General features: G+C 41.1%; 3 protein-coding genes and 1 long non-coding RNA gene across 15 annotated transcripts; 2 read left to right on the top strand and 2 right to left on the bottom strand.

Annotated features, from left to right (window-relative positions):
• Window positions 1–44762: 44762 nt before the first annotated feature.
• CPSF2 (cleavage and polyadenylation specific factor 2) lies at window positions 44763–81328 on the bottom strand. 2 transcript variants are annotated; one of them, NM_175808.2, is given in 17 exon segments: window positions 48157–49336; window positions 49725–49859; window positions 51025–51324; window positions 51749–51974; window positions 52685–52837; window positions 55260–55460; window positions 55808–55908; window positions 64587–64877; window positions 65542–65729; window positions 67128–67243; window positions 69451–69580; window positions 70587–70692; window positions 70776–70935; window positions 72020–72202; window positions 77834–77895; window positions 80268–80386; window positions 81178–81314. In NM_175808.2, coding segments are annotated over 14 exon segments (2349 nt in total). In that variant the 5' UTR covers window positions 72169–72202; window positions 77834–77895; window positions 80268–80386; window positions 81178–81314; the 3' UTR covers window positions 48157–49243.
• Window positions 81329–81648: 320 nt separating this feature from the next.
• On the top strand, window positions 81649–88560 carry NDUFB1 (NADH:ubiquinone oxidoreductase subunit B1). The gene is made up of 3 exons (NM_175809.2): window positions 81649–81668; window positions 87377–87521; window positions 88466–88560. Exons 2-3 carry the CDS (start codon window positions 87382–87384, stop codon window positions 88500–88502), a joined length of 177 nt encoding a protein of 58 aa, NP_787003.1. The 5' UTR covers window positions 81649–81668; window positions 87377–87381; the 3' UTR covers window positions 88503–88560.
• A 7155-nt stretch (window positions 88561–95715) lies between these two features.
• Window positions 95716–133433, top strand: ATXN3 (ataxin 3). 11 transcript variants are annotated; one of them, XM_059879205.1, is made up of 11 exons: window positions 95716–95877; window positions 100750–100914; window positions 101146–101187; window positions 102692–102777; window positions 103199–103265; window positions 105929–106016; window positions 113491–113623; window positions 113972–114138; window positions 115773–115869; window positions 123897–123994; window positions 129207–133433. In XM_059879205.1, exons 1-11 carry the CDS (start codon window positions 95815–95817, stop codon window positions 129293–129295), a joined length of 1095 nt encoding a protein of 364 aa, XP_059735188.1. In that variant the 5' UTR covers window positions 95716–95814; the 3' UTR covers window positions 129296–133433. The 11 variants fall into 11 exon arrangements, with proteins under 11 accessions (XP_059735188.1, XP_059735191.1, XP_024837760.1 ...); XM_059879208.1 differs by lacking the exon at window positions 129207–133433 and adding an exon at window positions 117092–117145 and having other exon boundaries at window positions 101143–101187; window positions 123897–123987; XM_024981992.2 differs by having other exon boundaries at window positions 95717–95877; window positions 101143–101187.
• Window positions 122671–134718, bottom strand: LOC112443161 (uncharacterized). Its single transcript, XR_003031460.2, has 3 exons — window positions 134599–134718; window positions 129145–129263; window positions 122671–122897 (listed from the first exon to the last, which is right to left on the bottom strand). It is a non-coding gene; the product is annotated as an uncharacterized lncRNA (long non-coding RNA).
• Window positions 134719–144179: the final 9461 nt, after the last annotated feature.

Raw genomic sequence — 144179 nt, 5'->3', positions numbered from 1 at the left:
TCTTATATATTGACCTCCCCTCGCTGCCTCTTTGGAGCACTCTCTCTCTTGCAGTTATCTGAGGTTCTGCCTCCCAGGCTACAGCCCTCAGTTCAGTTCAGTCGCTCAGCCGTGTCCAACTCTTTGCAACCCCGTGGACTGCAGCACATCAGGCCTCCCTGTCCGTCACCAACTCCTGGAGCTTGCTCAAACACATGTCCATCGGGTCAGTGATGCCATCCAACCTGTTGTCCCCTTCTCCTCCTGCCTTCAATCTTTCCCAGCATCAGGGTCTTTTCCAATGAGTCAGTTCTTTGCATCAGGTGGCCAAAGTATTGGCGTTTCAGCTTCAGCATCAGTCCTTCCAGTGACCTCATTTTGCCCCAAATAAAACTCGACCCTCAACTCTCAAGTGGTGCATCTTTTTTCAGTTGACATGATAATTTGTGACAGAAATCTCTCCAAGGCGCCTCCCCTCCCCCCGTCTAACCACCACAAGTATGATGTGGAAGGACCCTTGACAGGTTGAGGTTTGCCGTCAGGAGTCAGTTGCAAGCTTCGGGTTTCAAACCAATAGTATCTGAGGTTTCCTCCGCCAGTCAGAACACAGCTCAAGTAAGGGCCCTCCCCCACTCTCCCCGCTCAAAGGCACCTGCACTTTCATGAGCCCTCTTCTAGGGTTTGGCAACTCCCAGGTCCCTCTGCTGAAGCTGAAACTCCAACACTTTGGCCACCTGATGCGAAGAACTGACTCGTTTGAAAAGACCCTGATGCTGGGAAAGATTGAAGGCGGGAGGAGAAGGGGACGACAGAGAATGAGACGGTTGGATGGCATCACTGATTCACTGGACATGAGTTCGAACAAGCTCCGGGAGATGGTGAAGGACAGGGAAGCCTGGTGCGCTGCAGTCCATGGGGTCGCAGAGTCGAATACGACTGAGCGATTGAACTGAGGTCCCTCTGGGGCCTGTGAAACTAGTCTTATCGGCATATAGGGGAGGGTGCGGCCCACAGCGCCCCCTGACGGCAGGGGGGAGGGAATGCAGCGCTTCCTCGCGCAGCAGAGCCCCGCAGGATTCCACCGGCAGTGGGGCAGCGAGCGGCCCTCTCCTAGGCTCACCGCAGGCATCTAACTAGCACCGCTGATGCCCTTCGGCTCTGCCGCTCTGCGGCTCCCTCTAGCTCTCAGCCCCGCGGGGTCAGGCCAAGGAGTCCCTCAGAGAGACTCCAACCCTGTGTCCTTTTCTGCTCAGGAGCCCCGTGCAAGAAATCCTCCAGCTGCAAAGCTTCGTATTTGTCATTCTTGATTCCGCCCACTGGTTCACTGCTCTAGCTGAGAGGTAGCTTAGCCACAGCCACAGGCACACAGATTTTCAGCTTCTTGGTCTCTTAAGCCAGTCGTTCTGTCATTGGGTTAGAAGTGCCTGCAAAGTGTGGGGAGCGAGGGAGGTGGCCCAGAGCTCTAGGGCTATGTGTGGCCTTGGGCTGTGTCCTGTACACCTGTACCCTCACCCTGGCCTACCCTTGCTGATCCTGGCTAAGGGCCCTGGGCTATGTGTCCTGTGCTTCCATCGTCTTTGTCTCTTGTCCTTGGCACTGCCTTTCTGGCTTTGACCTTGGCTTCCCCTTGAGAGTTTTCTGGCTTCCACCCAACACACTGTGGGTGTGCTGTGTTCAGCAGATGCTCCTCCCGGCTCAGCCTGGTCCCAACACCCTCTAATTCCTCCACCCTTCACTTGCTGTGGGTGGTGCTCGGGCTGGGCACCACAAGTAGGAAAAGAAAATGTTCTTAAACTTAGCAACCTGGGCTCGAGCAGAAGGGGAAGAACTGAAACAGGTGTTATATAAATCTTAGCTACATCTCCTGGGGCAGAAAGGTATGGAGAAAAAAAAAATGGGTGGATGCATGGTTTATATGGATGTAGCTTTAATGTAATCTAGAATGCAAACGCCTCAGGAGAGATGTTCATAAGTAAGTAAGTGTTAGTCACTCTGTCGTGTCTGACTCTGCAATCGCATGGACCGTAGCCAAGCTCCTCTGTCCGTGGAATTCTCCAGGCAAGAGTATTGGAGTGGGTTGCCATTCCCTTCTCCAGGGGATCTTACTGACACAGAGATCAAACCCAGGTCTCTCACATTGCAGGCAGATTCTTTACCATCTGAGCCACAGGGAAGCTTTAATGTAATGTACAATGCAAACATCTCAGGAGAGATGTTCATGGTCCAGTTTAATTGGATAAATGGACTGGGCGGGGATAAGGGCTGGGTCTAGACCTACCCATGGTGGGGTGGTGAGAACAAAGACTGGGGCTAGGCTAGGGGAAGGAATCCGTAGTGAGTGTTAGGAAAAAAAGCTCTCTTATACTCAACAAAGCCAATGATACTTGATGGGAACAGTGATTAGCAGTCAATAGTAGTCCAGATAAAGAGAGGGTGGAAGGATCAGTGTGATGTTAATGGAGAATCCAGGTACAGGGAATAGCTAACAACCCAACAGGTGGGGTGGGTGATGTAATCTGGTGATCGTTCCTAAGGGTTGAGATTGAGTTAAGGTATGGTGAGTTTCCTGGAGAAGGAAATGGCAACCCACTCCAGTATTCTTGCCTGGAGAATTCCATAGACAGAGAAACCAGGGGGGCTACAGTCCACGAAGCCACAAAGAACTTGACCAGACTGAGCAACTAATACACACATGATGGGTTTCACCGAGTTGGGCATGGGATGCTTCAAGTTCTGCTCAAAGGTCAGCATTTGAAACAGACTAGGCATCACAGACTCAATGGACATGAGTTTCAGCAAACTCTGGGAGATAGTGAAGGACAGGAAACCCTGGCGTGCTGCCGCCCACGGGGTTGCAGAGTCAGACACGACTTAGCAACTGAACAACAACAATTAACATAAATGCATGGGCTTCCCTGGTAGCTCAGCTGGTAAAGAATCTGCCTGCAATGCAGGAGACCCTGGTTCAATTCCTGGGTCAGGAAGATCTGATGGAGAAGGGATAGTCTGTCCACTCCATTATTCTTGGGCTTCCTTGATGCTTCAGCTGGTAAAGAATCTGCCTGCAATATGTTAGACAATAGGAAGTGAAGATCATGCCTACCACAGAGGACACATCTGTGGTCATCATTAGAGCTGTTCCCCATTGGTGCTGACCTGCTTTCCAGGCACTTGGTAGGATTTCACATCCCCACCTCCTCTGGGGTCAGGAGAGTCGTGTGGGTTGCTCATGCCGATGAAACCCACAGGGCGTGTGTCCTTCCAGGAGGAAGCTTTAAGAACAGGTGAGCTGTTCACTCCACCCTCTTCCCTTCACGGCTGCAGTGTCCCATAAGCACATGTCAAGATGGAGCCTCCACCAGCCTGAGTCCCTGAGTGGACACATAAGCAGAACCCTCTGCTGACACATGACCAGAAATAAATTTCATCTGTGTTAAACCACTCAGATTTGGGGGTTGCTACTGCAGTACAATGTAACCTAGCCCACCCATTGGACACTTCTGTGCATGAATCGGTGTGATGATGACTAAAGAGTTTTCCCTCATTAGCAAGGGAATTTTGAAATTCCCCTCAGAATTTCAAGAATTTCTGAGTCCTTTGCCAGCCTTATGTGCTTAAAGGAAGAACCACCAAGAAGCAACTCCCCATGCCTGAGTTTTCCCACTTCATTGAAAAATAAGTGAAAGTGTTAGTCCTTCAGTCATGTCTGACTCTTTGTGACCCCATAGCCTATGTCGCCCACCAGGCACCTCTGTCCATGGAATTCTCCAGGCAGGAATACTGGGGTAGGTAGCCATTCCCTTCTCCAGGGGATCTTCCTGACCCAGGGGTCAAAGCCAGGTCTCCTGAATTGCAGGCAGATTCTTTACCATTTGAGCCACCAGGGAAAGCCCCCACTTCATCGAGGAATCATACAGTCTCCATTAGCCTCATCAAGACAGCATTCAGTGGTGGCCACCTAGTTACTCATGGTCCGAGGAATGGAGAGCAGCCTGGTTCAGGCAGAAGCGTGGATGGAAAGAGCTTTGGCTGCATGCCTGGTCCTAGGGCTAGACACAGCCAATACACCACTCTTAAAGGGGGACAATGACACTGGTTGATTCCAGTTGGTGTCACCCTCTTAGAAGAGAGGTCATCCCAAGAGGATCTGTCAGGTCAGGAAGCAGTGTTGGGGTTTAGAGGGTTCACGGAGCAGAACTGGGAAGCAATCTCCCTGCGTTCCTGTTTCCTCACCTGGAAAATGGCACGGTGCTGATCCACTGGGTCCTCCTCCACACTGAACACTGCGCCGGGCCCTGGGGATACAGACAGACATGTCACAGCATCTGTCCTCAAGGATCTCACGTCTAGCACGCCACTGCACAAGATGCGTGGCAAATGGTTACCGGTCTGCAAGAAGACACACTGCCTAGATCAGCTGACTTTTTTTATAGTAAGACTTTCTCAATAAAGGAAGCTGGGGGTTGATATACAAATTCTTCGTTGTGAATGGTAATGGTTTGTGACGCTGATTCATTGGCTGCGCCTTGAACATGACTGTCTAGAAGTTGTGAGACTCACTCTAAAAGGTAAGCAGCAGTGAAAGCATGCTGCTGGTTTAGCGATGGCAGATCTGTGGGTGTCCCTCCCCCATCCCCTCGGCACTGGCCATTCTAGAGGCCATGCTGACGATTCCTTCCTTTGAGCACTTATGATGTTCCACCTGAGGGCTTTCTTTGAGGGCCAGTGTGAAGGGAAGACACAGGTGCTGAGAGCTGATGCCCCTGGGAGCAACCCTTGGTCAGTGAAAGGGATTTGGAGTAGAAGAACCCAGCTTTTTGTCCCTTGAATGGGACAATTCTGTCGCATGCTCTATACTCTCAGAGGTCCCCAGCCAGACTACACTCCAGTTGCCCATGGTGGTAACCTACTGGTTACAAACTGCATCTTCTCTCCTTCCCCTCCTTCTCCCCATCCAGATTCTGCTTGCAGCGCTGCCTGAGATCACCTTCCAGTTAACTATGTGCCTTCACAATTCTTATCTCAGGATCTGCTTCTGCCGGAGCCTTAGGAGACACCGTGCTAAGTTAATGATCCCAGGAAACAAATATGCTTTAGAAGCACTTTGGAGGAAGCAAGAAAATGCTCTTAGAGCTTCTGCTGTCTCCTGGAGTCCTTTCCTGCTTCCCATCACTCACCACTCAGAGGTACCCACAGGCAGTAATAATTCTTCGGGTAAAGTTTGTATTTTATTAACTTTAAGGAGGCAGTGGAGTAGGATGGAAAGAATATCAGCTCTGGACTCCAGAACAGAACTCCAAACCTCTTCCTCTCCCCTGAGATGTCACCACTTCCCCAGTTGCCCAAGCCCCAGCCCTGAGGCCAACCCTGATTTATCCCTTTTCCACACCCTGCGCATATAATCCCTTAGTAAGTCCTGTTGCTTGTGGCTTGGGAACCTGGTTGGAATCTGTTCAGCCTTCTCCAGGCCACCCCCTAATTCTAAGCCTAAGGCTGCACCAATGGCCTCCCAACTTGTCTTGCTGCCTCCACTGCTATCCCTTACTATCCAATTCTCAGACAACATCCAGAGAGACCTAGCAAAAATGTAAATCAAAGGGACTCCCCCACTGGTCCAGTGGTTAAGACTGCCTGCCAATGCAGGGGGCTTGAGTTCAATCCCTGGTTGGGAAACTAGGGTCCCACATGCCTCAGGGTGTGGCCCAAAAAATTTTTTTATGTAAATCAGATAACGTTTTCCCATGCTTGAACTCTTTCAGTGACTCCTCATCTCAATCAGAATAATATCCAAACTCTTTGTAAGGCCCTACAAGACCCTACAGGAGCTGATTCCTGCTTCTCTCCAAAGTTAGCCTCCTCCATTCCTTCTGGAGCTCCAGTCACAGAGGTCTCCTTTCAGCTTCTCAAATGTCCCCAGCTCTTTGCTGCCTCAGGGCCTTTGCACATGTTGCTCCCTCTGCCTGGAGGCCCCTCCCTGGGTCCCCACATGGCAACAGCAGCTCTTTCCTGTCTGTCAAGGTTTAGTTCAAATGTGACTCCTCTAAAAAGCACTCCCCAGTTACCCTATCTCAGATGTTCACTCCCCCTCCAACACACACCAGGAACCCAATTACTTTCTACCATATCACCCTGTTTATGACCTTTTTAGTAATCATCACTAATACAAAATAACATTCCTTGGGACTTCCCTGATGGTCCAGTAGGTAAGACTGTGTGCTCCCAGTGCAGGGGGCCTGGGGTCTGACCCCTGGTTGGGGAACTAGATCCCAGTCCCACAACTAAGAGTGTGCATGCCACATGGAAGAAGTCCACGTGCCACAGTGAAAATCCCACAAGCACAACTGAGACTCACCACAAACAAAATAAATAAACAAAATAAATAAAATAACCTTGCTTATTGGTTCACTTCTTTAAGGCCAGTCTCCCCTACTGGAATGGAACTTTCATGAAAGCCCAGATTTGTCCGTCTCCTCTGCACTGCCTTCCCAGTCCCTGGAGAGACTGGGAAGAGTGCTTTATAAATTTTCTGAATTCACAACAGACTAGACTTCTGCCTCTGTTACTTAGTATGTGACTTTGTGCACATAACCCTAACCCTCTAAGCCTCAGTATCTCTTCACAGATCACAGCCACGTCGTGGCAAAGGGGCTTGCGTAACTCAGTGAAGCTATGAGCTATGCCGTGCAGGGCCGCCCAAGATGGACAGGTCATAGCGAAGAGTTCTGACAGAACATGGTCCACTGGACAGGGGAATGGCAAACCACTCCAGTATTCTTGCCATGAGAACCCCAAGAACAGTATGAAAAGGCAAAAATATATGACACCGGAAGATGACCCCCCAAGGTTGGTAGGTGTCCAGTATGCTACTGGGAAAGAGTGGAGGGCAATTACTAATAGCTCCAGAAAGAATGAAGTGGCTGGGCCAACGCAGAAATGACACTCAGTTGTGAATGTGTCTGGTGGTGAAAGTCTGATGCTGCAAAGAACAATATTGCATAGGCTGAGCAAACTCTGAGAGAGAGTGAGGGACAGGGAAGCCTGGCATGCTGCACTCCCTGGGGTCACAAAGAGTTGGACATGACTTAGTGACTGAACACCACCACCAACAAAAACAAAAAGCTTCAGTTTCCTCAAATGTATGATGGAGATAAAATGGTAATGACCTTTAAAAGGCTCCTAACACAGGTTTACACACTGGAGAATTTGGAAAATGCTGGTTTATTTGTTTCTGCCAGAATACTTTGAGTTGTACACAGCAAAAGTTCCAACTATGAGAGGAGTAAACAGCAGGAAAGGAAAGTGGAAAGTGTTAATCGCTCAGTCGTGTCTGACTCTGCAACCCCGTGGACTGTAGCCCGCCAGGCTCCTCTGTCCAAGGGATTTTCCAGGCAAGAATACTGGCAGGTTGCCATTTCCTTCTCCATGGGATCTTCCCGACCCAGGGATCAAACCCAGGTCTCCTGAATTGCAGGCAGATTCTTTACCATCTGAGCCACCTGGGAAGCCTGTAAACAGTAGGGGTTTCGTTATTTCACATAATTCACCTACTTGAGGGAAAGTTCAGTGTTGGTTCTCAGTGACATCATCAAGGACCCAGACCCTTTTTTCATCTTTCCTCAGCATATAGCTTGGCCCTAGGCTTGGCCTTATGGTCACGATTGGCTGCCACACTTCCAACATCACATTTAGATGTGACAACAGCTGGCTAGAGGAGAAGAGCATTCCCATCCATGAATCTCCTTTCATTAGGAAAGAATACCTTCATTTCAGTTCAGTTCAGTCTCTCAGTCGTGTCCGACTCTTTGTGACCCCATGAATCGCAGCATGGCAGGCCTCCCTGTCCATCACCAACTCCTGGAGTTCACTCAGATTCACGGCCATCGAGTCAGTGATGCCATCCAGCCATCTCATCCTCTGTCGTCCCCTTCTCCTCCTGTCCCCAATCTCTCCCAGCATCAGAGTCTTTTCCAATGAGTCAACTCTTCACATGAGGTGGCCAAAGTACTGGAGTTTCAGCTTCAGCATCATTCCCTCCAAAAAAAATCCCAGGGCTGATCTCCTTCAGGATGGACTGGTTGGATCTCCTTGCAGTCCAAGGGACTCTCAAGAGTCTTCTCCAACACCACAGTTCAAAAGCTTCAATTCTTCGGCGCTCAGCCTTCTTCACAGTCCAACTCTCACATCCATATGTGACCACAGGAAAAACCATAGCCTTGACTAGACGGATCTTTGTTGGCAAAGTAATGTCTCTGCTCTTCAATATGCTGTCTAGGTTGGTCATAACTTTTCTTCCAAGGAGTAAGCGTCTTTTAATCTCATGGCTGCAATCACCATCTGCAGTGATTTTGGAGCCCCAAAAAATAAAGTCTGACACTGTTTCCACTGTTTCCCCATCTATTTCCCATGAAGTGATGGGACCGGATGCCATGATCTTTGTTTTCTGAATGTTGAGCTTTAAGCCAACTTTTTCACTCTCCTCTTTCACTTTCATCAAGAGGCTTTTTAATTCCTCTTCTTAGAAAACACCAAAAAAGTCCTCTTGATGGTCCTGTTGGCCAGAACTGGAGCAGACGCCCTACTCTCACACGTCTGGCCATTTCATCCTCTTTGTGGGAGAAGAGGAAGCAGGGTGGAGAGTGGTTGGTGGGCTGATATGCATCCCAGAGGGCTCCTGTCCCTCCTTTCTCTTTCCTCTCGGCTCTGCAGGTGTTTTCTTTTCCCAAGGTGCCCTCCTAGGCTTGGATGGTTTTGATTTAGGGAGTCCATACCTCTCAGCTGTGTTATTCTCTGTTAGAAAAGAATGGCCGGCAGGTGGTATTTCTAGGTGTGTGGCTGTTTCGAGGCAGAGATCCAGGATGTGCTGAGGGTTTGTAAGAAGTAGATAGAAAGATATCCAGAGATTGCTGGAAGTGGGAGGAAGACGAGGTGCTGAGCAGCCTGGGAGGGTCAGCAAAGGCTGAGGCCAAGGGAATAGGGCAAGAGGACAGAGGGGAAGTAAAGGCTTCTATTTCAAAACCTCAACTTGACCTCTACTCTTCTTCCTCAGCCCACCCTGACCCTCCTACCTCCTCCTTCCTGTTCTGTCAGGACACTGACGCTACTCAGAACTCCAGAGCACACATCCTGGGCACACAGAACTTCCCATCTGTGTGCCCAGGATGGGGGTGTTCCCATGCCCCGCCTCCGGTTCTCTGGGGACCTGGCTGCTCCTTAGCCAAAAAAGACACTCCTGGCTGAAATTGCTCATGGTGCCCAAGGGCCCAGATGGCATCCCAGTGTGGGCAGGGCTGAGAATGGCTGGAGCCAAGGGGAAACCCAGAGCTCCCCACTCTCATGGTGGAGAGGACACAATTGTCGGGCACAGTTATTGACCCACCCCAGACCGCCTGGCTCTGGATCCTGGGGGCAGTGTTCAGGCACCACCTCAAGAGCTGCCATGTTGTGATGAAGACTTTGTCCCTGGTCAATCAGGGCTCGAAACCCTATTTTCATATTTACTAGCTACGTTGAACATGACTGAAGCGACTTAGCAGCAGCAGCAGCAGCTAGGTGGACATTTGTCATTCCTTTTGGCCTCGAGCATCTGGACTCCCTCAGTTGATGGTGAATCCACCACCTGAAATGCTGAATGTGCCAGAGATTCCCAGACCCCCCTGCCTCCCTTGCTGCTAAGGTACAGGCACATGACCTGGGCCCCATGTATTCCATCCATTCAGCTTATGGATTAAGTCATGTTTTGCTTGAAAGCCTGAGGTGCTTTCTATTTTTTTTTTAACTGGACACTCACTGGGGCTAAGCTCAGAGTCCAGTCTGAATCTAGGCATTTCTCATGGCATGCAGCCTCAAAGCTAGATCCTCTGGCCTTCCCAATGATCCCCCGCTTTTATCAGATTTATTGCAGTACATTTTTTGCAGCTTTATTGAGACATCAGTTGATGTCTATCAGTGTGTAAACTTCAAGTGTACAATGTGATGATTTGATACACACAAATATATTGCAAAACATTTACTACAATAAGGTTAATTAATCCTTCACCTCACATAATTACCTGTTTTTTGCCATTGTTGTTATTATGGTGGGAACTTTAAAGCTTTACTCTCATAGCAGTTTTGAAGTACACAGTATAGTATTATTAACGTAATCACCACACTGCACTTTAGACCCCCAGAATTTTTTCACCTTACACCTGGAAGTTTGTAACCTGTGACCTACATCTCCTCATTTTCCCCACCCCTCAGTGGTCGGCAATCCCCTTCCTACTCTCTGTTTCTATAGGCTGATGTTTTTAAATTCCACGTACAGATGAGATCATACAGTATTTGTCTTTCTCTGACTTTCACTTAGCAAAATGCAGTCACGTCCCATCCATGTTGTCATAAATAGCAGAATTCCCTTCCTTTTTATGGCTGAATAATACACCACTGTGTGTGTGTCTTCTTTATCTAGTCTTCCGTCTGTGGACATTTAGGTTGTTTCCAGGTCTTGGTTACTATAACTAATGCTGCTGTGAACAGGAGGGTACAGATATCTCTTGGAGATAGTGATTTCATTTTCTTCAGATATATACCCAGAAGAGGGTTGGGTACCACAGACCATATGGGAGTTCTATTTTTAATTTTCTGAGCAACCTCCATACTGTTTTCCACAGTGGTTGCACCAAGTCACCTTCCCACCAACTCTGTACAAGGGTTCTCTTTTCTCCACATCCTTGCCAGCATTTGTTAGCTCTCATCTTTTTGAAAATAGCCACTGTAACATTTGTGAGGTGATATCTCACTGTGGTTTTGACTTGCATTTCCCTTGCAGATGGTGACTGCAGCCATGAAATTAAAAGACGCTTACTCCTTGGAAGGAAAGTTATGACCAACCTAGACAGCATATTCAAAAGCAGAGACATTACTTTGCCAACAAAGGTCCATCTAGGTTTTTCCAGTAGGCTATGGTTTTTCCAGTAGTCATGTATGGATGTGAGAGTTGGACTATGAAGAAAGCTGAGCACTGAAGAACTGATGCTTTTGAACTGTGGTGTTGGAGAAGACTCTTGAGAGTCCCTTGGACTGCAAGGAGATCCAACCAGTCCATTCTGAAGGAGATCAGCCCAGGGATTTCTTTGGAAGGAATGATGCTAAAGCTGAAACTCCAGTGCTTTGGCCACCTCATGCGAAGGGTTGACTCATTGGAAAAGACTCTGATGCTGGGAGGGATTGGGGGCAGGAGGAGAAGGGGATGACAGAGGATGAGATGGCTGGATGGCATCACCGACTTGATGGACATGAGTTTGAGTGAACTCTGGGAGTTGGTGATGGACAGGGAGGCCTGGTGTGCTGCGATTCATGGGGTTGCAAAGAGTCAGACACGACTGAGCGACTGAACTGAACTGAACTGAATGATTAGTAATGTTGAGCACCTTTTTATGTGCTTGTTGGCAGTTTATATTGGGGTATATTTCATATACCTTATTCACACAGTTCTATGAATTTTGGCAAAAGTATACATTTGCATAACCATTTCTTTAATCAAGATAGAGAATATTTCCTTTATGCTCCAAAATTCACATGTGCCCCCCAGTTTGGCCAGTCCCCTCGCCTACCTTCACACCCTACCAATGACTGACCTGATTTATTTTCCCTGTTGTTTGGCCATTTCTAGAATGTCATATAAATGGAATCCTAGCGTATGCTGCCTTTTAAATCTAGCTTCTTTTACGGGGCATAAATCATCCATGTTGCTGCATATAAAGGAGTTTGTTGCTTTCTACTGCTGTGGAAAAAAAAAAGTGTTAGTCACTCAGTCATGTCTGACTCTTTCAACCCCGTGGACTGTAGCCTGCCAGGCTCCTTTGTCCATGGAATTCCCCAGACAAGAATACTGAAGTGGGTTGCCATTCCCTTCTCCAGGGGATCTTCCTGACCCAGGGATTGAACCCAGGGTTCCTACATTGCAGGCAGATTCTTTACCGTCTGAGCCACAAGGATCATATTCTATTTTACGGATGCATCAGAAGTTGTTAGTTGATTCACCAGTTAATGGATATTTGGGCTGTTTTCTGTTTGGGGTGGTTATGAATCAAGCTGCTATAAACTTTCACATAAAGATTTTTGTGTGGACATATCTCCTTTTCCTTTGGATAAACACAAAGGAGCTGAATTGCCAAGTCATATGGTACCTATTTGTTTCATTTTATAAAAGACTGCCAAAACTATTTTACAAAGTGGCAGTACCAGTTTGCATTACCAGCAGCTTCTACCAGCAACGCATGAGGGTTCTGCTTGCGCCACATCCTCACCAGCATTTGATATTGTCAGGTTTTTCAAACTTGAGATATTTCAATAGGTGTTTAGTGGTATTTTGGAGAAGGAAATGGCAACCCACTCCAGTATTCTTGCCTGGAGAATCCCATGGATGGAGAAGCCTGGTAGGCTATGGTCCATGGGTCGCAAAGAGTCAGACACAACTGAGCGACTTCACTTACTTACTTACTTACTTAGTGGTATTTAGTTGTGGTTTGAATTTCCATTTGCTTAATTATAAGTGTGTGCTTGTTCATACTGTTCATGGGGTTCTCAAGGCAAGAATACTGAAGTGGTTTGCCATTGCCTTCTCCAGTGGAAGAAAAGTATGAACAGTATGAAAAGGCAAAAAGATACGACACTGAAAGAGGAACTTATGTGCCCAATATGCTACTGGAGAAGAGTGGAGAAATAACCCCAAAAAGAAGGAAGAGACGGAGCCAAAGTGAAAACAATGCCCAGTTGTGGATGTGACTGGTGACAGAAGCAAGGTGCGATGCTGTAAAGAGCAATATTGCATAGGAACCTGGAATGTTAGGTCCACGAATCAAGGTAAATTGAAGTGGTCAAACAGGAGTTGGCAAGAGTGACCATCAACATTTTTGGAATCAGGGAACTAAAATGGACTGGAATGGGTGAATTTAACTCAGATGACCATTATATCTACTACTGTGGTCAGGAATCCCTTAGAAGAAATGGAGTAGCCATCAGAGTCAACAAGAGTCTGAAATGTAGTACTTGGCTGCAATCTCAAAAATGACAGAATAATCTCTGTTTGTTTCCAAGGCAAACAATTCTATATCACAATAATCCGAGTCTATGCCCCAACCAGTAATGCTGAGGAAGCTGAACAGTTCTATGAAGACCTATAAGACCTTCCAGAACTGACACACAAAAAAGATGTCCTTTTCATTATAGAAGACTGGAATGCAAAAGTAGGAAATCAAGACATACCTGGAGTAACAGGCAAATTTGGCCTTTGAGTACAGAATGAAGCAGGGCAAAGGCTAATAGACTTTTGCCAAGAGAATGCACTGGTCATAGCAAACACCCTCTTCCAACAACACAAGACTCTACACATGGACATCACCAGATGGTTAGTATTGAAATCAGATTGATTATATTCTTTGCAGCCAGACATGGAGAAGCTCTATACAGTCAGCAAAAACAAGACCAGGAGCTGACTGTGGCTCAGATCATGAACTCCTTATTGCCAAATTTAGACTTAAATTGAAGAAAGTAGGGAAAACCACTAGGCCATTCAGGTATGACCTAAATCAAATCCCTTACAATTATACAGTGGAAATGAGAAATAGATTCAAGGCATTAGATCTGACAGAGTGCCTGAAGAACTATGGACAGAGGTTCATGACATTGTACAGGAGGCAGTGATCAAGGCCATCCCCAAGAAAAAGAAATGCAAAATGTCAAAATGGTTTCCTGAGGAGGCCTTACAAATAGCTGAGAAAAGAAGAGAAGCTAAAGGCAAAGGAGAAAATGAAAGATATACCCATCTGAATGCAGAGTTCCAGAGAATAGCAAGGAGAGATAAGAAAGCCTTCCTCAATGATCAATGCAAAGAAATAGAGGAAAACTATAGAATGGGAAAGACTAGAGATCTCTTCAAGAAAATCAGAGATACCAAGGGAACATTTCATGCAAAGATGGGCACAATAAAGGACAGAAATGGTATGGACCTAACAGAAGCAGAAGATATTAAGAAGATGTGGCAAGAATACACAGAAGAACTGTACAAAGAAGATCTCAGTGACCCAGATAACCATGATGGTGTGACCACTCACCTAGAGCCAGACATCCTGGAATGTGGAGTCAAGTGAGCCTTAAGAAGCATCACTACGAACAAAGCTAGTGGAGGTGATGGAATTCCAGTTGAGGTATTTCAAATTCTAAAAGATGGTGCTGTAAAAGTGCTGCACTCAATATGCCAGCAAATTTGGAAAACTCAGCAGTGGCCACAGGACTGGAAAAAGTCAGTTTTCATTCCAATCCCAAAGAAGGGCAATGCCAAAGAATGTTCAAACTACTGCACAATTGCACTCATCTCACACGCTAGCAAAGTAATGCTCAAAATTCTCCAAGCCAGGCTTCAACAGTTTGTGAACCATGAACTTCCAGATGTTCAAGCTGAATTTAGGCAGAGAAACCAGAGATCAAATTGCCAACATCTGTTGGATCATTGAAAAAGCAAGAGAGTTCCAGAAAAACACCTACTTCTGGTTTATTGATTATGCCAAATACTTTGTGTGGATCACAACAAATTGTGGAAAATACTTAAAGAAACGGGAATACCAGACCACCTGACCTGCCTCCTGAGAAATCTGTATGTAGGTCAGGAAGCAGCAGTTAGAACTGGACAAGGAACAATAGACCGGTTCCAAGTCGGGAAAGGAATATGTCTAGGCTGTATATTGTCACCTTGCTTATTTAACCTATATGCAGTGTACATGATGCGAAATGCCAGGCTGGATGAAGCACAAGCTGGAATCAAGAACGCCAAGAGAAATATCAATAACTTCAGATATGCAGATGACACCACCCTTTTGGCAGAAAGTGAAGAACCAAAGAACTTCTTGATGAAAGTGAAAGAGGAGAGTGAAAAATTTGGCTTAAAACTCAACATTCAGAAAACTAAGATCATGACATCTGGTCCCATCACTTCATGGCAAATAGATGGGGAAACAATGGAAACAGCAAGAGGCTTTATTTTCAGGGTCTCCAAAATCACTGCTGATGGTGACGCACCCATGAAATTAAAAGACACTTGCTCCTTGGAAGAAAAGCTATGACCAACCTAGACAGCATATTAAATAGCAAAGACATTACTTTGCCAACAAAGGTCTGTCTAGTCAAAGCTGTAGTTTTTCCAGTAGTCATGTTTGGATGTGAGAGTTGGACTATAAAGAAAGCTGAGCACTGAAGAATTGATGCTCTTGAACTGTGGAGAAGAGTTGGAGAAGACTTTTGCAAGACTACAAGGAGATCAAACCAGTCAATCCTAAAGGAAATCAATCCTGAATATTCATTGGAAGGAGTGAAGCCGAAGCTGAAACTCCAATACTTTGGCCACCTGATGCAAAGAACTGACTCCTTGGAAAAGACCCTGATGCTGGGGAAGATTGAAGGCAGCAGGAGAAGGGGACGACAGAGAATGAGACGGTTGGATGGCATCACCGACTCGATGGACATGAGTTTTCACAAGCTCTGGGAGTTGGTGATGGACAGGGAAGCCTGGCATGCCACAGTCCATGGGTCACAAGAGTCGGACATGACTGAGTGACTGAACTGAACTGAAGTGCATGCTAAGTCACTTCAGTCATGTCCGACTCTTTGTGACCCCATGGACTGTAGCCCGCCAGGCTCCTCTGTTCATGTGATTCTCCAGTCAAGAATACTGGAGTGAGTTGTCGTGCCCTCCTCCAGGGGATATCTTCCCAACCCAGGAATTGAACCCATGCGTCTCATGTCTCCTGCTCTGGCAGGCAGGTTCTTTACTGCTAGCACCACTGGGAAGCCAATTATAAGTACTATTAAGCATCTTTCCATGTGATTATTTGTCATTCCTATATTTCTTTGGTGAAGTGTTCAGATAATTTGCTAATTTTTTAAATTGGCTTATTTGCTTATTGTGTTTTAAGAGTTTTTAAAATGTAGTCCAGTTACTAGTCCTTTATTAGATTTATGTTCTGCAAATATTTTCTCCCAGTCTGTGGCTTGTCTTTTCACTTCTTAAGTGTTTTTCAAAGAGCAGAAGTTTTTAACTTGGATGAAGGTCATGTTATTTTTTCTTTTACAATTTATACTTTTGCGTCCTATGAAATATTTCCTTTACCCAAAGTAGCAAAGACTTTCTTCTGTTTCTGTTTTCTTCTAGAAGTTTTATATTAGCTTTTACACTTAGGGCTACAACTCATGTCAAATTACTTTTTGTATATGCTATAGATTGAGGGTTTGGGGGGTTTGGTTTTGTTTTTGTATATAGATATCCAATAGCCCCATTTGTTAAAAAGACAATCTTTCTCCAATGAATTGCTATGGTATCTGTATAAAAAATCAATTGATTTATGTATGGGCCTATATCTGGATTCTGTTTTCTGTCCTCTTTATCTATCATCCTTTCATGAATAGCACACTGTATTGATTACTATAATAAAGCTTGAAATCAGGTAGTATGAGCCCTACAGTATTATTCTTTATCAAAATTGTTTTGACCAATCTAAGTCCTTTATTTTTCCATATAAATATTAGAATCAGCTTGTCAATTTCTCAAAGGAGCCTGCTGGGAGTTTGATTGGGATTGCATTGAATCTGGAGATTAATTTATGGAGAACTGGCATCTTGACAATATTGAGTCTTTTCATCCAGGAACAAAATATATCTCATTTATCTAAGTTTTCTTAGATTTCTCTCATCAATATTTTATAGTTTTCAGCTTAGAAACCTTACATGTTACTTATCCCTAAGTATTTCATGGTTTTGGTGCTACTGTATTTAAAAATTAATTTTCATTTCCCTTTGGGCCTTCCTATCACACAAAGATGCAATAAATAAATAGATAATTGATAGTAATTGACCTTGTAGCCTGCTTTCTTGCTAAACTCATTGCTAGATCTAACAGTGTCTTTATAAATTTTGGGGGCTTTTCTATGTGGGCCGTACTGCCTACAGTTTTATTTCTTCCTTATCCTTATGCCTTTTATTTCTTTTCCTGGCCTTGTTGTGCTGACTAAGATGTTGACTAGGAGTGAAGAGAGCAGATATCCTTGACTTTTCCCCTAGACTTTGGGGGAAAGTGTTCAATCTCTCACCATTAAATATAATGTTAGCTGTAGATTTTTTGTAGATGCTCTTTGTTAAGGTGAGAAAGGTCCCATTTATTCCTAGTTTGCTGAGAGTTTTTACCACGAACAGGTGCCCAATGACCTTTTAATAAATTTCTTTTCTGCTTAAATCAGCTTGCATTGGTTTATGTTGCAAATAGCAGCCCTGACATATACTAGCCTTGCAACCTTGGGCAAATTCCTTAACATCATCTGACCCAGAATTTTAATAAAATCCTGATGATGAAAACATAAGTCTTTTTAACTTTACCTCCTAAAGAAAATAGCCATGATAATCTTCAAGGCTATCTACTGTGTTGTAGAAAAACCTTGAAGTTAAGTTTTTGTTTTTCACTAACTCCACCCTCAATAACCTTGCTTATTATATGAAATGATATAAATAACATATACTCATTGTAAAGATCCTGAGCAACTTATTCAAATATAGAGTCAAGGTGACATGGAAGTCACCGTTCTGAGAAAACCACCATTATTCATGACGCTACATAAATAAGACCAGAACATACATGCTATGTTTTCATGGGCATGGGTATCCTCCAGAATGCCAGAACCACCCTTCTCCTCTTCACCATCTCTCGGTACTTGGATTGACTGGGCTCCGCTGGCCTGTTCTCTCACGGGCCTCTTGTCCAGCTGCAGTCACACATTTGCTCACTGGAGCTGAGGCCATCTGAACGCTCCTCTGGGCTGGATGTCCACACTGGCTCACTACTGTGACCTGAAGCAGATGCTGTCCGTCAGCTAGGAGCTCAGGTGGGGCTACTGACTAGGGCACCTACATGTGGCCTCACCATGTGCTCGGAGTTCTCAATGCAAGAACAACAGGCTCCAAGAAAAAGCATTCCACGAGCAGTTCCAAAACCCCAGGTTAAACCTGTAAAGCTTCTTACAGCTGAGCTACAGAAGTCCCAGGGCATCACTCTGCCATATTCTAGCACATCATTAAACACAGCCCAGATGCAAAGTGAGGAGAAATAGACCCTCTCACCCCATTTCAATGGGAAGATTAGCAAAGAATTTATGGCCACCATTTTTAATTTACCACATTTATTAAACAACAAATATATATTGAGCACCTACTGCCAGCCAAGGGCTAAAGTACTGCGGATACAGAAGGGATGGGACAGAGCTCTTGTTCTTCTGAAACTTACTTTCTAGTGTGGGGACACAGACAATAGACAAGCCATCAAAGAAGTAAAGCTAAACAAAAAATGTTCAAATTAATTACATCAATACAGTAAATGATAGTCCTCTTTCTCTAAAGTCCTGGGAGCTTTATCAGTCCTTGGCTTTAGGCACACTCGCTGTCTCACTGTATCTCACTGTGTGTACTGTTTGCCGAACCCACGGTAGGCAAGACACAAGCTAAGAGGCTGGAAGAAAACTCAAGGAGCCGTAGGAACTGCAGATGCATTTATTCTCTCCTGGCTGGCGCAACAGCAGACCTGAACTGACCTGACCTCAAGGGCTTTCCAGGTGGAATTTATATATGCTTACAAAACAAAAGCAGCCCGTGGCCAAGCGAGTACCTCGTGACGCACAAACACAGAGCTATAAGTGATTCTCAGCTGTTCAGTCACGCAGTTGTGTCCAACTCTTTGCAACCCCATGGACTGCAGCACCCCAGCCTTCCCTGTCCATCACCAACTCCCGGAGTTTGCTCAAAGTCATGTCCATCATGTCGGTGATGCCATCCAACAATCTCATCCTCTGTCGTCCCCTTCTCCTGCCTTCAATCTTTCCCAGCGTCAGGGTCTTTTCTAATGAGTCAGTTCTTTGCATCAGGTGGCCAAAGTATTGGAGCTTCAGCTTCAGCATCAGTCCTTCCAATGGATATTTAGGACTGAATATTCTCAGCTGTTACATAATCATTATTCAAAAAACATGGGGCGAGGGCAAGAGGGCATGGGGCAAGAGAGCCTGACCACACCATCTTGACTAATTTGCTCTTTCCCTACACTTGCCTTTATGCCTTGGGTTTCAGGTGTTACTTTTTTTTTTTTTAATATGTATTTATTTAACCAACTGCACCAGGTCTTAGCTGCAGCATGTGAACTCTAGTTGCAGGATGTGGGGTCTTAGTTCCCCAAGCATGGATCGAACCCAGGCCCCCTGTGTTGGGAGTGTGGAGCCTTAGCCACTGGATCACCAGGGAGATTCTAGGTGTTACTATTACAGTGAAGGGCCAGGCTGTTTCCATCTTAACCATCTCTGAGGGTTGCGTGTGGAGCAACATTCAAAAGTGACTATACAGCAGGTGGTTAAGAACGTGGGGGCTTTCACGCTGGATGTTGTGGGTTCAGATCTCACCTCTACCAACCCTCTCACTGTGCAGCCTCAGCAAATAACTGAATTTCTCTATCCTCTGTCTTGCACATCACTAAACTGAGGAACCAGGGCCGGTAATGGAACCTACCTCCTCGAGTTGCCAAGAGGACTAACACTTGAGAGCCTTGCATAACAGTGGCACATAGTAGGTGCTTTATCAGCATATGTTGCATGAATGGACATCTCAGGCCTCTAATGGTCCAGCCACTCGCCCACCCACAGAGGAGCAGGCTCCACGGTGCTTGTTCATACAGAGGCTGTGAGCGGTGGTGGTGAGAGGTCCTGGCACTTCAGGACACCCAAGCAGACGTTCCCCTCAGGGGCTGCTCTCTCACCCCTTAGGTCAGCGCCAGGAAGGCCTCCGGGTATGCACTTAGCCCTCTTTGTTCTCCATGGCCACTGTGTGGCCTGTGACGGGCCCTTACCCTCGTGGGCCTCAGCATCCCGGCCTTTGAACCAAGGTACCAGCACCCCCTGCCTTCCAGGGCTCATGACATGCTGTGTTCCTGAACCCGGCCACTCTGTGGTTAAGCCGGGTGGCTTACCTCGTGTGCTTTCCAGCCCAGGCTAAGTAGGCTAATGCCAGCCTGGGAAGATTATTTGCGGGGAATTAGAGCAGGAGAGAGTAGGATTAGGACACACTTCTGACCAATGGCTCATCTATCGCCGCCATCTGCAATGGGCTGGTGCCGCCTCTAGCTGAGAGCCGGCACTGGTGGGCGAAGGGTCTCTTATGAGCTGGAGAAGCAGCTCGAGGAAACACCTGAGCCTTTGGGGGTGATGCCCTACTCCCACCGCCCCCTCACAGGGGACCTGCTGCACCGGTTCTACAGGGGGTGGCTGGGAACAAGGACCCCGAGTAGATGCCTGTCCTGTCACTCACCGTGCGACCCAGGTGAGCCACCTGGCCTTCCTGGGCCTCTGTTTCCTCACCTGTAAGATGAGAGTGGGCTTCCCCGGTGGCTCAGCAGTAAAGAATCGGCCTGAAATGCAGGAGCCGCAGGAGATGAAGTTTCCATCCCTGGGTAGGGAAGATCCCCTAGAGGAGGGCATGGCAATCCATTCCAATATACTCACCTGGAGAATCCCATGGACAGAGGTGCCTGGAGGGCTCCCGTCCACGGGGTCGCACAGAGTCGCATACAACTGAAGCAACTGAGCACGCTTGCACACAAGATGCGAGTGCAGGGCCTACAACCACTCAGCCATCCTTATTCTCAGCCACCAACTTGCCCATTCTCTGCAGAACTGATGCACCTGGTCTCCTACCTGCCTCTAATGCTTGAGAAAGCATTCAAATTGGAAGAGAGGGGGTGTGAGGAGGGAAAAGCAACTAGGGGCTCCCAGGGGGTCTGAAGGCAACAACAGCAGAGAAGAAGGTGAAACTGACCCTCACAGGGAGATAGAACTCAATGTGGAATGAATGAATAAGGAACGAATGAGTGAAACGGTAACTGTGATTCATATACAGGACAATTAAAGGGCAACAGTTTCCTCCAAAGGACACGGAAATTATATGACTCAATTTGCTTCTGCAGGCCAATTATCCCCATAAAATGGATAAAATCAGAATTATTCATATACTAAATACGAACAGTAGCCCTTATTGAGCAGTTACCAGACATTGCTCTTTGTGTTTTACAACTATAACCTCATTTAATCCTCCCAACAATACAAAGTATATAATATCATAACCCCCAATCTACAGATGGGGAAACTGAGGCACAGAAATGTCCAAGGCTAACCCAGCTGTCTTGCTTCAGAGCCCGTGGGCTAACATTCCCCAGGTTCACCTCGTAGCAGCCAGAAGGGCTCTTAGGTCAGAGCAAGCCTTGGCCACATGTCCCTGAGGTATGTACTGTTTACCTGAGACCCGCCCCGGTCAGCCCTTCTGGGGAAAGAGTTCTCCACACTGAGTAAGACAGAAGGGCTAAGCTTCGGACTCCCCAGCTTGTCCAGTTAGAAACCCTCGGGTTCCCCCGTGTCCTGCACCAGCTCTGCCAGGCACCAGGTTCGTAATCCAACTGCTCGCTGCCTGGAACCCAGGCCACGATGCGCCCTCCCAGTCACCAGCGGAGTCAGGGCTGTGGGGCAGGGTGGCCTGCCCCATCCCTTCCCCGACCCTTCCTGGTCTGGGCCACACACAGGCCTGGACTTACGCAAGGATCCTTACGCCACCTCCTGCAGAACATTTCCTCAAGATGAAGTCACTTCGCTTAACAACTGAAGTGACAGCACACACAAAATGTGGGAAAACGTGCTTCTTGGAATTGATGAAATATGATATAATCCTCATTTAATAGATTAAAAAATCAGGACCTTGGTTGGTTATGCATTCAAGGTCACATGGAAAGTGAGGACGAGTGGTTTTCAGGACCTGTTCTGACAACAGATCCTACTTGTTTCCAATCCACTATGTGACCCACCCCACCGAGAGGTCGTGGAAGGACAGAAGGCGAAAGGACCAGCCTTGCAGAGAGAGACGCACATGGATCAGCAACAGATAGCTCATGGGATCAAACTTAGCCTCGTGCCCCTTAAGGATGCTCTTATTGCAGTGAACACAGAACGTCACAGGAAGGCCTGTCCCTGTGCAGAGGGCAGGGCAGGGCAGGGAAAGGGCAGGTGAGCCCCAGCGAGGGGAGCGAAGAAGGAGGGTGAAGACCCCGAATCTCAGCCCTCCTGCTCATCACCTGGGTGGTCGCTGCCCTGAATCCATTAACAGAAGAGGAAACCATTTCTGAGGCAGACTGTCAACAAAATAGGTGTTGAATAACAATCGAACTTTGAAAATTGTGAAGCACTCTATGAATTAAATTTCCTAATACTACAAGTCAAAATACATAGGCCCAGGCTGCTGGGCAGTCTCATCTCAGCATCCTACCTTCAAAAGAAACCTCAATAGGAACTGGAAAGCAATTTAAATCTTCATTTATGCTAATCCCTGGTAAAATTCTGAAAAGAGATTCAACGTCTCTCTTGCTTATTCTGTGTGATACAATGTGAATCTCTTATAGCATGGCCTTAGTAGCTGCCTGGAAACAGAATTCAGACTTCAAATTCAGTCTGTCTTCCTCCCTCCCCTTTTCCTCCCTGAGGGGGGCGGTGTGGTGGTGGGCGGGGGTGGGGGTGGGGGTGGAGAGAGAAAGCCTAGCCCACAATGGCCTTTCTCTTTTCTTCAATTCCTCCTATTTCAGTGGCGGTAGTTTAGTCACTAAGTTGTATGCGACTCTTGCAACCCCATGGACTATATCCTGCCAGGCTCCTCTCTCCATGGGATTCTCCAGGCAACAAAACTGGATTGGGTTTCCATTTCCTTCTCCAGGGGATCTTTCTGACCCAGGAATCAAACCCAGGTCTCCTGCATTGCAGACAGATTCTTTACCCACTGAGCTACAAGGGAAGCTCCATATTTCAGTATCTACCCCTTTTCTCTTGTATGCCTGTTTGGAAATAACTCAGTCTACATGTTCTTTGCCCTTCAAAATTCTGCACCCCATCATCATTAGCACACCAACTCCCCCAGACCCAGAAGCTGCCCATATAGCAAAGGATGGGTTCCTCTTGTGGGTGAGGGTATGAGGAATATGGTAATATTTTTTATGGCATATAAATAACCATCAGTGACCTCTCTGGGGCTTCCCTGGTGACTCAGCAGTACAGAATCTGCCTGCAAGGCAGGAGCCGCAGGAGATGTGGGTTCGATCTCTGACCCCTGGGTTGGGAACATCCCCTGGAGGAGGGCATGGCAACCCACTTCATATTCTTACGTGGAGAATCCCATGGACAGAGGAGCCTGGCAAGCTACAGTCCATAGGATCACAAAAAGACACAACTGCTGTGACTTAATACACACGCATGCGTGACCTCTTCACCTATCACATAGCAGCTATTGGATTCATGATTGGCAAGTAAATATATTGCAAAGGATAAGTTCTCCTGATGACTAAGCTATTAGAATATATGCACAAATATGTGTCAAGATTCTCTCCCCCAATTATCCATCAAAAAAAGGAGTTGCCTTAGGTCCTTACAAAATGTAGCATGTTACAGGAAGCTCTCTTCTTTAAAACATTAAAATACTGTTTTGAGAAGACATATTGGTCTGGAAAAATAAAAATCAGTCAGAGCTAATTAGGGACGCCTCTAAAGATCCTGATAGAAACACCTTCTGATCACCTGATAGAAGCAATAAAAAAGGAGAGAGACACTTACCGCAGATTTGTGAGGGGAAGGCCGTCACAGTTATGAAATGTGGTTCTTAAAAAAGCTTTTTTAAAGCTGCTAAAGAGCAGTGCATCCAGCAGGGCTGGGCGCCAGCCGGGTCCCCACCAGTGTGGCATCCTGGATGCTCTGTGCACTCCTCTTGGGCTTTCACACCTGACTCAGCATGGTCCTGGGGGAATGAGCTCACCAGAGAGCCTCCCCCGAGGTCTTTTTTAAGATATTTTTGATGTGGACCATTTTTAAAGTCTATATTGAATATATTATAATATTTCTTCTGTTTTATGTTTTGGTTTTTTGACCACTAGGCATGTGGGATCTTGCCTCCCTGACTGAGGATTGAATCTGCTCCCAAGGCATTAGAACGGGAAGTCTTAACCACTGGACTGCTAGAGAAGTCCCATCTGCTGACGTCTTGCAGCCCCCACACTCCCTCTCTGTGGGGGGCAGAACAACAGCTTTGAGATGTCCACCTCCTAATCCCCAGAATCCATGAATATGGTACCTGACATGGCAAAAGGGTCATTGCAGGTGTGATGAAGGGTTCTGAGATGGGGAGATTATCCAAGTGGACCCGATGTCATCATAAGGGGCCTTACAAGGGAGAGGCAGGAAAAGAAGATGCGGCAGCAAAACTGAGGTTGGTGTGATGCAACGTAGCTGTAGACCATGGGCCCAGAATGCAGCAACTTCTAGAAGCCAGGAAAGGCAAGGAAACAGACTGTCCCCCTCAAGCCTCTAGAAGGAATACAGCCCTGCCAGCTCCTTGACAGTGAGAGAGACCCTGTCAAATTTTGACCTCTAGAACACTAAAATAATAAACTTGTTATTTGAAGAGGGAAAAAGGCAATGCATTTAGTACTTACGATGCAGAGGTTATGCATATATGTCCACAGGAGGAATTGTTTCCTGTGTTTCCAATGACAGCATCACATATAGTTTCAAAAGAGGTTGCATCTCTACTGACATGGGCTGAGGTGGTAAACTGGAGGAAGACTCAGACGAATGAGGATAGAGATCCAGATGCCAACCAACCTCCAGCAGAGCTTGGATGAAATTGCTCCATGAAACACGAGAGTGGAAAAGAGCCAATTTCTAAATTCATATATCCTTTTATATAATGTGTGACTTTTAGATAGGAGGTTACATTAAAACGTTGAATCTTATAAATACTCGACTATTTTCTTTCTTTCTCTAAAAGTTTATATATTCAAGTTGGCCAAAAAGATTGGCCTTTGTTCATTTCTTTGGTTGGTTGGTTGGCTGACTGGTTTTCTTTGAGGATGTTTTAAATATTTTCATTGGGAAAATGGGAAATTGCTTTCTATTTAGAGTTCCATATATGAATTGGGCATATATGGGCATAATAAGGAACAGAATGAATGAGCCTAGAGACTATATTTTAGTGTGAAGGGAACTGAAACCTGCACTTACCTACAGTTTCGGGATAACGGCTCCATATTCATGACTTGAAGAGCAGTCGTTGAAACATTTGAGACACACAACAGCCAGGTGACCCTCTTACCTTTGTCAGTGGAAGCATGAGGCTGGGAATTCCTTCTCTTTGCAAGACCTACAGGAGACTTTATTGGAGGGGGAGGGAAAGGTAAATTCAACTAGTGATCTTTTCTCATTAGGTCTTTTTTTTTTTTAATATAAGAATGTTGTTATTGCTTAATACTTGGATGAGTTCTAGGTATTTGCAGGTATTAGTAACCAAGACACTTTTTAAAATTTTTATTGGAATAGAGTTGGTTTACAATGTTGTGTTAGTTTCCTGTGTACAGCAAAGTGACTCAGTTATACACAGACATGTAGCTGCTCTTTCTCAGATTCTTTTCTCATATGGGCCACTGCAGAGTATTGAGTAGGGTTCCTTGTGCTGTACAGTAGGTCCTTGTTAGTCATCTGTTTTAGGTACAGTAGTGTGTACGTGTCAATCCCGATCTTTCAATTTATCCCTCACTCACTTACGCCTTGGAAACAATGGTTTGTTTGCTGTATCTGTACCTCTATTTCTGTTTCGCGGATAAGTTCATTTGTACTTGTATTTTAGATTTCACACATAAGCAGTATCTATGATATTTGTCTTTCTCTGACTTACTTCACTCTGTATGACAGTCTCCAGGCCCATCCATATTGCTGCAGGTGCCATTATTTCATTCTTTTCCACGGCTGAGTAATACTCCCTTGTGTATATACGCTATATCTTCTTTATCCCTTCATCTGTCGATGGATATTTAGGTTGCGTCCATGTCTTGGCTATCGTAAACAGTGCTGCAGTGAACATCAGGGTGCACGTATCTTTTCAGATATTAGGAGTAGGATTGTTGGACCACTGGTTTGGTTTCGTTGCTGAGCCATGTCTGACTCTTGCAACTCCATGGACTGTAGCCTGCAGGCTCCTCTGTCCAGGGGATTTCCCAGGCAAGAATACTGGAGTGGGTTGCATTTCCTTATCCAGGGGATCTTCCCAACCCAGGGATCAAAACTGGGTCTCCCACATTGCATGTGGTCTCCTGCATTTCAGGCAGATTCTTTACCGACTGAGCCACCAGGGAAGCCAGGATTTTTGGATCATATGGGAGCTCTATTTTTAGTTTTTTAGGGAAACTTCATACTGTTCTCCATAATGGATGTACCAGTTTACATTCCCACCAACAGTGTGGCAGGGTTCCCTCATCAGAGATTGATTCTAAAGAGAAAATGTCCCAGCTGTGACATGAAAGCCCTGGCTTTCCCAGAGTTCTTCAGAGAAGAGTGGGACAGAGCAGAAAGAAGAGAGTAATGACCCCCTCCAGTGGAGGCCTGAGATCCCTGTTTGCCTTCAAAGATGTAACTAATGACAATTTACCCCTTTCAGTTCAATGTCTAAAGAATTTTCCAGATCAAGCATTAGCAAATTCTAATCCAACCTACCCCTTACCTCTTTCCAGCAATTCATCATTTTCCTTATCATTAAGGAACTTTTAGAAATCCAAACCCAATTTGCTTTCCTCTCCACAGGGACTGGTTAGTGCTTCTCTGGATGACAAGAAGCAAAAAAGAAAAAAATTTGAAGGGAAATTGTGGTCCTGTTTTGAAAAACTAAAATAAGAAAAACCAAGGAAAATCTCAGATTTAGCAACATTTCCACTCAGAATTCCCTAAAGAATCTTGATTCAAGGGAAGAGTTGACTAAAAATTAGTTAGTGGCACAGTTGTGTAGTGTTGTGATTTTCTTTGATCCCCCCAGCAACCCTTTGAAGTAAGCAGGGCAAGTATTATCTCCAGTTTGGAGATCAGAGAAGATTTAGGTTTAGAGAAAGATGAGAACTAACAAGTATTTGTGCAGTTCTCACAGTTGTTTGGTCCTATGAGGTATGCCCTCTTTAATTAAAACCCTTCTCATGCAAGTTTCAGAAAAGCCAGCTCAAACCAGTTTAAACAAATGAACAAAGCCAAGAAAGGGAATCCATTGGTTCGTATAAGAAGTTCAAGGGGTTTTCAGCTCTCTCCACCCCCACCCCAACTTGAGCCTGCTCAGACCCTGTGGTCTCTTCCCTCGATGTCCTCTGTCTGCCTTTTGTCTGTGGCAAAACTTTAGCCAAACAATAAGTTCAGAGAAGTGAGAAAATGCAGAAATAAAGGAAAATAGTTAAATAAGACCAAATATAATGATGATAGTTTAGTCATTAAAGCAAAGTAAGTCTAGGACATTCAGTTCCTCCTCAAGGGCTATAGATGATATTCTGAGCCATATCCTGTGAGCTGCCTTATACTGAAACCCCCACCAGTGGAAGAAGTTAGCTACATGGTGACCAGACTGTAGCCATGACATGTTCTATTGCTAAGTTGTGTCCAACTCTTTGCACAATGCCAGGCTTCCCTATCCTTCACTAATATCCATGACATAAGCTGTCACAGTTCTAAGAACTGGCCTCAAAGAAATGGGAATTAACCAACCCTGGAACTAAAGGTTAACTGTACTTAAAAGAATCAAGATAATGCTGACTAGCCCACCACATGACTAATTTCAAGATGACAGTCAGAGCTGAACGTGAACACACACCCCAGGTTACTGGCCTCTGAAATAAAGCAAATTTTCCTTTCCACCAACCTTGCCTCTTTGTTGGCTTTAGAGCAGCCAGGAGCCAGACTCCATTTTTTGTTTCTCTCTCTCTCTCCCTCTCCAACCCCAGAAGGAGTGAGCTCCTTCTGTTTCCAACTTTATCATTCTTTTGTATTGGCTTCATTCGCAGGCAGGCTGTTCCCCAAGGAGCAGAGATGACCATCCCTAGGGTCAGATGTTGCCAGTTTAGCAGTCCAGTGGGAAGTAAGGTCCTTTCCCATCACTGTTTCAGTAAGTCTGGTGCTGGGCCTCTTTGGCCTGGCCAAGTCCCATTTGCAACTGGGGCTCTGCCTTGCACCAGTTGCTCCTTGGGGTGTGGTCATCCCCCTTCCAGTCACATGACAGGAGCCAAGGAGAGGATACATTTCTTACAGGCAAACCCGGTGCTGTAACCAGCAGGATGGGGGGTGGCTGCTGGGTAGACAGAGCCTACAGAAGTCTGTTCCATTCAGCAGTCTCATCATTCGGTTGAGAAAATCAAGTACCGAGGCATTGTCTTGACTTGTAGCCAGATCCCAGACTCCAGACGCCACGACCTCTTTGCACATTGGTGGAGACAAATCCATCAACATGCCTTTAAGTGGGTGAACTAATACTGGAACTTGGTCCATCTGCTGTTTGGCGCAAAGCTCATGTTCATGGCCAGAAATACGAGCTTATATCCATCCTACTATTCTTCATATTGTTAGCTCATCTTCCACCACCCAGTAAAGCAACCAGCCATTTAGAGAGAATATATTCTCAGGCCCAGACTAAGTCAATGGTCAAGCTTTTCCATGCTCTTCCCTTAGATCTGCTAGGAGACAACAGGAAAGCCAGCCAGGTCCCAGCCTCCATTTCTTCCTGGAGTTGGCCCTGCCTGACTCCTGCTCCCCAGCTAGTAGGAGGAGTTCAGTAGTGTTTATCCTAATCCTCCTGCTTATCTCCTTGTCTCCATCACCCTGCTTGTGGGTATCTATTCAATAAGTGTGTGTGCTAAGTTGCTTCAGTCATGACTCTTTGTGACCCTATGGATTGTAACCCACCAGGCAAGGGATTCTCCAGGTAAGAATACTGGAGTGGGTTGTTTTGCCCTCCTCAAGGGGATCTTCCTGACCCAGGGGTCGAACCAGTATCTCTGATGTCTCTTGCATCAGCATGCAGGTGAGTTCTTTACCACTAGTGCCAGCTGGGGGGCCCAGATCTACTCAATACATCTCTGATCTATTTAAGGGACTGTTGTGCATGTGTTCTTAAACATACAACCATTTAATGAGCACCAGAGAATTGATGCTTTCAAATTGTGGTATCGGAGAAGACTCTCAAGAGTCCCTTGGACTGCAAGGAGATCAAACCCCTCAATCCTAAAGGAAATCAACCCTGAGTATTCATTGGAAGGACTTATGCTGAAGGTGAAGCTCCAAAACTTTGGCTCACCTGATGGGAAGAGCCAACTCATTGGAAAAAGACCCCAATGCTGGGAAAGACTGAAGGCAAAAGGAGAAGGGGGCAGCAGAGGATGACATGATTGGATGGCATTACCGACCCAATAGACATGAATCTGAGCAAACTCCAGGAGACAGTGGAGGACAGGAAAGCCTGCAATGCTGTAGTCCATGGGATCACAAAGAGTTGGACATGACTTAGCAATGGAACAACAGCAATTTAATGCCAGGAATGGCACCTTATTTCTTTTTTCCCGAGTGACTAGTCCAGCACCCTGCATGTGGTTGGCTTTTCATAAATGATTCTGACTTGCACTAGCCCTACTTCGGGGGTATCTTAAAGATGAACAGTCAATAGACTAAGAGAAGAAGTTAATGATAGGCATTACTCATTTCTCTAAATTTTCTGACCACAGATTTTTCCAGAAGCCACAGATCGCTCCAGAGTGGATGGGAACAATTCCATAAGCATTTTATGGGGTATGAATTGCTCTTAGGGTTATTTTTCTAATCAAAGCACCTTTCAGTTGCATTACAGTGTATTTTTTAGAAAATAATTTCTCCAAATCATGTCCTTTCTTAGCCTAATTCCTCCCAATAAAAAGCCCCTCTTTCATATTTCTTTCCATTCTTTGAGGCCCTCATTTTTTTCTATAGATAGATATAGATGAATTAAATATATTTCATTTCCCTCAAATTTTAATGTGTCTCCTTTAGATTCTATCCCCTAGTTCAGGCTGAGAATAGGGAGTTAGAATATCCAGAGCATTAAAGATTTATCACCTCCATCGTTCTTTATGGGACTTCTCTTATTTCTAAGGAATATCTCATTTGCTTAGGTTATTTTGCAAAGGAAAAAGGAATTAATATTTTCTGAAGCTCTGCATGAGTTTTCAAAAATCTGTTGGATGGTGAGTTTTTAATAACTCCAACTAATTACCCTTTTTAAGATTAGATGTTAGGTAGAAGGTTTTAGGTTTCCCTCCATTGAAAACTACTAATAAAACCAATTTATTATGAACAAAATGTGGTTTCAATATGAACATATCTCCAGGGGATAGCCATTTGTACAAGAAAGATTTTCTGCAATTCAGGTTTGAGGAGATCTACAGTAAATCCTTTCAACAAAGGGATGTCGGTCGGAAGTACTAAAATTACGTGAGTTTTCCCCTTGGCTGAGAGCAATGAGCTGAATTAATGTGATATTTGTTTTCTACCCACTGGGTTCTAATGGTAATGAGAATGAGCGGGGCGGGGGGCGGGGGGGTTGCTGGTGGACGATGAGAGCTATGGGGATCAGAAAGGCTTCGTTTGCCAGGTCTTGCTTTTATTACCTCTTCCCCACAGTGCCCTGGATCTAAAAAACCCCAGAATCTCACACCCTAAGCACCATACTATGCTTACTTGAGTGGTAAAATCACCATGTAGGCAGGGTCTTGTAAATTATCCTGACTAATTCCACCCCAGGTCCATTTTACAGATAAATAAACTGAGGATCACAGAGGACCAGAGACTTGGTCAGGGTCCCCGAGAAAGTGACAATACCCATCTTTCCAAATCTCTAGTTAGTGTTCTTCCTGCACTGAGACTCATTGGTCCTCACTCATCATGCTTTGTCATCCATTCTGGGAGGCCAAGCCGAGGACAAGACCCAAAATACTCACACCAAACCAAATGTACCTGTTTTTAAACATGTTGCCTGAAACCACACTTGACATCAGAACTAGTCCAGCCTGTAGCATTGTTCAAGGGCAGTGAATCATATGGTGGAAATGAAGTGGGCCTCGATGGATGGACAGGGGTCCATGCACTGCAAAAGTGGACAAAGAAGGGCAATGGAAGCCAAGGGCAGTGATGTTTCAGGAGAGACACTTCCACGCAGCCTCTCTCCTTCCTGCTCTTTCCTCCTCCTCCCCTCTCCCCTCCCCTGCTGCCTCTCTGCAGCTCCTGTGTATAGTGCCCTGAGGATTGCTGATGAAAGGGGAGGTGGGAATTTTCCTGTGACATCCACAAAACTGTCCTTTTGGACTGAGTACTCACTGAGGCAAAAGAAACAAGTTAGTGAAATTATAAGCTGAAAACTGGGAAATTTTTCATCTTCAGTGCAGACCGGGGATAGAATCTTCCCTCAGCCATCTGCATAAATGATTTCACAAAAATGTAGTCATATATTATTCTGCAACTTATTTTTGCCATTTTAATTAATGTGAACATCTTTCCAGATCAGTAGGTATATCAGTGTTATTGTTGTTCAGTCGCTAAGTCATGTCTGACTCTTTGCGACCCCATGGACTGCAGCATGCCAGGCTACCCTGTCCTTCACTGTCTCCTGGAGTTAGCTCAAATTCATGTCCATTGAGTCCAACCATCTCATCCTCTGTCGCCCCCTTCTTCTCCTGCTCCCTCATTGATACATATCAGTCAAAACTATTTTTTTAAATGGTGCTAAATATTCCCTGGTGGCTCAAATGGTAAAGAATCCGCCTGCAATGTGGGCAACCTGGGTTCGATCCCTGAGTTGGGAAGATCCCCTGGAAAAGGGAACAGCTACCCACTCCAGTATTCTGGCCTGGAGAATGTCATGGACAGAGGAGTCTGGCTGGCTATAGTCCATGGGGTTGCAAAGAATGGAACACAACTGAGCCACACACACATACACACACACATTCCATAAGCTTCCCTAGTGGTTCAGTGGTAAAGAACCTGCCTGCTAATGCAGGAGAATCGGGTTTGATCCCTGGGTCAGGAAAGATCCTCTGGAGAATGAAATGGCAACCCACCCCAGTATTATTGCCTAGAAAATCCCAGACAGAGGAACCTGACCAGCTATAGTCCACGGGGTTGCAAAAGAGTCAGACACAACTTGGCAACTAAGCAACGGCAAAAAAAAAAAAACATGCCATGGTGTGGGGACCTCCCTGGTGGTCCAGTGGTCCAGAAGAGGAAACGGGTTCGATTCCTGGTTGGGAACCAAGATCCCACAGGCCACAGGGTAGCTGAGCTCTTGCGCTGCAACTGCGGAGCCTGTAGCTTCTGGAGCCAGCACCACAACGAGCGAGTCCGTGAGCCACAACAAAAGATCCGGCATGACACAACTAAGACCCCATGTACTGAAACTAAGACCCGATGCAGCCAAATAAATACATTTTTTAAAAAATTTCACAGTGTGGATACATGGTGATCAACTCAATCTCTCCCTTTTCATGGATGTTCAGTGTTAATCAGATTTGCTATTGCAAGAAACAAAGAATGCAGTGATAAAGCGCTTAGGCCTGTGCCTGTGGTAGACACACCAAATGTCAGGCTCCCTGGCTTCCTTGGCTATTGGTGACTTCGCAACCAGAAATGGAATTAGAATGGGAGTCCAAGTTAACAACTCCAAAAACCCACTAATCGTTTTGTACAACTTTGCTTCCTGAGTTTGTGGGTATGTCTTACTTTTTGAATTTGCGTTTGACACTAGTCCTTTCCCTAATTTATTTCACAGGACATCTTGGGAACAACTCTAACAGCAGCAGAAAAATGCTTCAAAAGTGCTGTGGAAATATTTAGAACAGGGGGAACATCACGTGATCACAGATTAAATGTCAAATTTAAGACGACCACTGCTTCTATTTTGAAATAGTGATGAGGAAAGACAGCTGAAGTCCTGGGAATAAACGGATCCTGAAGTTTCAACCCAAGGGACAGAGAAACATGGAGGTTTTCTACTCTGAAAGACAGGAAATACCCTTGCCTTGTTTTATTAGTATCTTCACATCCCTTCAGTCCGTACTACTCTTTCCTTCTTTCACGAATATCTGTTTTTTGCCACGTTGATCGGATAGGCCTACAATTTTAAGTCAACCTTTTGAAGCTCTAATCCTAAGTGTAGACTTTGGAATACTTAAAAAATATAGATCCACATCCTGGCCGCAGTTGTTTACAAGTGATTGATACCTGGGAAATTCTTAGCCTGAGTCTTCACTTTGTCATTTGTAAAGTGGGGATAACTTAGATCTGACACCGGCTGCTGCAAGAGTTAAGTAGAAGTAATGATGAGCAAGTGTGTGGTACACAGTAAGAGTTAATAATAGTCCTCTTCATTCTGGGTCAGCAGCTCAATGGAAACACAGATCGTTTCTTTCCCTAGTGTATTAAACAGTGTACTATGTACTTTATTGTTATAGCTTATAATTTATTTGTTGTCCATCAGTTTTGTAGGATTGCCAAAAGGAGTTAATCCTTTCTGAGCACTTGGGAGCTAAATACTTATATCAACCCCATTTTTCAGGAAACCAAAGTCATGAGATGAAGAACTCACCCAAGACTAAAGCATTGCTGCTTCTAGGAGTGGCTGCTAGAGGCTGATGTCTGTGGATAAGTTTTGTACAATTGCTCATGTGCTCTTTTTCCCACTGTGACACATATTTTTAATAATTATTAGTTTATAATACGGTAATGAAGAGAATAAAAGTTTTTAACAAATCTTTTAAAAATTTCCTTCTGTCTACCCCAGAATGATCAAGGTCAAATGTGATCTATAAGTTTTGAGAGTGAAACCTTGAGGGTGAAAAAAGCAGCAAGAGAAGGAAAGATTGACATAGATAATTACAGGGAAGACGCTGGCACTGGAAGCGAATTCTTGGAACAGTTACGTTTGAGGGTTGGTGGTGGGTATATTACTGACACTCTCACTTAGTTGTGAAATGTTGAAGACTTATTTTGCTTCTCCAAAGAAAGAGAGCTGGATATAAAGCTACCCTCCTCTGGGCCTCATTCAGATATCAATGTCTTTTAAAAGTGATACTTAGGCTGTTTGTAATTATGTGCTAGTACGAATATCACCATGAAGCATGACTTTATGAATAAATCTGTTTGCATTTCAGATTATGGAGAAAAATTGGAAACCATCCAAAAACTGGGAAGAGCTAAGTAAATAATGATACAGCCATATGATGGAATATTTGCAGCCATGAAAATATGTTTACAAACATAGGAAATTTTTCTCTAGAGACAAATGCAAAATTGTACACATAATTACATAAACATTGTTGAGAAGGATGGAAAGGGGCCAAAATGATAAAAGTACTACATTTAGTATGGGCCTTCTTGTTTCTTTATGCTTTTCTATACTCTCTAAATTTCCTATAATGTGCATTTATTACTTATTAGAGGGGAAAGTTTAAAAGGGGGAAGGGGGAAAATGTTTACTGAACTAGGTGTGATTTCAGCAGTAGAATGACATACCAGGCATATCAGAATCTTTATAGCTCAGCTGGTAAAGAATCCGCCTGCAAGGCAGGAGACCCCGGTTCAATTCCTAGGCCAGGAAGATCCCCTGGAAAAGGGAAAGGCTACCCACTCCAGTACTCTGGCCTGGAGAATTCCATGGACTGTAATAGTCCATGGGGTCACAGAGTCAGACACAACTGAGCCACTTTCACTTTCACTTCTCTCAAAGAGTGTCTTAGTAATTAAAAAGTCCATGAGTCTATTAGTAGTATGGCCCTTAGTCATTACTTTTTCTGGCAGCTATCTTTATACTCAGCTTACTGTCCAGTGAAATCTAGCATTCTAGGCTAGGCTTTTTCTCTCCATTATATATTTGTGCCATTGCTTTGGAAAGACAGATCAAATTTCATTTTCTCAGGTTCTACCATAGTCCAAACTTACCAGGATGCTTTCGGGTATCAATGTTGTCTTCTCATTCACGAGTTATTTCGTTGGGTGGCAGGTTATTTGCAATTGTCTTAACCTACCACCGATATCCTCAACCAGAAAATTTATAAAAATGTCATGTAAGGTAAGATGGGGATATGCACGTGTGCTTAAGTTGATTAGTCACATCTGACTCTTTTCGACCCCATGGACTGTTTTGCTACCCCAGGCTCCTCTGTTCACAGAATTTTTCAGCCAAGAATACTGGAGTGGGTTGCCAATTCCTACTTCAGGGGATCTTCCCCACACAGGGATCTTCCCCACCGGTGCTTCTGGCATCTCCTACATTGACAGGTGGACTCTTTACCACTGTGCTACCTGGGAAGGCCACCTGGCAAGACGAGGACAGAGCCTGCCAATTCAGACCTCCATGAGTCCATCAATGGCCAGCCTTTAGAAATGACCTTGGACAAACCCACTTGACTAAACCTAAACCCAACCCCCATTTCTCTGTCTTATCCATAAAGATCTTATGGGAAAGTGTTAGATGGCTTTTTGAAATCAGTATATGCCGGGAGCCGGCATATTGCATATTGAGTGCATATTGCATATTGAGTGCAGCACTTTCCACAGCATCATCTTTCAGGACCTGGAATAGCTCAACTGGAATTCTATCACTGCCGGGAGCCAGCGTGAGGAACTCCGCCCATGACAAAGGTCGTGAGGAAGGAGGCTCGGCATACGCAAAGGCGGGATCGAGCTTCAGGAGTCCCCCTGGAAATTCTCACCGAGCATCTAGCCCCAAAACCAGAGTCTGCCTACTTTCTGCTTTGTGCTTTCACCTACACCTATGACTTTACGGGGGGCTGTCCCCCACTACCTCTCTCTGAAAAAAGAGTTAGCTTACAGCTCCAGTTAATAATTCCTGGGTGTGACAGTGTTTAACCTACAAACTCCTTTGGAAATCCTCTAGCCTGCCTGAATAGGTTTTTCTGGCCACATGTGATTGTTCCTAGCCTCCCAACTGTGAGAGGCAGGAGATGTTCTAAACTGTCTAAACACAGATTCTTTTGAGTAGTTAAAAGATTGATTAGAAATTGTATTGGTGAAGGGATTTTCACTTGTTGGGCCAATGTTTGCTGCTAAGTCTCCATATCCCTTACCTGCTGTGTCCCTGGCAGTGTATTGATTAATATAATTGGTGTAAGTAGTAGCTTTAATGTTTGTAACCTGGGACCCTTGAGTTAATTCTTTTTCTTGTTATAGCCCACCACACCTTTGCTCTGTAGGAATGCAACTTTATCTAATGTTTTTGGAGGGTGGCGCTTGACTTATCACCTTTACAGAAAAATAAGTTTTCTGAAGAAAGGGTCTTAAAAATGTTAACAGGCCTCTGGGCCAGAAGGTGATGCAAATCACCTAAGCTTTTGCATATGATAAGTTTGCAGGAAGAAAGCCTGGCTTGCTGCATGACTCTACCCCTTCCCCCATTATCCTCTATGCATAACTTAAGGTATAAAAACTACTTTGGGGGCTGGCCAGCGGGCCGCCGCCACTTTGTCGAGTCGCCGCTGCCACTGGGGAGATGGAGGGTGCCACTGGGGAGATGGAGGGTGCCACTGGGGAGATGGAGGGCCCGGGACTGGGCTCGCAGTGCAGGAATCACAGCCATGGCCCCTACCCTCTATTAATAAAAAAAAAAAAAAAAAAACTACTTTGGAAAATAAAGTGCGGGCCTTGTTCACCGAAGCTTGGTCTCACCATGTCATTCTTTCTCTTACCTTCTGGCTGAATTTTTCAGCCTCTTTTCTCCACTGAATTTCCTCGCTTAGCTATCCTTATTCTATTACTCTTTATATCCTTAATTAACATTTAATTAAGCAGTTGTTTCCTGATCTTCGCCTACGCCGTCTCTCCTTCGAATACCCTGGATCAGCCGGGGCTGGACCCCGGCAAGTATATAACCATTTCTAGAAAAATATGTTCCAAGATTCTCAAGCAGCCTGTGGATTTTCTCATTTTGACCCAGATTAGACTTTTCTGTAATTCTATGGGGAATAGCATAAAGTCAGCAGTAAAGACCAAAGATTCCGTATTTAGATCAATGCATTATCACTTTGATCAAATCAGAAAATCTGCTGCATTTAAACTGTCTTAGAAAAGTCTGAAGATAAAAATGTCTTTGATCTACATTAGGTCATATGGTGAAAATTCCACTGTTATTTAAAGTAAACTGTAATACATTCAAAGTTACTTTAAAGGACCCTTATCTAGAAGCTAAAAGGATAAATATTAGAGCACTTTTATAGATCGAGTGGTAAAAGCACCCAGTTCACTATTGATCAGCCATGTGGCTTTGAATAAACCACTTAGACCCCCGAGAGTCAAGTTTCTTTTTGTGAAGATGAGGTGATACCCAGCCTTTGCTGCTGCTGCTAAGTCACTTCAGTTGTGTCTGACTCTGTGCGACCCCAGAGACAGCAGCCCACCAGGCTCCCCTGTCCCTGGGATTCTCCAGGCAAGAATACTGGAGTGGGTTGTCATTTCCTTCTCCAATACAGGAAAGTGAAAAGTGAAAGTGAAGTTGCTCAGTCTTGTCCTGACTCCTAGCGACCCCATGGACTGCAGCCTACCAGGCTCCTCCTTCCATAGCATTCTCCAGGCAAGAGTACTGGAGTAGGGTGCCACTGCCCTCTCCAATCTTGGGCTAACTGAATACTAATCAACCGGAGTCAGATGACTGTGTGTGTGAAGTTGTTCCGTCGTGTCCGACTCTTTGCGATCCTGTGGACTGTAGCCTATCAGGCTCCTCCATCCATGGAATTTTCCAGGCAAGAGTACTGGAGTGGGGTGCCATTTCCTTCTCCAACCCAGCCTTTAGGGTTATAATAAAGATTGAATGAGGCGATGGATGTAAAAGTGGCACTGAATAATTACATAGTGAGGTGCTTACCATGTGCCAGACACTCCATGTGCTTTCAAGGTTCACATCATTTAATCCTCATGCAACCCTAGGTGATGGTACTTTTACCATCCCCATATATTTGAAGTGCTAAGATTTAAAGGACAGCAAGGAGATCAAACCAGCCAATCCTAAAGGAAATCAACTCTGAATATTCATTAGAACTGATGCTGAAGCTGAAGCTCCAATACTTTGGCCATCTGATGTGAAGAGCTGATTCATTGGAAAACACCCTGATGCTAGAAAAGACTGAGGGAAGAAAAAGGGGGAGACAAAGGATTAGATGGTTGGATGGCATCACCAACTCAATGAGCATGAGTCTGAGCAAATTCCAGGAGATAGTGAAGGACAGGGAAGCCTGGTGTTCCAGTCCATGGGGTTTCAAAGAGTCAGAGATGACTCAGCAATTGAACAACAAGACTTAAAGGAACAAGCCCAATCCACACAGAGGTACCCCAAAACTAAAGAACTCTAATGATGTGTCAAAACTAGTATACACTGTAACGCCTATTACATGTGAAAATTGGGAGCCTGACAACAGGCCATAAGCTTCAGTTTCCACATCTGTAAAATGGGGTTAATAACAGTATCTGTTCTGCCCATGATAATTGGGATTGAATGAGACATGCATGCAAAGTAGTACGTTGGCCAAAATGTTCATTTGGCTTTTCCCGTAACATCTTATGGCAAAACCCACACGAACTTTTTGTCCAACCCAATACTTGGTACAATACTTGGTACAGAGAAAATACTGAGTATCAGCTACTAGGCAGAGGCTGAGTTATTATTATTTTTAGTGAAACAGCACCTGAGCAATGATTCCCATTAGGTGAACCAAATCTCTAAAATGGAAATAATTATGGCCATAATCTCCATTTTCCATGGGTAGGATTAAGTTCTCATAAGTATTATACAGGTTCCCACACTTGTTATGGGACTGTTGGACTCCATCTTGAACCTACTAAGAAATCACTTGTCCAGGGGCATGATATTATTCCTCCCACTCCAAGCTGTTAAGAAGGAAGAATAACTGACTGTTTAATAAAAGAACATCTCGGCACTCAATAGAGTGAACTTGGTCCTGACACTCCTAAAGCTTAAGAGTTAAGGGGGTGGATGATCCAAATGATGAACTGACAGGCAAAGTTTTTTGCAAGGACAGTTATAAAATAATATTAACACAAAACTTAAGATCTTTAACGGCTGTGTTTAGATCAGACGGCACTTTGGATGGTGATCGCCACTGTGTGTATCCTCCCGCCATACCTGTCACTCCCTTGAGACTGGGTTTCCACCTTCTTTGTTTTCATATTCTCCCCTAACCCCACTCCACAGTGATCATTACTTTGACTTAATCCTAGAAAATAATGAGGAAAATATTGTAGCAAAATAACGAAGACAAACACCCAAAGACTATCAAGTTCCGTGCAAAGTAGAAACCTTTGGAAACTGCGCCATTTCACCGTTGCTGGACCATCACGTGAACTGGGACAGAACACCAGTTGAGGCACTGCCATCTGAGCCAATGGGGTTCAGTTGGCAGGGGTTGCCACGGATCGAGGAATGGAAAGAATCCCCCTCGTTTTAACAGCCGTGTGCAGGGGGCTTCAAGCAAAGCAGCCAGCTGTGTGGTCAAAAATTGATTAATCACAGGGATGTGAACAAGTAAGTGACTGTACAGAAGATTAGGGCTTCCCTGGTAGCTTAGCTGGTAAAGAATCCACCTGCAATGCAGGAGACCCTGGTTCGATTGCCGTGTCGGGAAGATCCCCTGGAGAAGGGATAGGCTACCCACTCCAGTATTCTTGGGCTTCGCTGGTGGCTCAGATGATAAAGAATCCTCCTGCAATGCGGGAGACCTGGGTTCGATCCCTGGGTCAGGAAGATCCTCTGGAGAAGGGTATGGCAACCCAGTCCAATATTCTTGCCTGGAGAACTCCATGGACAGAGGAGCCTGGCAGGCTACAGTCCATGGGGTCACAAAGAGTCAAACACAACTGAAGCAACTGAGCACAAAGGAGGTACAAATGCAAAGAGAGGGAAAGCTAGAATAAATCTCGCGGAGTAGAAGTGGAACTGGATGTAGATCAGTGTGAACTTGTGGTCTTTAATACAGAGAGATGAATGATGAGGAAACAGGCAGAGAGGGAGGTATTTCCTAACTGTACACTGAGAGGATCTGCAGGAGTGATGGCACTGTGACAACACATACAACACATCGCCCAAATCTTGGCTCTAAATGACATTCTCCACGAGAGTGAACCAGGACTCCAGAAAAACGGCGATGCCAGGACTGCAGTAATGAAAATTCAAGATGGAGCCTGAAACATCGTAATAAAGTGCTCAAAGAGCCATGGGGATGTGCAGCCATTAAGGAAGGAAGTATAGAAACTCCTCAAAAAATTAGAAACACGATTACCACATGACCCAGCAACCTCCCTGGATATCTATCCGAGACTTGAAAGCAGGATCTCAAAAGAGCTATCTGTACACCCACGTTCATGCCAGCATGATTCACAAGAACCCAGGGGTGGAAGCAACCCAAATGTTCAAAGACAAATGAATGAATGCAGAACATGTGGCAAAGCCATACAATGAAATATTATGCGGCCTTTAAAAGGATGGAAATCCTGTCACATGCTACATGGATGAAACTTGAGGATAGTGTGCTGAGTCAAATAAGGACAAAAGGACAAATACTGTATGGTTCCACTCATTAAGTACCTAGAGCAATCAAAATCATAGAAACAGGAAGTAGGGAAGTGATTGCCAAAGGCTGGGGGATTGGCAGGGGGAGGCAGGAAACGAAATTAGTGTTCAGTGGGTACAGAGTTTCAGTGTTGCAGGATGAAAATGGTCAGTATCTACTGCACAATCATGTGAATGCACTCAACACTACTGAACCTGAAACTTAAAAAAGGTCAACATACTGAATTTAATGTTTTTTTAACCACCAAAAAAAAAAAGAACCCGAGACTATGTCAAAAGAGCACAGAAGCCAGCTTGAAAATTAGTGAGAGCACTGTGTAGAATCAAAATGAATCATGATCGTTTATAGATTACAAAAGAGAATCCGTGTTCCACAATGACATAAACAAAGAATAAACAAATGGAGGTGAAGAGAAAGTGCTTACACTAGAATGCCAAGTAAATACAGAAGCCACAGTTTAATTAGAAAATCACCATTTTGGCAAGAACGTATTCAGATAAGAATCATCCATAGATGCTAAAGCTAGAGGATAAATATTTATAAAGAACAGGATATTGACAGAGTCTCAAAGTAGCTCCCCACAAAACACTGACTGTGGAGAAACCTTGGAAACATACCCAACTGTGAAAAGTTAACATCACCAGTATTGGGAAAAACTGACTCTTATGTGCTTTCTTATATTATACAGAGAACACAGCCTCATTTACTTCTCTGGTATTCCCGTCAAAAACCTGTACCCTGAATCTAGTCATGAAGAAACATCAGACAAATTCAAAGGAAGGGCTATTTACAAAGCAACTGGCCAGCACTCTTCAGATATGTCAAGGTCATAAAACAAAACAAATTTATGAAAAGGAAAAACTGAGGAAGTCCTCCAGATCTGAGGAAGACTGAAGGGAAAACATAACTAAACACATGTATCATCCTGGACTGGGCCCTAGACCATAAAGGAAAGGATTATTATAAAGACATTTTGGACCAATTCGTGACATGTGAATGGGGTCTGCAGATTAAATGGTAGAATTTTATCAATACTGTTTTCCTGACTTTGATTTGAAGTACTGTAGTTAGGTAGAAGAGTCCTTGCCTTAAAGGAAAAAACTTACTATCAAGCGGTTCAAAAAATAGTATATATGTGTGGGGTTTTCCACAAGTCATGTAGGGATGTGACAGTTGGACCATAAAGAAGGCTGAGCATCAAAAAATTGATGTTTTTGAACTGTGGCATTGGAGAAGACTCTTGAGAGTCTGTCCCTTGGACTGCAAGGAAATCAAACCAGTCAATCCTAAAGGAAATCAATCCAGAATACTCATTGGAAGGACTGATGCTGAAGTCGAAACTCCAATACTTTGGCCACCAGGTGCGAACAGCTGATTCATTAGAAAAAGACTCTGATGCTGGGAAAGACAGAAGGCAGGAGAAGGGGGCAACAGAGGATGAGATGGCATCATTGACTCGATGGACATGAGTTTGAGCAATTTCTGGGAGATAGTGATGGACAGGGAAGCCTTGTGTGCTGCAGTCCATGGGGTTGCAGAGTCAGACACAACTGAACAACTACACATATGTGTGTGTGTGTAGAAAGATAAATAAATATGGCAAAAATGTTAACAGGGGATACTAGCAGAAGGCTATAAAGGATCTTTTAAACTATCTGTGTAATTTTTCAGTCAGTTTAAAATTATTTCAAAATAATAAGTGAAAAAATAAGACACACACAAGTGGTCTTTGACCTACTGGGAATTTATTACTCTGGTTTTTATACTACAAAAATCTCTGCTTAATGAGTAAAACTATTCAAAAGAATAGTTGAAATAAATGTGAAGGAAGCTTTTCTTAATGGGCAATAATGTAGATATAAGATTCTGCTTAATAGTTAAAAATGCACAATGTTCTGAATCTTTCAAATTGCCAACATCCTCTGGATCACTGAAAAAGCAAGAGAGTTCCAGAAAAACATCTATTTCTGTTTTACTGACTACGCCAAAGCTTTTGACTGTGTGGATCACAATAAACTGTGGAAAATTCTGAAAGAGATGGGAATACCAGACCACCTGACCTGCCTCTTGAGAAACCTGTATGCAGGTCAGGAAGCAACAGTTAGAACTGGACATGGAACAACAGACTAGTTCCAAATAGGAAAAGGAGTACGTCAAGGCTGTATATTGTCACCCTGCTTATTTAACTTCTATGCAGAGTACATCATGAGAAACGCTGGGGTGGATGAAGCACAAGCTGGAATCAACATTGCTGGGAGAAATATCAATAACCTCAGATATGCAGATGACACCACCCCTATGGCAGAAAGTGAAGAACTAAAGAGACTCTTGATGAAAGTGAAAGAGGAGAGTTGAAAAAGTTGGCTTAAAGCTCAACATTCAGAAAACAAAGATCATGGCATCCAGTCCCATCACTTCATGGCAAATAGATGGGGAAATAGTGTCAGACTTTATTTTGGGGGGCTCCCAAATCACTGCAGATGGTGACTGCAGCCATGAAATTAAAAGACTCTTACTCCTTGGAAGGAATGTTATGACCAACCTAGACAGCATATTAAAAAGCAAAGACATTCCTTTGCCAACAAAGGTCCATCTAGTCAAAGCTATGGTTTCTCCAGTGGTCATGTATGGATGCGAGAGTTGGACTATAAAGAAAGCTGAGTGCCGAAGAATTGATGCTTTTGAACCGTGGTGTTGGAGAAGACTCTTGAGAGTCCCTTGGACTGCACGGAGATCCAACCAGTCCATCCTAAAGGTAATCAGTCCTGAATGTTCATTGGAAGGACTGATGTTGAAGCTGAAACTCCAATATTTTGGCCACCTGATGCAAAGAGCTGATTCATCTGAAAAGACCCTGATGCTGGGAAAGATTGAGGGCGGGAGGAGAAGGGGACGACAGAGGATGAGATGGTTGGATGGCATCACCGACTCAATGGGCATGACTTTGAGTAAACTCCAGGAGTTGGTGATGGACAGGGAAGCTTGGTGTGCTGCAGTCCACGGGGTCGCAGAGTTGTACACAACTGAGCGACTGAACTGAACTGAACTGAATTTTTCTCATTAGACATATTCTTTCTTCCTACAATATGTCTGTCTCCTTAAAAAAAAATTACATATGGGAGATATTGAGAAACCTTGAGAATTTAAATCTTGTACATCTAGGTTAAAGTAATATTTTTCTTATAAGATTTCCATAATCTCATCAGAGACATACATCCTTTGATACTTAAATATGAAATTTAACCCAAACCATGAGTATCTTTATGATTTGTGGTATATTTCCCTACTTTTATTTCAATTATAATTTGGTATTTAATAGCTAACTCTTTAATATAAAAAATCTTCTATGATAGCAAATGTCTGTCTATAAAGGAAAGGTTTAAATATTTGCGGGGGTGGGGATCATTTAGAGTCAAATGGTAATGGCATATGTTGGGCCAAGGCCACCGTGTGTTTCTGAAATAAATCACATCTCTCATAAGCTCGGTACACGAATCTGGAGAGAAATGAGAGGTCCAAAAATAAACAAGGACCGCAGCAGCACCCTTAGAATAAAACCAGCTTCCCAGAGAGATTTGTTTCCAATGAACAATTAATAGTGCCTTTTGCTAGTGGTGAAGAACCCGCCTGCCAAAGCAGGAGAGATGTAAGAGACGCAGGTTCGATCCCTGGGTCGGGAAGATTCCCCTGGAGGAGGGCATGGCAACTCACTCTAGTACTCTTGCCTGGAGAATCCCATGGACAGAGGAGCCTGGTGGGCTACAATCCATGGGGTCCCAAAGAGTCGGACACGACTGAGTGACTTTCGCTTTCAAAAAAAATTACAATTGTGACAGGGAGGAAAAAAGGAAATACATATGATAAATTGGATACTGAACATTAAAAATAACTTCAGAAAGTGATGTAGTATATCCTTATGAATCCTTTGTATATTCTCCACTTGAAATTATCACTCAGTATCAAGTCTGAGTAGGATCCACGGAATCTAGTAACAATTTCACAAAAGAAGCACATATACTTGCGGTTCTCTTCAACAATGAGGAGAGATGCAAAACTCTCCAAACTTGTACTATTTTGCTCCTCGAAATCACATTTTAACTTCAAGAACTAAAATGAAATGGGCTTGAGTAATGAAGGAAAAAGCACCAAAAAACTAGAGCTGTGTGGGTGTGTGTGTGGGATGGGGGAGGTAGGCATAGAGATGGATGGGAGAGAGAAACAAAGATACCCTCAATTTCAGCAAAGTCCTCCATGTTTATTTTGACAATCTGGGGTATTTTCTCATAAACACAATTAAGGTGGTTAGAGTGAGAAAGAGCACAAGAAGGAGAAAAACCTTCCCTTGATCCTCACCCAGGCAGCAGATCTGAAGGTTCCTTCTCTAGTTCCATGTATACATATCCATCCACTCTGTAGATGCCACATGGCTGGATAAACAAGGGGTTGGGGTGGTGGGGAGCAACCACCACCCAAACAAACAAGCAAACAATCGACCTCTCAATCACCAACCACTATTTACACCCTTTGACTTAAGTGGTAATGAGTTCATCAATATTTAAAGGACAATAACCTTATTTTATCTAAACCTCTAGAACCTTAAAACCAAAGAAAAGTACAGGATGTGACATTTACCCTTTCTGTCCCCACCCTATCTGCACCCCCACACCCCCCCCGCCCCTGCCCCACCTTTACTGGCCATCACACAGGATGGAAGCAGTCCTCTCTGAGCAGACTATTGTTCATGCTGTTCTTACAGCAAATAAAGTGAACATATTCCCCCTAAGCAAAGTGAATATAACTAAGGAACCAGAGCAGTACAGCAGTGCAGGAAAAAAAAGTAGTTGAAATTTACAGCTTAAAATCTCAGACTGCAGAAATCAGCTAGTTCAACACACTTATTTTAGTATTGAATTAGTGGATTCTATAAGGATTGTAGATTCATTTAGTATCAAATGAATAAACTCTATGAAGGCTAGGTTCCAATTCCACCTCTGTCTCTGACTAGCTACCTATCTTAAGCAAATCCTTTCCCTTCCACAGGCCCATTCATTCAACGTTGAAATAAGTGTGTCGAACTAGATGAATTCTACAGTCCCACTCAGGCTTAATGTTCTAAGACTTTAAGTTACAAATTCCAACTACCTTTTTTCCCTTTTAAAAGTGAGAGGGCTTTTTTTGCAGAGATTGATAAGCTGATTCTAAAATCCATATGAAAATGCTAGGGAACCAGAATAGCCCAAATGATCTTGAAAGAGAAAAAAGCTGGAGGATGTACACTTGCTGACTTAAAACCCTGATACAGTTACAGTATTGAAAACAGTGTGGTACTGGCATACAGATAGATGTGGGTAGAGGACAGATCAGTGAAACAGAACTAAGACTCTAGGAAGAAAGTCATACATTCATGGGCAACTGACTTCCAACAAAGATGGCAAGAAAAGTTAATGAGGAAACAGTCTTTCAACAAATGATGCCAGCACTACTGGGTATTCAAGTGCAAAAGAATGAAATCGGACCCTTAGCTCACATCATATGTAAAAGTTAACTCAAAATGAATCAAAGACTTAAATATAAGAACTATATTTAACCACAAAACTCTCAGGAAAGAAATAGGCATAAATTTTTGTGACAATGGATGAAGCAATGGCTTTCTAAGATACAACACCAATAGTACAAGGAACTAAAAAGTAAAAAGAGACATTAGACTTCATCAAAATTTAAAAGTTTTGTGTTTCAAAGGACACCATCAAGAGAGGGGAAAAAATGTCTACAAATGGGAAAAAATATTTGCAAGTCACATATGTTAAGGATTTAGTATCCAGAATACATTTAAAAAAATAAAAAACTCTTTAACTCAACAATAAAAAGATAAATAACCCAATTTAAAAATAGGCAAAGGATCTGAACAGATACATACCTACAAAAGATAAATGGCCAATAAGAACAAGAAAAGAAGCTCAAAATCATCAGTCATTAGAGAAATGGAAATCAAAACCACAATGAGATACCTCTTCATACACAGTAAAATGGCTAAAGTAAGATAATGGTTCATCAGTGCTGCCAAGGTCATGGAGAAACTGGAATCCTCATACACTGCTGGGAGGAATGGAAAATGGTGCAGCCACTGTGGAGAACAGTCTGGCAATTTTTCAAATGGTTACACAGAGTTACCATATGATCCAGCCCTTCTACTTTTAGGTATATGCCTCTCTAGACTGAAAACATGTGCCCATACAAGAACTTGTACACAAATATTCATTCAGAGCAGCATTATTCATTATAGCCAAAAAGTAGAAACAAACCAAATGCCTCTCAACGGATGAATGGACTAAAGCAAAATGTGGTGCATCCACATGGAGTATTATTCAGCCACAAAAAGCATATTGACACATGCTACACCACTGATGAATCCTAAAAGTTATGCCAAGAGTCAGACACAGAAAAACACACACTGTATGATTCCATTTTTTTGAACTATCAAGAATAAGTAAATTCACAAAGACAGAAAACAGATTAATGGTTGCCCAGAGTTGAGACGTGAGAATGGGGAGTGACTGCTAACGAATATGACCTTTCTTTTTGGGGTGATGAAGTGTTCTGGAATTAAGACAGTGGCAATGGTTGCATAACTCTGTAAATACACTAAAAAAAAAACCCCAATGAATGTAACTTTAAAAAAGTGAATTTTAAAGTGAATTGTTATCTAAGAAAAATTTTTACAGGCAAAGGCCCTCCTTAGAAAATTGATTTCCTCACTTCTGTTTCAGGCCACCTACTGGTTCATGAAAATAAAAAAATCTGTAATATTTGACATTTATAATCCCATTGACACGAATTACAGAATAAAATTTCTTTTTAACCAAATTATTTATAGATATCAACTGACGGTCCACTGTATTTAGTCTTCTTCTGAAAAATGATAATCTGAAAGTTCTCTGAGCTCATGATTTATCTCAGAGTCCTTTTTAAAATTTACATTCTTCTTAAGCAACTGAGACTGAACAAATATCTTCATTTTAGAGATTTTAGTAATACTGTCATCTAGAAACAGGTGAAAACCTTGCTCCTGCATTGACACTAGTTAGCACAGCAATCTTCAAGCAGTGCTTTAACATTTAATTCCCATTCACAGGACAATAGAAAGGCAAAGCAAGAAATGATTTTTCAATACCAGTACTGCAATGTAATATGTATAACCTGATGCTTTAAGCCATCAAACAAGTGCAGACTTTCTTTTCCCTGGAATATAAATAGAATTCTAGGCTTACTCTATTCAGCAGTAAGAGCTGAAGTGATTTTTTTTCAGAGCTCTACAAAAAAAAATACCCTTTATCTTTACCACCTGTAACATTATTTTGTATATCTGGTTTTCAGTACCAGAAGGCTATAAACTTTGCATGAGCAATCTAACCCAAAGTAAGAGCTCTCTAAGCCTTAGAAATAGAATGAACTATTAATTCTTGTCTAATATCAGTGGGTTGTACTATGCATAGTTCCATATAAGTTAAACAAGAAGACTGATTCTTCTAAAAATGCTGAAGTGTACAGAGAGGAGGGGTTAAATAATTAAGAAGTAAAGATCAAGGTCTGTCATGATTAAGCTACATTCTAAAAAAAGCACCAACAGATTACAACAGGGTGACATGATTTTCATTTTTAAGTTCAATGGAAATTGCATGTACTGTTTTTACTCTTAAGCACAAGTGGTTTACACTGTATCGAGGCTGCTGGCCCCAAGAAAGACATGAACATAGAAAGGATGGTCTTGTCCAACTTCAGTATTATTTTTGTAGCAATATGTATAAAACTCAACCACTGTTTGGGCAACCTTAGGAGAAAGCAAGCCTAAGAGATGAACACATTTACACCTCTTAATTATACTGTTACCTTATAAAAATGTAAAGTTCAACATTTGCTCCTCTGAAAGCAAAGCAATGAACAGTCTCCAATACAGTAACCAAGCTGTGAGTTAAGATGTGTTTAAACGTAGGCAAGACCTTTAAGACTAAGAGTTTTCTTCAATTACATATATCCAAATGACAGTGTTATAATTCAAATTGAACAACAATAACAGGAACAAAATCTTGATAAAGTAAGAAATGGGGGAAATAAAAACTGACTTCTGAACCAAATGTATCCCATCTCATGGAAGAGTGAATCACTGGGAAGCATGCCACGGAGAAGAGAAGCTCCATGTGAAGAAAATGCATACAGGAATTTAAGTTACAGCACGTACTCTTGGTTTTTCCGTTTTTTAAATACATAGGCTTCAAAAAACTGTTTTATCAGTTTGTTTTTTTTATAGCACATCTTTTTAAAAGAAATTCCTACTTTTCATTCCAGAAAATATAAGAAACAGTTTGCAAGAATTCATGCAAACATGCTTCTCTAAGGCCATGAACAGGTTTGCTAAGTTGCATTGTTTAATTCAAGTAAAAGCCCTTCTAAAATAAGGGGTCTGTAAAGGAAGCCAGTTACCTTCAACTCCAAGGCCTGTGCACTTGTAAGGATCTCTGACACTCTGAAAGCCAAAAGGCAGCATGCTCATTTGAGCATTAGCAATATGGTTTCTATTTACACTTTTAAAAATCAAGTGGATGTTAAGTTTTTCTGGCAGATTCTTTTTATATGTTACAAAACAAAAAAGCAAAAGCTTAGAATAAGAATCCTTTTTTCTTAGAAAGGTCAAACAGATACGTTTTGACATCATGTCCTTTACACAATGGCATACTGTTCATATAAAAGGTCTCTTATCCTATAAAAGTCTTGACAAAGGCAGCCTTCTAATCCAATGCGTCCAGTTTCCGTCTAGAAACCAAGTAGAAAAAAAAAGTTCTTTAGTACATCTTCTACCCGTTAATATGCAGACATGATAACCAAAACATATTAACTAGGTTACTTTATGATTGATTAGGAAGTGACTGTTCTGATTCACAGAATATGAACATAATATTCTAGTCATGAATTTTACACAGACACATAAATGTCAGAAGATTCAAATAATAAAAATCTACAATAAAATTATATACCACGTCTTTGACAGTCCCTTTTAAAAGCCTTCAAGGTCATCATGATAAATTTAATTTACTGAGCTCCAGTTTGTAAAATTAACTCAATCAAGAATTACAGAATTCAAAATAACAAAATACCAGAAGTATTTGTTCACTCAGTCCTTCCTTACTAAAACCACACTTACTCTACGGACTGCCACTTGATTGTTGCAAACGAGCACGCCTCCTACGAATTCAGCTTGGATCCCCTCCCGTAAAAGAACTTGTTTGAAGTCTGACAGTCTTGGTTCATTCATGAAAACCGACTGATGTCCAGGAACCTGAGGTAAGGTTAAAGGGAAAAGAATTTCAAACAGAACACTAGACACAGAGTTGTACTGAATAAAGGGAAGTAACACATGATCTCAAAGCTACTTTCTATTATCCCCTGAATTCCTTTGACAGATCATTTCAAGTCTATAAATCACATTCCCAGTTGTTATTCTGAGTTTTACCTCCTTATTTAACATTACAAAGCCCTTCACATTTTCTGGATGTTTCACAATCAAGTTTATTAGTCATGCCTCATAATAACAGAAAGATGTTTGATAATGTTATGCTCTTCACTCACCCACTTGCCAAAGGGGGTCAACGAGAGTGCCAGTAGGCAGAACTGAACTGAAATTTCATTTTCCAGATCCCAGTCCTTTGTATATAGTTCAGAGGATAACTGTCCCTGACCCCGCTTCCACTGTCCTTCCCCCTCACTGTGGATGCGGTGGACACCGTGGGTTTTAGAATCAAAGGCAAGTGGTTCAACGTAATGCCGCTGCTTTGACGTTGTTTTGGAGAGTGCCAGCTTTGGCACAGAGAGGAAAGTTCCTAATTCCTTCCTGCAATTTCAAGAGTTGTGCTAGAGGGGATCTGATGAAAGAGGCCATCTCTTCATTCCTTATTGCATAGAAGGGCTAAAGACATCACGGGACAGTCGTTTAAGACTCTGATCATGTGCTTTTAATATTACCATACGTTAAACTATTTTACAGCTCTGCCAGTTAACTAGATATCTCTTGAGAACACGTGAACAAAATACCAAACTAAAACTATATCTCTACTAAATAAAACATTTCTAACTATATCAAAAACAAAAGTGGTTCAACTGAAGAGGCAACATAGAAAAATGGAATTATAAATCTCCTAACTATAATAGAAGTAGACAGGTGACACTCCCAACCATCAAACTTAACATTTAAAAATCTATTCTGGAAAAAGCAAATCATGGAACAATTATGTGTCTTAGAAGATTTGCTGAAGGGTTCTCTACTATCGTTATTCTCTAGCCGTGGAGGACACACAAGCACAAGCACAGGAACGTTATCTTTAGTAATTTTTTTAAAACTTCAAAATGAGTCTACATATGACACATTTTAAATGGTTCAAAACATAGAAGGAAAATTCAAAGAGTAAATTAAGGGAGAGAGGAGAAGCAGCACATGCTTTTTTTACCTCATGAGGTGGTAAGGGTTCCAGAGTAGGAATGATCTCACTTTCTTCACCTGTTTCTTTCTCATCGTCTCCGAACAGACTTTTCATGGCCTTCTGCTGTGCTATGACACTAGAATCTGAAGGCGCATCCACCTGCATTTCAGAGTCTTCTCCATCATCCTTTAGTTCGCCTTCTTCTAAAATAACTCCTGTGTCCACTTTGGAAACTCTCATGTCTAAGACACCGTCTATCCAAGCTAGTTCAGCATCTTTTGCCTTACAAAACTGAAGGGAGCTGACAAGTGAATCTTTTAATCTCACCTAGATATGATGCAAAGGGGAAAAAGAGAAATAAAGCCCACAGAGTATAACTTGACAATTAAATATGACCTATTATTATAATTTTCTAACTTTAGTACTGTGTATTAAAGTTTAAAAATCTCTCACTCATCTGATCTTCACTGTAACTGGTAATGACCCAATGACCCATAAGATCATTAGGGCCCCGTCTACTTTCCAAAGTAAAGGTTCTTAATTTCGACTGCACACGGGGACCACATGGCAAATTTTCTTTTCTACTGATGCCAGGGTCCTACCTCCAGTGATTCTAATGTAACTGATGAGACTAAGACGAAAACATTGAACCCCCTTGACTCCCCAGAGCTCTCCTGATGTGGAGCTGAGGTTGGAAACCACCAATAATCTCGGCCCCTAGGACTTGCTGCTTGAAGGCCAGCATGCTTACCTGGTAGATGTGAGTTTCACTAGTGGCATCGACTGTCTCGTGCAGCTTTGGCATGTATACTTTAATATCTTTCCCACCAAATGCACGACAGCACTCTGCAAGATCCTGACTGGCTTCTGGTGGTCCATGGACGATGATTAACTGGCGTGGTTTCATCTGATTGATGATTTTTTTAATGGAATCCCCATCAGAGCGTCCTTCATAGTCTATGTAAGTAACCCTGGCCCTGTAATTAAATGATTATTCAAGTTTCCTTTTCTGGTAAGTTCATTCTAAAATTAGGTTTTTAATAGCTTTTATCATCAGGAAAGAAATGTATCAACATGTAGCATGAGGATTTGAGGAATATACCCTGTTATATTGTTAACATGTATTATTAAGCTCTTAGCTATATTCAAGAATGTATACTAAATGATACTACTAGACAAATAAGCCACTCTGCTCTCTGATAACTTAAAAAATATATATATTCCAAAATGATAATTTGCTGCTGTTAACTGCACTAGCAGAAAGGGGGAAAAAAGGTTCACAATGGGTATTTTTAAGACACAGTGGTGTTTTTAAGATATTAGTGCCCTAGAGGTAATTGAGTTAAGGTGTTTATTTTACTGAACAAGCTCTTAGAAAAATTAAACTTGTGAATTACACAAGTTCACCTGCTACTCAACTTACTAAAAACACCAGAAAGAATGTTTCTTCATATAAATGTACAATGTGAAGTTTAACCCCCTCCTCACCACCAATTCACTTTGGCATTCCAGTATCATTAATAAAGGGAAAAACTCCCATATATCACAAGAAGAAAAAAATTAACTAAGCACAAACTTGCTAGTGAATATTCAGAAATATAACCTCTGAAACAATGTCAATTATATAATTCAAGTACTTGAAATTTTACTTTGTAATCCATTTGCAAAATGCAACAAAAGCACTTACTTTATTTCAATAGATTCTGTTGTAGAAATACACTTAGTAGGAACATCAGATAAATCCTGATCCATGGGTTCGTCTCCATTTGTCAGGCCAGACTCTAATTTGCTTTTTTCTTCTTCAGTAGCTTGAAGTTCTGGCACTAAGAAATCCTCTGGTCTAAATAATAAGCCTCTAATTAGAAGTAGTAACAAGCAAGCTAGTATTATTTAATATATACAACCAATTAGTAGATGGCACAATTTTTAGACTCCTCACATATCTCAAGATTCAAATATACATTTGATCCAAAGTCAGTGCAACTTCACAATTTCAGTAATCGAATGACAGCATGTATTAGGTTCTTTAAGTACACTTTAAAACACACCATGTGAGGAGCGAAAAGGCCCTACCTAGACAGGCCATTCAGAGACCTTAGTGGCTGCCGCAAGTACTACTGCAACCTGGCCTTCCTTTGTTCCAGTAATTCATTTTCTCAATTTCTGTGGTTTCTCTTGTCAATTTCCAGTCTCACAAATCTCAGGTCTCCTTTAGTTTCGCTAAGATGCCCCCTCACCCATTATTCCTTCCCTGCCTGATGAAAGCAGAGGACTCTCCATTTTTGCTTATTACAGAGAAGACCAAGACACAAATCATTAGCTCCCTCAAAAGCCCTCACTTTTATTTCAACAAACTACTAGCACATTTATTTTTGAGTATCAGAGAGAGTTCTATGTTAAAATTAAAAGGCAAACTTTTTTTTTTTAAACACTCTGTCTAATCTCAGTATTTATCATGCCCTGGCCCCAAATCCCCTCACACTCCTCTCTGACAATCCAGGCCTCTACCACCAGCACCCAGACTGCTGCAGGAGCCCAGTATCTTTGACTGTAACCCACAGAGCAACTGTAGCGCATTGCCAACTGTAATCCACACAACGATGGCAGGCAGCAACCACCTAACATGCATTTACTGCGAGTCAGGTGCTATGCTCAGTGCCTTAAACGCACAACCTATTTTATTCTTGCCTCCATTTTTAAGATAAGAAAATTGAAGCTAAAGAGCCCTGTCCATACGCTAAACAGACTGGCGCTAATTAAGTGAAGCGGTGAGCAAACTCTCCAGCACTGTTTAGATTGTCAGCTTTTTTCCCTACTACTTTAGAGGGCCAAATAAACAGTAGAATTTTCCTAATTAAACCCAAGGATGACCTAAGACCATATGCTCAAGATACCATTAAAGGAGAACAAAGAAGGTACAAGAGAGGGAGGTAACTGTGTTGGGGTGGCGGGGGAGAAGAGGGAAGCTTTCCAGAGTTTGTGAGGCCAGACTCAGCAGCCTGAAAGCCTGGGGTGGGAAGGTGGAGCACGGCTGAAGGAAAGAAATGTGTAAATGCATGACATGAAAAAGCTGAGTAGCCATGAAGACCAAGATGGGTGGGATTGAGGGGCAGTCGGAGGGAGGTCAGGAAGGAGGGGATATATGTTTACATGTAGCAGACTCGCTTAATTATACTGCAGAAACTAACAGAACATTGTAAAGCAATTATACTCCAATTAAGAAAAAAAGAAAAGGCTGAGCAGGAGGAAACTGAGAGAAGGCTGGTACCACCAGAATGGAGAACACACACTGCTGCTGCTGCTGCTAAGTCGCTTCAGTCGTGTCCGACTCTTAGCGACCCCATGGACTGCAGCCCACCAGGCTCCTCCATCCATGGGATTTTCCAGGCAAGAGTACTGGAGTGGGGTGTCATTGCCTTCTCCGAACACACACTAGTGTAACAGAAATATAGAGAAATATAATAGGAAAGTAGGGAGAGACCAAACTGTGAAAGACGTTGTGCACACATCTGACATTTACTGATCTTTATTCAGGACAATAGTGTTTTTAAGTTTGTGATTCGAACATGTGATTTCAGTTGTTTTTCTAACGGTGTAGATAGATTTTCCACGGTTCCACTCATGGTATCTCCTATTCCTCTTATAACTAAAACAGGTATGCAATACTTGAAACATAACCCATTTCCGCAACTTAACATAACTCCAGCTGTCAGAAGCTCCTCCTGTCATACGTCTTTTTCCAACGCATGTCCCTTGTGCACGTGCTGAATCACTTCGGTCGTATCCAGCTCTTTGCAACCCTATGGATCACAGCCTGCCAGGCTCCTCTGTCCATAGGATTCTCCAGGCAAGAATACCGCAGTGAGTTGCCATGCCCTCCTCCAGGGGATCTTTCCACCCAGGGATCGTACCCACATCTCTTAGGTCTCCTGCATTGGTGTTCTTTGCCACCAGCACCACCTGGGAAGCCCTGCATGTCCCTTACCTCTCTTTTTAAGTGGGGAGAGGGGAAAGAATAGTGGTCATCTTTTTAAAACATTTTACATACCTAAGTAACAAAGTTATCAGTTCTCCTTTAATAGTAACTTTCTAGATGTTCCTCAACCTTACATTTTAAATTAAAAGTCTTCTGTATCTTTCAAGCTGAGATACTCAGAAACTACATACATGATAACCAGAAGGACCAAATTCATTGAGCTCAAATGACAACACAGTTACTACCTCCAATCTAGAAGCAAGAAAAGCTTGTTTTGCTCACGTACTTGATGATTTCTCCATATTCATCCCATTTAATTCTTTCTTCTGGGGCAGGAAACATAGGATAAGACTTTTTAGCCTGTTTGAAGAAACTTCCTTTACGACTGCCTTCGCCTTTCATCATCAGGTCATGCTTGGTCTTATGCGCTGATGGCTGGTCAATGTCTTCCTCAGCGTCACTCTCATCACTGGAATCTATGTCCGCCCTAAGGAGTTTGTGAAAAGGTAGAGATCAGCAAGTCCCCAAATGATTTTTAATTAATATTTATAAAATTATTCTTAAATTAAAAGTCAATGTTAATTCAATGCTAATGACAGTATTATTGGACTGCTATTTTGTGAAATATAGTGTAAACTGCCAATTGATAACAGGCCAACTAATAAATACATGCTAACATTAGCGCTGAAAAGAATTTAGAATTTAGCACCACTGGAAAGATGTATTGAAAGCAATAAAGTCAAAAGAAAATTTAAATATTTTCAATTAAACATTTTTGTGTAGAAACACATTCTCAAATTATAAAAACTTCTAATCTGCCTGAAAACAACTTACTCTTTTGACTGCTCGAGCTTTTTAGCAGCTTCTTTCTTTAGTTTCTCTTTTTCCAAGTATTCTTCAAGTTCTTTCCCTTCAAGTTTCACACGTTTCCTCAACTACAGAAAAATAGCAGATGAAAGGAAGTATTAATACGAGGAGGTTAAGGCAGTGGGGTGTGAGAAATACATTACATCTCTAAATTGCTTCATCATCTTTAAACTAAATTTTCCTCTGAAATATTCAAGTTTCTATTATGTGCAATCACAGGTCCTATTTAGATTAGTACTAAAATTGAGCTGTCACATTTCTAGGATGGGTTTAATTTAAATCAAACTGGTTAAAAATCACCAATCAGGCAAAGAAAATACAGAAAAGTATTTTTATAACTTGGTGTAGGTGAGAGCTACAAATGACACAAAACTGAAAAGAAAAGGTGAATAAATATGGTAACGAGGGGAAAAAACTCTGATATTCTAATCTCATGAAATGAAAAGAAACGGAGAAAATTATCTGCAGCACTATTTGACTATCAGAAGCTACTTTTTCCTAAGAGCTCTTCCAAATATGTTAAGGAAAAGATGGTCAACACGTAAAAACAGGACAAAATGATATACAAGCACTTTATAAAATAAGAAAAATTATTCATAGCCATGAAAACATATCCAATTTTACTAATAATTTTTGTTGTTGTTGTTTATTTGCTAAGTCATGTCCGACTCTTTGCAACCCATAGACTGTAGCCCACCAGGATCCTCTGGCCATGGGATTCTCCAGGCAAGAATACTGCAGTGGGTTTCCATTTCCTTCTCCAGGGGTTTTTCCCAACCCAAGGATCAAACCTGCATTTCCTGCACTGGCAGGTGGATTCTCTACCACTTGACCCAAATGATATTTGAAAAATGCAAAAATTTTTAATATAAAACCATCTTTTAATTTATGAAATTGGCTGTAGTAATTACTAATAGGGAAAGGTTACTTCCATCCACTAGGGGAAAATTACAACGACTATGTTAGAAAGCAATTTGTCAACATCTAAAACTAAAAATGTACCTATCCTTTTAACACAGCACTTCTAGGAAGTTATCTACTGAAACGATCACACACACGTGAGGGGAAAAAAAGTACATGGCAGCAATGTTTACAAGACTGGAAAACTGGACACAACTTTAAAATCCATCAGCATGGAATGATCTAATCAGTAGTCCTCAAATCTTCTGATCTCTTTTTATTTTTTTTTTCTCTTTAGCCCCAGCCCTTATTATTTGAATATTTGGAACACTCATTCTATATATGGGCTTCCCTGGTGGCTCAGAGGGTAAAGAATCCGCCTGCACTGTGGGAGACCTGGGTTCGAACCCTGGGTTGGGAAGATCTCCTGGAGGTGGGCATGGCAACCCACTCCTGTATTCCTGCCTGGAGAATCCCCATGGACAAAGGAGCCTGCTGGGCTACAGTGCATGGGGCTGCAAAGAGTCAGACATGACTGAGCGACTAAGCACAGCACAGCACAGCACATTCTATACACACATTTTAATTTCTTTTAAAACTCCATATTCCATATTGCTATGTCGTATCACTCTCCATTTTATGCCACGATTCCATCAAGAAGTATCTCCCCAAGTCACGATCTACCTGACTGTGTGTTGTTGTTGCTGTTGTTGCTAAGTTGTGTCTGACTCTTTGCAACCCCCTGGACTGTAGCCCATCAGGCTCCTCTGACTGTGAGATTTCCCAGGCAAGAATACTAGAAGAGGTTGCCATTTCCTTCTCCACGCATCTCTTTTTAAACTCCTAAAAATGACTGAGAAGCCTGAAGAACTTTTGTTTTTTGTAGGTTATATTTATTCATATTTTACCATATCAGAAATTAAAACTGAGAGATTTTTAAAAATTTATTTGTTCATTAAAAATAAAATCACTCATATCATGTTAATGTTAACATCATTTTTCACAAAAGATGATAGTTTCCAAAGCAAGAAAAAAAATAGTAAAAAGTATGGCATTATTTTACATTTTTGCAAGTCTCTTTAATATCTAGCTCAATAGAAGACAGTTGGATTCTCACATTCTGCTTCTTGCCATATATCGTTTTGGTTAAAGTAAGTATATTTAGAAAATCCAGCCTCACACAGATGAATAGCTGGAAAAATTTTTAAATAGCCTTTTCATGAATATTCTTCTTTGATATTACATTAAAACTCAAAAAGTGGTGGTTTCTTAAAGGCTAGTTGTAATGGGGAATCTTTAATCATACCCATAACTTCTGTACTTTGTTACAGTAAAATTTACTGATTGATCTTACATTTTGACTGGACTTTTTACTTGTACATTACTTTGCAACTTCATGCATTAGATATTTGGAAAATATTAGTTCATTAAGTCACACAGTTAAGTTCATTAACTTATGAATATTAGTTCATAAATTACACAATATTATACAAATTTGACAATATTTTTAAAAATCAACATTTGCAAATAACACTACCATCTCACCAGAAAAGTGATGTTGTCAATCTGACAATGACAGGCTAAGTTTTCCAAAATGCTACTTTTCACTTGAAAGTTTCAATTTTATCAGACTGAGGCAAGAAATGCTATCAATTGTTTTCCTTAGAGTCACAAGCTCAATTATTCTTTTTTGGGAAAATATTTGCCAAATACACAAGTCTGAATAACCACGTCATTTCAAGTAAAACTGGTGTTCCAGGAAATAAAGTAGCTAGTTTAACTCAACAACTCAAGCAATTAACCAAGTGATTTCTTCAAGACAAACATCATATTGGGTTGGCCAAAAAAAGTCATTTGGGTTTCCTGTACGATGTTAGGGAAAAACTCAAATAAACTCTTGGCCAACTTAGTATATAACACAAGTGATTCTGTATACTTCCCATCTTGACACCAAGATTATTTTAAGAAGTTCTTTTTAAAAGGATTTAATAAAGTTATAACTTTATTAAAGTTGAATAAAAGTTTGTAAGTTGAATAAAAGTAAATAACTTTCACTGCTTCATCAAGGATATTCTTAACTGCAACTTTATTTCAATGACAAGTGTATGGTGATGAAAAATGCAGTGATTAACCTGCTTGATGCCACAGGCCTGATTTACGCTAAGGCACCAGCACTCTACCCACCACTGCTTTCACAGTAAAAGACAAATAACATCTTAATATCACCGTGAAAAACAACTGATGGACTCCATAGAAGGGTCTCGGGTAGCCCCCAGGGCTCCTTGCACCATGCTTTTGGGAACCACTGGATTAAATAATCAAAGTACGTATACATAACGTATTATTAAAGAATCACTAGAAATAATTCAATCACTTATTCAAGAACATTTTAAAGTTTATTATACCAAGTATTGAATAAGGTAAATCTGTAGCAACCTTCATTATTCAAAAATATGTGGAAAATTTGGTCCCATTTCTTTAAAAAAAAAAATCATATAGATATTTGTATGTGAATAGAAAAAAAAATCTAGAACATACATGCTTCAAAAATATCAAGTCTTGACAACAAATGCAAAGTGTCATCCTGGATGGGATTCCAAACAAAAAGGAAAGGCCACAGTTGGAGCAATTACCAAGAGTCAAGTGGGGTCAGTGGATGAAATAGTATTAATATCAACAGTATGATATCAGTGCTTATTTCCTTATTTCAAGTGATGTATCATAAATATACAGTCTTACAGGAGCATGTCCTCATTTCTAGGTATTGCATACTGCTGTGTCTAGAGGTAATGATGGAATATCTGCAGCTTACTTTCAAAAAAGTATCTCATACTGTGTCTGTATGCGAGAAGGCAATGGCACCCCACTCCAGTACTCTTGCCTGGAAAAATCCCATGGACAGAGGAGCCTGGAAGGCTGCAGTCCATGGGGTTGCTAAGAGTCGGACACGACTGAGCGACTTCACTTTCACTTTTCACTTTCATGCATTGGAGAAGGAAATGGCAACCCACTCCAGTGTTCTTGCCTGGAGAATCCCAGGGACGGGGGAGCCTGGTAGGCTGCAGTCCATGGGGTCGCACAGAGTCAGACACGACTGAAGCGACTTAGCAGCAGCAGCACTGTGTCTGTATGTGTATGAAGAAGTCATAAGGCAAAGCCAATAAAATGCTGACAACTGGGAAATCTGGGTATACTATTTTTTACAACTTTTCTGTTAACTTTCAGATTATTTTACAATAAAAAGTAACAAAAAAATTAAACCAAATCAAGTGATTCTACTATGTAGGATGAAAGAGTGATTTACATGTTACCTCTGGCATCTCACATTTACCTAGCAGTATACTTGAATGTAAGTTCAATTTAGAAAAATATCATTATTTTCCTGTAGTACACACTAAGCAATTTACACAGCTGTCTGTTTTAACCACAAATAAACTTGAACAAAACATTTACCCCATGATTTAGCTTATGCCTACTGCTATAATAAATTTTACTTTCCATCTTATTTTCACGTAAGATAGCTGAAATTAACGGCTAAATTCAATAGCAGATTTCTAGGATAATCAACCCTAAGCTTTTTTCTTCCTAGTTCTTCACTGGATTGTCTCCAAATTATTCCTTTTTCTTAATCAAATCTACTCCAATTCATTAATCCTTATTCATTTACTGTTTTTGCTCTTTTTAAATGCATAAGATTTGACTCTAGAGAAGGATAAATGTAGATGAAAAAAAAAACATAGAGTAAACTCTTATCTAACATGATCAGAAGCCTGGTTTATTACATATTCACTCATCTGGTGTTTCATGAATTTAACCTACACATTTACTGAGGACCTTCCATGTACTAGTGGATATAAAAAAACAAGATCCCTTTCTCATGAAAAAATATTCGATAGTAATGACACTAGGGAATATAATGTGATGGGTTGGCAACTGAGTAGTAGACTGGTAGTCAGAGGCCTACCTGAGGAGGTGGCCTTTCAACTGAGACTTGAGTAAAGGAGTAAACAAGTGCAAAGCTGTGAAGGAACATGAGAGGCAGAAGGAGCCCCTGATGCAATGAAGCAGTGTGGAGCATAAAGAAAGCAGAATGAGATACGGTCAGAAAAGTGGACGGAGATCAGGTCAGTGGGATCTTGCAACCCTGGGAAAGGAGTCTGGAGTTTTTTTCAAAGAGAAGGAAGTCACCAGAGGGTTCAAGCAAGGGAGTGACACGAAATGATAAATTTTTAAAAGATGCCTTTGGGGGTTGTTCAATGGTAACAGAACTTGGGTTTTACAAGCTGAAAAGTTTTAGAGGTCTGTTGCACACCAGTGTTCACACAGTTAACACTCCTGTGCTGGACTCCTAAAAGTGGTTCAGATGGTAAATTTCATGTTATGTAGTTTTAAAATGATAAAACAAGAGAGAGAGAGAAACAGAGAGAAAGGAAAAGACATGTCTTTGGCTGCTACGAGAATAAAGCATTTAAGGGAGCATAAAAGTAAAAACAGTGACATCAATTAGGAAACCACTGCACAGCCCAGGCAAGACCCTTACCATGACAGGAGTGGAGCTGGAGAAAGGCAGACAGATTTAGGATATATCTGGAAGTCAAGTCAATAGGAATTGCTCCTGGATTGGACATGGGTAATGACAGAAAATTCCCAAGTGGCGCCAGTGGTAAAGAAACCACCTGCCAATGCAGGAGACTCAAGAGACACAGGTTCCACCCTTGGGTCGAGGAGATCCACTGGAGGAGGAAATGACAACCCACTCCAGTATTCTCACCTGGAAAATTTCATAGACAGAGGAGCCTGGCAGGCTATACTCAAAGGGGTCGCAAAGAGTCAGACACGACTAAGCAACTAACACACACACAATGAGAGAAAAGGAATTGAAAATAAATTTTAATAGTCTATGTACTGGAAGTCTGGAAAGTGGTTACCCTTGGAAAGATAGGGAGGATGAGGAAGGGGGCATCTGGGAGAATTGGTAATAGTTTATTTCTGATCTGGGTATAAGCTAGAACAGGTGTGTTCAATCTGTGAAAATTTATCATGCTGTTTGCTTACAATACACAAACTTTATATTATATGTATGTATTATATGTCAATGAATGTTTTAAAATTATCTATACTTAGAGCTTGAGTAAGTACGTGGAAAGTGCTATTCCATGAGATGAGGAAGACTCAGAAAAGAACAAGCTTGGGAATGGGGGAAAAGCAACAGTAAAAATTACTTTGGATGTGATAAAGGAAAGAGGTGATAGATAATGGAGAGAAAAAGGATAACCACAGAAGAAATATCCCTAACAAGGTGAGAGGGCAAAGACCCTAGACGTAAGTATTACTTACCAAAATATTAAAAACCTAAAACATTTTCAAGTTTCAGCTCAGAATGTCATTTTCTTTTTCAAACTTAAATCACTTTTCATAGTCTTTTACTAATTCTTCAAATGGCATACCAGCCTTCATTGTATTTCCAGTAATTAATATTTTCAAATTTAGTATTTCATATCTGATGAAACTGTTTTAAGTTTTGAACTTTGTGTTTTCTTTTAACTTTGTATTTCTAAGCTATTAAATAGCCCAAAAGATAGTGCACATTTTACTTTGATATGCCTGCTCTGAATCTTTCCTCAACAATTCTGCTTTTATAGTGAATGTATATCAGATTTTAGTTACTATTTATGCTTTTCTTACGCAGAGTTAGGGACACAACTGAAGTGACTTAGCATGCATGCACTAAGCAGAGTTAAAGACTAAGATACCCTTACCATTTATTTAGCTTTTCACAAACTAAACATTCCTTAAAATCACTGCTATGAAGACAAAATAAACAGTAATCACCTAAAAGTGTGCACAAGAATGGCTGCTATTAACCATTCAGTATCCATTCGCTTCAGTCATGTTCAACTCTTTGCAGCCCCACAGACTATAGCCCACCAGCGTCCTCTGTCCATGGGATTTTCTAGGCAAGAATACTGGAGTGGGTTGCCATTTCCTTCTCCAGGAATCAAATTAGCATCTCCTGCATTGGTAAGCAGATTCTTTACCACTAGCGCTACCTGGGAAGCCTTACAAATCATATTAGTTTTGAAAAATTGGCAGATTCGATGTGTTGGTTACTAAGCAAAATGATCTCTTGGCTTTTGGGTTGTTTGGCTAAATGTTGCTCCCGTAACAGGAGACAAGGCTGCAATGTGGATGCAGGACAGGTTAGGCTATTTAGTGAGGAGAAGCTAAGAGAATTCCTCCCTGACTGCTTCTACTTCTCAGTTAAGTTTGAAACAAGGTCATGTGCTACAGGTGAGGGCTGAGATGGGCTGTAAGATATTCGTGGAGAAAGAAGGTACTGTCTTCCTGGAGAATGGGAGAAGCATTATCCCACAGAATGTGGAGTGCTGGTGCTGGGTGCCTATCTGACGTGTGAGGTCAATAATGTGAAGGGAAACCTGTCCACACAGTGTATTTAACTCCAGTAACATCAGATTGCTTGAGTATAGGCATGAATTAAGCAAATGGTTTAACTAGAGTCTGCTAGGCAAGTACAATAAACAGAAAGAAGGGTAAAAGAGTTAAATATCTTGTAACAATATCTTGTAACAATCTACAATGGAAAAGAATCTGAGAAAAAAAATATATATACATATGTAAAACTGAATCACTTTGAATCATTGTAAATCACACTATACTTCAAATAAATAAATAAAAAGAAAGGTGTCTGCAAAATAATGCTGGACCATTGACCAGAAGATACAGCAATGAGGACTAAGTAGAAGTGATGAGGTTCATGAATTCAAAGTCCCAGTGGGACCAAAGCATTGTTGGCATGGGAGTACCAGAGATAGTCAGCTATGAGACCAGAGTGGTCTGCTTGAAGGAGAAATCTGTAGATCATAACAAGGTTAAAGGTATGACCATGGGAGTGGACTGCACGATCATGGGAAGAGATGGCTGAGGTGGAGTGGAAGAAAAAAATTAAGAAATAAAGTGTCGGGACTTCTCAGGTGGCTCAGTGGTAAAGAATCCATCCACCAATGTAGGAGACAGAGGAGATGGGGGTTCGATCCCTGGGTCAGGAAGATCCCCTGGAGGAGGAAATGGCAATCAACTCTAGTATTCTTGCCTGGGAAATCCCGTGGACAGAGGAGCCTGGGGGGCTACAGTCCACAGGGTCACAAAGATATAAAGTGTTATCAATTTTAAAAAGAAAAGAAATAAAGTATCAAGGAACTGAGAGGGCCAAGGAACTGGATAAATCATACATATGGATGCTAAAGTCATCACGAATGGAGTCCTGAGCGTGAGTGGACAGGAAGGCCGTGAACAGGAAGGCCGTGAACAGGAAGGCCGTGAACCAGGGTCTAAAGTCACCAATAAAGGACAATGACCAAGAGAATAGTACGTGTCTGGAACAAGAAGAGGTCAGCTTATTTTCAATTCTGATGGCATGAGCTACAGAGGGAAAGGAAATAGCTTGAAAGCTACAATGCAGAACAAGGACACCTATGCCACTCAAATACATGAAGCAGGAAAGAGAAGGCTACTGGAAAAAGAAATCTTAAGAAATAGCTAGATTTCAATTATGGGAAGAATGTGAAAGGAATTTTTCAGAGTGAGAATACAGTATATATGCATACTCTCTGGGTATGGTTCCAAACGGTACCATGGAAGGGTTCGATACTGAGAACTTCCAATTAAGGAGCTCTGAAATGTGTGCTGTTAAAGCCCCTCTACTGTCAGCCTGATAAAAATCCTGGAACAACTCCAGGTTTTATTTTTGGTCACTGACTGTTACAAACATCATGCATAACGTATCCCGCAAACAATTTCAAGATAAGGTTCACACACAAGCACTTACCTCTATTTCTGTAACTTTTTCAGAAGGATTATCAATTAGGAAACGTGCCAAAGTCCCAGGAGTAGTTCTGTAAGTCAGAATGATCGAGTTTTTAGGGTCCTGGCACCACTGAATAAAGAGATCCCTTGAAAATCCACATTCCAGGTCAGGTTGGCTGGCAAGTACAACTTTAGGGCTAGGTACTCGAGCCAAGTCAGAAAGACCATGACATAGAGAGAGATGACGAAACTGAAATGGATTATTTCTTTTGTCTTCAAAACACCTCATCAACTTATCACTCATCCATTCAACCTAATAATGGGGGGAAAAGATGGCAATAATTAGAAAATACTGCATTATAACTTGAATGTATTCTACAATAGTTTAGGAGTTCAAGTTCCATCTTAAGTCTTTTTTTCCACCAATGGTTGCTTAAATTTGTACCATGCTGACAAGTAGCTTATTGTCTGTTTCTATTTCCCAACAAATCTTCTCAGCCAAATGTTCATCCCTAAAAATCTGTAATTTTACACGTTTCAGTTATGTCACCTTAAATCTTATTCAGAAGGTAGTATATAAGTTCTAAATGAATATCTTACCCAAGACATTGCTATTTCAAGAAAAAGAGCTTATTCAAAAGGAAGAGAAAAATGAATTCTAACATTTAGAGTCTATGAGGTGGGTTCTATTTCTGTCCCTATTTTACAGATCGTGATACTATGCATTAGAGAAGCAACTTACCCAATCTGTAAAAGGGGAACAAAAACAGAACCTACTTCCTAGGATATTTAAGGATTAAGTGAAATAATACATGTAAAGAATACATAACAGTAAGTGGCTGATTTTTAGTTTGTATCATCATTATCATCATCAACCTCAACAGAAAAAGAAAATTCAAAGAGCATTTAAGACACTGTTTTCCATAAATCCAATTTCTGCAGCAAACTTCTTTATTACACACCACATGAGAACAAACCTGGGACTTGGAGAACTCCACCACATTGTAGCTGACATTATTGAGGAGCGCCAACGAGTAAACACCCAATCCAGCGTCTTTAGTTCTCCAAATCTGATCTAGGAGTTGAGCAAGTTCCAGAACTCTGCCTGCAGTGTCCACGGCTATTAATACGTTTCCATCACCTCGAAGTGTTTCCAGGACATTTGCTAGAAAACAAGAATGTAAAATCCCAATAGGACATACCAATATCTTGCTATAAGAGTAAAGATAACTTTTATCTTCATGTTTTCACTATTAAGACTATGGTTTATAACAATGCCATTAACTGTTTAATTGAAAAATTATAAATCATGGTTTCTAACCCTTTCCACCCATAGTACACACAGAAGATGACATTTGTATAATGTATTGGGAAAATTGGGCTAACAGGCCAAATGCAATCAGCTTTGTGTTTCCAGGTCACTCTGGTCTCACCTGCCTCACCTCACCTCTCACCTCCATGAATTTCATTATGAAACATAATTCCCAAGTTTATACACACACACTTATACTTTAATACATACATGCTTTATATGTATGTGTGCGTATAGAATAAAAGACAAATTAACATTCCTTCTTACAATAAAAGACTTTCTAGATGAAAATCTGCTTGGAACTAGTCAAATCAAACTCTAGCAAAAATAAACAACAACAACAACAAAAATCCAAGAATTGAAAATCGTCTTAGAGTAACATAGTATATCAGTCATACTTTTTAAGTAGATAAATGAAGGTGGTGGTTTCAAACACGTTGAAATTGGAATCCGATTTACCCTGTTGAATTCCAATGCAGCTTTCAAAAACAGAATAAAAGATAAAAGGGCTCAAGCAGAGCAGAAGCAACCAGGGATGGCCTGGATGCATCTCTTTAGAACCAAGACTACTGTGCTGCTGCTGTTGCTAAGTCACTTCAGTCGTGTCTGACTTTGTGCGACCCCATAGAGCCCAACAGGCTCCCCCGTCCCTGGGATTCTCCAGGCAAGAACACTGGAGTGGGTTGCCGTTTCCTTCTCCAATGCATGAAAGTGAAAAAATAAAGTGAAGTCGCTCAGTAGTGTCCGACTCCTAGTGACCCCATGGACTGCAGCCCACCAGGCCCCTCCGTCCATGGGATTTTCCAGGCAAGAGTACTGGAGTGGGGTGCCATTGCCTACTGTATTAGCGTATAAAACACCCAAACACCAAAGTCACAGACTACCCACACCCTCATTTATCTCCTTCATTCATTTTTCTGAGTATAAGTATTTTTCTAGTATTTATATGATATCTTTATATGTTGTGATGTTCGCTAGACATCAAAGTACGCTGTCTGACGTTTAATGAGGACAAGGAAAGCTAGCTATATGCTGAATAACAGGAAGAAACCAACCTTTATGCCTATCCCAAGAAAGTTAAATTCAAACCAACAAAAGCACCTTTTTGTAAAAATATTGATATGGTTACAAAATATTCTTTCAAAAATACTAGAGTTAGCCAATCTCTTATGACAAGAAAAATGTCCAACAGCCATTCATACTACCATGCACCTCCACAGCTCTGTAGAAAGGATCATAAGCAATACATACTCAGAAGCTGCTCGTCTCTTTGCTTTCTCCTGGGCTGCACATAAGTAGCATTAAATGAGTCTGTGATAAGTAAGGAGGGTCTGCTTAGCATTTCCAGGGAACATCCATTTAAGTGGCTATAAGGAAGTTGAAGAACAGGAATACTTTGTATCACTTCAAATAAACAACAGCTTTTCTTACCAAAAAAAAAAAAAAACCCAAAAAACCTTTTTCTAAGGTTTTTTTCCTCTTCTAACTATAACAGTTTACATGCTCACTGATAAGAAAATCTAGTACATTCAGAAAAGGAAAACTAAGTTCTTCCAGAGTACCATCACCCAAAGATAATCACCATAGTATTTTGGTATATATCCTTCTAAGTACATATTTCTCTATGCATATATCTGTGTATGTATTTTACTAAAGTGGTATCTCATGTAGATGATTATATATCCAGTTTATACCCTAGTTTTCTCCCATGACATTAAAACCATTTTCTAAATCTAATTTTTAATAATTATAAAAGCCTTCTGTGTGTGTATACAATAAATATTTGGTCATTTCCCTTTATTGATACTTAGGTTACTTTTTTTTGTCATTATAAATAATCTCTCAAAGAAAACTTTTACAAAAAGCTTCTGTTGCATTTCTAATTGTTTCTTTAGGACACATTCCTAGAAGTGTTTTTACTAAAATATAAAATATTGCTAAATGGCTTTCCAGAAAGGTTTGACCCTTTTGAGAAAGCTCTCCCTTTTCCAGAAAGGTTCAACCAGAAACAGTGACCAACTCATGAAATAATTCCCAGAAGAACATTACCATTTAAAAGCAATTTTAACGGTATTTAATTCTAAAAAATCATTATCATTTAAATTTTCTCTTTTTTGACTTTATAACTTTTGTCCATTTTGCAACTGGTATCTTTCTGATTGATTAATACCTGGTCTTATAAATAAGTCTTTGATCAACTTTATGGAAATATTTTCCCTAGTTTATAGGTCTTTTAATTTAGGTCTTTTTAAAATTTTTTATTTATTTATTTTTGGCTCTGCTGGGTCTTCACTGTTGCACGGGCTTTCTTCCTCTAGTTGCAGGGAGTGGGGGCTACTCTCTAATTGCAGTGCACAGGTTCTCATTGCTATGGCTTCTCTTCGCTGCGGAGCACGGGCTCTAGGGCACATGAGCTTCAGTAGCTGCGAGAAGTGGGCTCCGTAGTTGCAGCTCCTGGGCTCTAGAGCACAGGCTCAGTAGTTGTGGTGCACGGGCTTAGCTGCTCCATGGCCTGTGGGATCTTCCCGAATCAGGGATTGACCCTGTGTCTCCTAATTGGCAGGCGGATTCTTTACACTGAGCCACCAGGGAAGCCCTGACTTAGTTTATTGTTTCAGACATTTTGAACGTATATGTAATCAAATGAAGCAGAGTCTTTCTTTATAACTTGGTCCATTTCCTTTCTGCTTACCGAAGTCTTCCAAATCAAGAGATCAGACTCGCCAGTATTGTTCCTTTTCTATTTAATTCTAATCCACCTGAAATTTATCTTATTAAGTGATAAAAAAGACATAAAATGAGGTTTTTCCCAAAATGTTCAAATATCATTCACTCAAATACCCATCTTTTCTCATTAACCTGTAATTACAAGAGCCTAAAATTCAACATATTAGTCTTAAATGTTTCTTAATATGATATAAAAGATCTTAAGGATACTATATACTAATATAAAAGTTATGTACTTAATGTACAAAAATTACAAAAGAAACCAAAACAATCTTACAGAAATGCTGTAAGTACAAAATGAAGTTTTCAAATGAAACTATTGTGTCCCCTTTTAAGTTGACTTCCCTGATAGCTCAGTTGATAAAGAATCCACCTGCAATGCAGGAGACTCCAGTTCAATTCCTGGGTCAGGAAGATCCACTGGAGAAGGGATAGGCTACCCACTCTTCTAAAGGAAGTCTGACTTTAAATCATTATATTAGATGGTATTAATGAATTTTATCAAAAATTTAAAAAAAACCCACCCGCAAAGTTCCTCTAAATAACAAGTCAAGAATATATAAAATACAGTTTGATGCATAAAAATTAATCTCCTATGCAACATCTCCAGAGAGATACTTCTTTTATAGAGTAGATATTTGCATGTAAATTTCAAAACAGTATCTTTTATCTCATATCAAACTTTTTCCTTACAATGCAAATACTTTAAGTAACTTTGAAAACATTTATTACTTGGTACTTTTAAATTGCTCTAGATTTCTAGTTTAAAGAAAACTGTTTTTAAATTTCCCTCCAAACAATGAAGCAAGACCAGCATTTCCATTAGCTTTTATCTTGATATACCTACATCTCCCTCTTGTGGTTGAAGTCAACTGCATAAACAATTTCTTCTTCTCCATCTTTGACTATTTTCCATATTGTTCCACCTATCATATGACCAGCTGGCAGAGGTGTGATAGACAAGCCATGTCCTTTGCCTAGGTCAACAAGATAATGACAATACTCAGATTTCTTATTATAAGTCCAAAGAAAAGTCATTTATTATTAGCTATTCTTTAATAAGTAACATGTACAATGATACAAAATTCCAAAGTAAAAAGGCATACAGTGAAATGCAAGTCTCACCCTCCAGTCCCCCAGTCATACCTTCATGGAGGCACCTTATAATTTTATTATGCATCTGTGCATAATATTTGTGCTTGAAAAATAAAAGGCCAGAGATTGCCACTACTATTCAATAACTTAGTATGAACTAATAAACTTTACTACTCATATTGCGCACATAAATTATGAAGTGTTTCCATCTTTGCTAATCTCTAAATTGACAATTCAAATCTCATTATGGTAAAGAATATATCCTATAGAACACTAAGTACCAGCCAAAGTGCTGTTACTTCCTGGCTAAACTTCAGAGTCCATTTGTGCACCATTCTTTCATATTTATGGTATCATATTTAGGAAAATATTTAAATAGTTGTTTCTACAGATGATAAATACATATTTAGGGACATATATATATGTGTGTGTATATATGACCTCCTGTCCTAATTAAGTGACAAGCTTTTTTCATGTTCAATTCTAGGATTCAGTCATGTTCTACTCTGTGCTGCCCCAGCACTTCACTCACTCCCCTCACTCCATTTAGTCATCTGAGCTCCTTCTTCTCCTCAGCCTCACTGTGAGCTCTTTGGACGAGAATCTGACCATGTTACCTTCGTGCACTATATACAGTAATCACTAAGTAAGTCTTCCTAAATTAAACGTGAAAAGGAGGCCTGAGCTGTTACATTTTATTAGAATTTAGCCTGGAATATTTTAAAATTCAGATGATTTTGGGGAAGTTCACAGTTCCCTGTGAAAAAATGCTGATTTTCTATTCTTCAGACAATAGTGCCTATAATGTTTACTACAAATTTCCCTTGTACTTTTCAGTAGTTCAAACACCATTTGTCCAATTATTTGCTACTGGAACCCATGTTTTACCTTTCAAATTCACAATCTGAGAGAATTTTAACTGTTGTATCTTATCAAAGGCTGCATCCACATCATCTAGGGTAAAGAGTGTAAAATCTTCTGTATTGTGTCGGGACTAAAAAAAAAAATACAAATAAAAGGTTAAAAATGATCACTGCAAGGGTGTTAAAACAGTTGTTTTTTAATTGCTTAAATTACCTGATAAAGGTCATACATGAACATCTGTCCCATTTTATAAACGGGAATGGTTGCATAGATGGCGCAGTTCAGACCCAACTTTCCAACAGCATAGGGGAGGGCGCCAAGATGGAGAGGGTCAGGATGAGACAGCAAGACCGCATCGATCTGGTGAACGTGCCTAGAACACAAGCAAGACGACTATTACTGAGTCTTGTTCCTAAAGGAACAGGCAGGATACTCAAAATTAATTTGCCAGTTCTGATTCCTCTCAGTATTCTGAGCTGAAGACTATGATGGGGTAAAAAGAGCGAAAGTGAAAGTGAAATCTCTCAGTCGTGTCTGACTTTGAGACCCCATGCTCAACTGAGAGCTAAAATTACGTTACCTATGAATTTCAATTAGTACTACCCCTGTCCTCATAGAGATCAAAACTGTGGTATGAGATGCACATAAATATACAGTGTCTAGACACGTTTTTTTAAAAAAGGAAGGAAAACAGTAGACACTACACGTAAACTGATTTCAAGAGTCTATCTCATATACTATTAAAGTTCAAGAACTCAGGATTTAAGAAACTGTTAAGGAAAGGACATTTAAAAGGCCACATATTTATTATGGATTTTTGTCTCAGCTTTTTAGCATAATGACTGACAGTATATTCATGATAGTGTAACTTCAGTCAATGAATAATATATTCTCATTAACAAAAGAAATAAGAAAAAAATGTTTTGCTGTAAGTTCTAAGTTTTTTCAATATTTAAGTTCTCGTTCATTCCATAATTAGTACAATACTGCTAACACAACTAAATCTTTCTTTGATGGATTAGATCCTTTTGAATCTCATGGGCTTTATTCTAAGCACCAATTCTCAAATGTCTAAGCATCAAAAGATTAAAAGAAAATAAGCTAATTTGATCTGACTGAAGAACTTTTACAAGTACAGTTTTCCTCTCTTCAAATTCTTATAAACTTAATTTTGCTCTTTTCTAAAATTAGGGTGCAAAAATTTCTACTGAGATCCATTTATCCAGTAACAATTAACTTAAGATTTTGCTGACATTCAATAAACACAGCTTACAAGTCAATCAAAACTACGCAAATAAAAAGTCATTATTTGGTTCTTCAGTTTAAATAAAACTGTTTTACTTTCAACTAAAATTTTAGAGCAAAACAGCAAACACTGTGTAACATCAAAATAGTATTACAGCGTGGAAAAGAGAAGCTGATTTACTAAAAGTGTAGACATATTAACAGTAACTTACTTCCTCAGGGAATCGATAATATCCATAGAAAAGTGCTCATCCCAGCCACAGTCCAATAAAAATCTAAACTCGTCGACTTGGAGAAGATAGCAAAGAGCAGATTCTTCTTGGACCCCAGAAAGGGTAGTTAATTTGATAATAGATGTCATTTTTTTCGGTCTAACAACAACAATCCAAAAAGTTCTTTCAACAGAAATAAAAACACAGTTAAACATAAAAACAGAGTCATTTTAAAGACCTATTTCCATCATTGCTAAGTGTGAAGGTACAAACATAATCTTACACCCTCTATAAGTCCTTCAGTGGCCCACCCCAATGTGGTTTGATGAAAAGTAGCAGGTTTTGGAATCAGACTGACCGGTATTTGAATCTATACTTATATTGTTCTGAGCAGGTTAGCTAAATTTTCCCTCACTTATGTATCCTATAAAATATGAATATTAATATATACATTAAAAGGATGTTGGAAGATTTTAAATAATGTATAAATTACCTAGAATGGAGACTACCAAGTTTCTCAATAAATAAATGTAGCGTACTAAACTAGTGAACTTATTCTTCAAGGTGCATTTGCTCCTCCTTTATTTTGCTCTGAGATGGCAAGTTTATGTGTCTTTCTCTACTACTAAACCAGTGGTCCTTAAAGAACCACTTGACAATGTGATAAAAAGCTACGGATCTTTCCTGCTCCCCTCAGTCCTTAAAAAAACAAAAAGGTCCATATACACGTAGCAATTCACATATTTTTCAGGGAATTTTGTTAAGAAGCCTTGCACTGGAATGTGAGCAACTGGAAAACAACTGTAGTACCTTATAGTTTGCACTTCCTGAAGAGAATCTGACACATAGTAGGTGTTCAAAACATATCTGATGGAATACAGTTGGGATACTTACTACGTATTTCAAGAAGATACAACATAAAAACATCTGTTGGGATTTAGGACCCAGAATTGTGTGCTACTATATAGATGTTATTAAAAACATTCATTAGCAAAGCACAACTCCACAGCAAGATTTCAGATCTTAGGTTCTTAAAATAAATTTGCCTTTTCTGATTAACTATGCAAGTAAGAGAGTTATTCATTCACAGTTCTTTATCCTTAGAGTGTTCGGGGAGCGAGCTCCGCCTCTGGCAAAGGTCATGAGGAAGGAGGCTTGGCATACGCAAAGGCGGGATCAAGCCTCAGGAGTCTCCCTGGAAATTCTCGAGCATATACCCCCAAAACCAGAGTCTGCCTACTTTCTGCTTTGTGCTTTCACCTACACCTCTGACTTTACGGGGGGCTGTCCCCCACTACCTCTCTGAAAAAAGTTAGCTTACAGCTCCAGTTAATAATTCCTGGGTGTGACAGTGTTTAACCTACAAACTCCTTTGGAAATCCTCTAGCCTGCCTGAATAGGTTTTTCCGGCCACATGTGATTGTTCAGAGCCTCCCAACTGTGAGAGGCAGGAGATGTTCTAAACTGTCTAAACACAGATTCTTTTGAGTAGTTAAAAGATTGATTAGAAATTGTATTGGTGAAGGGATTTTCACTTGTTGGGCCAATGTTTGCTGCTAAGTCTCCATATCCCTTACCTGCTGTGTCCCTGGCAGTGTATTGATTAATATAATTGGTGTAAGTAGTAGCTTTAATGTTTGTAACCTGGGACCCTTGAGTTAATTCTTTTTCTTGTTATAGCCCACCACACCTTTGCTCTGTAGGAATGCAACTTTATCTAATGCTTTTGGAGGGTGGCTCCTGACCAATCACCTTTAGAGAAAAATACCTTTTCTGAAGAAAAGGTCTTAAAATGTTAACAGGCCTCTGGGCCAGAAGATGATGCAAATCACCTAAGCTTTTGCATATGATAAGTTTGCAGGAAGAAAGCCTGGTTTGCTGCAAGACTCTACCCCTTCCCCCATTATCCTCTATGCATAACTTAAGGTATAAAAACTACTTTGGAAAATAAAGTACGGGCCTTGTTCACCGAAACTTGGTCTCACCATGTCGTTCTTTCTCTTACCTTCTGGCTGAATTATTCAGCCTCTTTTCTCCACTGAATTTCCTCACTGAGCTATCCTTATTTCAGCCTCTTTTCTTCACTGAATTTTACTGAGCTATCCTCATTCTATTACTCTTTATATCCTTAATTAACATTTAATTAAGCAATTGTCTCCTGATCTTCGCCTACGCCGTCTCTCCTTCGAATACCCTGGATCAGCCGGGGCTGGTCCCCGGCAAGAGTGCTTAGAAGAAAAGGGGATGTTGGAAGATTCAAAAGTTTTCTAAGTTATTAGACCTCCCTCTAATTAATGTGCCTTTTCATTACTGTTAATGTTACTCTATAGTATCTATTATTAAAATTATTATTATGTGAAAAAAAAGAGAGAGAAGGTCATTGCACATCTGATGATCCTTCAACATCTGCCCAAGGTCATATCAACAAATTAAGGTAAAGTGCCCAGCTTTCTTAACAGACTGTCACCACATCTCCCATCCTTCGGTCACAGCCAAAGACCCAAGACTCTGAGGTTGTCCATCATCACCGAAGTCCACCTGGTGGGACCAATTCACTACCTCTTCTGCCTTCCAAATCCTTTCAGTATTCCCCCTGGAACCATTACTCACAGAGAACTTCACCCTCTTCTCCGAAGGTTTTCCTCATCTGCAAATCTTGACAGAAACCTAGCTCTTCTCAAATGATACTGTATCTCCTCCAGCCTTCTCAAGAGGCCTTTTTTCTCCTGGATTCCCTGACCTCAAAAGCAGGAAGCATGTGCTCCCTGATCATCACTGCAGCCTCCAGTCCATGTCTTCTCCTTCCTGGAAATACTCGAGTCCCGCTGAACTCGTGCTGCCCAGCCAGCTCGCTGTGAGCCTTTCCGGTCCTTCCCCATTAATGGAGGACTTTAGTTCCTGACTCAGGCTTCCTCTGAGGAGCTGCACTACTGAACTCTTCTCTCCTTGACCTTCTCAACTCCAATAGTCTTCTTTTCACTTCAGCCACCCAGCACCACAGTCACAACCATGACCTTATCATGACCAATAAACTGTAGCACTTTCAAAATTTCACTTTCAACGATCTCCCTGTCTCACTCCCACCATCCCTACTCCAGAATTCCCACTGCAAAAACCCTTTGGCCTCACTGTATTTACTGACTACTTTTTCACTGTCCATGACCACCTCCTGTCTCCACTTAAGTTATATGGATCCACGAGCCATCTTGATTATTTTGCAAATACTCAAGTGTTTTGCAGCTCTAGTCCTTCTTTGTATAAGTCTGGCAAAATCCTAACCCTCACTCATTCCAATCATGTACCTTGTTTTTTCTAGCAGCTCAATGCTGCCAGAGGGGGAAAAAGCCAGTCACACAACTATGCTATTTGCTCTTTAAATTCATGGCCAAAGATCTCAAACAGGCGCTATGTCCTACCTACCAATCTGATTTTTCTTAGTAGGTTGACTTTCCATCTGAGACCATCATTTCACATCTCTTCTCTGCTCAAGCATCACACATCCTTCCCTCCACCCTACTAGGTTGATAATCTCACCTCATTCCTCAATTAGAAGACAAAAATAATCAGACAGTAACTCCACATTTTCCAGATACCACAGCTATTACATTAACCTATCTGCACATACACTGTTGTGTCTCCCATCATTCAGAACAAATAGCCCAGCTCTCATTCAAGGCCAATCCTGCGTGTGTGCTCCGAACCCCACTCCTGTTTATCTTCTCCATAACTTCTTCAGTCATCCCCTCCTTCTGCATCACCAATGAATCACCGATGTACCATTCCCATTAGCATACAAAGATCCTCTAGAATTTCTCAACTTAAAAGAACCCTCTCTCAATCCTACAGTCCCCTGCAACTGCTTTATCGCTTCTACACTCTCCATTCACAACAAAATTTCTCAGAATATTTGTCCACAGACCTGTCTCTACTTTCTTATCTCCCATTCAAATCACTGAATCTGATGTCTTTCCCCACCATATCACTAGAAGCTTTCATGAAGGTCTCTGACAAACCTCTATACAACTGAAGCCAATGGACATTTCTGTGGTCCCAACGTACTGGAAATTGTAGCAGCATTCAACAAAATTAACAGCTCCATCCTCCCAGAAACACCTTCCTCTGTTCCTCTGGGTCAACCCTCTCCTGATTTTCCTTATATCTAACTGGCCATTCCTCATGCTCCTTAATTAATTCCTCCTTCTCCCCCAGCCTCTACATGAGGCAGTGCTTTTCTGCAGGACTTTCTCTTTTCTCTCTAGGTAATTTTACAGTCTTAAGAGCTTTAAGATCATCTGATCTCTGATGGCATTATCCTTGATCTTTTACTTGTTTTTCACATCTAATCCATCAGTAAATCCTGCCTTTTTACCTCTATAATATTTCTCAAGCATAATAATTTCTCATATATTTCCTTCTATCTCTGCTGTCACCAAGATTTCTAACTAGTCTGAGTTACTGTTTTCCCTACCTCAAATTCATTCTCTGACATTTTCTGACCACCCTAAAGTCCACCCCCACCTCAACTACATCCTATAATTTGTATTTTCCTTCTATTTTCTTCAAAATACATAGTATCCACCTGTACTTGCTGCTTATTTGCTCACTTTGTCCAACCCCTTATCTCCTTTTAACCCCTACACCAGAGAAGGACCCATGAAAGTAGAGACTTTTGTCTATTTTGATTATAATTATATGCCAGCACCCCTACAGTGCCTAACACATAGTGGTGGTCAATAAGTGCTTCTTAAATGAATAAATGAAGATGGCTAGTATTAAATGAGCTTAGTGCTATTTCCACACCATTAACAGCTGCCTTTTCGTACTGTTCATCGAGTGCTCAAGGCAAGAACAATGAAGTGGTTTGCCATTCCCTTCTCCAGTGGACCACGTTTTGTCAGAACTCTTCACCATGACCCGTCCGTCTTGGGTGGCCCTACACGGCATGGCTTATAGTTTTATTGAGTTAGACAAGGCTGTGGTCCATGTGATCAGATTGGTTAGTTGTCTGTGATTGTGGTTTTCATTCTGTCTGCCCTCTGATGGAGATGGAAGCTTCCTGATGGGAGAGACTGACTGAGGGGGAAACTGGGGGAAAGAGAGGATGAGATGGTTGGATGGCATCACTGACTCAATGGACAAGAGTTTGAGTAAGCTCTGGGAGTTGGTGATGGACAGGGAAGCCTGGCCTGCTGCAGTCCACGGGGTCGCCAAGAGTCAGACACGACTGAGCGACTGAACTGAACAGCTACCTATTTATATGCACTTTCTTTGGTTTTGGGAGAGCTCTCTGAACACAGGACTAGGTTTGATCTATGTTTGTACCCTTACCATATGAGCATGGCTTACACAGTGGATGTTTAACAACCACTGTTGCTAAAACAAACTGAAATTAAAAATACATTGACTTAGTGTGTTCCTATTTTTAAGGTATGAGAAATACAAAGATACTAATTCTCTATTTGAAGAAACGTATTTATAAATACATTTTTAAACAGGACTTGGATCTCCCTGTCAAAAAGCTCCGTGTACCACAATTATAATAATGGCCTAAGAGAAACTCTTTTCCAACTTAAATCTACTTTACTCTCCCACTTTCTTTATTTAGATTATGACATGAAAATACAAAGTGTCTTACAGATAGAACCGAATGAGCTCATTTATAACTTTTGCAGACAAACCCAGATTGCATGAGAAGATATTTCATGAAATAGATATTTTCTTTTTCATGAAAAAGAAATTTCATGAAAAGATATTTTTATTATAATTGCTTATACTATAATAAAGCTGTATCTTTATTACACAGTCTTTACTTACTGATATCTCAGTTGTATTTGGGATGAAACACAATGAATTCAAAGGAAGACTTCTTTATATATCTAAAAAATAAAGAAATAAGAGTCTCATGAATGTGGTATGATGATTTACTTCTGTTTTTAATTTTGGTGTTTAACTTCTATGTCTTCTCCTAAGGTAAACACAGTGAACAGCAGCAAGTACAATAATATATGGTCCTTTAAAAAAAAATCCTGGAAATAAGATTTTTTAAACTGACATTAATTTATGTTATTGAGAATCAAAAAAGAGGTGGGATCTTAAATTATTCATTAAGAACTGGTAGGCCATGGGTAAAAAGAGATAAAGAGAAAAGGTATTCAAAACAAGGGAAAAACATGATCAAAAGCACAAAACAAAAACTTTCCAGTAACAATACTAGCCTGGCACAATTTCATGGAAGCAAAAAATGAAAAAGTTTTAATGAATAGAAAAAGGTCAGCTAATGAAAGGCCTTGGAAACTTTGGACCTAATTATAATTGCTAAAGAGAAGAGGCAACAGAGACATTTTAAGGTCATCACTTTCATGCATTGGAGAAGGAAATGGCAACCCACTCCAGTTTTCTTGCCTGGAGAATCCCAGGGGCAGGAGAGCCTGGTGGGCTGCCGTCTATGGGGTCACACAGAATCGGACACGACTGAAGTGACTTAGCAGCAGCAGCAGTAATCAAGTAAGATAATATGATACAGGTAGTTCTATATTTAAAAAAAAGTAGCTGGTATACATGACTGATTAGATAAAGAAGACAGAGAATGCAGGGAGATTTAAAAAAAAAAAAAAAGGAGAGTATTTAGCAGCCCACTTCCTCCTTTCAAACTTACTGGTTCTATTTTGAGACTAACTTTCTTTAGCCCCACATGTACCTTATACCTATGACACAGAATTCACTGGTTGTTATTTAAGTAACCAAGACTTGAAACTCTACATGTTCGACTGCTTCCTTTACTTCTTGGACTATTAGACTTTAGCAACTCCTGATTATTTCCCCCTTAGAATACTTTTGTACATTTATTCTTCTCTTTCCGTTCATATTGCAAGCACCCTTACACAGGGTCTCACTACCTTAGAGTTTCTCTTTGCCTGCAGCCTTTCCTTCCTTCACCTCAACATAAACCTTACTGCTGATTAATCTTCCAAAACACCCCTGAATATGATCCCTTGCTGAAAAATCTCTGAAGGCTTCTGTTTAAAAAAACAAAACCTGAACACCTTAACAGGTAACGGAGGGCGTCAGCAAGCTACCCTGAGATCACCACTATCATCATCTAAAAGCCCAGCTCAAATCTAACATCCTCACTAATCCCTGTATCATTAGTCTAGACTAGAACAGCTCTGTCCAACAAAAATATCATGCAAGCCACAAGCGTAATTAAAATTTTTTCACAGTCACACTGAAGTTTGTGAAGTTAATTTTATTTTACTTAACCCAATATTTCCAAAATATTATCATTTCAACATGTAGTCATTATTAAGACATTAATGAGTTTTGGTACTAACTCATTGTATTTTATGATTACAACACCTCTCAATTCAAACCAACCACAATTTCAAGTGCACAACAGCTACAGGTTGCTAGTGGCTACTGTAATAGCCCAAGTCTAGACTCTAAAATCAATGCTTTGGACTGTGCTTTGCCACTCCTCAAGTGCAAGCTCACATCATACTATTTTTACATTCATGTCTTAGACTTGATTTTAATGGTATCACCAACCACTTAATCTCCCAGACTAAAAATTAAGTCACCCTCTGACCACCAAATTGGCTCCCATCAGTTAAACCCTATTTGGCATTTCAGAAGTCTCTCTGACATCCTTTACTCTCCTGCCTCAGCAGAGGCACCCATTGCCTTACCTGAATAACTGCAATTTCCTCTCATCTAGTTTTTCTGTTCCAAGTTGATTCTCCACAAAGCAATCAGACCGACCATCCTAAAAAACAAATATCTTTGCGCCTCTTTCTTGTGATTTCCAGCTAAATACTTCCTTGGAAAGTCTGAACACCTTGCTTGGAAAGCAAGGTCCTTCCCAAGTTTACCTTAATCTCCCTCTTGCTTCACCAACCACCCCTGCACTGCATGCTCAAGGCTGCTTTCTCCTGCTCTCCCTAAGTAAGCCAAAACTTCTCCAGTCTCTGCATCGCTGTACTGTATCCAGGGATGACCTTTTCCTGATTTTAGTACTTTCCTTTTGACCCTTAATGACCCAGTTCAACTGAAAGCTATTTTGGTGTCTCCAGGCGATGTTCTTCATTTTTAGTTAACACAAGTGGGCACAAAGAATATATGTTCAAAGAATATATGTTGAATGGATGTTAAATGAATGGGGAAAGAGTAAAATGAATCTTTTTTTTATCGCCAATGCCAAGCACAGGGCTCAAAGCAACACAAATGTGTACTGAACGGACTGAATCCTCACCATATAAATTCCTTCTGGGCGGGGATTGCTGACCATTTCACCTCAATTATCTGTCACAGTCACTCGTTCTCAATAAGGGCTGCATATGCTGATGACAACAAAGGGGAACCATGCAAAATCTAAGGGAAAACGAAAGAGTCTGGGTTAGCTCTGGAGCTCGAGTGAGAAAAGTCTCCTCTTGGTCAGTTCCGGGAGAGCACTAGTTTCATAAAAGGCTCCAAGAGCTTCTAAAATTAAAAAAAAAAAAAAAAAATCAGAGCACGGGCAATCGATAACGCACGTTCGCCTGGTCACAGGAAGCCAGACCTGCCGGAGTTAAAATTATTCTGACCTCCTGTTTACCGTTGAGAATGTATATAGAGTGATGATGCCGGAAGCGCGCAAAGGCTATGCAGGGATAGGGGGAGGGTTCGGGAAGGGGGTTGTGGAGACTGTTTTAAAAGCATGGTAACGTCCTCAAGGTCTGTGGAGTCGATTAACTAAAAAGAACACCTATTTTGTGCCCAGTAGCTTCGTGGTCTCTCAGTACGAGACAACGGGAAGACCCAGAGGAAGGGGGCTGAGAACAAGTTAACCAAAAGGCTAAGGAACCGAAGCTGGAGTCGGATTAACTCCTCCAGCATCGAGACTGAAAAGGAGGCGGAAAACGGCAGAAAGGAGGAAAGGAGAGCTTGGGAGTGAATCGTAGGAACTGCCACGAAAGATAGGGAGCTTTGGATCCACGGAGAAGTCACTGTCTTTCCCAAGCTGAGGACTTCCGCCGGGGACGACCCGGACGGTCGCAGCCGAAGTCCTGGGGGGCACGTCCCCGCGCAGAGACCCGGGCGGAGTCGGAGCCGGGCTCTCCCCGAGGGCCGAGACGCCCCCTCCCCCATCCAAAGGCGCACAGCTTTCTTCCGCCCCCACTTGCCTCATAAGTCCTGCCCCAAAGCGGTCCACTGCCCTTCCCAACCCCCTAATCGAATCCACGTTCAAGAGCGAGAAAAGCTGACGTTGGTTCAGCAGCGCCGGTGAAGATCAACCAAGAGAAGCCCCGCAATGGCCGCCGCCATTTTGAAACTGAGGGCGACCCCGCGGAGGCGGGGAGACACAGGGTGATACCATCTTCCGGGGTCGGCGGGGGGGCACAAAACTGGAGGAAGAGGGTGGCGCTTACACCGAGTCTCGTTACCTGGGGGCCGAAGTTTCACTTCTCAAGGATTCATAACGTGTTGAAGCTAAAATAAATATGAGAAGAGTCGAGCAGTCAAAGGAAGAAGAAATATGATTTCCCGGAGCCACCCCTCTCACGGACCGGACGCGGCTAATGGTGGGTCCCGAGGCCGCCGCTTCCGCCGGCGCGAGTGGCTGCGCTCCCCGCTGTCCTTGGTCGTGGGGTCGTTGTTGGCTCCGAGGCCGCAGGTGGGTCTGGGGTCCAGGGCGGTCGAAGCGGGGAGACTCGCCGTTGTGCAGGCGGGGAGGGTGTACCTCTAGGAAAGCGCTCTGCGGCGGCGTGTGCACCGGGGTTGGGCTGGTCTGGGCCTCCTCGGGGCTGGGACGGCTTCCTAAGGCTTCTGGGCGAAGAAGACCGAGAAAGGAAAGTAGCAGACTTTCGGGCGGCTGCGCTCATGCTTCCCGCCTGGCGCTTTTGGGAAAGAGTATTCTGAGGTTGTCCTAACTGGAAAACATCTTTAGATGTTACGGGACCGGAGGCGAACCGGCCGGGATCAAAGCTCCCAGACTGAGGGATCACAGCTCCTGGGCTATACAGCCTGGAAGGGGCATTTTCTCCGCTGCTGCTGCTGCTAAGTCGCTTCAGTCGTGTCCAACTCTGTGCGACCCCATAGACGGCAGCCCACCAGGCTCCCCCATCCCTGGGATTCTCCAGGCAAGAACACTGGAGTGGGTTGCCATTTTCTTCTCCAATGCATGAAAGGAAAAAGTGAAAGGGAAGTCGCTCGGTCGTGTCCGACTCGTAGCGACCCCATGGACTGCAGCCCTCCAGGCTCCTCCGTCCATGGGATTTTCCAGGCAAGAATACTGGAGTGGGGTGCCGTTGCCTTCTCCAGCTTCTCCGCTAGCATTTCTGATTCGTCCAAGTTTCAGAGTTCTGTCTTCCTCGTTAATCAGGATTGGAAACTAACCTTACTCTCTTTTAAGCCTCAAACCCTCCTGAGCCGCCAAGCCCCAAAATACACACTTTTTTAAAATGTAGTTTTTAACAAAGTAATTTCGTTCTTGATTTCTGGAGTGTACATGTCATTCAGTCGAGGTTCCGGACCTCAAAGAGTTCAGTTTCTACTTCCATCCAGAACTGATTTTTTTATAGGTTAAGTCGACCCTTTGGATCAATACACATAAATTGCTGTCAGGACTAATGTCTAACCATCTATATTTTTCCTGTGTGAATTTAGGAGGACTCACAAAAATCACACCATATACAATTTTCTTTATAGATGTTAAGTGGGAAAAATTGGGTTGAAAGAAAAGGTAATAAGGCAAGTATTTTATCGTGCTTCACAGATAATGCACTTTTTACAAACTGAAGGTGTGTGGCAACCTTTATTTTGCACTGGGAAACCAAAAAATTCTCGTGACTCACTTTATCTCTATATTCGCTTTATTGCAGTGGTCTGGAACGACACTTGTAATATCTCAAATTATGCTTTGAGTGGGGAAAATGAGATAAAGCCAAGAGTAAGATTAATATACATGTTGACCTTTATACTTACTGTAAAAGACAGAAAAGCATGAATAAAGAGCATGGACCAAGGAACCAGACTGCCTGGGTATTAATCACAGTTCTGGCACTTACTGCATCTGTGACCTTAGACAACTTGATTGTCTCTGGACTTCATCTGAAAAAAGTATTCCTGCTTCGCTGGGGACATGGCATTAGTTAATACATGTATAGTAATATAAGAATTACATGAAATGGAGATTATGAAAAGCAGTTAAGAACCATGCCTGACAGAGAGTGCTCTAAAAGTCAGCTTTTTCTAAAAGTAGGGAGAAAATTTTGGATAATTTTGGCATCAGAGGATACATGATTCAGTTCCCTGAGTTAAGAAGATTAAAAACCATTTAGGTTTTTTTTTTTTTTCTTTCTTTCTTTCAGGAATACCATAGCTACTCTCAATTCTGAAGTAGAAGCAAAATTTTTCTTGAGAGTCTTCATATAAAGAAGACACTAGTAATATGTATAGTGCCCTTGAGGGCACCCATGTGGATGTCACTCTTTATCCAAACCTAGACTTGTCTCATTCGGAGAAGGCAGTGGCGACCCACTCCAGTACTCTTGCCTGGAAAATCCCATGGACAGAGGCGCCTGGTAGGCTGCAGTCCATGGGGTCGCTGAGAGTTGGACATGACTGAGCGACTTCACTGACTGAGTGACTTCACTTTCACGCATTGGAGAAGGAAATGGCAACCCGCTCCAGTGTTCTTGCCTGGAGAATCCCAAGGACAGCGGAGCCTGGTGGGCTACCATCTATGGGGTCACACACAGTCAGACACGACTGAAGCGACTTAGCAGCAGCAGCAGCAGCAGACTTGTCTTATTAGAGACTGTCCCAGATGCTCACTGCCCTTCGTCCATTAAATAGAACCATCTTATGGTCTTGGGCCTGTGACCATGAACCTGTCTACACTGCTCCTCCTATCCCTTCTCAAGGGGATCATTCTAGCTCACTTTCTTTAAAAAGTTATTTTTTAACTGAAGGATAATTGCTTTCAAGAATTATGTTGGTTTCTACCAAACATCTAGCTCACTTTTTATGTTCATCAATCTTTGTCTTTCCAGGTCATCCACTTGCAGTGACATATGTAGGACAAATTTTATGTTCAGTATCACTGGTCCCAAAGCTCATTATGTAGTAGACTGTGCAGTTGCCTCTGGGAGTAAGATTTGCCATTTTTCTCTCAGGGATGGAAATCGCTTCCATCATGGTGAAACTAAAAGTTTCTCAGTCATGTCCTACTCTTCAACCCCACGGATTTTACAGTCCATGGAATTCTCCAGAATACTGGAGTGGGTAGCCTTTCCCTTCTCCAGGGGATCTTCCCACCCCAGGATTCGAACCAGGGTCTCCTATATTGCAGGCGGATTCTTTACCAACTGAGCTATCAGGGAAGTCCATCATGGTGATTGACTCCAACTCTGGGTTCTAAATGTACAGAATCCTTTTATCTGTCACTCCTACTGCCTTATCTGTAGAGTCTCTTTGAGAATCTGTATTAAGCAAGAGCCCGTGGGGCGTGGTTCATCTTTTCTTGTCAGGGTAAAGGCAGAGAGAAATGTCTGCTGGCCCTGTTGCTGCTAAGTTACTTCAGTCGTGTCCGACTCTGTGCAACCCCATAGACAGCAGCCCACCAGGCTCCACCGTCCCTGGGATTCTCAGGCAGGAACACTAGAGTGGGTTGCCATTTCCTTCTCCAGTGCATGAAAGTGAAAAGTGAAAGGGAAGTCACTCAGTCGGGTCCGACTGTTAGCGACTCCATGGACTGCAGCCCACCAGGCTCCTCCGTCCATGGGATTTTCCAGGCAAGAGTACTGGAGTGGGGTGCCATTGCTGGCCCTATTAGAAGAGTGCAAACAGTAATGGCATTAGCCCACAGGTGGCCATGGGCTGAAGTCTTGGACCCGAGAATCAGCAATTACTTTTTTTGTTGGTTCAGTGTTGTGGTGTTGTTCAGTCGCTAAGTTGTATCCGACTCTTTCCAACCCCCTGGGCTGCAGCACACGAGGGTTCCCCATCCTTCGCTATCTCCTGGTTGTTGAGTCACTCAGTCATGTCTGACTCTTTGTGACGCCATGGCCTGCAACCCACCAGGCTTCCCTGTCCTCACCAACTCCCGAAGCTTGCGCAAACCCACGTCCATTGAGTCGGTGATGCCATCCAACCATCTGATCCTCTGTCATCCCCTTCTCCCACCTTCAATCTTTCCCAGCATCAGGGTCTTTTCCAGTCAGTCAGTTCTTCACATCAGGTGGCCAAAGTATTGGAGCTTCAGCTTCAGTATCAGTCCTTCCAATGAGTATTCAGGACTGATTTCCTTTAGGATTGACTGGTTGGATTTCCTTGCAGTCCAAGGGACTCTCAAGAGTCTTCTCCAACACCACAGTTCAAAAGTATCAATTCTTAGGTGCTCAGCCTTCTTTATGGTCCAACTCTCGCAGCCATACATGACTGCTGGAAAACCATAGCTTTGACTAGACAGACCTTTGTCAGCAAAGTAATGTCTCTGCCTTTTAGTATGCTGTCTAGGTTGGTCAAATTGTTGACATTGTTGGTCAACAATGGCAACCCACTCCAGTGTTCTTGCCTGGAGAATCCCAGGGACGGGGGAGCCTGGTCGGCTGCCGTCTATGGGATCACACAGAGTCAGACACGACTGAAGTGACTTAGCAGCAGCAAAGATCTGAATGCAAATAATGTTACTTAGGGGAGGTACAATGCTAAGAAAACCACCGCCTTCTAGGAATAAGGTCATGTTGCTTAGATCTCTGATATTCAGACTGGAATCTGCTGTGTGTAGTATTATACTCTATGAAAGCAGTGTATAATAGTTGTGTGACTTTTAACTTCATGTCTGTTTCCTAACCCAGTGCCTCTAGTGAGTAAACTTTGAGAAATAATTAGAATGTGTGTGAGAACCAGTTTTTAGGAGAGGCAGGAATCCAGTCTACATAATCCTAGAACAGTTGAGTGCTAAGATTAGAAAGCACAGCTTCTTCCCAAACACAGCTAAGCCCTTTTATTAGCAGTAATGTATTCTCTTTCTGGGATGCTGCCATGTCTTCTCAGACATTATACAGGATTTATTCATTATAGATTCATGTGCATACATATGTATTTCATCTTTAGATCCAAATTTTTACAGAAAATTGATGATTCAGCTATGTTTCCATTGAATTAGTGCAGATTTATTTTCCATGTGATGACTTCTAGTTCTTCCATAAAGATGTCATCCTCTTCTGCCTTTTGGAAACTCTTTAAACACTGTTTTTTAAACTGGGTCTTTGTTGTGCATGTGGGCTTCCTCTGGTTATGGCGAGCAGAGGCTACTCTTCATTGCGGTATACAGGCTGCTCCGTGCGGTGGCTTCTCTTGTTGCAGAGCACAGACTCTTGGCACACAGGCTTCAGTAGTTGCAACACATGGGCTCAGTAGTTATGGCACACAGGCTTAGTCACTCTGCAGCATGTGGGATTTTCCCAAACCAGAGATCAAACCCATGTACCCTGCATTGGCAAGCAGATTCTTAACCACTGGACCACCAGGGAAGCCCTGGAAACTCTTAAAAAGTTAACAAGTCTTAAGTACCATAAATGGCAATGTCAATTTGGGGAAGGGTCTCTATGAGAGGCATTTCAATATGATGGAAGGATCTATGCCTTTGGGATGAACCTGTGTTTGAATTCCAGCTTTATATGTAATACCTATTTGGGTTAAACTGTTTTCTTATCTGTAAAATAAGAGTAATAATTTTTCATGTTATATATTGGACTATGTGATGGCTCTGGTAACCTAGTAGTCACTCTACAAGAGTAAGTTCCCTTCTCTCCATATCTTTTTAGAGTTATTTAATTGATATTCAGATCTACTGTGACATTATTCAGTATGGTTCTTAAGAAAATTTCTCATGTTTTCATTTCCTTTCTAAAATTAGTTTTAAAAAATAGGTTTCAATAATTATAGCTTTAAAGAATTCTGCTTCTGACAATATTATTATATCAGTTTTAAAATTGTGAGCTATGCTAAATCTAAAAATATTTTACATGTGTAAAAGTTTTAAAATAATACTAGGAGGGTGAAAATACTTAGCTTTTGCAGGTAGAATGTTTTAATACTCTCTCCATTCCTGTGATATATCAGATCACTGGTGAAACTTGAAATAAAATTAATAAATTGACTTTAGTGCAGTGTAATTTTCATACTCATTGTCACCTATGTAATCTTCATTAAGTAGATTTTTAAGTAATATACTACATTCTGAAGAGGCTTATTATGCTTTTAAGATCTATCTCCTATATTTAGAGCTATCTTCCTGTTTCAGGTATGATTTGAAAGATATTTCAAAAGTGGCTATATTTCAGAGGGTTATTTTTTTGTTTTGTTTTAATATAGCATTCATGATGAACTTACTTCAGGTTGTGCGTGACCACTGGGTACATGTACTTGTCCCTATGGGATTTGTCTTTGGATATTATCTGGACAGAAAGAATGATGAAAAGCTAACTGCCTTCCGGAACAAGAGTCTGTTATATAAAAGGTTAGTTTTTGTATTTTTTTAAACCAACAGTCAGCTTTTGGAAGTACTCTTCTTAATATTATTTGTGCCAAAAATAAACAGAAGGGGTAATTCCCACTCCTCCAAGGATTTAGTGATACTGTTTTGTAGTCTTGTTTGTTGTTTAGCCCTTATATAAAGCAATATGATTACTTTTGCAGTGTAAACAAGTCTTTAGTTTCTGAACAGGCTATTTCAGATCTTTGAAAATCTTTTATTTCAAGGTACATTTTAATGTACAAACAGTTTTATACCATCTCATCAAGCCTATTCTGTATGCAGCTTTAACATATATTATCATATACTGTCTGACTTAGTCCATGATGTAGCTGAAATCAACAGCACTAATGGCTTGAGGCACTGGTCTAAGCAACACTCCTCAAGAGCTTTAGGCAGGATGGTTGGGTGATCAGATAGCAACTGGCAGCCGCCTTGTCCCATTGTGTCTCTGGAGATGGCTTATTTGGCAGCAGACTTAGAGTTAGCAAGACAGGGAATCCACCACTGGCTGTGATTTCCGGAAGGAGGAGGCTCACAGGACAAGAGAATCGAGCAGCAGTCACAGGAGGTGTATAGAGGAGGTTCACAGTTAGGGATTTCAAGACAGATAAAATGAGCTAGGAAAGAGTCTAAAACATTAAATGAAGTCACTGAGAGGATAATTGCTTTCATATAGACTAATGAGAAATTACAGTTGTTAAAAAAAAATTACATTTTAATCTGGAAAAATGAAATTGAAGAGGTGGTAAAAGGTTTAAAATCACAAGAGAATAGAATGAATATTCTCAATCTAATAAAATATTTTGAATGGGTCAGTGTAATACAGTATAAAACACCAAATTCATATTCTCTTGACTTTCCCTTTTATTCCTTCATAAAAATTGTCTTTACACTTTCGCTTCTCCTTTTTTTTTCTTTCTATGCAGGGAATTGAAACCTAATGAAGAAGTCACCTGGAAGTAATGGCTACAGCTGAATTACAGAATGTTCACTTTTTTAAAATTATAATAGAAATAAAAACACTCATTATTTAATTTGAAGAATTTAAAGTGTGATCCTTTTTGTGCTGAAATAATCTCTCCCATTTCAATAACAGATGTGGTGATTAAAAAATGGTCACCGAATCATAGCCCAACTATTCAGAATTTTTTTTCAAACCTTGTGCTTCAAAGGATCTCTAAAAAGAATATGGTAGGATTTATTTTCTAAAAATCAATAACCAAAAATTTTAGTGACCTTGGGGTTAGCAAAGATTCTTAAATATAACATATAAAGCATGCACCAGTTTTTAAAACCAAGACATACTTTATCAAAATTAAAAACTTTTGCTCTTTAAAAGACACCATTCAGGGATTTTCCTGGGGGTTCAGTAGTTAAGATTGTTAGGTAGTTAGAATAGGAAACAGGAGTCCAAAATGGCGGTGGCTAAAAGACAAGGAAGGAAAAAGCCAGCGAAAATAGAACAAAGGAAGGTCTGAGGACCTGAGTGAGGACCTCAGGTAGAACAAACAGCACTCCTGGCTAGCCCAATTTACATAGGGCCGGCCCAGGGGGGGAGGAAAAAAACATATAAAAAGAGGAGCCAAAGCACTCTCTTTCTCTGTCTCCCGGTGCTCTCCCCCACTCTCTTCTCTTCGTGTCTTTGGGTCAGCATGCCCTCACGCCTCGAGGATGGATTCTCTTGCTGTTTTCTAAATAAAACACAGCTGTAGCATGGAGCTGTATGTAACACTGATTTGTCTAAGAGCTATAACACAGTCTGTCCAAGACCTGAGAGCTGTGATGCGCCAAGGGCTTTAATGTCCATCACTCCAAATCTTTGTTGTGACGAGACAGAACCAAGGAGCATACACTTGCCTGACAAGATTCTGTGATTCCAATGTAGGAGACATGGGTTCAATCCCTAGTCAGGGAACTAGGACCCCACATGCCATGCAGTGTGGCAAAAATGTTTTTAAAAGAAACTTGAAAAGGAAAGGGTATGGAGGTATGGAGATAGTAACATGGAAACATACATTACCTTATGTAAAATAGATAGCCAATGGGAATTTGCTGTATGACTCAGGGAACTCAAACTGGGGCTCAATAACAACCTAGAGAGGCATGGAAGCGATTTTCAGGTGGGAGGGGACATGAGTAAATCTATGGCTGATTCATGTTAATGTTTAGTAGAAACCAATGCGATACTGCAAAGTAATTATCCTTCAATTAAAAAGAAAAAACACAGGATAGTGAAAATGCAGCCACAGATTAGGAGAAACTATTTGCAAAACATACACAACAAAGAACTTATATCTAGAATATGTAAAGAACTCATAACCAAATTTTTAAAAAGCAAAAGATTTTTAACAGGTACTTCACTGAAAAAGGGATATGAGAATGGCAGATATGCACGTGAAAAGGTGCTCAAAATCAGAAGTCATTAGGGAAATGCGAATGAAAGCCACAGCAAGAAATCACTGCACATCTATTAGAATGGTTAGAATTAAGGAGACTGATCTTATCAAGTGTTTGCAAGGGTGTGGAGCAACTGGAACTCACACTGCTGGCAGGAATGGAAAATGTAACTGCTAGGAGTTGTACCACTTTAGAAAACAGTGGAGCAGTTTCAAGATAAACATACACCTACCATCTGATCCAGTCATTCTTCTCTGAGGTATTTACCCAGAAGAAATGCATACATGCCAAAAGAAAGCATATATCCACACAAAGATGTCTACACGAGTGTTCATAGCAGCTCTATTTGTAAAAGCCAAAAATTACCGAGAACCCAGATACCCATCAACAAAGGGATAAGTTGTATTAATGGAATACTACTCTGCAATAAAAAGGAATGGTCTATTGATATAATATAGATGAATTTCTGAATGAAAAAGCCGACCAAAAGACACATTTGTACAGAACATTAGAAACTGCAGAACGTTAGAAACTGCAGACTAATCTAGAATAACAAAGCAGGTCAGCGGCTGCCAGGGAGTGAGTGGGCTCCAGGAAAGAGCTGGAGAAAAGGATTATGTATGGGCATGAATAAATGGGTACAGTATGTTCGTAGTCATGATTGTGCTTATGGTTTCTTCTCTGTATACACACACATATGTCATCTGTTATATCCAACTACCTCTTTTTGGAAAGCAAATTTTGCTTTTGGTAAGATTGGATTTAGGGGAAGTGAAATTACAATGAAATGATAGTCTTGTCACATTCTTTTCAGAACTCAGGACATTTATGCTGATACGTACATTTTAAAATGTCACATATTAAAAATTCTGTTAAACTATTTGGTTAGAGGAACAAAATACAGACCAGTTTAAAAGAGTCAGTGCTCAAGAAGATCTATCCTTGTGCAATCTAACTTGTTAACATGATTTCAATGAAGTAGATTTAGAGAAAAGTTGAGCTATCCAAGGTGACAGAGGTTTCCTGGAAGTACGTCTGTTCCATCTCCTCTGTCTCCAAGAACTCTTTCTTGATTTAACTCAGTAACCTCTCCCTCTTCCTACTGAACTCTTGTAATACTTTGTGCCCCCCAAAATGCTTGCATTTATTCACTACTTTGCACCAACTCTGATATAAAGAGTAAGACTCCTCTGACCTTCAAAAGATGATAGTTCAGTAGCATATGAATTAGTCCAGTATGTTGTAATGAGAGTTTTAAAGTAGGCAGGTGCCAGGTATAGTGATGGCACAAAGGACTTTCTCAGAGGATTTCCAGAAGTCAAGGGAAGCTGGTGTGACTGGAGCAGAGGGAATTCTGGGAGATAAAACCAGACAGGTGTTTGGTCTGGATCATAAAGAACTTTTTAAACCAGCAACAGGAAGCCATTGAAAGATTTCAAATACAGTAACTTTGTGTAATTATTTATGTAAAGATTGCTCCCAATATAAGCTCTGTGAAAGTGAAACTGTTTGTCTCTTTCATGATTATAGTTCCAGTGCCTGATATATATTCACATTCCATTTGTTAAGAGAAATACTGGTGAGGTTTGCATTCTTGAAAGATCACTGGCAGCACTATGAGTTAACATGAAAACTGGAATTAGAAGACCGATTCAGAGATCCTGGGACTGGACTACAGAAGAGACTAAGAGGGCAAAGCAGTAGCAATGCAGACAGGAAAGACACATGAACACACAGCATTTGAGGACTGATTGGAACAAAAGGTGACATGGAAAAATGGGGAGGGGAAAGAATCAGAAATGATTTTCAGATAGTAGCTTCATTAGTTCATCGGAAAGACATTGACCACAAGATACATAAAGTCAAATAAGTCATGGATCCTTGCCATTTAAGGGCTTCTCAGGTGGTTCAGTGGTAAAGAATCCTCCTGCCAATGCAAGGAGATGCAGGAGATGTGGGTTCAATCCCTGGGTGAGGAAGATCCCCTGAAGAAAGAAATGGCAACCCACTCCAGTATTCTTGCCTGGAGAATCCCATGGACAGAGGAGCCTTGTAGGCTACAGGCCATAGGGTTGCAAAGAGTCAGACAACTAAGCAACTGAGCGTGCAAAACACCTGCCATTTACAGGGTATTAGTGAAAACATATGGTCAAACCAACTATTATGATACTGTATAAAAGGTACCAGATATGATACAGATACACACAATAGCTCAGAACAGGGACAGGGACTTCTACATTAGTTGAAGAGGAGGGAACACTTCCTGGAGAGTGTGGACTCTCAGTTTTGATGAACAATATGAGTTATCTTATGAAGGTCAAATTTGGGATGTGCCAAATATCGAGTGGAGTTATCAGATAGGAATTGCAACAAATCTAATACCCAAATCACACATGGCTTCAGTGGAAAGCCAAACCCACAACTTGGATTCTGACTTGCAGGCACTGATCTTTTCATTTTATGCTGCTTGCTATTAATCACATGCTCAATATGTAGGGAACGCCTAATGAAATAATTATTAGTAATTCAACATTACTAAATATTGCCAGGTACTGTTCTACATGCTAAGGATTTGAACAGATCTATACAGTCATTTCGGAGAAGGCAATGGCACCCCACTCCAGTACTCTTGCCTGGAAAATCCCACGGTCAGAGGAGCCTGGTAGGCTGCAGTCCATGGGGTCGCTGAGAGTTGGACACAACTGAGCAACTTCACTTTCACTTTTCACTGTCATGCATTGGAGAAGGAAATGGCAACCCACTCCAGTGTTCTTGCCTGGAGAATCCCAGGGATGGGGGAGCCTGGTGGCCTGCCATCTCTGGGGTCGCACATTCGGACACGACTGAAGCGACTTAGCAGCAGCAGCAGCAGCAGCATACAGTCATTTGGGAAAGTTTATTAATACGTCCTGGTAAGGAATTAATCTGGCTTCCCATGTGGTGCTAGTGGTAAAGAAACCTCCTCCAATGCAGGAGACATAAGAGACGTGGGTTTGATCCCTGGGTTGGGAAGATCCCCTGGAGGAAAGCATGGCAACCCACTCCAGTATTCTTGCCTGGAGAATTCCTTGGACAGAGCAGCCTGGTGGGCTACAGTCCATAGAGTCGCAGAGTCAGACATGACTGAAAGGACTGAGCACATACACAAGCAATTAATTACGGTAGAGTTGAATCATGATCCTCCAAAATTCAAATTCATCCAGAACCAAAGACATTATTTGGAAATAGAGCATTTGCCAATATATTTAGTTAAGGATATCAACTCGAAATTACCTTGGATTAGAGTGGAACCTAAATTCAATGATTGGTGTTTTATAAGAGAGGTCACAGAGAGACACAGAAAGAAGAAGGCCATGTAAAGACAGAGGCAGAAATTGGAGTTAGGTTGCCACAAGCTAAGGAACACCAGGAGCTACCAGACGCTGAAGGAAGCAAGAAAGAACTTGCCACTAGAGGCTTCAGAAAAAGCAGGGCCCTGCTGATACCTTGGGTTCAGATTTCTGGCCACAAGGACAATGAGAATAAATTTTTGTTTTAAGTCACCAAGTTTGTGGTAATTTGCTACAAAATAGGAAATGAACACAACCACATATTTTTCTGAATTAGTAATGCATTAACTAACTCAAAAATCAAGACTAGAAACTTCCCTAGTGGTCCATTGGGTAAGACTCTGTGCTCCTAATGCAGGGGGCCCAGGTTTGATCCCTCGTGTGGGAATTAGATCCCACAGGCCACAACCAAGACCAGGTACAGTCAAGTAAACAAATATTTTAAAAAATCAAGACCCAGATTGTGTACAGTAAAAAGTCTCCATCCCACTCTTACCACCATTTGCCTAGACTCCTTCCCACTCAAACATGTAACCTCTGAGTTTTCTGTATATTCTTCCAGAGTTCTGTAATGCATGTACATGAAAAAATAAAAACAAAACATGTTTCTCTACACAGACACATAGTTTCTTTCAAAAAAAAAAAAAAACAGAAAAACTGGTTTGCCTATTCTTCACTTCCTGAGACCATGATTTGTTTCCCCAGTTAGGCTACAATTTCTTAAGAACACTATTTCCAATACAAGACTGTGGACTGTACATGCAGAGACACTTGACAAATGATAACCAAATTCTTTACTTGAGCACCTGGTCCTCACAGGCAGTTTCATTTCCTTCCCTCCCACTGCCCCTTGGACATGGACTCACCAAGGTCACCAATGGTCTCTGTAACAACACAATTTAGTGGGCTCTTGTAAGTCCCTATGCTGCTGGACTTGTGGACGGCTAACACTAACTGCTCTTTGAAACATTTCCTTTGCAGGTCCTCCATAACATTACACCCTCCTGCTCTCCTCCCTCCTTAGCTATTCCTTCTCTACCCTCAGGGCTCTGCTAGATCCTCTTCCCAGTTTCTTCCTTTCCCCAAGATGATTATATTCACTTCTGTGGTTTCAGTTCCCTTTTTTTTTTTTTTTTTTTCCCGACAACTCCCCATTCCACAGCCAAACAACATATCTATCTATCCACCCATCCACCTCAACATTGAATATCTCGCAGATATTTCACATTCAGCCAATATCTGCAAAGCATAAATTCTTTGTCTTTTTCTCCTCTCCAAAGCTTCTCCTCCCAATTACTCCCCACCTCAGTGAATATCCTTCCTGCTACAGTGGCTACCTAGGGCAGAAACCCAGAAGTCTGACCCTAACACTTCTCTCCCTCTCATTCCCCACTCTCTCACCAAGTTTTGTTGAGTCTCCCTACTTGGTGGCTTAGATGGTAAAGAATTTGCCTACAATACTGGAGACATGGGGTTCAAGTCCTGGGTCTAGAAGATCTCCTGGAGAAGGGAATGGCTACCCATGCCAATATTCTTGCCTGGAGGATTCCATGGACAGAGGAGCCCGACAGGCTATAGTTTTGGGTCACAAAGAGTGGGACATTTTCATATTTTCAGTCTCACTTGCTAATTATCTCTCAAAATGGTCTCTCTCCATCACTAAGTTATGATGCTAGTCCAAACACTGTCATCTCTCCCAGGATTCCTCTGACAGTAATGGGTCTCTGCTTCCACCAAACTGATCACTCTAAAACACAAACCTGAGTCTATCTCACCTCCTTGTAAAATCTTTTTATAGCTCCCCATTGCCTGTAAAAAGCACACCTTCCTAGGGTTTCCTTGGTGGTCTATTGGTTAAGACTCCATGCTTCCAATGTAAGGGACTTGGGTTCAATCCCTCGCCTGGGAACTGAGGTCCTACATGCCTGTGGTGCCAAGGAGAAGATTAAAAAAAAAAAAGCACACCTTCCTTAACCTGGTTTCAGGATACAAGACCTGCGCTTATCCTGCTCCTTTAGCTTCCTCCACCACTATCCTAGGCTTTTCACCTCCCTCAATTTATGCTTCCACTTCAGGGCCAGAACACTTACAACTAGTAACAAGCTGTCTGGACTTCGTAGTTGCGCTGTACTATCTTCATGACTCACTTTCCCCGTGTGTAAAATAGGGATGATAACGCCCACATCAAAGTTTGCTGTATTAAATTTCTTAACATATGCAAAGCACTTCCAAGAGTGCCCACCTGCCAGTAAGTCCTGTGTAAATAATAACTCTCATTTTCACACACGTGGTCAGTGTTGAGAGATGCAATGAAAATTTCTGTGGGGGAGGAGAAAGATACTAAATTACCGTAAGCAAATATGATAAAAAGATAATACAAAGTAAAAGTAGAAAACAAAAAGAACATAGAACCTCAGTGATCCTTATTCAAAACAAATCCCTAGAAGCTTAAGAATCCATCACAATGAGTGGGAAGGGGAGATGATCCTCCATACGGCAGGAGGCGCTGCAGCACTCCCCAGCTTGAGGGGTAACCCAGGGATGCTAGGATGCGCTACGAAGGTCACGTGCCCCTCATCTACCGCCCCAGTGTTCACGCCTGGTCGCTCCACGTGAGTCGCATTCTCGGAGATTATTGGTCTACGTGAGGCACGTGGGCAGGGCAGGCCGTGGTGGGGCGGGGCGGGGGCGGAGGGGTGGGGCCGGGGGCGGAGCTGGAGGGGGGTGGTTCAGCGCGGGGGCCGTTGGCTCCAGACAAATAAACATGGAGTCCATCTTCCACGAAAAAGTGAGTGTCCACGTTCGGTGGGGAGCTGTCCACGGCGCGGTGGCGGGCGTGGGGCGCGGAAACGCCGCCTCCTGGGGAGCTGGGTGGGGCCCGAGAGGCCCCCATCCAGATCTCGCCGGGCGGGAGGAGCTTCCCCGCGAGGGGAGCTTCACCGCTGTCCCCACTGCACCCCAAGGCCCGTGCCCGAGGATCCGGAGGAGACCCGGTCCGGGGATGTTCAGGAAGCCGGGAGGGGATAAGGGCCGGGCCGGGGGCGCCTCCGGGCACGAGAGAGAGTATGGCTTCTGCGCCTCCCCTCCACTTTCCGTGAAATTTCTTCTGTCCCCCTCTCTCCGTTTCCCCACATCCTAGCTAGTCACCTCTTGGACATGTCCCTCTATCCTTCCCAATTCCACCCCAGTCTGCCAGTCCTAGTCCTTGGAAGAATTAACTTTTCCTTCTCTGGGCTTCTCAGTTTCTATATTGGAATCTCCCATACCCTTAGATCCTTGTCCTGCACTGGGTCCGTAAGCCTCTTGAGGCAGGGACCTTGGCTCGTCCCATGGAGGGCGTGACACTTCAGCGAAGTGAAGTAGGGAACCCGGTGCGCCTCTGCACTGGGAAGTCGTCACAAGAGTTTCTGTTACGAGGTGTTTGGGTTTCGTTTCTTTCGGTAGTGGCATCTTGCCGGATCAGGAGGCCAGCTTTCTTGTTAGGTATTAAGGATGGGCAGGAATAATGTTGTTGTTGTCTGCCTAGCCCATTGTGCTTTGATTCTTCCATGACTATGCACTTGACGATTAATGTTTGTGGCATGTGGATAAACTCGTCTTTTTTCGCATACAATTACCATTTCATTTGAGTGTGAATGAAACCTTCCTCAGGTCGGCATAAACACATATCTTATTTCATAATAGTTTCATGTTTGGAATGAGTTGCTGCTGAGGTTGTTATTTAGTAGGAGCAAAGGGGTTTTGTTCTGTTAAATACTTATATATCCATTTTAAAATGCACACACACAGCAATCAAAGCAATCAGAGACAAAGGAAGTGCAGTATAAATTCAAACAAATTGTTATGGAATGCTTTTCTCTATAGAAAACATTTCAGAAATTTTTTTTTTTTTTTTTTGGTGGATGAGGAAGGACTCAGTGTTTGGTTATCACTAATCTTTTCAGTTGGCTGACATATATGAATCCTGGACAAGAGAAATTTAGTTGCTTGGCTAAGGAGATTGGATGAAAAGAACGTTGAGTGGACATATTTTTATGACTAATTTCAGAAGCTTTGGTGTAGGACCAGATGTTTCACATTGAAAACTTTAAATTTTTCCACATCACTTTTTGAGGACCATGCAATGTATTTTTTTTAAAAAACAATATTCATTGGTACCTAGTTTAGATAGATTGCAGTGGAGGTAACCGCTTAATCATGGGATCAGAAGAAGTTGGACACTAGCCTAATGAAAATTCACTTAACTTAGTACAAACTCTGCCTGGGTTTGAATACCACTTCTGCTGTTTGCGGTATCTGGTCACTGTATTAGGTAGCTCTTGAAGTGAAATGGCCTATCTTAATAGAGACTTTTTTGTTGTTATTTGAATTTTTTATTAAGGATAACACGTGTAGGGGCACCCAGATCATAAGAGTACAGCTCAGTGAATTCTCATGAAATGAACACGTGTGTAAATAATACTTACCTCAAGTAATAGAACATTTACCTGCATCCTGTAAGCCCCCTCTATCCTCCTCCAGGATACCAAGTCTCCCTCCACCCCTGCAGGGGTAACCTCTATCCTGATTTGTAACATCATCGATTAATCAGTTTTGTCTGTTTTGAGATTTTGTAAATGGAATCATATAGAGTATACTCCTTTGAGTCTGTCTTGTGTGTGCTGCGATTCATGGGGTCGCAAAGAGGCAGGCAGGACTGAGCGACTGGACTGTGTTTAACACTGATTGAGTTACCCATTTTGTTGCAGGTAGTTGTAGTTAATTAATTAGTATTGTTATGTTATATAGTTCATTTTCTGTTACATAGTATGTTGTTATATGGTATTTCTTTGTGACTGTAACACAATTTAGCCATACTCCTGGGAGGAGCCTTTGAGTAGTTTCCAGTTTGGTGGCCAATATAATAGGGCTCCCTTGATGGCTCAGATGGTAAAGAATCTGTCTGCAATGCAGGTAGACCCAGGTTCAATCGGTGGGTCAGGAAGATCCCCTGGAGAAGGAAATGGCAACCCACTCCAGTATTCTTGCCTGGAGAATTCCACAGACTGAGGAGCCTGGGAGGCTATAACCCATGGGGTTACAAAGAATCTGGTGGCAACTGAGCAACTCATTGTTACGTAGTATGTTATATAGTATTTCTTTGTGAATATCACACATTTTAGCCATTGGACTGTGAGGAGCATTTGGCTAGTTTCCAGTTTGGGGGCCAATACAAATAATGCACCTATGAACATTGTTATACATATCTTTTGATGTACATCTGTATGCATTTCTGTTGCTTATGCTATGTACCTAGTGGTGGAATTACTAGATTATAGGGTTGGTATATGTTAAGCTGTAGTAGATACTCCAGATAGCTTTCCAAAGTGGTTATACTAAGTTACACTTTCGTCAGTAATATGGAACAGTTTTGATGTCTCTAATCCTCTCCAACATTTTAGTCATTCTGGAGTGTGTAGTAATAACATATTGTTAATGCTAATATGCATTCCTCTCATAGTTAAATGAAGGTGAGCCCCCTTTTGTGTTTTTTAATCCGTTGGCTATCCTCTTTTGAGTACTTGCTTGTCTTGCCCATTTTTCAATAGAGTGTAAGTAGGACATCTGTTCAGTTCAGTCGCTTGGTCGTGTCCAACTCTTTGTGACCCCATGGACTGCAGCACGCCAGGCCTCCCTGTCCATCACCAACTCCTGGAGTTTAGTCATACTCATGTCCATGAGTCGGTGATGCCATCCAGCCATCTCATCCTCTGTCATCCCTTCTCCCACCTTCAGTTTTTCCCAGCATCAGGGTCTTTCCCTCCAACTCACGTATTATTTGGTGGGAGGTGCTTTCTGGTAGTAGAAATACAGTAGAAGGAAACAGAGGCGCAGGCAAGTCCTCTCTCGCCATCGTAGCCATGATTTGAGGGATAGGTAGCGCCTCCGTTAAGTTCAAGCTTTGTATTCAGCACCAAAATAAGAAGATAAACTTGTCTCAGCCCCCTAGCTCACACTCAGACTGTCTCAATGCTGCATTCTTGAATTTTGTCCCCAGAAAATTAAATCAGGAAAAAGATGTGTCTTGCATGGTGTTGGTCTTTGGGGTCAGATCTGTTGTATGACATAGCTCAGAACAAATTGCAGGATGTCAGACAGGCTGGGTTAAAGAATAGACTTTTCTAGGGAAATGGATAACTTAGAGCATCAGGGTTATTAGCAGGAGAAGGTATTCTCCCAACTGTCATCATTCCTTGGTGTCCAGCCCAGCGCTGGGTGCACAGGGAGGGACCTCATCCACCCATGAGTCTCCCTTCTTATAGGGAAACAGGAGAGTAGCATTGTTGAGGGGAGAAGGATGATACTCAGGCTACTTAGTTGAAGGTAGCCTGGGTTTAGGTTTGGGTGCCAGTAGCGTGAGAAAGCCAGTTGCCCAGTGCCCGAAGACCCTGGGGCTTGTAGAAAGTTGTATTCTTCCCACTCCCATAACAGGAAGCCAGTGATCCCATGGAGACTTGAACTTGGATGCTGTCTCCTTGCTGCCTTGTCTAGAAGTGAGCTCCAAGCATGATTTTCTGGACAGTTTTGCTCATTGCACCACAGTGTGTGCCTTATCTTTCTTTAAGAGAACCTCATTTTTGTAGCTACAAGTCTCCATAAACATGGAACAGAATTTGTCTTACTGTGTCAGTTCTTGAGATTCATCTGTTCATGGATTTGAAATTCCATGAACGAACCTTTAAATGTACTCATTAAATGGAGTACGTAAACATCCCATGAATGAACATTTAAATCTTGTTGAAAGAACAAATGTTCTAGGGATTAAATGTTCTTTTCAGAGTTAGTAATTTACCATGGAATCTCCAAAAGTGAATTTATTTTAGCTACTGAAAATGAGGGAGGCTAAATGTTTATTGTAGGAGAAGGTGATGGCACCCCACTCCAGTACTCTTGCCTGGAAAATCCCATAGATGGAGGAACCTGGTGGGCTGCAGTCCATGGGGTCGAGAAGAGTTGGACATGACTGAGCGACTTCACTTTCACTTTTCACTTTCATGCATTGGAGAAGGAAATGGCAACCCACTCCAGTGTCCTTGCCTGGAGAATCCCAGGGACAGGGGAGCCTGGTGGCTGCCATCTATGGGGTTGCACAGAGTTGGACACGACTGAAGTGACTTAGCAGCAGCAGCAGCAGCAAATGTTTATTGTAGAGTAATTTTTAGTAAAATATGAGATTTTATATAGATGATGTTTGTTTAATAGAAATCATTAAGTTTTTGACCATATAACTGATCATATAATTATAGTTTTATTAGTGGTAGAATTATGAAATAAATGTTAGCAAATGAAAATGCCCATACCTGGGTTATTCATGCTTTCTAAAGCTAAAAATGTTTGTGGTTTGGCTGTGTTAATAAGTTAATGATTACATATCTCTTTGGAGAAGATACTGTACAAATCTGTTTTACAAATCACATTTGAATTTTTTCTTTTGGAAATATTAGCAAGAAGGCTCACTTTGTGCTCAACATTGCTTGAATAACCTACTGCAAGGAGAATACTTCAGCCCTGTGGAATTATCTTCAATTGCACATCAGCTAGATGAGGAAGAGAGGATGAGAATGGCAGAAGGAGGAGTTACTAGTGAAGACTATCGCACATTTTTGCAGGTACCGATTTTAAACTCACTAAATCACGATTCTCAAAAAATGTGGGTACTATTTAGAAAGGGATGAGTTGCTCTTCCAATGGGGATCTGACTTGTTAATTATAACTCAGCTCTTGGCTTTGTAGATGGGAATGCACAAGATGTTATTTTAAATACACACACTAATGACACTTTACCCTTCTCTCCCCACCCTCAATCTCTGCCCCAACCACCTCTCCAAATTCAACAGCAGCCTTCTGGAAATATGGATGACAGTGGCTTTTTCTCTATTCAAGTAAGTAGTCACAAGCATGTGCTAAGTGTTGTTTATATCCCAGGCACTAAACTCAGCGTATGCTTTTCACAGCCTTTCATAGTCACTGTATTGATGTGACCTTCAGAAGTTCTTCCAGTAGGTTGAGTATAAGAGTATAAGATTATCCTTTAGAATACTAGTTTTCTATATAGATAAACATGAAAATTAGGACAGTAGATTCTTCATTTTAGAGAAGGCCTTTTTCAAAGGAGGTTGTTAATTTGAATCTGTATGCTAATAACTGTAATTCCAGTAATTCACAGTATTTCAAAGGCTTCCCTCATGGATCAGTAGTAGAGAATCTTCCTGCCAATGAAGGAGACGCAGGTTTGCTCTGGGTCAGGAAGATCTCCTGGAGAAGGAAATGACAGCCCACTCCAGTATTCTTTCCTGGGAAATCCCATGGACAGAGGGGAACCCTTTGCTAACCTTGCATTTAAATCAGCCTACCAGGATTGAATTCCTTCATTATGGTCTGTGGCTTTCGTCTTCTCCCTTTTTGTGAACTTATTGCTCCCCTTGAATTCTGTGGGTGAATATATATATGACACTTGTGAGATTGATTCTTTCATCTGTGGCTCTTTCATTCCATTCCTAACACCTGTGAGGTGGATCCAGAGTTCTTTAGAACCTCTCTTGGGGGACCTGCAGATATCTCTGTATGTGTTCCCCTGTTCAGTCCTCCTGGACTCGTCGGTCACCAGCATTTGCAGCCAGGGCTTCACTGTGGGTGGTTACAGGTAACAGCTGCTGCCGGGCCCAGAGCAGGGGCCTGAGTGGGCTCAGCGCTGGCCATTTCCTGTTTCTGCAGTGCTGCTCTGGGCACCAGTCCACACTTGCCCACTACAGATCGTTCACTTTTTGTCTATACTCATGCCTGGCTCACTTGCTGCTTTGTTGGGTACCTTGGAGGGTAGGTGGTAAATTTTCAAAATTTTTCCTTTTTTTCTCTCACTTTGAAATAATCAGGTTTATCTTTTGGTTTCCTACAAATCACAAACCCACAATAAAAGAAGTTTAGAACTGATGAAAACTTCAGTTTAAATCCTCAGAAATAACTCATTTTAATAGATGTAAACTTACCATTATTCCGTATAGTAAGTTGACTGTCAGTTTTCTAAAGCAGGACTCATAGTAGCCAAATGAATGCAATGGACTTGTTTTAAGAGTAGCACTTACTGGATAGAATATATATCTAGATTTTGGAGGCAGTTCTATCTAGGAATTGTATGGTTCTCATACAATTCCAGAAAATTAGTGTAAAAGGTACTCTTTTAAATGTTATGTCTGTATTGTTATTTATGGATATTTGATGCATATAGTGATATACCCACATGCACACACACACATACACACACGCACATGCACTTTAAAACCCATAGCCTACCGGGGAAATTTATCTATGAACTAAAATTGTTTCTATAACTAACGTGGCTTAACACTACTTATTTGGAATTAAAAAAAAAAATTTTTTTTTTAACAGGTTATAAGCAATGCCTTGAAAGTTTGGGGTTTAGAACTAATCCTGTTTAACAGTCCAGAGTACCAGAGGCTCAGGATTGATCCCATGTAAGATTATTTTGCTTTTCTTATATTTGATTTTTAAATTTATACCTTCTTAAAGGGGAAAAATAAGTCTGGCCTGCTTTGGTTATGATATTTCCCATTTTACCCCCTCAGGTTTTCCTGGTTTGCCTTTTGGGGCTGTCTGTGAACACGTGTCCCCCAAGCCTCCCTGATCCCTCCATGTATGGCAGTGCAGAGCTGATCCTTGAATGGGGTGTGGTGCTGTTGTTTTTGTATGGCATCACCGATCTCTACAGAGATTTATACTGTTTTGTAATTTTTTAAAAATCAGTGATTCTTAAAACTGTAAATATAATCCTAAGTCATCATAGGTTTTGTATAGTATTTTCTAATTGACAAACTAAATGAATATGATTCTAATATTTCAACTTAATATTGCATATGTGCTTTTTCCTGTTTCTAGAAATGAAAGATCATTTATATGCAACTATAAAGAACACTGGTTTACAGTTAGAAAATTAGGAAAACAGGTAACGCTTCTCCTCCTTACCTGTCTTTTTTCTCATTCTGTACCTCATTTGCAACTAAAGTGTAAGGGATTGGTGCCTTAAAGATGAAGAAACACACCAGTAATGTGTACTTGTGGCCTGGTTACAATCTAGATAGATAGGACATAAGTAAAATTCTCTATTTAAGACAAGACAGCCATATTTAGACATAAGTAAGTTTTTATGTGAGAAAGATGTTCTGTCAGCTAAATTCTATTTTTCATAGGTTTGCATTAAGCATAGCAGTGTCACAAAGCCCGAAATAGAGTCCGGTATGAATAAAAATTTTCAGCCATGTTTGCTTTAGCTTAACAAGGTTATTCACATTCCAAATGCCATGTAATACATGTGTCTACATAAATCATTTCTATTAAAAAAAATGGAATGTGTCTTGAGCATTGAGCAAGGCTTTTATAAGATCAAGAAAAATACCAAAAGTGTTATTTTTAAAAATAATTACCGGTGATCTTGGTATCAGATCAGATCAGTCGCTCAGTCGTGTCCGACTCTTTGCGACCCCATGAATCGCAGCACACCAGGCCTCCCTGTCCATCACCCAGTACCATTTTTGAGACAACTTTTAATGTCCTTTTTCTCAGAATTTTGATTCTTTGAAAGAGGGTTACTGAAAACAGATTAATGAAAAAGAATGAATTATTGATACATGCAACAATGTGGATGAATCTCAAATTAATTATGCTGAGTCAAAGAAACTAGACACAAAATACTATATTCCATAGAAAAGAAAAGAAGAAAGTGAAGTTGCTCAGTTGTATCTGACTCTTTGCAACCTCATGGACTGTGTGGCCTGCCAGGCTCCTCCGTCCATGAGATTCTCCAGGCAAGAATACTGGAGTGGGTTGCCATTTCGTTCTCCAGGGGATCTCCCAACACAGGGATCGAACCCGAGTCTCCCATACTGCAGGCAGACTCTTTAATGTCTGAGCCACCAGGGGCTCACTATAGTGTTCCATTTATATAAAAGCATAGAAAATGTAAATTAATCTATAATGACAGTGATTGCCTGGATGAGGGAGGCAAGGCACAATGGATGAGGATTACAAGGGGCACAGGAGACTTGGCAGTGACAGAAATGTTCACTCTCTTGGTGGTGGTGATGGTTTCATGGGTGTATACATACGTTAAAACTTCAAATTGTACATTTAATGTATGTGCAGTTTACTACATTTCAAGTACACTTAAATACAGCTTTTTGTTTTTTAAACAAGCTAATATGAAACAGAAAAGGAAATCAGGAAAGAGTACATTGAGTTAAATCAATACAAGATAATTCTAAAACGAAAGCCCTACTATTTTAAGTTTGCTGCTTAGAAGCAGCTTCATCTTAAATGGTCCTTCCTGGGTGGCAAAGGGCTAGTAAGTAAGTGTGGTTTGGTGCAGGAGAGACCCACCCAGGTAGGAATCAACTCTGGGAAAAACCAAGGCAGGACTCTCCCAAGTGTGTTTAACCTAGGGGTTTTATTTAAATATTAAAAAATGTGATCAGCTGTTCTTCACTTTCAAGATCTAAAGTCTTAAACTCTGGAATTCCTTTGTATCAATTTGCATGTAAACTTACATTATTATTTTGAGAAATTTTGTAAATTTTATTTCTTCAGAATTGAACTTATGCATTTCACATTATCTTAGACAAACTCAGCTTCCCTGGTAACTCAGATGGTAAAGAATCTACCTGCCGTACAGGAGACCTGGGTTCTATCCCTGGGTTGGGAAGATCCCCTGGAGAAGGGAATGGTGTGCTAGAAATGTCAAATTATGGCTTATCATCTTTGGTTCTAATTTATATTTTTGATTAAAATTGTATTTTTCACTATAGACTCTTGTCTTGAGGCCCCTGTATAAAGAAAAAAATGAGAAAAATATTATCATCTCTGGTAAAATTCACAAAAAGCATCTGGTGATGATGCTGACAATAACTTCTGAAACTGCTGTGTCTTGTGGGTTAAATTAGGATCCGCGCGAAACAGTGAATAAACGGTGTCAGTTCCACGCAGTAGTGGTCTGCTGCTGCTGCTGCTAAGTCGCCGAAGTCGTGTCCGACTCTGTGCGACCCCATAGATGGCAGCCCACCAGGCTCCCCCATCCCTGGGATTCTCCAGGCAAGAACACTGGAGTGGGTTGCCATTTCCTTCTCCAATGCCTTCTCCATCCTGGAATGTCTAGCTTTCTCACAATTAAAATATTTTGACCAAAATTAGCGGCAGTGGGAATACTTGGTAGTTGTCATTTTTCTTCCACATCAATATAATGTAATCACATTACATTGTTTTTTGTATAGGGTTTTGTACAGGGTTTTGTTGTACTGTTCCTTTGGAAAAGATTTAATTATGGCTACAATAAGGATACTTCAAAATACTATCAATTTCTTTTCTTTTTTGAAGGGGGGATTTAAAGTTTATGGCTTAAAGCAAACTTTTAAAACATTTAATAGTGATAAAATTGCAACATTTTATTTCAGTTTTTAAAAATTGTATGATTTAATTACTTTTTAAAAATCTTAATTTGACATGTTTTCAGTGTTTAAACACTCTTACTAAGTTTAGATGGGGTATATCAATTCATAGCATGCTAAACTTATTACTTACAATGTGCACTGACTTAAATATTGACAATTTGTTTTCCAGTGGTTCAACTTGAATTCTCTTTTGACGGGTCCAGAATTAATATCAGACACATACCTTGCACTTTTCTTGGCTCAGTTACAACAGGAAGGTAAGTAAAGACTGAACATTTTATGTTATCTTTTGAAGTAGCTAAATGACACTGTCTCACTAGAAGTGAGTATAGCAAATGTGTAGCAACTGTCTCAATAGAAGTGAGTGTGGCTAAATAAAACCTTCTCTTTAGAAGTAAGTGTAGCTAAATAAAACCATCTTTGTAGAAGTAAGTGTAACAATAATGCTTTTGTGGCAGAGGCAGGGAAATAATCTTTGTTTTACATGGTGAGCTTTAGGCTGTGATTTGAATCATCCTGCTCTTTTGGCATTCTTGCTGACACCTGGCCCTCCCCTAATGAGGCTGATTCCTTTGCAGACCTATGTTCTAGCTTTTTTGTCTTCCAGACGCCACATACCATAGAGCCAAGGGGAGGCTTAGGTATTCTTCTTGTTCATCCTTACCCCTTCTAGGTCACTCTTCTTTCCTAAAAACTGCAGCTCCTTTGAAATATATATCACTAGAGTCTACCTCTCACTCTTTTGCAGTCTTTTGAAGTCTGATCTTCCTCCTTTTCCATTGAAGATTTAGGATCTGACTCACTATCATGGCTCTGCTTCAACTCTTTTCATCATTCTTGGTAATTTCTACGTAAAAAATCAGTCCAATCCAATCTCTTGCTTCTTACTTTCAAAGATCTTTTTTTTTCACTCTTGCTTGCCATTACTAATAACTGTACCTTCAAATTCTAATTATAAGCGTCCTATTCTTAGACTTTTGTCTCCTGTCTTTATACCGTATTCTCTGTTTTTTTCCTTTGTAACAATTCTTTAAACCCTATTATCAAGCCTAAACATTCCCCTTAGGTCCTTATTTCCTTACACCTGTTTTCTGTAATCATCATTATAATTCATTATCATTCAGTGATTATCATTATAACACAGTGTTGTGCTTCTCAGCTCCTTTCTCTTTCTCCCTCCATCATACTTTTATGACAAAAATCCAAACCCTGGTTAAAATCCAATCTTGGACTTGTCCAGTCCTCCTCCATCAGAGCAGTTGAGCATAGTTAAAGATGCAGTATAAAATATGATCAATTTTGCTTTAAATTTAGGATCACGAATTTCAAATGAGCCTTCAGTGATAGTTGATATCCCTACCATATTCTTGCAGTAAGCTCACCTACCACTTCCCAGGATGATGATTGCACAGCTTCTCCCTTCAGACCTCTCACCATCCCCTCCTCTTTCCTGACTTCTAGCTTATGGCTGTCCTTTATATTCTACTATGAAAACAGGAGCAATTAAAAGAGAACCTCCTTGTTCTTCTATCAGCAGATCATCACCCTGATGCTCTCTTCCTGTGCTTTCAGCCTATGAGAGTAGATGAGCTGTTTCCTGCTCTTAACCAAGTCCAGTGTCTCCACTCTGGGGCTAGATCTCAGCTCCGCCCACGTACTCAGGATCTGCTTCTGCTTTTGTTGCTCTACTCTCCTATGTGGGTTCCCTCTTTTATTATTCCTACTGTAGAGAAATAAGCTCTTTCTCTCCATTGATTAAAAAGAAAAAACTTCTTTTAATGCCAGGAAACTCCAGCCGTCTCCCATTTTTACTTTCTCCTTAGAGTCATCTCTAGTGTATTGTCTCCTGTGCGTGAACTCGTTGCAGCAACACTGTGATAACCAACATGTCACTGAAAAGCCTCTTCTCAGTGTCTCCGGTGACCTCCACTTTGCCAATGCCAGTATTCAGTTCTCAGTCTTCCTTGACATCATCTTTTTTGAGAGTATAGTTTATTATATACCCTCCTTTAAAGAGAATGAAACAAAATTTTCTTATCAAAGTTTCAAACAGGTATAAAAGTATAGAAAACAAATGTGATGGACCCACATGTACCCTTCGCCCAACCTCAACAAACATCTCATGGCCAGTCTTGTTTTACCTATACCCTACCCACTTCTCTTTCCAGTTTATTCTAAGAAAATACTCATCATCTTATCATCATCTTTGTAGATTTTTTAAATTAAAATATTTAAAAGCAAAGACTCTTTAAAAATATACATATAACCACAATACCCTAATGACATATAAACATTTAATTACAATTCTTTAATAGCACCAACTAGCCAACTCAAATCTCTCATTGCCTGTTGTTTGTTTGTTTTTTTTTAAGAGCAGTGATCGCTTAGGTGAACAGTATTTCCTGTTCGTTATCTCCAAAGAAGATAATTTAGCATCAGGACCACAGATGAGGCTTTAGGCACTCAGAGCTTCCTGTGGTAAAAGTTTTATGACCGTGGAAAAGGGATAGGGAAAGCTTCTGACACAGACAGCAGAAGAGGGCAGAGAGTGCCCCATCGTTAGTCTTTAGTCAGTTCAGTTGCTCAGTGGTGTCTGACTCTTTGCGACCCCATGGCCTGCGGCACACCAGGCTTCCCTGTCGGAGTTTGCTCAAACTCATGTCCATCGAGTCAGTGATGCCATCCAACCATCTCATGCTCTGTTGTCCCCTTCTCCTCCTGCCTTCAATCTTTCCCAGCATCAAGGGTCTTTTCCAGTGAGTCAGTTATTCACATCAGGTGGCCAAACTATTGGAGTTTCAGCTTCAGCATCAGTCCTTTCAGTGAATATTCAGGACTGATTTCCTTTAGGACTGACTGGTTGGATCTCTTTGCAGTCCAAGGGACTCACAAGAGTCTTTTCCAACACTACCACAGTTCAAAAGCATCAATTCTTTGGCACTCAGCTTTCTTTATAGTCCAACTCTCACATCCATTCATGACTACTGGAAACACCATAGCTTTGACTAGGTGGACCTTTGTTGGCAAAGTAATGTCTCTGCCTTTAAATATGCTATCTAGGTTGGTCATAGCTTTTCTTCTAAGGAGCAAGCATCTTTTAATTTCATGGCTACAGTCACCATCTGCAGTGATTTTGGAGCCAAAAAAAATAAAGACCGTCACTGTTTCCACTATTTCTCCAATTGCCATGAAGTAATGGGACTGGATGCCATGATCTTGGTTTTTTGGATGCTGTTTTAAGTCAGCTTTTTCATTGTTCTCTTTCACTTTGATCAAGAGGCTCTGTAGTTCCTCTTCACTTTCTGCCATAAGAGTGGTGTCATCTGCATATCTGAGGTTATTGATATTTCTCCCAGGAATCTTGATTCCAGCTTGTGCTTCATCCAGCCCGGCTTTTCACATGATGTACTCTGCATATAAGTTAAATAAGCAGGGTGACAATATACAGTCTTGATGTACTCCTTTCCCAATTTGGAACCAGTCTGTTGTTCCATGTCCAGTTCTAACCTTTGCTTCTTTCTTGCATACATATTTCTCAGGAATCTGAGAAACCTTGCATACAGGTCAGGTGGTCTGGTATTCCCATCTCTTTAAGAATGTTCCACAGTTTGTTGTGATCCACACAGTCAAAGGCTTTGGCATAGTCAATAAAGCAGAAATAGATGTTTTTCTGGAGCTCTTTTGCTTTTTCGATGATCCAATGGATGTTGGCAATTTGATCTCTGGTTCCTCTGCCTTTTCTAAATCCAGCTTGAGCATCTGGAAATTAACAGTTCACATACTGTTGAAACCTGGCTTGGAGAATTTTGAACATTACTTTGCTAGCGTGTGAGATGAGTGCAAATGAGACTAAAGAAAGTTAGTCTTAGGCAAAATAGATTGTTGTCATAACAACTCAGAGTTTAAGGGGGAAAAATAAGTCTTATGTGACTAAGACAAAGGAATATAGGAAAAAATGTTTGTCCCTTTCACCTCCTCAAGCACCCCGGACCCCTTTCTCCTCCTGGGGAGGAGACTCCTTGTCATCCTACCTAAGAATTAAATTTCTCAGTAGTCTTTTAAAATGTATTCATTCATTTGCTTTTGGATGTGCTGGGCTCACTGCTACTTACAGGCTTTCGCTTTGTGGTGAGCGGGTGCTGCTCTCTAGTTACATTGTGGGCTGTTCTCACTGCAGTGGCTTCCCTTGTTGCAGAGCACAGGCCCTAGGGCATGTGGGCACAGGCGTTGTGGCACATGGGCTCAGTTGCCCCATGGCATGTGGAAACTTCCTGGACCAGAGAGTGAACCTATGTCCCCTGCATTGGCAGGTGAATTCTTTAGCCCTGGGCCACCAGGGAAGTCCTCTAATCTCCTTTTTGATTCTTCTTTTTTTTAATATAGTTAAACCAGGTTGAAATAAGGGTCTTTGATTGCATTGGATTGCTGTGTCTCTAAAACCTATCTATTGGTTTCTTCTCTTTATTTTTTTCCTTATTCTTTTGAAGAAAATGGGTCATTTGTTCTGTTTCTCACATTCTGGATTTTGCTTGTTGCATCCTTTTTTTTTCCTCTGAGCCCTTGATGAGCAATAGACTGGTCCTTAGATCTAGAGACTTGATCAGATGTAAGTTGATTTTGGGAGGATAGAAGACTTCATGGATGGTGTGGCACTTAAGGTCCAGTTGTCTCTCTTTTTGTGATTTGAGTAGCTGTTAATAATAAATGCCTAGTCTGTTATTCCATTAATTAGATTTCCATCATTTCTTCATTTATTAGCTGGAGGACTTCTATACAAATAGACTTTCCTTCATCAACTGTTTGGTTATCTTGAAGTATATAGTTCATATAGAAAAAGCAGGATAAATATTTCTTGCCTTTTATCAGTTTTAAATATTTGGTCATAGTATCTTGTCTCCAAAGGTAACCAGTTGGTTTGTTTCTGTAGTGTCATTGTAAACTAATCTGTTAAAATCATAGTTCAGGGCTTCCCTGGTGGCTCAGTCATAAAGAATCTACCTGCCAATGCAGGAGACACGGGTTCCATCCCTGGTCCAGGAAAGTCCCACATGCCATGGAATAGCTAAGCCTGTGTGCCACAACTATTGAGTCTATGGACTGGACTTGGAACCACAACACACTGAGCCCATGAGCTGCAACTACTCTATAGCCCATGCTCTAGAGCTGGTTCTCCAGAACAAAAGAAGCCACTGCAATGAGAAGTGTGCACACCACAACTAGAGAGTAGCCTCCCCGCCCAAACTAGAGAAAAGGCCAAGCAGCGACGAAGACCCAGCACAGCCGAAATAAACCATAGTTCATATGTTTTAGTCTCTTGTAATTACTATTGATACTCAATATTGTCACATCTTGGATGAGTGGGAACCTTTTGAACTTGACTCTCAAGCTTTTGAAATGACCACTCTAGCCTTTTGAAGCCCTTTTTAGGTCATATAATAAGAATTTTCAGTCTTGTGTGTTTCCTTCCCTTTAGTAATGGTGATTTGAGAGCACAGTCTGTGCACTGGTATGCTTATTGCTAGTAGGTTGGCTGTCATGTAAGTCTCTCCAGTTTACATGTAGAATCATTATGTTATAACGTCTTTGATTTTATATACTTCTGTCTCTTTTCTTTTATGCCTAAAACCTTTATTCCTAACTATATCTTCCCTTTTTGAAATACTGTCTGTACTATTCTTCCAAGCCACTGTGCTCTAGTTTGCTTCATATCATATTGGCTGCTGCTTTCAGATGCCTTTTGTGGATCCTACTCTTTAATCTCTAACTAATGAAGTGACCCAGAGTCAGTCTTGGACAACTTCTTGACTGTGTGCTATCCCATTATTTTAAATATCATCTCTAAGTAAAGTCCATCCGCCAGTAATTCCTTAGACTTTTGTCTTTTGCCGAGACATCTACCCCGAACACCAAACCCCTAACTTTCTCATCTCCACTCAGAAGTCCAGAAAGCATTTCAATCTCAATATGTTTACAAAAGACTCTTTTTTTTCTCCCCATACTTGCTGTCCCTCAGACTTTCCATTTTCATAAGCCCCACTCTTCTTGCACATGGTTCCTATATGTTACATTGAGAAGGCAGCCTAGAGTGCTCTTTTTAAATATAATGCACACTGTGGCATACTTTCACTCTTCCCCTTCAGTGGCTTCCTAGCACACTTAGAATGAAATCTGATCTTGCATAAAACCCAAGATCCTCGCAATGTCACCTCTGTAAAGCAGTTTCTGCCCTTCATGATGCTCTTCATGGAACAGCATGGGGAGCTAGCATAGTGTATCCACAACTTAGGAAACAGTTTTACTGGCATAAAGCCTGTTCAACCATCTGAATTCTGAGTATAGTTGTCCTTGTGAAAAAGAGTGTTATGTGTATTATGATTTACTCTTGAGTTTTTTCCGTTAATAGGCCTTTTAATCTTTTTTTATTTCATTTTCTATTAATGCTCATGAAGAATATCTATAATAAGCACCAAAGTTGAAGAAAATTTATGGTAGAAAAACAAAAATTGACCAAAATGACTCAGGTATAGCCCACCCTTATTCAGCTGTTGTATGGAGTATCCAGCTGGGAAAACCTTGGCTTTCCAGAATTGTATTAATTCAAAAATTACATGAACCACATCTTCAGCACCTTGACTAGAATTTAAGGTATTGGCTTTCCAGGTCCTGTTTTCAGTTAGGAAGGGTGTGTGTCAGGGTCAGCTATTTCCACAGATGACTCATTTTACCCGTATTGCAGATTTTTACACACATCCTCCGATTGTGTCCTCAAACAGCAGAAGGTACAGCAAAATCTGTTTAACAGTTGAAGAAATCAAGACACAGAGGGGTACAGTGATCAACAGAGGCAGTTAGGAAACAGAAGAGCCAGGACACTAAAACCCGGCTGTCTGAGTGCACACTCCTTGCTCTTTCTCAGTCCTTTCCTTGCCTCTCTGTTGTCACTTAGGGAGTAAACTACTTGGTCAAGCACTGTTTTAGTATGTTTTAAGTATATTTCCATGAAAAGTGAAAGTAAAGTTGCTCAGTCGTGTCCAACTCTTTGCAACCCCGTGGACTATACAGTCCATGGAATGCTCCAGGCCAGAATACTGGAGTGGGTAGTCGTTCCCTTCTCCAGGGGATCTTCCTAACCCAGGGATTGAACCCAGGTTTCCCACATTGCAGGCAGATTCTTTACCAGCTGAGCCACCAGGGAAGCCTCGTACTTAATTATTGCCCCAGTCAGATTCTGCACAAATTATTAAGCATAAATTTGGTATGTTTCCATGTTCTTACTTAATTAGAGCCCTTTTCAGATTCAAATACTTCTCATAGTCACTCTGTGAGATGGATATTCCCATTTTACAGGTGAAGAGGCTTAGAGGGACTTCCTAGTTGTCCAGTGGTTAAGAATTTGCCTTGCAATGAAGGGGACATGGGTTTGATTCCTGGTAGGGAAACTATTAATAAGATCCCACATGCCACCGAGCAGCTAAGCCCACATGCCACAATGAAAGATCCAACTAAGACCAATTGAAGAAATTTATATATATGAAAGTGAGGCGTAAAGACCTTACGTAATTTGTCCTGGACCACCCCACTGGTAAGTGTAAGAACCATGATTTGAACCCAGGTCTTCCTCACTCCTTGGTTTGTGGTCTTCCCGCTGTTGTGCTGCCTCTCTGCTATCATTTTCAATCAATTTTGAATCACTTGCTAGCTGCTGTAGATAATTTTTGCCTTTTTTTTTAGGTTACTCTATATTTGTTGTTAAGGGTGATCTGCCAGATTGTGAGGCTGACCAACTTCTACAGATGATCAGGGTCCAACAGATGCATCGACCAAAACTTATTGGAGAAGAATTAGCACAACTTAAAGAACAGAGGTAAAGCTGAGCCTGCAGTGTGGGGTATATGATAGTATTTCATTACAAGAATTAAATTTACATGCTTACATTGAAGATGTGGTCCTTTTATTGTTGGTGGGGTTTTTTTAGACCTTTCTGTTTAAGTGTAGCTTATTGGTTTAACCTTGGATCAACTCTGAATTATTTAAGTATACTTCCCAACACAAATTCATATCACAATAGGACCTTTGTATTATTAGACGTTATCTGTAAAAAAAATGTGTAAGTTTTCAACTTACATAAACATCTTTGGTTTATAAATGTCTCTATGTTATAGCTAAAATAGAAGAATGGTCTGCAGTTATTATTTGTGCTTTTATTCTTTAGAGTCCAGAAAACAGATCTAGAACACGTCTTAGAAGTAAATGATGGGACAGGAATGTTAGATGAGGATGAGGAGGAATTGCAGAGGGCTCTGGCACTAAGTCGCCAAGAAATTGACATGGAAGATGAAGAAGCTGATCTCCGCAGGGCCATTCAGCTCAGTATGCAAGGTATGGACATTCTAACACTTATTTTATTTGTTGTTGTAGCAATTGATTTAGATCATTTTTAGTTCTTCTGGAAATTAATAAACTACTGGTAGAAGTTCTTTGACAGTCACTGCAGAAGCAGTAGCTATGTATAATCAGTTATTTTTTAGATATTATTTAATACAAATAACTTTTGGATATTATTTAATACATATAACTTTTTATGACTTGTGTTATATTAGGACTAGTTATATTTTTATTTCTGGTCTTTCAGTTTGGTTATAATACTGTGCAAACACAGTACTAAACGGAGCTAATCATTGCGAGGTCAGTGGACCCTTGCTCAGACCAGCTATTTAAATGCATTCTAGTGGCTATGAAGAAAGGTCTGGACAGAGACTATAAATTGATTTTACAAAACTCTAAAACTTAATGGCTGTAGAACTTTTAGCTTAAGCTTACTTTGGTGGGCTTACTCTTTTAGCCCACCACACTTCTTCCCCCACCCACTCCCACCCTCCTCCCACCCCAGGGAATCCAAGTGGAGGGAAAAGTCTGGGACGTTGCTCAAAGGGGCTTACTTAAAAAGTGTGACGGGTTTTCTTTTTTGGGGGGATTGTTTTGTTTTTGTCTAATGTGAATTTGCCTTCTACTTTCTAATGAAATTACTCATCAGTTGAATTCTTTAAGTATCTAAATAAAATTGAGTTTCTGTTAATATGAAGTTTATCCTTTTTATGCTATATTTTATCCTGAACTGCTCATGCCTCCTGGCCACGTCTGAGTACTCTGTATGGTGCCCAGGCCCATTTTGGATTAGCAGAGTCGTGCTAGGTTAGCCCAGTGGTGGACAGACACAGCCTTATTAGTTCTAGATATTTTTGTGTACTTTACTCTTCTTCCCATGTTATTTCACAATTTGTGCAGAATCTGATTGGAGCAATAATTTAGTAAGAACACGGAAACATACCTAAGTTATGTCAGTATCCAGATGTTTGAAGATAGAGGAATATACAGAGTGGGTTTATTTTACAATCATCCACTTTAAGTTACTTCTAGGAATTCTGTGCCTTTGAAAATGTAGATTGATTTCTGGGACTTCCCTGGTGATACATTGGTTAAGAATCCTCCTTGCAAAGCAGGGGACGTGGGTTCGATCCTTGGTCAAGGAGCTGAAATCCCACATGTCTCAGAGCAACTAAGCCCGCAAGCACTACAACTAAGAGGGCCTGTGTGCCTCAAGCAAAGATCCCCCAGGGTGCAAGGAAGATCCCACGTGCCGTAGCTGACTCAATGCAGCCAAATAAATAATTTATTATTAAAAAGTATAGATTCATTTCTAATAAGTAAAGAGCAAGCGAGTGTGGTGCTAGCTATTTCTCCTACCAGATGGTCACTGAACTTGCCTCATGGCCACTGTGTCACAAATGGTAGTGGGTTTGGTCGCAGTGGACACAGGTTCGGTTGAACTACCTTATTCTGATTTTCCCCGAACCTTTCAGAGCCTTTCTTACATTTACAGAATGGTGCAGAGTAGTTTTGAGAAGAAAACTTTTTGAAAGCTCCTTCAAAAAAGCTTTGAAAGCTCCTAAGTATAAACACGTCATGACTTGGTAAATAAAACTGCTTTTTGTTGTGTTTTATTTGGTTTTCAGGTACTTCCAGAAATAGATGTCAAGATATCCCACAGACATCGGGTTCACATCCTACTTCAGAAGAGCTACGGAAGAGAAGAGAAGCCTACTTTGAAAAGTAAAGTAGTTGGTACCATATTAAAACTGCATATTTTATATTTACTTTGGCTATTTTGTCTATTTGTATACATATAGCTTTGACCTCGGAGAAGGCAATGGCACCCCACTCCAGTACTCTTGCCTGGAAAATCCATGGACGGAGGAGCCTGATCGGCTGCAGTCCATGGTGTCGCTAAGAGTTGGACATGACTGAGCGACTTCACTTTCACTTTTCACTTTGATGCATTGGAGAAGGAAATGGCAACCCACTCCAGTGTTCTTGCCTGGAGAATCCCAGGGATGGGGAAGCCTGGTGGGCTGCCGTCTATGGGGTCGCACAGAATTGGACACGACTGAAGCGACTTAGCAGCAGCAGCAGCTTTGATTTAACCATTTATTTAGAATTTTCTCCTTTTTTAAAAGACTGGCAGGCACTAGCCTGCCCCTATGAACATTTGAATGTAGTTTTAAAAAATTTGTAGCTAATAAACTGAAATCAAATATAGTTTTAGGAGAAAACTTTGCCTCAGTACTAATTAAATTTTCATGAAATAGGGTGAAGGAAGCTGTGTAAAATTTCAGTCATCAAAAGAAGAATGGAATTGGATCAAGGCAAGAACAAAACCCTGTGGTCCTTTGAATATACTTCTTGGTTATCTGACTAACCCTACAAAGTTCGGTCAATTAATAGGAAAAACACCATTTATCATAGGAGAACGCACTCTCAAATAGAGCTGGTGCTTAACTGCTCTGCTTGTTACCACACCCGGGGAGGGGGGAGGCTACCACAGGCCTGTCAGCATCGGGGGCAGAAGAGTAACCGTAAATCTCAACCATCAGCTCCTAGGACCTAACTTTGTGCCCAGCTGTATAAGTGCTCTCAAAATAGAAATTTCACCCATATCGTTATCCTTGCCAGTAACCATCATTCACAGGTCTTCATCCCCTTTTCTCTTTTTTAAAGATAAAACTCCATCTTACCATCACAAGATCTCTAATAGATATTCAGATCCTCTGATCCCAGCTCAGAGAACTAAGGCAGTGGCTGAGTCTGGCCTGTTATTTACTATATTTTATCAATTCTAAGATGCACATATTTTCACATTTCAACATCTCTGCAATTTGGAAGACTCTTACACATCATAATTGGTAGTACTTTAGCTGTATCTAAAATGTTGGCGCATTTTACATTGGATGGTGTAATGAAGATAATATTTACCTTGTTTTCTGTTTTTTTTAAGTCACAACTCAGAAGTATATGAAGGAAAGTTCTGATCAACTGACATCCTCTTAATGTGAGATATTTCTAGTCTTTATTCAGTGATAGATTAATGGATTTAATTCTGTATAAAAATCTCAAAATAGTGCTTATTAGTGCTTGTCACTCCCTTTACAATTTTAAAATTAACTTTTTTATTTTTTAAATATGATAAACTTCAAATTTATGTTCAAGTAGAGAAACTAGCATAAAGAACCCTGATATATCTGTTGCCCACATATAACAAATATCAGCACATTGGCTATTTTGGTTTTTATGCCCCTGTCTCCCGTGCTATTTACTCTTGTTCCCACCCCCACCCCCACCCCCCTGCAGGGTGGGGATATTTTGTAATAAATCTAAATCATAATATTTCATCTGTATTGATTTTCATGTCTGTCTCTAAAATACATGGTTTTTTCTTAATATCACCAAATGCTTTTGTCACACAATAATAGAATAAAGATCAGATGATAATTATTAATTGTAGTTCTGTAATATCATCAACTAACTAGTCAGTGCTAAAAACAGCTTTCAGTGTTTAACTAGATAAAAAATAATATTTTGGAAAATTTATCTTATGATAAATTTATCATAAGATATCTAAATCTAAAAAAACACAATCCTACCATTAATAACTAATGATATTGTTTTGACAGTCACACTTCTACTCACACAAATGCATGTATATTGTATATCACATGTTCCCATGATTGCAAATATTTTTTGCAAGAGGCTATGTTGTAGTTCATAAAATGTCTGTATCACAATTTATGAACCTATTGATTTTTGCTATTATAATTAATAATGCAATGAGCAATCCTTGTATTAACTTTATGCCTCACATCTCTCATCATTTCTTTTATTTATCCTGAAAATTTCAGATTACTAAGTTAAAATGCAGGAACATTTTTAAAGCCTTGGTAAAGATTTCTAAACTGCTCTCCAAAACAGATTCCAAGTGATACCTCTACCATGCTTCTTTGAGACTTTAGTTTTTTCCAGAATAAACATAGACATACTTTATAGAGAGACTGTTAAATTCACAAGTACATCCAAGAAAAGGAAACCATCTTTAAAGTATACAAACAAATCCCTCTTTTATTAAAGAAAGTCTTTAAGATTTTTGGATTAAAAATGTAGAACTTCCAGTAAATTAAAATTTACAAAGGATAATGCAGTAACTAACATTTCATAATGACTAAGTTATAACAAGCAGAATGCTAGCTATAACTGTTGCAGATGTTTTATTCAATGTTGTACCCTTTTAAAAATGTCTGAGTCTCCTTTCTGATCGGGGTTAGTTGATTGGGTAAGAAAGTACAGCGATGGTTCCAGCTTCAGCCTCCTATCCCCTACCTCCGAGTTTGACTTTGAAAATACTGGTGGTAACTTGGGTAGACCTAGAGAATGTTTTACACGGTTAGTTGTTGCTGAGAAGAGTTAAGACCTAACTTCTTGGGGTTGCTTTTTAACTTTGGTTAGCGTTCAGAATCTTGTAGGACTCATGATTGAAGGAGCTGAGAAACTAATTTTTGCCTTTCACTAGAATTCCTGATTACTAAACCTAGATGGGTCCTTGTCACAATAGCTTGTATTGTGGAGAACTTGGCTGTAAGGCTGTGGAGCCATTTCTTCCTTCTGATCTTTTCCATACTTACCCTGGTGCTAATTTGTTATTCATTGAAATTTATAGGTTTTTTTTTTTTTTCCTGTAGAGTATTTGAAGCTTCATACTTAATGTAGTAGCCACAGTTTAGCCATGGTGTTCATGGATTAAGCGTGAAAATACTGTTGAATGTCTACCTGTTACAAATTTATAGTTTATGAGTAGGTGTTCTTAGCTGATACTTTCATAGCTGTGATATTTTTTCCCAGTGGTAATCTCCAAATCCATGGTACATATAGAACCCTGAACAAAATTCTACTTTATCAGGTATATCATTGTAAAACCTTTGTAACTCCCATATTATGAACATCAAATGAGGCAATGTGTATAAAACTGTTTTGTAAACTGTGAAGTAGCCTACGGATACACTTGGCATTATTAATGCCTTCTCCAGATGTAACTCTGAAATGATGCTGGTTCGTTCTTTCTGTCACTAAAAAAGTGATTCTTAACCAGGAGAGAAACAAGGGACCCATTCCCTTCTCCAGGGGAATCTTCCTGACCCAGGGGTTGAACCTGGATCTCTGCATTACAGGCAGATTCTTTACCATCTGAGCCACCAGGAAAACCCAATGTTTCCATAGTCATGGGTTACTGTGATTTTTTGATTACCTAATACTTGAACTACCACTTTAGTGGCGTGATGTAGTTTATCAGAGTCTACCTTAAAAAACAGAAACTACTTAGAGATTTTTTAAAATGTTTAACTGGAGGATAATTGCTTTACAGTGTTGTGTTGGTTTCTGCTGTACAACAGTGTGAATCAGCCATAAATATACATATATCCCCTCCCTCTCAAGCCTCCTTTGGACAAAGTGGAATCAGGATATCGAGTTTAAAAACACACTGCTTTAGCTGTGACCCTAGCACCAGGGAGCTGCCACCACAGTTGCCTAGACATGGGAACCTGCAGTCTGGCCCCCACTGCAGCTGCCAGGAAGCAGGATTGTGGAACTGGTGTCTCCATGGCTTTACTTGCCAGCAGAGACCCACCAAAGCTGCAGGAAGATGACTATACCTCCTCTGCCGTGTAAGTCTCGGGCATGTGTTTAACTGGTAGCCAGACTCCTAGCTTGAAAACAGTCTTAAGACGTGTAGTTTTCAGTTTTCCCGCCTTTCTCATGCTGAAGATATGTTAGAAGGCACAGGGGGAAAGGATGCTGATTTACTGTTTAAACATGTTCCATCTTACAGTGTCCCCACATAGGAAAGGTGTCAAAATACTCTCAAGGCTGGCAGTTGATTTACTTCTCACTTTGAAGTAGAATGAAAGTTATCTCTCCCAAGGCGCTGTCTCACCTATCACTCCCTTGCATTCTGAAGTACTTTCTTGAATGGAGGGGGAGGAGGGCGTGGAGACGATGCGCCAGGAATTCCTCCCACCTCACAGCCTTTTTCGTGTCACATTCCAGAATCAGAGTATGCTTGTGGGAGCCCACTGCCTATGTGTCCCTTGTTGGCCGTGCTCACCAGAACTTGTGCATACATCAGTGTCTGGCTCAGAGGCCAGCAGGGAAAAACTGCAAGTCCCGCTGGCTGAATTTGCCTCGTTGCTCATATTTAAAACACAAGATTAAGAGGGGCCCTAGCAAAAAGCATGCTATTCTATTCTGTTTTATAGTGTTGCATGTGTTAGTTGCTCAGTCATGTCTGACTCTTTGTGACCCCACGGATTGTAGCCCACCAGGCTCCCCTGTCCATGGGATTTTCCAAGTAAGAATACTGGAGTGGGTAGCCATTTCCTTCTCCAGGGGATCTTCCCGACCCAGGGATTGAACCAGGTGTCCTGCATTGCAGGCAAATGCTTTACCGTCTGAGCTACAAGGGAAGCCTTATTGTGTTACTGGGCATTTAAAAATTCTGCTTCTTCCTGACTTCAGATTATACTACAAAGCTACAGTCATCAAGACAGTATGGTACTGGCACAAAAATAGAAATATAGACCAATGGGACAAGATAGAAAGCCCAGAAATAAACCCATGCACCTATGGGTACCTTATTTTTGACAAAGGAGGCAAGAATATACAATGGGCCAAAGACAGCCTCTTCAGTAAATGGTGCTGGGAAAACTGGACAGCTACATGTAAAAGAATGAAATTATGATACTTCCTAACACCATACACAAACATAAAGTCAAAATGGATTAAAGACCTAAATGTAAGACCAGAAACTATAAAACTCTTACAGTAAAACATAGGCAGAACACTGGATGACATAAATCAAAGCAAGATCCTCTATGACCCACCTCCTAGAATAATGGAAATAAAAACAAAAGTGAAGAAGTGGGACCTGATTAAACTTAAAAGCTTTTGCACAGCAAAGGAAACTGTAAGCAAGGTGAAAAGACAACCTTCAGAATGAGAGAAAATAATAGCAAATCAAACAACTGACAAAGGATTAATTTCCAAAATATACAAGCAGCTCATACAACTCAATACCAGAAAAACAACCCAATCAAAAAGTGGGAAAGAGACCTAAACAGATATTTCTCCAAAGAAGACATACAGATGGCTAACAAACACATGAAAAGATGCTCAACATCACTCATTATCAGATATGCAAATTAAAACCACAATGAGGTACCATTTCACACCAGTCAGAATGGCTGCGATCCAAAAGTCTACAAGCAATAAATGCTGGAGAGGGTGTGGAAAATATGGAACCCTCTTACACTGTTGGTGGGAATGCAAACTAGTACAGCCACTATGGAGAACAGTGTGGAGATTCCTTAAAAAACTGGAAATAGAACTGCCATACGACCCAGCAATCCCACTGCTGGGCATACACACTGGGGAAACCAGAAGGGAAAGAGACACGTGTACCCCAGTGTTCATCGCAGCACTGTTTATAATAGCCAGGACATGGAAGCAACCTAGATGTCCATCAGCGGATGGATAAGAAAGCAGTGGTACATATACACAATGGAGTACTACTCAGCCATTAAAAAGAATACATTTGAATCAGTTCTAATGAGGTGGATGAAACTGGAGCCTATTATACAGAGTGAAGTAAGCCAGAAAGAAAAACACCAATACAGTCTACTAACGTATATATATGGAATTTAGAAAGATGGTAACAACAACCCTGTATGCAAGATAGCAAAAGAGACACTGATGTATAGAACAGTCTTTTGGACTCTATTTGGTGAGGGGGGGATGATTTGGGAGAATGGCATTAAAACATGTATAATATCATGTAAGAAATGAGTCTCCAGTCCAGGTTCGATGCAGGATACAGGAAGCTTGGGGATGGTGCACTGGGATGACCCAGAGGGATGGTATGGGGAGGGAGGTAGAAGGGGGTTCAGGATGGGGAACACGTGTACACCCATGGCGGATGCATGTTGATGTATGGCAAAACCATTACAATATTGTAAAGTAAAAAAATAATAATAATATAAATAAAAAAGGGAAGGGATATATGTATACCTATGGCTGATTCATGTTGAGGTTTGACAGAAAACAAAATTCTGTAAAGCAATTAACCTTCAATAAAAAAATAAACAGTAAAAAGAGAAATACAGAGGGTGAGGTTGATAAAAAGCCAGAAAGTATCATTCATTATCCCATTAAAGAATTTTGTATTCATAAAAAAATTCGGCTTCCTTTAAAAATCCTTTTATGCATTTTTTTGAAACTATAGCTTCTTACTTAAATTGTCGGCTGTTTATAAGTTTTGTTTCTTAAAAACTTTTAGCATATATATATATGTGTGTGTATATGAAGTAATTTTAAACTGACGTAAAAGCAGAAATAGTTCAGAGTTCCTTATACCCTCCATCCTGAACCACTTTAGAATAACTGACAAACACAATTTCCCATTATATTTCTCAAAACTTAAGTGTATATTTTCTGAGTATGAAGACACCGTCCTACCTATTTACATCATAACCATCATGTTTAAATGTTTTAATGTGTGAATTGTTATGACATGGATTTTCCTTTTGAAAAAAAAATACAGGGAGAATTGACTTTAATGCAGCAGGTATTAGTGAAACTTGATGATGCAGTTTAAATGGTTGTTTTCATTTCTGTCATTCATAAAGTATTTGGTGGCAGGCACAGGTGAGGTACTGGAGAAACAAGCAGGATAAGCTTTGTGCTCTCGTTAGTTTGTGATTCTGCAGGGGGAGAGAGGCAAAAGAATATCAGATGATGATAGTTTATACTGAAAATTAGATGAGAGTGTGAGAATGGAAGGTGGCTGCTTTAGCTCAAACAGTCAGGAAATACCCTGTGTCCATGGGCTTCACCAGGCAAGAATACTGGAGTGGGTTGCCATTTCCTCCTTCAAGGGATCTTCCTGACCTGGGGATGAAATCTGGGTCTCCTGCATTACCAGGCAGATTCTTCAGCATCAGAGCCACCAGGGAAGCCTCTGAGGAGACACTGAAGCCTAGATATGAATGATAGGAAGGAGCCAGCCATGGAAGGATCATTTTAATCTGCCCATAATTTGAGATGCTTTATCTTTTCAAAGGTGCTTATTTTCAGTGACTTCTAACAATATTAAGGACCTGTAAACCAACACAGAGTCACTATTTTATTTGCATAAAAATAGTGACTCCATTGGTACAATGTGTTATTTTTATGGTGAAAATACCTATCTGTTAATTTGTCTGATAAATGTGAATTTTCTATCTAGGTTTCCTAGGATCAGCACTGTGATGCTTTTCAGTAATTTATGTCAGACTGATTGCTCTTTTTTTTTTAAAATTGAAGTGTAGTTGATTTATAATGTGTTAACTTCAGGTGTACATCAAAATTGTTGAGATATATGTATGTATATATTCTTTTTCAGATTCTTTTCCATTATAGATTATTATAAGGTATTGAATATAGTTCACTATGCTATACAGTAGGAGCTTGTTATATATTTTATATATAGTAGTATATATCTATTAATCCCAAACTCCTCATTTATCCCCCCACCTTTACCCTTTGGTAATCATAAGTTTGTTTTCATCAGAATGATTGCTCTTGCCTTCTTTGGGGGTGTTCAAGCCAGTGACACTTTTGTTCTGTGGAACCATTTATTTTCCATGGGAATGGTTTTTCTCATGGCATATTTATTCTTAGGTTTTGTTTTTTAAATGTACATTCACTCTTGAATGTTTCAGGCAGCAGCAGCAGCAGCAACAACCAGCTCCGCCAGGACAGCTTACACATCTGTGTGAAAAGTCCAGCACAAGCTGCGAAGCACCTGACCGCGATCTAGGTAGGCCTCCCGACCATACATCCCGTTTGTCACCTGCACGCTCTCTTTGACACACAGGCTCCATGGGATTTTTGGCTTTGTAGGCTTTTTTCTCCTCTTTCATTATACTGAAATTCTTGAATGAATTTGTGATCTACTAAACTTTCTTGGATTAAGGAGCTGGCTGACTCCTTAATGTACTTGTGTCCTTAAAACAGTCAATGAATGTTTTGCTTTAAAATTATAGATAGTACTTGCAATGTCACAGTAATTGGTACATTTTCCCAAAGTTTCTCAAAGATAATGAATAATAGTAGGTGGAAAATAAGTTCATTTTACTCCTTGGAAAACTAAAAACACTTGAGTGTAGTTTGCATTACAACGTAGAAGTCTAGAATTACTTATTAGACCTTGGTTTAATAAATAGGTCTTCAATGTTGGCCAGTTATTGGTAGTAGAAACTGAGTGAAAAATAAACTGTATCCAACGAAGAACTTGTAAGTAGGACATAAAAAGAGCTCTCAAAACTAAGAAAACAACTCAAAAAGATGCGCAAAGGATTTGAACACTTTACCAGGTATATGGATGAAAATTGGGCATGGAAATACACTGAACATCACTAGACATTAGGGAAATGCAAACTAAACCCACAATGACATGCCATTACACACTTGCAAGAAAGACTTAAGAAAATAATTAAATTGACAATACCAAATGCAGGCAAGAATCAGAGCAACTGAGACTCTCATACATTGTTAGTAGGAGTGTAAAATGGTGCAACAACTCTGGAAAACAGTTTAGTATTTTCTTACAAACTTAAATGTACACTTAACCATGGAATCCAGTAGTGCGACTCCTAGTTTCTAACCAAGAGAAAAGAAAATTAGATTCACACAAAAACTTACTGTGAATGCTCTAGATGATTTGTTCATAATAGCCCCAAATAGGAAGCTGCTTAAAGGTTGTTCTTCAGATGGTGAATAGACACATAAACTGTTACATCCAAACAAAGGACTACTATTAGCAATAAAAAGGAATGAACTGGTACTTTTTCTTACACATTCTGCTAAGTGCAGCTAACAACCCTGGGCTTTTGTATAAAGCAAATATAAGCTGAATCTGAAAGGCAGAGAGAAGACAAACTGGCTGGGAAGCTCAGGACCAGAGAAAGACAGTGTGGTTAGTAGCCTCGATTTTCTTTTTGCCCCAAGAAAAGCCTACTCTGTGGAGTCATTGATCATAGAGAAAGCAAGGAAATTCCAGAAAAACATCTGCTTGATTGACTGTGTTAAAGTCTTTGACTGTGGGGATCACAGCAAATTGTGGAAAAGTATTAAAAAGATGGGGATACCAGATCATATTACCTGTCTCCTGAGAAACTTGTAAGGAGGCAAAAATATACAATGGAGAAAAGACAATCTGTTTAGCAAGTGGTGCTGGGAAAACTGGTCAGCCACCTGTGAAAGAATGAAACTAGAACACTTTCTAACACCATACACAAAAATAAACTCAAAATGAATTAAAGATCTAAATGTAAGACTGGAAACTATAAAACTCTTAGAGGAAAACATAGGCAGGACACTCTCTGACATAAATCACAGCAAGATCCTGTATGACCCACCTTCCAGAGGAATGGAAATAAAAACAAAAATAAACAAATGGGACCTAATTAAACTGAAAGTTTTTGCACAACTAAGGAAACTATAAGCAAGGTGAAAAGGAAGCCTTCAGAATGGGAGAAAATAATAGCAAACAAAACAACTGACAAAGAATTAATCTTAAAAATGTACAAGCAGCTCATGCAGCTCAATACCAGAAAAATGAACAACCCAATCAAAAAGTGGGCCAAAGAACTAAAGAGACATTTCTCCAAAGAAGACATACAGAGGGCTAAAAAACACATGAAAAGATGCTCAACATCACTCATTATCAGAGAAATGCAAATCAAAACCACAATGTACCATCTCATGCCAGTCAGAATGGCTGCCATTAAAAAGTCTACAGACAATAAATGCTGAGGAGGTTGTAGAGAAGAGGGAACCCTCTTACACTCTTGGTGGGAATGCAAACTGGTACACCTACTATGGAGAACAGTATGCTAAGTCACTTTAGTCGTGTCCGACTCTGTGCGACCCCATAGACTGCAGCCCACCAGGCTCTGCCGTCCCTGGGATTCTCCAGGCAAGAACACTGGAGTGGGTTGCCATTTCCTTCTCCAATGCATTAAACTGAAAAGTGAACTTGAAGTCACTCAGTCGTGTCCGACTCTTCACAACCCCATGAACTGCAGCCTACCAGGCTCCTCTGTCCATGGGATTTTCCAGGCAAGAGTGCTGGACTGGGTTGCCATTGCCTTCTCCAGGAGAACAATATGGATATTCCTTAAAAAACTGGAAGTAGAACTGCCATATGACCCAGCAGTTCCACTGTTAGGCATACACAATGAGGAAACCAGAATTGAAAGAGACACATATACCTCAGTGTTCACTGCAGCACTTTACAATAGCTAGAACATGGAAGCAACCTAGATGTCCATCAGCAGACGAACGGATAAGGAAGTTGAGGTACATATACACAATGGGATGTTACACAGCTATAAAAAAAGAATGCATTTGAGTCAGTTCTAATGAGTTGGATGAAACTGGAGCCTATTATATAGAGTAAAGTAAGTCAGAAAGAGAAACACCAGTACAGTATATTAATGCATATATATGGAATTTAGAAAGACAGTAATGATGATCCTATATACAAGGCAGTAAAAGAGACACATGTAAAGAACAGACTTTTGGACTATGTGGGAGAAGGCGAGAGTGGGGTGATTTTGAGAGAACAGAATTGAAGTATGTATATTACCATAGGTAAAAATAGATGACCAGTGCAAGTTCAATGCATGAAGCAGGGTACTCAAAACTGGTGCTCTGGGACAACCCAGAGAGATGGGATAGGGGAGAGAGGTCAGAGGGGGGTTCAGGACGAGGGGACACATGTGCACCATCCCTGATTCATGTCGATGTGTGGCAAAAACCACCACAATATTGTAATTATCCTCCAACTAAAATAATGTAAAAAAACCTAGACAGTGTATTAAAAAGTAGAGATATTACTTTGCTTACAAAGGTCTGTATAATCAAAGCTATGATTTTTCCAGTAGTCATGCATAGATGTGAGAACTGGACAATAAAAAAGGCTGAGCACCAAAAAATTGATGCCTTTGAACTGTGGTGTTAGAGAAGACTCTTGAGAGTCCCTTGTACAACAAGGAGATCAAACCAGTCAAGCCTAAAGGAAATCAACCCTGAATATTCATTGGAAGGACAGATGCTGAAGCTGAAGCCCCAATACTTTGGCCACTTGATGCGAAGAGCTGACTCACTGGAGAAGACCCTGGTGCTGAGAAAGATTGAAGGCAGAAAGAATAGAGGATGACAGAGAATGAGATGGTTGGATGGCCTCACTGACTCATTGGGCATGGGTTTGACTGGACTCCAGGAGATGGCGAAGGACAGGGAAGCCTGGTGTGGTGCAATCCATGGCATGGCAGAGTCGGACACAACTGAGTGAGTGAACAACAATGGGGAACTGGATCCCACCTGCCACAACTAAGAGTTTCCATGCTGCAAGTAAAAGATACCCCCTGTGCCACCAAAAAAAAAAAGATCCTGCATGCTGCAACTAAAACACAGCATAGCCAAATAAATCTTAAAAAGAACACTAGGAGGAATAAAAATACATGTAAACACAATAGACTTGCCTCTCCTGTTCAGTTTTTTAAAATATATTTTACGATTGCAGGAAGAATTATAACTGATTTGGTTTTTACTGTAAAATATAGGAAATACTTAAGGCAATTATAATTAGAGGAAAGTAAAGGGAGGTAAGATTTTTAACTTTCATTTGAACTGGTGCAGCCACTCTGAAAAATAATTTGGTAATTTCTATAAAACCTGAATATACAGTGAATATATACAGTTATATTCCCATTTAATCCTAGAGAAATTAAAACTTCTATCCATGCAAAAACCTGTACTTGAATGCTCATAGCATCTTTGTCATGATAAAAACTGGAAAAAACAAGTGTGCTACAGTAGGTGAATGGTTAAACCAACTGCAGTACATCCATCCCACGGATACGTCTCAGTATTAAAAAGAAACCAGGAAGTGTACTGCTGGTTCAGTGGTTAAGACTTCTGTGCTTCCACTCCTAGGGGCACAGGTTAGATCATTGGTCAGGGAACTGAGATCCTGCATGGCATGTGGTGTGGCGAAAAGAATTAAAAAAAAAATTTTTTTTTTAACTTTTTAAAAAAAAGAAACCAGTTGTAGATACACGCAGCAGCTTAGATGTATCTCAAGGGCATTATGCTGAGTACAAAAAAATAGATCTCAAAAGATCTCATATGTAGGATTCTAAGTGTGTAGCATTCTAAAAATGACAAATTGATAGAGATGGAAAGCCAGTTAGCGGTTGCCTGCAGTTAAGGAATGTCGGGGGGCAGGGAAGAGAAGTGAGTGTGGATAAAAAGGGGGATTTTGGTGGTACCGTAACAGTTCTCAGTCTGGATTGTGGTGGTGGTGGTGGTTACACAGATCTTCACATAACGACAAAATACCATAGAACTACGCACGACATTGTAAATACCAATGTCAGTATTCAGATTTAGGTTTGAGCTGTAGTTACGTAAGATTTAATTATTAGGTGAAATTTAGCCAGTGTACACAGGACCTCTTTGAACTATCTTTGCACCTTCCTGTGCATCAATAATTATTTCTCAAAACAAACTTTTCAGTAATGTATGTATCATTGACAGACACAAAGTTATTCTTTCTTTCCCTTAGCATAATGCTTTTGTTGAAGATGCCATATTCAAAGGTTGCATACACAATGCATGATTGCATTTGTGTTGACATGCAGGAAAAGGCAGAACTGTAGGGCAGAAACCATGTCAGTGGTTACCTAGACCTAAGGCTTGGGAACTGGCTACGAAGACAGCACGAGGGAGTATTCTGGGTGCATGGGATGGTTCTGTCTGTGTCTGGATGGTGGTGATGGTTACACCACTTGGTATTTGTCAAAACTTGAGGAACTGTCAGAGTGAATTTTACTGTCTGTAGACTTTCAGAATCAACAAAGGAAACTATAGTAGTCAAGTAAACAGTTTCTGAGCGCTTACCTTTTGATGACTTGGGAAATTTTCCAGAACTTTCTAAGAAATATGTGTTTTGTCCCCTACAGGTGATTCTATGAGTGAAGAAGACATGCTTCAGGCAGCTGTGACCATGTCTTTAGAAACTGTTAGAAGTAAAACAGAAGGAAAAAAGTAATACCTTTCACAAATCATTTAGATACTCAATCTTTCCAATATTGTCCTGTGTGATTACAGCATAGGGTCCATTTTGGTAATGTGTCAAAGAGAACAGTTTTCAACAGAGGAAAAAAGACTTAGGTGGTTTGCAAACAAAACAATGAGAGGGTGGAGAAATACATCAGTTGTAGGACTAAAAAATGATCCTCCAAACACTAGCCAAAGAGGCATTCAGCAATTAAAGAAATTTAAAATAGTTTTCTAAATGTTCTTTTTTCTTTTTTGAGTGTGCAATATCATATCTAAAATTAGGGCATTTTTCTTGGATCTTTTTGCAGACCAACTAATAACTAGCTCTGGCCACAGAACTTTCCCCACACACCTGGTCTTTTCCTCCTTTCTGCATAGGAAATCGGGCTCACTTTTATCATCTTAATAGTTGCTCTTATTTCTCTTTAACCAAATTAACCTTGTAGGACAGTGTCTTCTCTGTTTTGATAATAGCAGCGGTTCCAGGATAAGCTGTTTTCCTTCTGACTGTATCGTGCACTTGGGTTGTTTCTCCTCTTTATTTTCTCTGATCACAGTTTCTCTGTTATCTGGTTTTCATTATTTTCTACTACTCTGTTGAAAGACGGTAATGTTTCTTGAGGTTTTTAAGCCCTCGGAGAAGGGATCATTATTTTATGACTCCAGTGCATTCCTGTACTCTAAAATCAGCTCTACACAAGTATTTGAGAGTAAAAGAGAATTCTGTCATTGTGAGCACATCCGTTGTCAGATGCATTGTGGCTCCCTCCTCAGTTAGGTCAGAACTTTAAGGCGTGTTGTAACCCTCCTTCCTGCACCCTGTTATTTCCTTTTCTTTTGAAATTGAGAAAAATAGGAGGAGCATAGTGTGCAAGCTTCCTTCTGTTACATACAGTGTGTGTAAAACAACACACAGGGCCCACTGTGAACGACAGATGAAATGTGGCCTTCGATTTTAGTAGCAGTTTAATTTTATTTTTGCTCTTGTGACTGGAGCTGTTTACAGTTGAGTTATGAAGTGTGGATGTCTGCTTCTGCTGTACGTCTTTTAGTAGGTAGATCTTGCCAGAGATAACCATTTAGAACATGAAAATAATTTACCAACAAAACTGCATTGAAATTTGTACTGTGACTTGACACTTGGCATCATGTTTAAATAGCTTTGAATTACAGAAGGCACAGTACTTAATGGATTTGTAAATAAGAAAGTCTTTAGTTTTGATAAACATTCTTTAATTGGGATGCAGAGTTTCCTGCTGGGTCATTGCAGTGGGATGATTTTCATGAAAGTTAACCATGTCTCTCTGAAATGGGCCTTTTAGACTCTCCCCTTCCCTCATTCTCCATCCCCCTTTGAAGCCCTTTTGAATGTTGAATTGTTCATTAGCTAAAATTTAAGAAGATTCAGCTGACAACTTAGAAAATTAAAGTATGATATATTGCCGTACCCTGGTGTATGGCTACACACATTTTATCAGGGAATTTTTTGATGTAGGATTTATTGCTAACTGAAAAGAGATGAGAAAGTACCTTTTATTTATGATTATGAAATAGCTTTTACTTGGATAGAGACAGGCTTTTTTTAAGTCATTATTTTGTGCCAAGTTAAGTTTTATGAAGTTCCCCTTACATAAAATTAAACAGTTTATTTTAAAATCTAAAGGTTTCTTTTGAGAATTGAAAATGGTTCAGAAGAATTATAAACTTTTAGAAGTGCAAGGGATGTTGGAGTTTGGTACTACTCCCTGAGATTTACAAATCAAAATATTTTAAGACTGGACATTTCTGTAGTTAACCCAAGTATGCTAGTCATATTTTCCATGGATATTTGACCTGTATCTTTTCTCATTGAAAAAAAATACATTCTTACATTTGAATTGATGAACTACCTGATACAAAAGTGAAAAAGCGAATATACATTAAAAAGTTTTAACCTTGAAAATTTATAAAGTTCTTATATTACACACCCTTGCTAAAGCACTTATAGGAATATAGGACGTTGACCTTCTTTTGTTAGGGTATTTTTTTAAAGCAGGGCTGAGCACACACTGGATATATTTGAATGTGTTTATTTAGTTTGTTGTGAAATTGTTACATTTGGCAGGCAGACTCAGAATCACTAGTAAACTGCCATCTGGTGTGGATTGGCATAAATATTATTGAACATTTATATTCCATTTCTTAATTGATGGGCCAGTATGTAAAGATGCCAATGCTCATAACCACAGTAAGAAAATTATTAAGTTACGCAAAGTTATAGTTTACACAGGTCATACGGTTTACTTTAAACCACCTGCAAGTCAGAAACAATGAAATTCACCATAACTGTCCTGCTAAGAACTTTTATTTATAGAAAGATTTCCATTCTGTTTTACCAATTGGGAACACCTTAATGTTTAATATTTAAACTATTGGTATCATTTTTCTAATGTATAATTTGTATTACTGGGATAAAATAAGTACCATGGCAATGCTAGTGTTATAAGTGAAGTTTAAACAAGCTTTGGAAATAACACTTTCACACTGATAGATGTCATGGGTTTAATAAGTAGTTATTTATGTTTCAAAAATTCAGAGTAGTTAACATCTAACCTAAACCATCATTAAACATTTTTACCATAATTAACATACAAATACTTCAGTAATGCAAGTAGTTTGAAAAGGCTTCTGCAGGTAAACTGTATTTCACCTCTAAGATCTTGGCCAAATAATTTACGATTCACAGAATATTTAAGGTGCTTTCTTTCTTTAAAACTTAATTTTTCTTAATTGAGGCTTTATTCATGCCATAGTTAATGAAGAAAAACTCCAAACTAGTTGAGGAGCAAAACTACCCATACTCTACATTGTTTCATTTGATGTTAAGTCAAGTAAAGTAAGTTTTATGCCAGTAAGAGCCTAAGACATTTTCAATGTCTGCATGTTTGATACTGTTTTCAAATAGTATCACACTAGTGCCAAGATTTACTAAATGTCTTAAAATTGGCCCATTTGGAGGTGTACAAATGCAAAAAAGATGATTCTCAGTGCACAAGCAAAAATGTAATGATGATAATTGAAATTGCCTAGATTGAAAAATAAATCTTAAATGTTTTAAATTCTTAAGAGGATTCAATCTTTAACATTGATGACTTCCTATTAGAAACTTTATCTGCAATTGGAGCAACCTATGGCCACTACTTTCAAAGTTAATTGTTGCAGCTGGGCCCTGACAAGTATGGAGATATTACAGATGTGATCTTAATTAAGAAAAATCAGGTTGGATTAATTATTTCAGCAGTATAAGTAAGTTTTCATATTTTCAAAATAAAAACTTTGCTTCATTTCTGGTCCCTTTGTAACCAGCATCGTTTGTTAAAGAAATGAATGAACTTGTATTGTTTTTTAAATACACAACATATTTTTGTTTCATTTTGCTTTCATGAATGAAAATATTGACATGGTTGTTTAATTCTTGAATTTTGATTTTTTTTTTTTGGTTCAAGAAAATGTCTGCTATTTTAATTTTTTTTGCAAAATGGTCTAGCATTTTAAAAAATTAATGCTACTAACCACATCGAAATTATTGCAATTGGCATGTTTAATTATCATAGTATGTCAATAAATGTTTTAAGACTATGGATTCATAAGACAGGGAGTAGAAAGCATTTGTGAAACATATTTGGAAATTCCTGATTTGTTTAGGAAGCACTTCACTTGTCTCTTGCATAGTTCAAAAGTGAATATTTTCAGGAATTTTTTAGAGAGGAAAACATACATTTGAATGTGATTATCTAATTTCTACAACACTGGACTAGTAGGAATGCATTTTTAAAAATTACTGTTCTGTATAAGTAACCTTTGAAATTCAAGTAAAGAATTAAAAGCATCCTTTTGGCCACGACACAGGTGCACTGTGGCAGTGCCATTTGCTCAGGACCCAGCTCTGCAGCCCTTGTGTGTGCGCTCTTCTCTCTGAGCTGTCTTGCCGTTAATACACACACAGGCCTTCCTGTCTGGTCCTTAGAAAAGCCGGGCTTCCAAAGCACTGTTGAACACTGAGGATACTGTTGTTAATGTGGATGGTCGATGAGTTGTATTTTAAATATCAAAGATTATTAAATAAAGATAATGTTTGCTTTTTTTTACTTCTGTTTGTATTTATTGTTCAGTTCATAGCTTTGCCTTCAAAGTGTGGTTGGAGCATTTACACCACTGAGAGCTTTTCAGAAATGCTAAGTTTCAGGCCACACTCCCACCTACAGAAACAGAACCTGCATTTTTAACAAGATCCCCAGGAGATTCCCACACAGAGTGAATGTGAGAAGCATTGTTTTATGGACGTGGTGATAAATGAAGCTGGCTAGGGCCCACTGATAACTCTGTTCCAACCAACGGTTACCAGAGGGACCACTGTTATTGGATCCTCTGATCTTTTCTGAGAGGCTAAGAATTCCATAATTTTATTTGAAATCTGATTTTTAAATGTTGGCTTGATTTTTTTTTTCCCCCACCCTGAGAGCCAAACAAAGCATACTAGTAACAGTTTTTAAGAGTGCTATTCTTCCTCACTGAACTCCGGACACCGGCCTCTAACAATTGGAATCCACCTGGTTCAGGGTTATAGGATCCTCAGGTTTTATAATGACGGCTATCCATTTTAGCTTTAATTAGGGCTGGGCACAAATCTTGAAACAAAAATTTCCACTTGATGACAGGCGACCGTCTTTTTAGTGTAACTCGGTAGCCAAATGGCTCTGATCTCATCAACATCGCCTATGGGCCCTATGAAACTTACTTGTTGATTTGAAGGCACATTTTATGTCAGCTAAAAGCTTTTCAAAGGTTAGGGAAATTTGGGGTTGTCCTTATTCTGAAGATTTGCATGTTTGGGGATCCTTTTAACCATTTTGTGCCTGCCAGGCTCAATGCTCATCATTTTACAGGTAATCTGAGCCCAGCTGAGCTTTTCAGCCTGTACTCTTGACAGTTCCCCTTAAGGCACAGTGGAGCTGGCAGGCCTTATTTTAGGTCTTCGAAGAAACCAGGTTCTTTCTCACCGCCAGGCATCCTCACACTCCCCTTGCTCTTTCACCTTTGCCCTTTTGACATCCTTGTCCCACAAGATCATTGGCCACCTCTGCTATGAGGACTTTCTCTTTCAATTGACCACCACTCTTCATTAGACCTTGTTCTCTCGAGATTGTTCCCGTTCTCCCTGGATCAGAACCTCCCCCCGCTCCCCCCGCCAAAAAAAACCTTTGTCTCATGAACTATAAGAGAAAAGCAATTCTGTATCATTCATTCACTCACTCAAGAAGACCTGTGTGCATTCCTGGCATGATTCTCGGTGCTTGGAACAGAGCCATGAATCAGACACTCTGCTCCGCTGCTGCTTCCATTCTGATTGGCCATGAGGCAGAGGAAACATTTAAATGACTGACTGTGACTTCATAACATGTTAAGGGCTGTGCTTGTTCTGTGAGATACAAAGACAAAACAGGATGATGTGAGAGCGTGTGACTGGGATGGAGGGCCTTTTCAGACTGGGTTCAAGGAAGGCCTCTGTGGAGGTGCCTTTCAGACACCAGGAAAATGAGGCAGCCGTGCAAGGGTGTGGTGCCACTCTACCTGCCTGAGGAAACAGCAAGCACAGCAACTGAGGTGGGGGTGGCCGCTTGTCTCTGAAGAACACAGAAGGCTGGAGAGACAGGCAGGTAGTGCCCAAAAGCTGGAGTGTATAACATGTTAACAGAAGTCTAGAAAGCGTAGCCAAATAGTTCGGTGTAATAAAATGTAAATACAATCCAAACTTATCTTTGTAAAGCTGTACATAAGATTTTTGTTATGAAATGCAGTATTGCCTCACGAATTGATTGCTTCTCTGAGGTGCCCACCAGTGTTTTTGGGGAGAAGCTTTGAGAACAAGTTGAGGAGTGGCTGTCCTATGAGACTGGAGAGATTCCCCGAAAGAATGTGGATGTCATGAAGGAGGCAATGGTTCAGGCAGAGGAGGCGGCTGCTGAGTTTACTAGGAAGCTCGAGAAACAGGAGAAGAAACGCTTGAAGAAGGAAAAGAAAAGGCTGGCTGTGATTGCCCTGGCTTCTTCAGAAAATAGCAGTGCCCCGGAGGAGTGTGAGGAGACAAGTGAAAGACCCAAAAAGAAGAAAAAGCAAAAGCCCCAGGAGGTTCTTCAGGAGAATGGAATGGAAGACCCTTCTGTCTCTTTTTCCAAACCCAAGAAAAAGAAATCTTTTTACAAGGAAGAGCTAGTTAGTAGTGATCTTGAAGAGACAGCTGGTACTGGAAGTCTTCCCAAGAGGAAGAAATATTTTCCCAAAGAGGAACCAGTTACTGACCCTGATGAGTCAGAAAACAAGAGGGTCCCCAAGAAAAAGCGGAAATTGTCTTCCAAGGAGGAGCCACTCAGCAGTGGGCCTGAAGAGGCTGCTGCCAGCAAGAGCAGCGGCTCCAAGAAAAAGAAAAAGCTCCGAAAGCTATCCCAGGAAAGTTAGAATGGACATCTTCCTAGTGGGGCATAACTTAACACAGGTATTCCCCATCCCATCCCCTAGAGCCCAATAAAAATAAAAACAAAAACAAAAAAAGATTTTTGTTATGTACAAAAGCCAACCCTCCCTCCCAGTCACACATTACCATATTATCCTGTTTTGTCTTCATATCTCACAGAGCAAGCATAGCCCTTAACATCTTATGAAGTCATGGTCAGTCATTTAAATGTTTCCTCTGCCTCACGGCCAATCAGAATGGAAGCAGCAGCGGAGCAGAGTGTCTGATTCATGGCTCTGTTCCAAGCACCCAGAATCATGCCGGGAATGCACACAGGTCTTCTTGAGTGAGTGAATAAATGATACTGAATTGTTTTTCTCTCATAGTTGTTGAGACAAAGGCTTTATTTTTGGTGGGGGTGGGGGGCATTCTGACCTAGCGAGAATAGGAATGCAAAAATCTTATGTACAGCCTTACAAAGTAAGTTTGGATTGTATTTACATTTTATTACACCAAACAGTCTGGCTCTGCTTTCTAGACTTCTCTAAAATATCCCAAGCTGCTTTAAAAAAAATTTTTTTTTTTAAACACCGTTAACTACATCTTTGACTAAAGAGCATCCCAGGCCAGTGTCCACCTTCTTATTGTTATTGCTGTTCAGTTGCTAAGTTGTGTCCAACTCTTTGGGACTGCAACACGCCAGGCTTCCCTCTCCTTCAGTATCTCCTGGGGTTTCTTCAAATTCATGTCTGTTGAGTCAGTGATGCTATCTAACCATCTCATCCTCTGCTGTCCCCTTCTGCTTTCAGTCTTCCCCAGCATCAGGGTCTTTTCCAATGAGTCAGCTCTTCATGTTGGGTGGCCAAAGTATTGGAGCTTCAGCATCGGTCTGTCAAATGAGGACTGACTGTTTGGATCTTCTTGCAGTCCAAGGGACTCTCAAGAGCCTTCTCCAGCACAATTTGAAAGCATCCATTCTGTGGCACTCAGCCTTCTTTATCCAACTCTCATATCTGTACATGACTACTGGAAAAACCATATCTTTGACTATATGAAGCTTTGTAGGCAAAGTGATGTCTCTGCTTTTTAATATGCTGTCTAGGTTTGTCATAGCTTTCCTTCCAAGTGTCCACCTTAAGCAACCCAAAAACCTGAATTTTTAATACTACAAGTATACTGCTATCTCAGATCAGAATTTCTGGAAAGGCTCCCATTTACCACTTGTGCATTTTGTTTTCCTTCGCATCTTACATTTATGCAATATTTTTCATCAATATCAGAAACTACATTTCAGTTTAGAAAACTTAGCATGGTATTTTGTTTGTGAATCCACATTGTCAATTGTAGTGATTCATATCTGAGTAGTTCCTTTTTGTCTTTCTCAGCCACTTACTTCTAGTCCAGGACACCATCATATCACATATAAGCATGTGCCATAACATCGTACCTGTTCACCTGGACTTTGGCCGCTCTGATTTGGCACTAGTCTTCCCAAAGCTGCTTAGTTCTGTCACTCCAATTGCCTTTAAGTGAGCCTTCATTAATTTCTGTCAACATGTTGTAGGGAATGATGATGTGTAAATATTGGAAAGGATGATGCCTAATTAATTATTTGCTGATATGACTGTATGCCTACAGAACATAAGAAAATTAATTGAAAAGCTACTGAAACTGATGAAGGAGGTCAATAAGTCAACAAAAAACCTATAGCTTGTTTGTATACCAGCAATAGCATGTTAGAAAACAAGATGCAGCAGTACCAAGCCTAACAATGTCTAATCCCTGAAACACCAGATGAGTCGTAGTTTCCAAGCAAAGGTAAGTGGAACGGCCCTTTTTTCAGCCTTCAGCAAATACTGTCACACAGGCTCCGGACAGCTCTGCTGGTGACTAGAGTCCTGCTGAGTCTCTCAGAAAATAGATCAGAGGGATCTGATCCCATGTTGTCTCTGTCTCCGTTGCATTCCTGCCCTCTCAAAATAAGATACAGTTTCTCCAAAAGCTGTATTTCTATTCTGCACGGGGAGAGCTCTGTCTCCAACATGGAAACCTTCTCAGGGCCAAGGCAGATTAAGTTTTTTTTTTTGACCAATCATCTCAAATGTCTTTCCAGGGCTTCCAGTTAAGTACAGAGGATTTCTGTGTGATTCCACATATATGAAGTACTTAGGCTGATCAAATACATAGAGACAGGAAATAGGATGTGGTTGCCAGGGGCTGGGTGGAACAATACGGAATAAGGACTTACTGTTTAATGGGTACAGAGTTTCAATTTAGGAAGATGAAAAAAGTCCTGGAGATGGATGGTGATGTCTGCCCAACAATGTGCATGAACTTAATGCAACCAGATTGTATACTGTAAGATGGTAAATATTATGTCAATTTTATCACAAAAAATACATAGGATGGACTTCCCTGGTGGTGCAGTGGGTGAGAATCTGCCTGCCAGTGCAGGAGACACAGGCTCAATCCCTGGTCTGGGAAGATTCCACATGCAGCAGAGCAACAAAGTCCACACATCACAGCTGCTGCGCCCACGTGCGGCAACCACCAAAGCCCGAGCACCTAGAGCCCGTGCTCTGCAACAGAAGAAGCCAGGGCAACGAGAAGCCCAAGTGTCACAGTGAAGAGTAGCCCCCACTCCCACAACGAGAAAAAGCCCTTGCAAAGCAATGAAGATCCAGTGCAGCCAAAAAACAAAAATTACATGGGATTGATTACCGCATTTACTTCCTTCCAAAATCCCACCTAAATTAAAGGGGAAAAAAAAAAAAACAACCCACCTCAGGTACAGAGAGACCAGCAGAAGAGGTGAATTCATTGAATTAGATTTGACCATCATAGAAAAACCTAATATAACAATGACTTTACATGCTACAAGTCTTCAGGAAATGTAGAGATTGCCAATCCAGGGGTGATAGGGTCACACCGTGTCAGGAATCTGTTTTCTGTATTCTCACGTTACATACATGGCTTCCTTTGCTAATGTCAACTCATGGATCCAGGACAGCTGCTGTGGTGCCCACAATTACTTCTGCATCTCAGCAATCAAGAAGCAAAAGAAGGGTGGAAAAAGGCCACATGCCCTGTCTTTAAGGTTACCTCCTTGAAGTTGCATACATCACTTCCACTTCTTCGACATGGGCCAGAAGTGAATCACAAGACCACTCCTAGCTTCAAGGTGGTTTTCATTCTGGGTAGTCATGAGTCTTAGCTTGGGCACCCTTGAGACAGACCTTGAGATAAGGGAAAACTATTTTTCAAAAAGTGCTCTCAGGAAAAAAAAATGCTCTCAGGAAGGAATGGAACAGGTGTAGGGGAGTGGGAAAGTGAGATAAGAAAAGGAGGTCAAGCAAGCTTGTAAGAGTAAACAGAGCCTCAATCCTGCGGACAGGTCCAGAGGCAGTGTAGTTCCATCTTAGAGATGCTCCACGGTGGGCGTGGGAGTTGTGCCACTTTAACATGCTACTGAACAAGGTTGTGTTTTAGCACTTTTGGGCACAAGCAACGTGGGCTCTGGCAGTCCAAAGGCAGCCCTCTGCCAAAGAGAAACAGGTGCTGACTTTTGGGAGTAAAAGTACCCCAAGAACAGGTCGTGCACAAAACCGGTAAAGGGATGATGGGATCAGGAGGAACACTGGCACCTTCTGTCGTGCCATAGGTCCAGGTAAAAAGTGAGGATTCAAGCACTGTGTGAAAGGGGAGAACAGACTTTGGGGAACAATTAACAGTCACTGCTATCTGAGGCGGGGGCTTCCCTGGCTGCTCAGACAGTAAAGAATCTGCCTGCAATGCAGGAGATGTGGGTTTGATCCCTGGGTCAGGAAGATCCCCTGGAGAAAGGAATGTCTACCCACTCCAGTATTCTTGCCTGAAGAACCCCATGGACAGAGGAGCCTGGGGGGATCCAGTCCATGGGGTCGCAAAGAGTCAGACACGACTGACTAACACTTTCACTTTCTTTCACCATTTGAGGTGATAGGAGATGTGAACTTTTTTTTTTTTTTTTGAAGATGGAAAGGGGATACAGGAATGAGCAGAGCAGGGGGAGCTGCATAGTAAGTATTAAACAGAAGGATGTCCAACAGCACAGAGGACAGGGAGCAACAACTGTCTTGGAAGGTAGGGGTGAGACGTGGACTGAAATCAGGAGGATTGGTTAAAAATACTTGAAAAACAGCTGTTTCCCTAGAGAGGGGACATTCATCAATAAAAAAAAATTTAAATAATTTGTAGAACTGAAAGATATAGTTTTAAAAAGGGTTTGCTAAGTGCCCAGCACAATGAGTGAAACAACAAACAAACCCACCCAGGGCACATCCTTATTAACTTCAGAGCATCATAGACAATAACAGCCTACAGCTTCCAGAAGGAAAAACAAGGCCCAGAGAACAGGTCAGAGGAGAGTGGAGCAGGGAACAGAGGACTCTGGGTAGAAGAGTCTAAGCAAATAATAGAATTCTTGATGCCTTCTTGAAAACAGAATTAGGAGCATGTTTTACAATTCTGTTGCTAACTTTTAGAAGGATTAGTGATTCTGTAATAAACAGAAAAGGGCTTCCCAGGTGGTGCTAGTGGTAAAGAACCTGCCTGCCAATGCAGGAGACATGAGATATGGGTTTCATCCCTGGGTGGGGAAGATCCCCTGAAGGAGGGCTGCTGCTGCTGCGGCGGCGGCGGCGTCGCTTCAGTCATGTCCGACTCTGTGCGACCCCATAGACGGCAGCCAACCAGGCTTCCCCTCCCTGGGATTCTCCAGGCAAGAACATTGGAGTGGGTTGCCATTTCCTTCTCCAATGCATGAAAGTGAAAAGTGAAAGTGAAGTCGCTCAGTCGTGAAGGAGGGCATGGCTACCTAACTCCAGAATTCTTGCCTGGAGAATCCCATGGACGGAAGAGCCTAGTGGGCTACAGTCCATGGGGTCACAAAGAGTCAGACATAACTGAAGCGACTTAGCACACATGGGGTAACAGAAAATTATGCAAATCTAAAAGATGGAATTTGTTAACTTCAGGAAGAACAGGTTGAAAAATAAAGGAAATGTAATCTTAGGACACCATGTGGCTCAGCCAATGAACAACACTTATGTAGGCATATAAGGTAAACTTCTATTTGAATTTTTAATTGGTAAATTAAAATTTTAATTTTACCAATAATTATGATGTCATTCTACTGGGAGCTCAGAAGGAAGGGAAATAGAGACAGGTGGTAATATATAAGAGTTCTAATCTTTTATTTTCTGTAATTGAGAGTAGGTAGATAATGTCAAAAATGAGAAAATAATGAGAAAATGGCAATATAAGGATCATATTTAGAAATCGAGAGGGAAAGATCAGACTAATATTTTTAAATTCTACTCTAAAAAGTCATTTTTTTCTTTACATAAACATAAAAAAATGGGTTCTTTTCTTTTTGTATAAATAAACCCATTTGGATGGTTTCTTCAGAACAAAGAGACTGCTTTCCCTAGAGAAGTGTTGATGATGCTGCCTCTTGAGAAATGGAAACCAGTTTGCAGTTGATAGCATTTTTTGGTTAGTTTTTTTTTTAAAAGAATCTTCTATCTGTTGAGGTTACAAAAATCCTAGGTTCAGAATTTCAACTGGGCAGCCTAGCCCCACCACAGGGAGCCATTCAGGTTCTTGGGCTGTGTCTGGTGTGCCTGCTGTAGCTGGGCTTGTTTTGTTACTCATTAAGTGATGATGAACAGCCTTATTCGCTATAGGGGATTTTGGTAGGAAAAGGAGAGGGTCATCAGCCCAAGCTTCATCAAATTTGTACGACTTTTGTACAGTAAAAAAATGTCAAACGTATGCAAAAATAAATGACTCCCCTATGTACCCATCAGAGGATAAGATGGCTGGATGGCATCACTGATGCAATGGGCATGAAGTTGGGGAAACTTTGGGAAATGGTGAGGGACAGGGAGGCCCGGTGTGCTACAGTCCATGGGCTTGCAAAGAGTTGGACACGACTGGGCGACTGAACAGCAACAAGAACAACATGTACCCATCACCCAGCATCAATAATGACCAAGTCCTGACAATTCTTGATTCATCCACCCTGTCCCCATTTTTTTTAAGCACATCCCAAACATCACATCATGCTATATGTGTGTGTGTATTAGTCCCTCAGTCCTGTCTGACTCTTTGTGACCCTGTGGACTGTAGCCTGCCAGGCTCCTCTGTCTATGGAATTCTCCAGGCAAGAATACTGGAATGGGTAACCATTCTCTTCTCCAGAGGATATTCCTGACCCAGGGATGGAAGCTAGGTCTCCTGCATTGCAGGCAGATTCTTTAGCATCTGAGCCACCAGGGAAGTCCATCATGCTGTATATATCAGAATCATACTTTAAGTTTCTTGGACCATAGTCCATCACACTGAAAACAATCCTTGATAAAGAGGATTTTAGACATAGCTTTTATGTTAATACCTTAATACATAATACAAAGGCATGTGTTTTGTTTTCTGCATTAACTGTAATATCTTTATGGCATGACATGAATTTATAAATGACACTCCAGAGAATTTACACCTCTAGGAAATAAGAGCTTGATTTACACCAAACTTTTCACTGTTATACAGGAACCCATTGAGGTTCTAAGTTCATGTGACTCCTTTTCTCTAAACAATTCTTCATTCTACTCTGAATAAAAACTAGAGTTCTTACACCCAATTATCAGGTCCTATATGACCTGCTCTCCCCTATTTGAACTTCTTGATCCTCACTGGTTATTGCCTTTCTCCAGCCCACTCTGCTCCAGCCATCCTTGCCTTTTTGCTAACCCTCTAACCTGGCAAGAATTCTCCTGCCTCAGAACCTTTGCATCAGCTGTTTCTTTTGCCTGGACTGCTCTTTCCCAGATACCCGTCTCACTCTCTTATTTCCTTCAAGTCTCTGTTCAAATATCACCTTACCAGGGAGTTCTGACCACTTTCGACAACATTTACAAGCATGCTCTCTCCCCTACATCCCTTCCATACCATTCTTACCCTGTTTAATAGTGTTATTTCCCCCACAGCAGTCATCATCATGTAATACTTAATACATTTTCTCATCAGTTCCTTCCCAGTAGAATGCAAGCTCCATGATATCAGGGACTTTGTGTATGTTTTTTCTCCTGCTATATCCCCAGTGCCCAGAATAATTTATTGTTGTTGTTCAGTCACTCAGTTGTGTCCAACTCTTTGCGACCCCATGGAGTGTAGCAAGCCAGGCTCCTCTGTCTTCCACTATCATCTGGAGTTTGCTGAAATTCATGTCCATGGAGTCAGTGATGCTATTAACCAACTCATCGTCTGCCCATGAACAACTTGCAGGTCACCTTTATGTCATCATTTTAAAACTTTACACTTAAAATAGAACTCACCATATACAGGCACTGTTCCAAGCACTTAAAAATACAATTTTATTTAATCCTGCAAAAAACCCCACCCTGTAGGCAATATTATTTATCATTCCCCAACTTACAAATAGGAAACTGGTATACATAGAAGTTAAGTAACCTACCCAAGGTCACACAGCTAATAAAGATCTAGGCAGTCAGACCCCAGTGTCTGCACATCTAACCCCTGGGCAAAGATGCCTTTAAAAATATATATATATAGAAAACATTTAATAAACACTACCAGTCCAAGATACAAATTTTATTCTAAAATTTATTCTAAATTTTATTCAGATTTCAGGGAGGGCTACTATTCCTTGGACATGAACTTGGCAAACTCTGGGAGGTGGTGAGGGACAGGGAAGCCTGGCATGCTGCAGTCCATGGGGCTGCAAAAAGTCAGACGTGACTCAGTGACTGAATAACACTATTCCTTGGTGCCATCATATTTCAAACACCTGAGGCATTCCTAATGTTCCATTCACAAATAATGAAATCTGTAATGACCCCTGCTGTGAATAAAATCAAGGAGAAATGCGGGGAGCAAGCTCCGCCCCTGGCAAAGGTCATGAGGAAGGAGGCTTGGCATACGCAAAGGCGGGATCAAGCCTCAGGAGTCTCCCTGGAAATTCTCGAGCAATCTACCCCCAAAACCAGAGTCTGCCTACTTTCTGCTTTGTGCTTTCACCTACACCTCTGACTTTACGGGGGGCTGTCCCCCACTACCTCTCTGAAAAAAGAGTTAGCTTACAGTTCCAGTTAATAATTCCTGGGTGTGACAGTGTTTAACCTACAAACTCCTTTGGAAATCCTCTAGCCTGCCTGAATAGGTTTTTCCGGCCACATGTGATTGTTTGGAGCCTCCCAACTGTGAGAGGCAGGAGATGTTCTGAACTGTCTAAACACAGATTCTTTTGAGTAGTTAAAAGATCGATTAGAAATTGTATCGGTGAAGGGATTTTCACTTGTTGGGCCAATGTTTGCTGCTAAGTTTC

The sequence above is a fragment of the Bos taurus genome, chromosome 21 (genome assembly GCF_002263795.3).
Source record: "Bos taurus isolate L1 Dominette 01449 registration number 42190680 breed Hereford chromosome 21, ARS-UCD2.0, whole genome shotgun sequence".
Classification (NCBI taxonomy): domain Eukaryota; kingdom Metazoa; phylum Chordata; class Mammalia; order Artiodactyla; family Bovidae; genus Bos; species Bos taurus.
Note: the sequence above shows the minus strand (reverse complement) of the source record. Positions and strands in the feature narration are given on the sequence as shown.

Coding starts and splice junctions, on each gene's coding strand:
- CPSF2 (XM_005222127.5), bottom strand. CDS start 72,168: ATGACATCTATTATCAAATTAACTACCCTTTCTGGGGTCCAAGAAGAA. Junction 51,975..52,684: donor ACAGAATCTATTGAAATAAA/GTAAGTGCTTTT, acceptor ATTTAATTACAG/GGCCAGGGTTACTTACATAG. Junction 51,325..51,748: donor GTGAAACTCACATCTACCAG/GTAAGCATGCTG, acceptor CATCATATCTAG/GTGAGATTAAAAGATTCACT.
- NDUFB1 (NM_175809.2), top strand. CDS start 87,382: ATGATGAACTTACTTCAGGTTGTGCGTGACCACTGGGTACATGTACTT. Junction 87,522..88,465: donor AAGAGTCTGTTATATAAAAG/GTTAGTTTTTGT, acceptor CTTTCTATGCAG/GGAATTGAAACCTAATGAAG.
- ATXN3 (XM_024981992.2), top strand. CDS start 95,815: ATGCGCTACGAAGGTCACGTGCCCCTCATCTACCGCCCCAGTGTTCAC. Junction 101,188..102,691: donor GTGGCTTTTTCTCTATTCAA/GTAAGTAGTCAC, acceptor TTTTTTTAACAG/GTTATAAGCAATGCCTTGAA. Junction 102,778..103,198: donor AGGCTCAGGATTGATCCCAT/GTAAGATTATTT, acceptor TCCTGTTTCTAG/AAATGAAAGATCATTTATAT.